Source organism: Pavona decussata, unplaced genomic scaffold (genome assembly GCF_977016875.1).
Source record: "Pavona decussata unplaced genomic scaffold, jaPavDecu1.1 SCAFFOLD_114, whole genome shotgun sequence".
Lineage (NCBI taxonomy): Eukaryota > Metazoa > Cnidaria > Anthozoa > Scleractinia > Agariciidae > Pavona > Pavona decussata.
In genome coordinates this window covers 2,276,836-2,417,500 of record NW_028145528.1, presented here as the reverse complement: position 1 = coordinate 2,417,500, position 140,665 = coordinate 2,276,836, and the positions used below count along the sequence as shown (strand labels likewise).

Genomic DNA, 140,665 nt, shown 5'->3' with positions numbered 1-140,665 from the left:
CCCAAACGTGAAACCTCCAAGTGAATATGAGGGTAATATCTTTCTGTTACCCGTAGTTGTACTTTTCGTTTCATTACCGTTTGTGAATTTGTTCAAGTCTGTATTGCACACAAGTTCTGAAGTTTTGGTTGTTAACGGCACTTGATTATTTTGGGAAACAAGAACTCTGAGGGAACAGTTCAGGATAGAGGTGAATTCGGAGAGAACAAAAATGAAGTGGACGCGACAAATGTGGCAGTGTAGAAAGGAAGCGCAAGAGAATTTAAAACGCGATAAACAACGAAGAGGGCTGCGAAATGTAATGTTTCAAAGCTGGAACGAGATGGGCTATGGGCACTTGACAATTGTAATAAAAAAAGGAATACTGATTATAGAAGAATTTAAGACAAATTCTCTGTAACTAGGCTGAGCCTCATCCATAAAAGATGTTCCAGAATGATCTGAAGTAATGTAGTATTCAAAGCTGTGAATCCCATTTTAATTGGTAGGGATCTCGGCGTGTCGTAAAACTCTCTTGGAAATCTAATTCATGTGCAAATAACGCCTTGACAAAGAATTTTCTGTTTAATTCCCACACTGACTTCATCTTTTGTGAGCTATTTTTTGTCCCTGTTCCCGCACACACTGCTTTGACTGGAAACTTTTAAAAGGGTATTTGGCTTGCGTCAAAAATTCGACTTTCTTGCAAGGGGCCTGGCAAAGGGTAATTCCAGAGTTTTTGCTCAAAAACGACCAATTTTTGAAGTCGGCATTTTTCACTTCCTTACATCCCTAGGGATCTCGGCGTGTCGTAAAACTCCCTTAGGGAGAATTTTCTGTTCAACTCTCACACAAACTTCATCTTTTGAGGGCTATTTCTTTGTCCCTGTTAACTTGGGAGTCCTGAAAATTGTCTCAGAGGACGTTTTCGGACACACTGGTTCGATTGGAAGCTTTTAAAGAATATTTGTCTTGCGTCCAAAAAAATCGACTTATTTCCAAGGGGCAAGTCGAAGGATTTTGGTAAAAAATGACCAAATTTTGAAGTCATGTTTCACTTGTTTATGTCTCTAGGGATCTCGGCGTGTCGTAAAACTCCCCTGGGAATCATTTTTCAGTGGAAATAACGCCGTGACAAAGAATTTTCTGTTTAACTCTCACCCTGACTTCATCTTTTGTGGGCTATTTCTTTGTCCCTGGTCCCTTGGGAGGCCTGAAAAGTGTTTCGGGGACGTTTTCGGACACATTGATTCGATTGGAAGCTTTTAAAAGAATATTTGTCTTGCGTCCAAAAATCGACTTTTTTCCAAGGGGTAAGTCGAGGAATTTTGATTGAAAATGACCAAATTTTGAGTCATTTTCCACTTGTTTATGTCGCTAGGGATCTCGGCGTGTTGTAAAACACCCTTGGGATTAATTTTTAAGTGCAAATCACGCCGTGACAAAGAATTTTCTGTTTAACTCTCACCCTGACTTCATCTTTTGTGGGCTATTTCTTTGCCCTTGATCCCTTGGGAGGCCTGAAAAGTGTCTGAGCGGACGTTTTTGCACACACTGATTCGATTAAAAGTTTTTCAAAGCATATTTGGCTTGCGTCAAAAAATCGACTTTCTTGCAAGGGGTAATTCCAGGGTTTTTGCTAAAAGCGACCAAATTTTGAAGTCGGCATTTTTCACTTGTTTTGTCCTTAGGCATCTCGCGTGTCGTAAAACTCCCTTTGGGGTCATTTTTAAGTGCAAATAACACGCCGTGACAAAGAATTTTCTGTTTAAGGGCCTGTTCACATGGAGGTGGGGGACCCCGGGAAGGTGAGGTACCCCGCCTCGGTGGGGTTACCACTCTCTCCATAGAATCTCTCTTTATTTCTTGATCGCGTTCACATGTGAAGTGGGGTACCTCACCGAGGCGGGTTGCCCGGTCAACCGAGACGGGTAACCCGCTTAGCTGGGGTGAGTTTTCTCCATGTGAATGCTGGAGGTGGGGTGGGGTGATGTTCATCCGGGAAATTGTCTCTGAATTCAGTACAAGCATGGCGAGCTTTTTCGCAGATATCACCTTCAAAACATCGACAACAATGTCATTGAAGAAAGGTCTGAAGGAGTTGAAAGTGCATTTGTCGAGTCTGATAACCACGCTGATCTACCGGTCTTGGATGAAGGTGACGTCGTGCCCGTAGAACAACGAAATGAAAAGTGTCTTCCATCCGCCATCTTTGTTGATATATGTACTTAGCGACCACGCAATAGCTTTTTAAACCTCACCCCAGTGCCCCGGGGTTGCATGTGAAGGCCTGTTTTCTCTGACCTCGGGTAGATGGGGTAACTCACCTTCCCGGGGTCCCCCACCTCCATGTGAACAGGCTTTAACTCTCACCCTGACTTCATCTTTTGTGGGCTATTTCTTTGTCCTTGGTCCCTTGGGAGGCCTGAAAACTGTCTCAGAGGACGTTTCCCACACACTGATTCGATTGGAAGCTTTTAAAAAATACCTGGCTTGCGTCAAAAAATCGACTTTCTTGTAAGGGGTAATTCCAGTGTTTTTGCTTAAAATCGACCAAATTTTGAAGTCGGCATTTTTCACTTGCTTGTGTCCCTAGGGATGTCGGCGTGTCGTAAAACTCCCTTAGGGAACATTTTTTAGTGCAAAAAACGCCCTGACAAAGAATTTTCTGTTTAACTCCCAAGCTAACTTCATCTTTTGGGGGCTATTTCTTTGTCCCTGTTCCCTTGGGAGGCCTGAAAAGTGTTTCAGGGGACTTTTTCGGACACACTGATTCCATTGGAAGCTTTTTTAAAATATAGAAACTGTGGAAAAGAACTATAAATTACAATTTATGGGCTTTGACTTCATGCGTGAAACACAATACCATATGAATCAACTTAAGTTACTGATGCACAAACACAACTTTATCATTATCTTTGTAATGAATAATTTCGCCTATGTAGCGTACGTTTGATACAAAGATGAAAAGAAAAAAGCGCATTTTTTTTTCAGAGGGATCATTGCTCTGTCGCGTTACAGACACGTGTTCTCAATAATAACATCAGTACATTCTCTGCAGCTGCATCGCTCATTAAGACCCTTGCTGCAGTCACAGAATCTCTTCTTAAAAGATACATCTCTGTTGTATCCGCGACCACAACACATAAAAAAGCAATCATCTTCTTTGTGGGTGTTTCTCTGGCACTTGCGACCACGTGTTCCTGGAATGCGGTATTCGTCTTGCCGGTAGCAGTACGTCGGGGACTGGGACAAAAACACTAATTCCGACTTCTTTGGTCGTTTAAAATTTGATCGATTTCGATTCCGCCCACTGGTCCGTAGGTAAAACGACCGCTTTTTTTCGCGTTTTGTAGCGACGACCTTGATAGCTCTGTTATATTTTGATTTAATGATTCGGCTGATTTTTTGCAGCGGTGGTAAAGTCAGCTGGCACCCCTTTACCTTTCCTGTTTTTCCCACTGTGCACTTGATCACTCTATTTTCCTTCAATACCTGATAAAAAGACAAGAAACGCCTTTAGGCCTACTGCATTGCTTTACCATGTTGTTACACATACAAGAGTATACATTCCCAATGCATTAATTAACAAGTTTAATTTCTTTGTTAGTTAAAGGGGAAGTATCACGCAAATTTGCTGTCATTTCAAAACCCAAAAATGTTTGTCTGTCAGGTAGAAACAAAACAAATAATTGTCAAGTTTGTTATAAATTATCCCCCAGTGCAATGAAACTGTCGATTAGTGTCTCTTGGCCAGAGACAGAGTAGGTCGGTATGGATTGAAACTTGAAAAATGTTAGGCTAATGTTTTTCAAGTTCTCGCATTTTTGTTTCCAAAATGCGCTAGAACAGATCACGAGTTGTTCCTTTGAAGAATTGAGTTGATTTTTGTCCTCTCGTCATTCTAGAATTATTTGGCAGCTGATTAAAGGTCTTATTTCATCATTTTTAACGAAAGATACCATAAACCCCATGATACTACCCCTTTAAGTTCAGTGACACCAGTCGGAAAACCGATGAGGTGGCAAAAAATACATATTTCTCTTCACAAACCGCTTAAAAGCAGCAAAGACATAAAACGACAGCAATTGAATGATTTGAAATTTTAACCCAAAGTTTGAAAAGTGAGTTTAAATCTATGAGTATCTTTATTTGAATTGTAATGTATTTTAAAGTTAATTTAGCGAGGACTTACGTTTGTCAGTTATTTTTTACTGTCAAGTGTATACCATCTCTAAGTAAACTAATTTTTTTATTAGTTTATATAGTTTTAAACAACTGTATGAAAATGGTTTCAGGATTTGTATCACAAGTCGTAAGCAGTTTCTTGTTATATTTCAATTGTTCATCTTGTCAAATTGTTCAAATGATTAAATAAAACAATGGAAATGTACACCGAAAACTCCGCTACTTACCTCCAGTCCAACTCTAACATTGTGCCTGGTCATAATATTGATTTGGCTGTTGTTACTTCTCCCACTCAGCATAAATCGTTCAGCCGTGTGGCAGCCAAAGCGAACGTTAACACTGCAGCCTTTCCATTGCCAGGAATGTCCACGCACAGGTCGTTTCATTCCTTCGCAGTTACATTCTGTTACATCTTTTGCTGTACAGGCGTTTGCTATGTTATATGCAAGTGCGGCTGACAACATTGCCGTGGTAAAAGCTGCTTCCTTGGTACCATCTGTAAAGAAAGATCGTTTACAACAAAACTGCATTCAGATTGTTTATTAGACCAGGAAGACCTTAGATCGGTGAGTAGAGCTCGAGATATTACATAGCCTTATTAAAAGGGGCTGTCAAGGCCTTCATTGCTTGGTTAACTTTATTGGCAAGGCCAGTGAATTAGGAACATCATATAAAAATATTAAAGTGTCGGAAGCCTATTAAAAGTTTCCTGGAAATTTTACTGGTTGAAGGTTTAAAAGTGTGGATCATACAAATTGAAGCGATTTTTTGAAGGAATAGGGACTCTGAACACCCAATCCGCCCTTTCTACGAAAAACTAGCCTCTTACAAACAATGCAAAATGCTAAAGAAGGCATCCCAGAAAGTTTGAATTCATTATTTCTCAAGGCAAGAAGGTCATGGATCATTATACAGCAAATAAGTGATTCTTTGTCCCTACTGTTCTTTGCAGCAATGACAATAAGAAAACCCGGACAAAATTTGACGTGTGAATAAAGATCTAAACCACCCCGACAAAATGAAGAGAGAAGTAAGACGTTTGTGGATTCAGCAAGAAGCCTCTATTATGAGAAACGCCTTCAATTGGCAACCTGATTAGGAAGAACTGCTAACTTAATTGTCTGTAGCAAATAGCATTTCAAGGGGTAAGAAGGTTCATGTAAGAAAAAACGTATCAGAATAGCCTGTTTAAGGTGAACAAGAGAACCCTGGGGCCGGGTTGTGATTCATCCACAGCGGAGAGATATATTCGAGTAGCTAAAGAGAATTTTTACTTGATGATTAACAATCTTTTCGACAAGCATTTAACCTAACAGATGAGGCAAAAATGACAAGAAATACTTAGTGAAAAACCAAAATGAGAGATATATTCGAGTAGCTAAAGAGAATTTTTACTTGATGATTGACAATCTTTTCGACAAGCATTTAACCTAACAGATGAGGCAAAAATGACAAGAAATACTCGGTGAAAAACCAAAACGTGTAGTATACAAGATCCCTTGTAACTGTGGAGGTGCTTTATCTTCACAGACTGCACTTGGCCTTTTCAAACAAGAAAGAAGAAACATATATATGGAACAAGTCAAACTAAGAAAAGACGACTTTGAACAAGAGAACAATTGGCTGAGAAATGAAAGGATCAAGAGGATGAAGGCTTGGCGGGAACAAAACGTCAAATTGGCGACTAAAGACTGAGAGGAATTTGCGGAAGAAACAGGTTCATGAGGGGATGGAATATAATTGCTCGAGAAGCACTATGAAGTGTGAGTCTTCGAGTAAGTCTCCCGATGTGTAAGTACCTTCTTGCCATTTACGGATGATCCCAATACATTTTAAGAGCTCTTAATACCATGCTTGTTGTGGCTGCCTCTCAGCGGTATTTTTAGAAAATTGAATTTTAATCGATACTTTTGGAAAATTTCGAATTAAGCATATATTTCAACATAAAGCCGCTCTGTAGGGGACGATGAAAATTTGAACGCTTTTTGTGAAACGACTTCGAAACAAAGGTTTCTTGGCACCGAAAATGTTCGGAATGATGCAAAGGAGAGAAGAAAGGAGAAAAAAAGAGTAAAGAAGAGGGGGGGGAAAAGCTACACAACGTTATGTTTTTATCGTATTACTGAGTTACTTTGGAGAAAATAAAGCATTCTCACCACACTTTCAAACAAGCATGACTTGAACGGGCCCGTTTTCAAAAATTCAGGTACAAATGTATTTAAGATTTTCATATTAAAAAAGTCCCCATTTCCCTATATGATATGATCAATCCCCAAAGATCCTTTCATTACTGCATTGCAAGGCAAATATTACAAGAACGAGTACATCAGAATTGGAAAAACAAAACGAACAATCGTATCTCTAAAAAATACGCCCGTCTGTGTTGTGGGAAGAAGAGAAATTCATGGCTTTTCCGTAAAATGGCAGTTGGTAGGTGAGTCGAATTGTTAGTCATCAACAGGAATTTAAGAATAATCAATAACATCATACCACCGAGTAATTCAATAACATCAATGAGTAATAAATGAGCTATCGTTTGTGAATTGTTGCTTGCTCATTGATTAATCAATGGGTAATCATTTCATAACTCATTGATTATTTACCACAATTACCAATTACTTGTTAATTTAACGGCTGTCTAGTTTGTCTTCTGGGTGATGAAATTATATGGCAGCCATTTTGAATAAGGTTCATAGTGACTCAGCAGATTTTCTAAATCGGCGGTTTAGCTAGTTTATGAATAACTTGACTTGCAAACATGATAACAGAAATAGAGTGATTTCCAATTAAGTGTCGTAAAACCAAAACCAAAGTAATTACTCTGGCCAAACTCAACAGATGTAAACAACACAACGAGCCAATCAGAATTCTAAGCAAAAACGTGTAACTGGCGTCAAGCGCGGGAAAACGCGTGCGGCGAAAACGATTGGTTTCGGTTTGGATTCCCATTGGTTTAGAAAGTGGTGCGAGTTTTGATAACCAATCACAAAGCGTAGTAATGCAAACCAAAGAAAAAGCGAAATTGCTTTCGACTCTCAAACAAAAATCGGTCCAAAGGATAAACTTGACAATAATGGTATAATTAGTTTTTGAGGTATCTCCGATTGTTGTCGCCTTGCGCTTAAATGTTATTTTGAACGGATTTTAACTGAATTGCATCGATGACTTTCTACATCTCAGGGGTGACATCGTCGATGTCTAGAGTAATGTCAGTTTGCGCTACTGGTTGAGAGGTTAAGGGAAAAAAGCATTAATTTCATGCAAAAGAAGAACGCCTTTCTGTTTTTTTATTTTTTTTTGTTTGCCTTTTTTCTATTCTGGCACCTTTGCTTGGGTCTTTGCGTCGGTGAAAGCACTGTGTGATTGTTACCTTTTGGTAGATTTCGCTAACGCTTTGTTCGTGTGGATTAACCAGCCTAAACCTTGTTTCTTTCTTGTGTGATAAGTATCAGTGCATAAGAAAAATCGAGTGTGTCTAGAAGAAGATTTTTTTGTCTTTTCCCTTAGCTTAATCCAGAAGTGACTCCTTTCCTGTCACGAGCGTGAATGGAGATGAGATAAGCAAATGTTCAGTCGCACCGCCTGGGCTGATATCGCTTTGGATTTGTTTGTACAAAGTGTAAACCAACTGAAAGGATAGTTGTCCACCAAACTATAGGTATACGGGATAACTACCCCCCCCCCCCCCCCCCCCCTTCCTTCCTCCTAAACTCATCAAAGAGAAATCTGACCAATTGCACTGATGCACATATTATTCAGATCTTTTGAATTAAGATGAGCCGGAATAATGGCCGAAATCTTTACTGACTGTCAACCAAGAAGAGAGGGTGCCTGCTTTCAACCGTTTTTACAAGGTGATAAGAGAAACTGCATTGAATTTGCTAGTAAATTCACCTCTAACACAAACACAACTTCAGGGTTAATGTGGCAATTAATGAGGGCTTGAGATGTTGTGTTATAACGGTTTGAAATTATAATGCTGAGACTATAACCACTACTACAACTATTTTTAAATGACTGACAGCTTGCCAAGCGGTTATGTCAATGAAATATCAGAAATATTGCAGATGTTAGGCGACCCCAGCTAATTAAGCTACATTCGTCCATTACTAAGGTTCATCGTATTATTGCTTTAAAAATTTAGCTCCGTAAAGACGGCTGAAATCACGCTATCATGAGTTCGTGAAAGAATGTATTTTCAAGATGATCACTGGGTGGATTGTGTGTAACTTTGTTGACTTAACAATTTTACGCTAGACTTCTCCTCACCATGTCGTGATGCATAGCCAAATATTTGTCAAATTACAGTCAAACCTGTATATAACGGTCACCCTTGGGAAATGGCCAGGTGACCGTTATATACAGGGTGACCGCTGTACACAGGTTTCCTTTAAACTCCCCAGAAGTCAATAAATAGCATTTTTATGTATAAATTATCACTCAATTTACGTTTTAGTGACAATAACGAGTAACAGCAAAGCAATAATCAGGATAAAAAAAAGGCCTATAAAATGTCCGTGGCGTACTTTTACGGAGGTGCAGTATACTCATCTAAGTTTCCTTGTAGGAAAAGCTTTTAACGTAATTATGGATTTAAAAAAAAAATCGGTTCTAGTTTTCTGATATTTCGGAGCTCGAAGCTTGATTTCATGTAGTATGTCATTGACTTTACTTAGTGTGAAAGAAAAAAAAAATAGTGTGAAAGAAAGTTCTTCATGTCCATAGTACTGAGCAAAGTCTTTCAGCTGCTTTGCAAGCGCGACTGCCTGTGCTACTGTCTTATTCATGTTGTTGTTCCTTCGCGTCTCAGGGGGGCTAGCTGCAATTTCACCATCTTCGCCATCAAAGAGATCGTTCGGACCTCCTCCCTCCAGTTGGGGTTAGAGTCATCGATATATCCCTGGCATTATTCGTTAATCAAAACCCAATTTCGTGACCGTTATATACAGGTAGAAGATAATGAAATTGTACATTCAGGAAGTCTAAAGGGTGACCGCGTCCGTTATATACAGGTGACCGCTTTATGCAGGTCAACTTAACAGGAAATATAAGGGACGATTTTTGGGAAGTTGTTCAGTGACCGTTATACAAAGGGTGACCGCTATATACAGGGCCGTTATATACAGGTTTGACTGTAATCGTACTTCCCACCCCCATCGAGAACACCGTCGAGAATCATTTTTTAATAAAGCTTTTCCGTTGCCTAAAATAACAAAATCTTGGAGTTAACATAAACAGCGTTGTGTTGTCTTAGAACTGAGCTGTTCCCACCTGGCGCTCGCTGAAGAAGGCTCTGTTCCCCAAGCAAAGTGCAGTTCCATCTGTTCCACTTGAATTCCCGTTCGCATTCTGAAAGGCCTTTTCCGATCCCTTTCCTTATTGCAACCTGAAGTCCAGGTACTCTATGACAAAGTTTGCGTTGGCCATCAGAAAGCCCTGGAGTTTTTTCGCACCACGAATTTGGACGAGAGCTCCTCCTGCCTATGATTGGTCTGCTAGGAATAAGAAAGACACTTGAAGTAGCTAACAACTCAAAAAAAGGAGAGGAGATGACCGCATGAATACAAGTGCGCGATAGGTGTCATGAAAACGTATCCGTACATTAAGTTGTTTTGCTTAGAAAACAGCCCCCAGGCATTTAGATAAGAATAAAATGGGAGTTGTTCCGTCCAATGAATCGGGTTGTCTCCGGTCGATGAATGGACCACTAATGTAAATCCAATTAAAGAGCTGTTGAAATGTCAGCTCCTGAATATAGTCAGGTCAAGCATATTGATTATTTAAAACAAATTATCACTCTCGGATTATATTTTCCTCTCTTTTATAACAGTGATGACAGAAGTATCTTAATTTTAGTATTGAGGTATAAATCTCAAAAAAGGACATCCTTCCAATTCCTGTCTGAGTATTTTTCGTTCAGTATGGCTATGAACACTGTCTTTGCAATCAAGGTGAATTGTCTTAAGTACATACTCAGCTAGCTAATACTTCAGTTGCTTGCTTAAGATTAAAGCACGACAAAGTACGAGATTAAAGGATATTTTTTTTATACTATCACCATCGCCTGCGATGATGTGAAATGTTTCACATACACAAGTAACGCTCCAAATCCGTTTTCCCAAAATTCTTCTCTCAGCGAAAGCAATTGTTATTAATTTTTGTAGGACGGGTTGGCAACTCTGTGATTTTCATATATTTTTTCAACTATGCTGCATTTGCATTCCGTGGAAAATTTATCTAATAGAAAAAGGTTCTTTCATCTTAATTACCTCTGTAAAGACGCTGCAGATAATGGTCGACGTGTGCTTGAAAACTCGCTCGCGTTAATCGACGATCAGTGAAATGGCTAAGTCGCTTAGAGCCTCTTTTTGTTACGTTTTGCAATCAAGGTGTAGCAATCTGCTGTATCAGTACTTATCACTCACCTTAAAGACAGGATAACAAAGAGTATAAGTGCTGTGAAATTCAATTTGATCATCCTCTGTGGCCAGAAAAACACGCTAGGTCGCTTCCGCTTCACTTCGACGAACAAACAAAGAAGATCAACCCTGACGTTGATCCGATGGTAGTTTTAGTAACTCTAGCTTGCTTTGAAAAACAAGTCTTTTACACAGCATGATAAATCAAAAAAATTTGAATGCCACGACTTTTTCTATCGAATGTTTGAAATGCCTCCTCGCGATGCGCGTTGTGCACAAGAATTTAAGATGTTCAACAATAAAACTTTGTCTGTGACGGTCCATGCTTTTAATTTGGCCCCGGTGTTAAACGAGCTAAACGTTGGTTGTGATTTTTATTGCCTTTAATCCATCCAACATTTGTTTACCTAGACAACGTCAGATCGGATATGGTTTCGTGAATGGATTATATTGCATGTTTTTCAGATACTCTTTATTTAAACGCACCACATAGGCAGCTCGTTTTCTGTCCAAATATATAAACAATACTCAGGTAACCACTCAAACCCTCGGGTGGGTGATTTGTGATCCTGAAAGCGGAGAAATAAGAGCGAACTTGTAAGTGTATAGGTGTGTATGTATGTTGGAGGGGGGGGGGGGGTGTAGGGGATTCTGAATTGTAGATTTTGTGCACGTGAATCACACTGTCTTTCGCTTAACTTAAAAACTAACTGTGAACAAATAAAGTAGTTGATTGAAAGGCCGCTTTGCTTTCTTGCTCTTTAACAAGAGGGCAACATACTTTGTCAACATACTCCCTATTCTACTACAGAAAAGTGCCTTTCAAGCTTAAGCTTGGAAAGAAAAAAAAAATGAAACAAAACTAATCTGATAGCACTTGGCAAAGTGAATAAAAATAGCTACTTGTTGCACATCTGCGTGTAAGCTGGTCTCGATATCATTTCAATACCGGGAGTGTCGAGAAAAAAACTATCGCTACTTATCTGGAGGCATGCAGGGCCGGCTGCAACCCTGACCCTGCTTCCCTTAAGGAATGTATTGAGCTTAAAGGCATTGGAAATGTTCTTCATAACCAAAATGTGTACAATTGCAAGTTATTGAAATTTCGGAAAGCTATTTGATAGTGGTGTGTCTGTCAGAAAGTACGACATCCTTTTAGCTCCAGTAGTTACCAGCATCTGTTATTTAGCAATACCAATAATTCCACGTGCGCTCGTTAGATATGAGATGATAGATGTACCACGAGGGGCCGGTAGCATAGTGCCGACTTGGCTGTAATCATCCCATACCCAACAGGTGTAAGGGGAACAACAGTTTTATTAGAAACAACCAAGATATACTGCTAGGTCCTGCTGATTTCTTTTTGCAAGAACCGAAACCAGAGAAAGATGCTGAACAGCCCCCATTTCTCGGGCTTGGTATAATAACTGCATGATATCCCATGGACGCTGAGCCAATCAAAACTCTGGAATTGTATTATCAAATTTTAAAATGATCCAGTTCCGTTTAATAATTCGACAGTCTATACATGATCAAACTTACTAGTCACTAGGAAATGTAGATGATCAGCAAATATACACCTGAAGATTAGCTACGTTCGTGGTTTAACACTTCCGACCAGTTCGGAGAATTGGTGTCTTTTTAAGAGGCTTATGCGGACGTAACCCAATTAACAGCAAATCCTTTTTAATACGGACATCCGACTTCATTGGGTGGGCGTTAAGAATGCACTTTAAGTATAACAAATCGCATGTTGTTGAATAATTTCAACTGTTTTTTAATGACGCTTTCGTGTTTGTTTTGATTGCTTGTTGTAATTAAGGGGCTACAAATGTCACGCGAAATTATATCAGTAGAACCTGGCACTCATCCGACAACCTAATTCAAACCAGGAATACTTGTGGAAAATACTGAAATTAAAGCAGTGCCAGATGAAAATGCTACCGAAGGGCTTTCACGGTGGGAATTTCATCCACGTATTTGAATGTTTACATTTTCATTACTCGAGTCTCAGCGGAATTTAAACGAGGAAGTCTGGCCTTTTTTTTTAATCTTATGGAACATTATGAATCTGCAACAATACGCAACAGCAGAAAAAATAAAGAAATACTGTAATGTGGAATAGAAGAATCGACTGAATATAATGTTTGCAAATCGCAAGCATTTAAAAGCCCACGCAAAAATATCCTGTCTCAGTACTTGTAAACTTGATAAACAGGTCTTTGCAGAACCTGTGGATTTCTAATGGGTCAATCGCCAAACTTCAATTGGCTTATTGGCAATTTTTAACCGTGGTCGTCAAAGATCCAATTTTCGAAAATTTAGCTGTTTTGAAGCTCTTAATCTACTCTATTCCATAAATACTCTGTTTTCAAGCTGATTTCTCCAACTGAGAGTACTAATATAATTTTCTATTATTAAAGTACTTGAAACAGATAAAAATAAATGAAATCAGGCGGTATACACCAAGTGATAGTGATATTCCCTTAACAATATCTTATTCCAACTCGAGTTAACTCGATTATAATTAACACACCTTTCTCGCTTGTTTTGGTTTTGTCTCCAAAACGTAATGACTTATGACCTCTCAAAAGAAAACTAGTCTAGGTAAACACAGTCAGTCAGTCAGTTTGAACACACACTTTGAACGCAGATAATATATAGCACCTCGATCACGCTGCACATAACTAAGAACTTAACCTGACAAAGCGAGGAGAGGAAAAAGGAAAAAGGAAAAAGATCAAGCCATGACTGGTCTTGGTTACATAATTATACTCCAGTGTCCACTCTTAGTGTATTTTAACTGCTATTACAGTTATGATACTCAGATGATGATAATGATGACGATGATGATGATGATGATGATGATGACGACGACGACGAGGACGATGATGACGATCATCATCATCATCGTCATCATTATTGTGTAGAGAAAAAGAGCTCAGAGCCGACGATTTCTCATTGTTAACAATATCACTGGATTTCTTCCGGTTGTAACATGGACATGGCACAGCTTTTCAATTCAATAAACTGCGCACGAAATTTGGCAAAAGGCAAAATAAACTGAAAAAACTGACAATTCCCATTAAGATGCACTCTAACGCCATAATGGCTCTTCATTCAGTCACTATCATATATTCTTATTGAGCCATGACGAAATAACTACTTAGTTTTTTTTCTGAGTTCATGATCAGTGACTTTTCACGATCATCCATTAAGGGAGGAATACACCTAAATTTGAATGAACTTTGAAGAGGTTTTAAGAAGGGATAGAGGAAAGAAAATGATTTTTGGGACACCAACAGACAGTGGATACCCACGCAAGAGCACCCCAGGTTGCTAGTGGACTAACTCGGTGTCCGTCTATTAATTATAAACTACAAATTCTAATTTTAAAACTTCCCTAAATCTTCAATATTTCTTATTTCTCTTAATTTCACCAATACTTCTAGAAAAACTATCTCCTCCCAAATATACCCAAAAATCACCCAAAAATTCACTAACCACCCCACAACATAGGTTCACGGGATGAGCGTAGAGTTTTTGGATTGCTTGAAACGTGAACGAGATATTTCCATTAAAGCCATGTCAAGTGGCGGAAAAATGGCGTTTAGGTTGAATCCCCCTTAAACGAAAACAAGATAATATGTTTCACAGTTTGAGTCTCTTGATGATATCATAACTTAAACATGCCTTCTTAATTCCTGGTTTTTCCGTATTGGGTTACTGTGTAGTATTTAATCATGTATGTCAAATTCATTTATATGAAACCTTACTCTCAGGCCCTGCCAGGGGTTTTGAGTATTCAGGTATCTAGGGTTATTTTTTACTCAGGTATACGGTATTTCTTATCACAATACGGGCATAAATTATCTCTTTCTATAACCAATTTTTTGGTATTTGGTATATAGACTCGTGTTTGTTTACTTCTGAATGCTAGTTCTCGTAAGTTCTGAAGACTCTGAAATGAAACACCATAGTCAGAAATCTGATAAATAGTTTTATCGCTGTTTGATCAGGTCAGGGGTTCCATAACTTCCCCAAGGCTCTTTGCGCGCCTACTTCTGATCATGTGACGAGTGAATCACATGCATTTTACAAGGAAAAGCCATGGGAACAAGGTTGCTAACTATCGGGAAAGATAAATGTTCCCTTAAGTGGAAGCCGACATGAGGGTACATGTAAAGACTGAAAAGATGAGACTTGTCGAGTTCTACTGGCTTATATCAAAATAAAGGTGATTTACCCTCTTTGAGGCGTTTAGCTTCCGTTGATTTCATTAAACAACAAGCACAGGTGACACCCTTGAATCTGCATATCATTCCCATGGCAACTGCGTCTTACAATATACAGTCGAACCTGAATATAACGGCCCTGTATTAAGCGGCCATCCTCTATTAAGCGGCCAGTTCTTATTAAAAGTCCCGATTTTTCGCGCATACAAACGCTGTATTTGGTACCTGTATTAGGCGGCCACCTCTATTAAGCGGCCGCGGCCACCCTGTAGCAGTCCCATGTTTGTCTTTCTTTGTTATTTTTACCTGTATTAAGCGGCCACCCTAGAATAGAAAAGCCATATGCACAGTACCATGGATAACAGAAATTGTCGCTGGGAATGCCGACAGTCAACGACTTGCTCTACAAACAAAAGTTTCAAATTCTGAGGTGCCAAACGCACGTGTCCCACTTGTTTAAGTCGCTGTAATTCTTACCCTATTCCTATTTTAACTTGAAGAATTTTATTATATATTGTGTTACTTTTAATTAGCAACATTACCGTTATAACTCCACTTCGATCGTAACAACTATGAAATGACGGAATGAGATATTTTGTTGTGAACTGCAAGTCACGTGAGTAAGTGAGTTAGAAATACAGTACTGTACACCGTACAAGAGTAGAGGACAATTTATTGCACAGTGCTTTTACACAATGTTACGTATATTATACCATTAAGTTACAAGTTGGCACTGAACTTTGTTTAAAGTATTGATCTCTTGAAAGAATGTTGATTGTCCTACTGTTTCCTTGCATGAAATGTTTTTGTATGATACACCATTAAATTTGACATTAGACAACGCCCAGTCAGTATTTTTAGTGATCCTGTAGGACTTTTTTTCAACCTAATTCTAAACAACTTAATTTTCGGCCTATTATACACTCCAAAAAATTTGACCTAATTGTTACTCTAGTACCATACATTCTGGTTTTCGGCCTAATTTTCACTCTAATACTAAACAGTCTGTTTTTCTTCATATAATTTTCATCCTAATACCATGAAATCAAGATCAAGAGTTAAAATTTGTAGCATCACAGCATGATCGTTAAAGATTTGCTTGTCGGCTTGGACGAAAGCAACATGGACTGCGGTGAAATCGTTGAGAAACGGAACAAAACACGCCAGTCACTGTCTGCAAAGCCCCGAAGCTTTCTGCCAACTGGAGATGACAAGCACCCCCTTACAATCTTCAAAAAGGTCCAGCTTTGGTGTTGTCCTACCAAACTTCGCAACACGGGGTCCTTTTTATCTCTTGCGTAAAGTATCCATGATAAAGGTCAATCATCAAATATACGTCACTTGATCATGAAGAGTCATCGACCTTTTCTAACCATAGCGCTAGGAAAACAGTTGCTAAACGGTTGAACACCGACGGCAATAAAAAGACGACGGGCCACGGAAACCTGCTGTCTCTGGATGATTATGACGAAGCGGATGACGCAACGATCAACGACAGCTATCTCACAATCAGCAGCACCTCCAACAGTACCAACCAGCAGCTCGAGCATGTTCAACCTGTTCAGTTTGTTTGCGGCTTGCGCCCAAGGTTTCAACAGGGGATTTCCTTTCCAGATGCCGAGCTATATATCTGGGCAAAGCGACCAGTGACTTTTATTACCATTGAGTTAAAATTTTGCGTGTGATTTGAAAACTTGTTTTTTTCTAGTTTAAGAGATGGTATTTAGCATGTTTTCCATACACGTACACGTTAACACGTATGTCAATCAAGCTTGTCATTTTTTAGACCAACAAGTACATCTGAGGCGGAACATTAGCTGACAGACACAAATTAACAAAAGCTCACTGGAAATTTTTGTATGCTTGTTATTGACAAGTAATCACATGATTTTCTCGTGTAATTTGGAATGAATGAGCACTTGAAAAAATTTCAAAGATCACAAATTACACTCTCCCTGCGAACTCGTGCAATTTGTCAGCCTTAATGAGTTTAACTGGAGTTCATTTATTCCAAATTGTACTCGAAATCATTTGATTACCTGTACTTACGTTGAAAATGCAATTACATTGTGCACAGCGTTTTGATTGGGTAGGCCATGGTTTATCAACCATTATACCGTGTCCGAGAATGGCGGTTATTTAATCTTCTACTGGCGGTTCTTGCAAAATTAATCAGGAAGATCTAGTATATATTTCGTACTAAAGCACTCATTTTAGACACATTTTGTCGCATATGGGATCTGAAACACGATCATGAGAATGGTAACGAGTATGAAAAAAATGATCACCAAAAATAAAATGTCTTGATATTCGAAAAAGTTCTCTCAACTAGTATCATGCAAAATACATGTAGACTCACTGCGAAAAATCTGCAGTTTGATTCTGGCAATTAAAGGGATGAGAGTTTAAATCCTTAACTCTTAATAGGTCGTGAAAATAAAGGGAATAATACCAATGGTGAGATGCCTCGATTTTAAACGAATTCTCACAACTAGGAGGTTAGTTAGGAGACTGTATGACTGGGACTCACAGGGCTAAGTTCACTGCAACCGACTACTGTAGCTATAGTATTAATTCAAAAGAAAAGAGGCATTAAAGTAAATATAATATTCACAAAAGTGATAGTGGGAAATTCACCAGTAGGGTAAGTCTTTGCAATAAAGTTTAAAAGGAACAATTTTTTTGCGATTTGTTGAACTGAATGACAAAAAAAATCAACTTTTGATTAATAATGGGACTCCTCCGATGGCACTTCGAATATTCTCCATCCGCCTATGTTTGGTCTTTGTTATAGGCAAACATCGGCGAAATTAAAAATAAAGAACAAATGAGGGGACAACAAGGAGGTAAACCAGTATGATTTTTTTTTAAAGATCATGATAAGAAAGCGGCAAAGAAAGGTAAATAGTTCATTTGTGAATTAACGGAAACGAGCCTTCCTTTTAAAAGATTGGATCAAGCTAATTCTCTTGTTATGTATATAAGATCACCTGCTTAGAATATTCATAACATTTGATGGGTTTGAAAGGACTAAGTTGCAGCTGTGTAAATGAAGTAAAAAAAAAATGGCTTAAATTTACTTCAGGGAAGCCCGGTTGATGATGTTGTACTTGTAAAGCGGTCGTGCTACGATTGTGGTATATTAAAAATCAATTTTGGCGAGTGGTGTAAAATAGCCATCGAAGGAAAAGAATTAACTTACTGTGATTCGTTGTTGGCAGGTAAGACAGTACTTGTAGCAATGTTCTATCATGTGTTTAGTCAAGGGCGTAAAAGAAATCGTTTCTTCAAACGAAGCAATCTTAATTTCTATTTTTACACTTCAAAAATCTACTGCTGCTTTTCAAAGATAATCAGAACTCGGAGAGAGAAAAATATGGTTACTAATGAAAAACAAAAAGAACGAAAAGATAAAAGATGTAATCATTAGTTACCCTATATTTCGAGAGAAAATGCGTAATATTTACTTATACAAAGTCATTTCAATTCCAACTGATGGCCCTCAGCAATCGCTCCATATTCCCTCTTTATTCACGTAATAGACAGTCAATCGCCATTTTTTTTATCCGTTTTTCACTCCCTGCCAGTACAGGAAAGATGATCTGGTTAAGCTTACTGAGTTTTCTTCTATTCATTTAAACAGTACACCTGCATTCTGTAATTTAAAAAGCGATTGCATTTAAACCTTCATCAGGGATAATTTCAAGTGATACTGATATCTCTACTCTCATCTTTATCACAGTGTTATATCGTTTTAAGTAGAAACTACATCTGCATAAAAAAACCCGATTGCATTTGCCTTTGGATCTGAATATTCAAGCATATTTTTTTAAATTTTAAGCTAAAACATCACCTTTGTTGTGTAAGTAAATATCATCTTAAACTCACATCCAGTTTCTTTCACACTTTACCTCAAAATTATAGCAGCTGAGCTAAGGAAAATCCAAACGTATGTCAAACAGATTCAAACAGATACCTGACAACATGATACAGGAGCCCATTGCATGATATGAAATCTCAAGGATAAGCTGCTACTTTAAAAATTCATTAATTCTTGGAATGTACTTAACCCAAGTACAACTTATTACTAAAGTCCTATTACGAAACAGATAGCCACGAAGAGAACAAAGGACTGCATTGCATAGTTTCCTTTTTATCCTTTGCAGTGCAGCAGCGTGTCAACTTCTATCTAGTTCAACATTAGGACATACAAAAGAGACCTATAAAATGATTTTATTTATACAGTTTCGCCAAGTAAATAAATTAAAAAAAAAATGGAGAAAAGGCTGGAGAGATACTGTGGCTGCAGGACAGCTTGAGTAGAATAAATTATAGTGCTGCGCGACGCCGGCTGCTGTAAAATTCAAGCTGAAAATCCAATCACCAGGGTCAAGAGAAGATTAACCTCAATTGGTTACGGGGTGAGGGACGGACATCAACCTCCGTCACCGGAGTTGGGAACAGGGAAGAGGATAAACCTCTCTTGCCAGGGTATAATATTTGCGAATGTCGACTGTCTATTCCAGTGAGTGCAACACTCTCTGAACCTGGAAAGTAAAATCTCTTTTGGTTGCAGTAACAGATCGAAGAACCGTTAATAGATGTGAGTGGGCTAGTGGAGTTTAACCCTTCAAGGTAGTATTTTAATTGCCATCCCCTACCCTTATAAATATTTGGGGTTTTCCAATTGCTTTTATCAGTGTTGTGTTCAAAAGCGATTGTGTTCCTCCGAGTTTTCCATGAGCGTTGTCAACTTCGCACTACCTGGCAAATTTTTCGAGTAATATCATGATGAATCGCGCTTGAACTCCAGTTGGTAAACCATACTTTACTAATTAAAATCGTAGACTAACGAAAAGTGATCTTAAAACACGTTCATTCACGGTCTGGCGTGATTCAATTTTAATATTTGTCTGCATACTAATAGGGGGAACTCTGCACTGGAATCGTAGACGAATGGCATCCATGAACAGCACAAACGAGAAAGCCGCTGTATGGTATTGGGTCTTGGTTATCTTGGTAGGAATTACAACAGTTTGTGGGAACTCAGTGGTGATATACCTAATCATAACGCGAAGAACTCTTCACGTGAGAGCAAACTGGTTTATTCTCTCGCTATCATTGGCCGATTTGCTCATCGGGCTTGTGGTAATACCCACGTACATTGCGTATACGTTCTGGAAACCACCAAGCCTAAACATTACTGCGCTGTTGACATTCTACAATCTTATTCTGTACGTGTCAGTTGGCAATTTGTGTGTTATGACTGCAGATAGGTATCTTGCCATAACAAGACCACTGAAATACTACACAGTAATGACCCGGTTAAAAGTTATGGTAATGATATTTATTGCATGGACGATACCAACAGCTATTTCCCTTTTTCCAGTGCTATGGAAACTGAGCGGCAACGAGAAAAGGTACACGGCAAGTCGAGTATTCGGAGGATTGGTCGTCATTTGCTTTGAAGTAATACCGTGCTTCATGATGCTTTTGGTGTATTTTCATTTGTTTTTAATAACACGGGCTCATTCCCGCCAGATCGCTGCACAAGAAAGTGTCAAACTGCGCTACAGTGGCCGCAACATTCAAAAACAAAGGAGACAAGGAAGCAGAGAGAGGTCAAACCTCAAGGTCTTTGCGTCCGTAGCACTGCTGTTTATATTCTGTTGGCTGCTATCAGCTTATCGTGGATTTTGTGATATGTTCAACTTGTGCACAGTTACAGTCGAGTTTGTTTTAGTTTCCAGAATCCTCCTTTTCCTAAATTCGTCAATAAACGTCGTAGTATACTCCTTTTTAAAGAGAGACATAAGAGCGGAATTGAAACGATTGTTCAGATGCCGTGTTGCCCAGGAATCACTTGATTGCGGCATGCCTGCTCGCAAGCAGTTCTTAACAATGGTTAACATATCGGTTCCCTAGACCTGACATGTCCTGCCCAAATCATTGTTATTCTATATGATTTTTTGTTGTTATTTTATAACATGGTAGCCTCTAGTTTATCTTTTAATGCTAAGTAAATGAAAGCAAGGATGGACCGTTATCACTCGGCGGCCATGTTGTGTCTCGGACTTGTCGTGCAAAAGCAAAGCTTTTTATTCTCCTGAGACCACAGGCAGCCCAAGCTCACGTCATTAGAGAGCGTGTAATAATTTATTACTAGTGGGACGATGACCTTTGAGTGCAAGCAGTATTAGGTTACAGGCAGCCGTTGAGAATTTAAACGCGTTATAAGACTTTGTATGGGAAATAAAATATTGTCGATTCCGGACCTTAAATGATGCTAACATTTAACTTTCATTCAATGAAATGAATAAAACTGACTCACCTCTGGTGTATGTTCGTGTATTTGGGACTAATTTTACCGTTTCTGAAATCACTGTCAACTGTCAATACCAACAGCCAATACCGCTTTCACTCAAAGGTCATCGTCCCACTAGTAATTGATTAATTAATACACGCTCTCCAGTGACGCGAGCTTGGGCTACCTGTGCTGAGCCTCAACATGGCCGCCGTGTGATAAAGGTCTATTCGATATCCTTGACACCGTGCTAAAGGACCGCGGGCAGACTATGAGCCGTCTCGGTTAAAATTTATATTTCCAATATATATGTGACACTATTTTCTTCAATTTACAGTGTCCTTCATCGCCACTAGCGAGCTAAATGTACTGAGGCATGTTTTTTTTTCTTTTTTCGGAGGACTATTTTCATAAACATCTATTGTAATGTGGACTTTCCTACTCTAGAGTCGGGTCCAAACCGAGTTCCTTGGGCGCTACAGCGATGTTCATTGTTATCATTTAATGGATAGGACTGTTGTGTTTGGATTTCTTGGAGGCTGATGTTGCCTCTCAAGAAAATTAAGGCATGGGTCTCTAGTTACTTACTCAAAAAAGGAAGGGGGTGGTCAATCTTCTGAACATTTAGCCGTAACGTCGTGAGACTTTGGCAACATAATATGCTTACAAATTTCAACATATTGACCTACACAACTTATGCAAATTAGGTCACGTGACCTGTTGCGGCCGAAACATTTATGAAAACATTTGAGTAAAAATGGCACCACTTTTTATTGCCTGCTGAAGGCTGCCAGTAGCTTTAAAACTTTGGCACTGTTGAGCACTTCATTTCTGTGCTCAAGGTTTTTGAATTTTTCTTTAATTTTGAAATTAAACGGCATTTTTTAGTAGTGCCCAGTCCCTCCAAAATAAAATTAGCCGTTTATTTTCAAAATTGAGGGAATGTTTGAAAAGGCCCGGGCACAGAAATGAAGTGGTTTACAGTGGTAAAGTTTTCAAACTACAGGGAGCCCCCAGGAGGCAATAAAAGGTGGTGCCATTTTTGCTCAAAAGTTTTCTTGAGTTGTGTATGTCAATATGTTGGCATTTGTAAGCATATTATGCTGACAAAGTCTTACGACGTTACGGTTAAATCTTCAGAAGATTGACCACCCCCTCGCTTTTTTGAGTAAATAACTAGAGACCCATGCCTTAATTTTCTTGAGCTGTCCTTTTTGCTGATAAGCTTCTTCGTAGCTTTCTTTCATCATCATCATCATCATCATCATCATTATTATTGTTTGGTTGCTGCTGCTTTTGTTTTGTTTTGTTACGCGGGATGCCCTGAAGGGGCATACCGTGTCTAAAAACGGGTCGATTTCTTTTTTTTTTTTTTCTTCGTCGTATACACAAATCGGTAGATTAATTTATTCATTAAACTCTCCCCTCTCCTACTCGGGATGTATTGTTTTGATTGTCTTCAACAAAAGCAGGCCAATCAAAATCCATTCTTGTCGCTTATATTGCGAGGGAGGGGACCCACTCACCCCTACCTGTGTGACGTCAATGCATCATTTGATATATTTATTAAAGACGGATTAAGTCGCGCCATATTGTTTTAACTTGTTCTGGACTCAAGTGTGCCGTTTTCAAAGGGAAATTTCACCATTTTGAAGCGGCAAATCGAAAGAATAACTTCTAAGAAGCACCCGACACGTAAAACGGTGGAAATTGGTGAGTTCTTAGTGAAGGAATCGTGCTTTGTTTGACAGTCTTAGACCACGACGCGAGACTGAAAAGAGGTCATTGAGAAGCTTACGTTATCGTAATGGAATTTGACAAATTTCCGCTGATAGTCTGAGTCGCGTAACACACGGAAAACAACGTAACGCGATCGTCGTGACTCAAACTATTCCATTAGCAAGGATAGTTTTATCAATCGGCGAAGCATACAGTTGGAATAAATGAATCACCCCCAGCATCTCGCGTAATGCCAGTATAGCAGGCATCTTGTTTTATGAATTTAATAAACACCCTCTTAGTTAGTGTAAAACATTTTGTCTATGAATGGTGAAAGTTGGTTATCCTTAGAACTGAAAGCTCGTTTAAATATTGACCAAATATAAATGACTATTTCTTACATAACCTGTTTTGTTAAGAATATTAGTTTTTATCACGAGTTGACACCACCGGTAAATTAGTCACAGCAAAAAGATTAAAAAAGCTGAGTTTGAGAGTTAGCCCTTTGTTGGAGAAAAGGCCAAGCGCTCAAACTTCAGCTTTTTAATCCCAAGCTCTTAACGGTGGCCAGCTTTATCAAACGCTTGTTTTCAATCCCCAATCGATGCACAACCAAAGTTTCTATAGAAAGTAACCACTTTTATCCTTTTTACCGAGGGTTCTTCGACAGCAGGCATGGTCACGTGATTTTAGAACACCGGGTGACCGGGAAGAAAATATTTAGTGATTCGCCCTGGGAAGAACAAACTATACTCAGTTTGTTAGTGATTCCTCCAAAATACACATGGGGAAAATTGCAATACATTTCGATCCCGGCTATCCACAGTTAAAAATAATTAACACTTGTCTGTGTGTACTAGTAGGGTTATTGTTAACAAAACTGAAGCATTATTTTAATGTTCCCAGCGATACAAACTCAAAACAACGTTACAAATAGGTGGCATAATGTCCCTTAAACGTTTGACAAAAAAAGAATAATGTTTATATGAATGAATTTATTTATTTGCAGCACATGGGTAAAGTTGCCGCCTTTAGCGAAGCAGCCTTTCCTCTAAGATACAAGAAAAAGATTAGGAGCTTTCTACCGGCAGTGGTATCCTTTAAAGTCTTTTCAATATAATTTTCCACATGCTACTTTCTAGAGATTATGTTATGTATCAGTCTTTTCCAGCAGTGCCCATTCCCTGGGCATTTAGAGTTTTGAAAACAAACCGGCAAATTCCCCATGGTCAAGCTGAGAAAATATGTTGATTTTCTCTTAGTTTTCTAATTGATACTAAACTAAGACTAAAAAAAATCTCATTTCAAAGTATTGTTCCAGTGACCATTCTATTCCAATTCGTCATCCCTGGAAAAGTTAATCACAAATGTATCGTCTTCGCCGATGAACTAAGGGAAGTAGTCAAGAATATACTCGAACAGGACCCACCAAACCCCAAAATTGATGGTGGTCTCTGCCTGCCCCCCCCCCCCCCCCCTCCTTCCTCAACCTCAAAAAATGGTGTCTTTATTAGTAGCCACCCCTCTATCCAGCAGTAAAAATTGGCAGTGAGAGTCAAATATCACTTTTCTTGTTTATCTAGGAATGCTGACTCTTGCTACCTGAATATTTCTGTCACCTCAAATTTTAAAGCCAATAAATTTCGTTGGTAATATTCATGAGATATGTGGTGTATTCGATAACCCCCCCCCCCCCCCACCCACCCCAGACAAGATGGGTCCCCTTTGAACAAACTTGTTTTGACCAGTTCCCTAATGTGAGGTGAAATCACGAGACCGTCAAATGCCCCGGGGTAGATTAATGCCCGGCTCCCGGGACTAACAATTGGTAAAAAATATCCCACCGATGCCCAGGGGGCTGGGTGCTGTACATGTTGGAATAGGGGCTAGGACCTAAACTCAATAAACCGTCAAATGCAGACATGCGGCTAGCCTAGGGTAAATGGAAGAGCTGCTATATGCCTCGTATTGTACTGCAAATTTACCTTATAAGTATCATATCGTAGTTACACTTCAAATTAAATTCTTTTACTTGTACGAGTGCAAAGAGAGATCTGAAAATAAAAACTCTTTATTTTAGACAGTTCTGGAACGTGTCAACGTTACTTCTTTTTCCAATGCACCCGGTCACGTAATTCTGAAAAGAAAAACCAAAAATGATTCGTTACGCGGGCAGACAGAGAACTGCGAGAGAGAAATCTGGCGCCACTTTACCTCACTTTGCAGCTAGAGCTAGTAGCTGAATTATGGAGGAACCAGAGACGAGTTGCATAAAACTTAACGGCGGGCGTAAACGCTATCGTCAGACGTTAAAATACTGAATGTAACTGGGTTGAAGGTCTGGCGTTAGCAGTTACGCCCGACGTTAAATTTAATGCAACTCACCCCAGAGGAGGTGAGAGCGGACGTCAGCATATACAAAGCGCCTCTAGCTGCCGCATCAGTCCATGTTTGATCTCACCCGACCAACCTCAGGGAACAATGAAGGTACAAGTCAGAAAAACCATGCCAGGATTTGATAGCGCTGTGCGTCCCCTTCCAATTAAGGTTACCCTATACCTTCAGAGGTGTCTTGCCTCCAAGCAATGTAGCGCGTCCGGTTTAAACTATAGATACCTGAACCCTTATATCAAATTAAAGCTTATAGAGCTGGCTACCAAACTAAACCAACAATTTTGAAATTTAATGAATTGCCGAATTTTTTACGACCTCTAATTGCGAGCGTCCGAATTTTTAGCGCTGTTTTCTCGAATCAATTTTTTTCACTTGGAGGACCCACTTCAAAGAGCTAAAACTCAAAAGGAATTTTTCCGTTTGCCTTCAAATTTGGACAGTAGCTAGTTTAACATATAAGCAAATGTCTGTGAATTTTTTCTTTCGAAATATTTTTTTCTCGGAGAGCGATTTTTGTACGATCACTCCACAATTTTTTCATCCTATTTCGAAAATGCACTATACTGGCTTTTCATTGCGATTGAATATGGCAAAACGCAGACACGTTTTTTTAGCGCTTTGGGTCCGAAAACTGAGGAGCAAATTAAATTAGCGAAAAACAAAATTCGCTTTGACTTGTAGCTTTAAAAAAGGTGATTCTGAAGCTCGCATTTAGAGGTCGTGAAAATTCGACAATTCATTTTATTTCAAACTTCTTGGTATAGTTTGATAGCCAGTTCTATAAGCTTTAATTTGATATAGGGGTTTAGATATCTACAGTTTAAACTGGACGCGCTATAACGCTTAAACGCGAAACACCTCTGAAGGTATAGGGTAACCTTAACGTGTAAGGAAGAAGGAAGATTGCTAAGTTTGTCTTGCCTTCACGTTCCTTCCCTCCCCTGTATCAATGTTGAGTTTCTACTGTGAATCTTTACGAATTATTCTTCGTGGGGAATTCAACATTGAACAGGGAGTGGGGAAAACGACAAACAAAGGCGTAAACAAACGTAAATAATAAAATTGTTATACCGGGCTTGTTTTCTAACCTTCCCAACAGAAATCAGTTGGCGAAGATTGTAGGACTCTAACGTCACCGCCCGAACTGTTACTTTAAATATTTCGACTTGTTCAACTACTGGGGTTAAGTTTGCGTGCCTGGAAACAAAATTGCTTGGGTACTGGCTCTGCGTTTAGTGCGTATATTTCAGGCACCTTAAAGACACCTTTAACTTCCCATCCACACTACAAGTGTGAATGGAATCTAGAACGCAACCCAAGTTATTGTTTGCTTGACTGTTTGTTCGTTCGTTTGTTTGTTTAGATCCTCGTGAAAGAAAAATAAATTTTTAAATGGAATACATGTTATGACAAATCCATTGTGGGGCAATGAAATTTACGGTTATCGAAATAAGTTTGATCTCCTCTCTTTTCCTGTCTAACGGACACGCTGACCTAGCAATACGGATTTGGAATTGATCTTATCTGAAGTATCTTTCCCAGCAATTCGCAACCACTTTGCTGTTTGTTTGTTTGTTTGTTTCTGGTTTTAATTTTCCATTAAAAAACTTTAGTCTTGGGAAAGATCATTTTTCAAGTTACTATCAGCATATTTTTAAAGGTTTTTTGATAATGCAGTTTTGTTGTTTGGATTGGCTTGGCGGCCATGTGATATCAGCCATTATATCATGTCCGCGAAATAGCGACCATTAAATCGTCTTCTGGTCAGTACGATCTACCAACAGTTCTTAGTTACTTTTAAGAAAACTGAAACAACTATTCCACTCGCAAATACTGGATATGACATGATTATAACGTTACAAAATTAACAATAAACGTTAAGAAGCCCCCCTTCCCCCCCCCCCCCCCAAAAACAAAACAAACAAACAACAACAACAAAAACAGTGAAAAATTAAATTATATGTAAGCTGCTGGCTTAAGATGAGTCTAAAATTAAACCCTCCAGCTGGCTGACCTGTTTAGCAGACAGGATTTTCCCGTGCTCGCGTCTCCTTGACTCGTGTAACCAAAAGGACAAGTTCTCACACACGAAGTGCGCATGTCCTGTGCAAATTTTGCAGTTTCTGGAATACACTTGATGCAGTCATACCCATTAATGCATTTTTCGCAATTGCTCAAGCATCCTGCAAATAAAAAAAAAATAATAGTCAGCATTCGTTAACGTCAGTTGTTCTGTTAAGATCTCATCTGCCTGCCACAGATCGCCCCAACCCGAAATATTGTAATTGAGCTCTTGCGTTCCTTTTACGTCGCAGGATGGTCCTTACGATGACTCCATCGAAAAACGAGGCAATGAAACGTTTCTGAAACAGGACGCTCTGTTTTAAAGGTGGCTGGACTGGCCATTTTCACCTCAAAGTGCATGCCAAACAGCCACATTAAAATAAACAACTTGACTAAGAAGCCGCGTGCGTCTGTTCTACAATCATTAGCGACAATTCTGATAAACTTTGGGGCTAAACCCTCTTAAGGGTGGTGAAATTTTGGTTTGAATGAAATTTTGAAGGACTCCTTTTTCACACCGGACGATAGAGCTATCAATACGCGAGCCTTTTCCAGGTGTCCAAATCCTGCACAGCGGCGCCAAGCAAACATTTTGAACCCTGCAACAGGCTTTCAACGTGCCACGTCCGAAGAAAGTCTCAATTTGCATTTCACAATCCCAAACGTGTAAAATGCAGGGAGGCAAGGCCTTTTATAACAGAACTTCCTCCTTAAAATGCCCAAAATTATTACACCAACACATCTACTATATAATAAAGGCGGTCGCCATGCTTTCAGTTACGCCACAGGGCTGTAGTATCACACTAATTTGATATATTGAGGCAACATTATTTAAAAAATCCCGCTGCCTTGATCAAGAGGCACCCATTACTTCCAGGAAGTTATTCCTAGCAATCCATAGTACTGACAGGTGTTGTCGAAAATTTTCTAAAATTCCTAAATACTAAAGCAATTCCTCAAAGCTCCGAATCTTTACTTGGTTAGTATCGGACACACATTTAGAAAGACAAGAAGGCAGAAAAGTTCCCCCTCTTCCTCTTTTCTTCTTTAAAGACAATTTTTAAAAGAAGTCAATCCAAAGCCTTGGAGGAATCAGTTGGGGCAGAGGCTAATCAATAATCCTTCTTCCTCCATACAATGCCGATGAACAAGAAACTGCCAATACGTGTGTTGTCATTGGATACGGGTTGGGGTTGGGGTGATTAGTTAAATAGAACAGTTGAGTGTCGTAAAACCAATCGTAAAACCTGGCCAATGGCAACAGACGCAAACAGCGTAATGAGCCAATCACAATTCGAAGCAAGTACATGACAAAGTCGTCAAACGCGGGAAAATGTGTGCAAGCAATTGCAAGTTACGATTAGTCTCGATTTTACTTCTGACTGGTTGAGAAAGTAGTACGAGTTTTTGTCAACCAATCGTAGAGTGTAGTCGAGCCAAACCATAGCAAATGCGTTAGTACTTTAGAAACTCAATTGAAACGCCCTGTAAGCGACTTATAGCGAAATGATGTTGTTTAGTTAAACTCCAACGATATTCATGTATGCAACAGAACTAATGTAAAATCCCCATGCGCTATTAACACGTAAATAACACTTACTCAGGCAGAACTTTTGTTTGGCTCCAAGAATATAATAACCTTTGGGACACTTGCGCTGGCAGCGCCTTTTATTGTAGTTGACACGAAACCATCCCTCTTTGCAAGTCAAACAATGCTCGTCCAAACAGCCATCTACAAAAAATATGAAATTGAATTTTCTTTCTCTAGACCTAAATAAGTACAATTATTTTTCTGCACTTAAAATCTGTCTTTATCAATTTCTTTAATTTTACAGCAGTTACTGTGACTTTTCCTTTATTTTGCCACTTTACTTTTCCAACAGTTCACGAAACTTATTGATGATTAATACCACATTTCGTGACCTCCTTCACTTTTTTTTCTGTTCATGAATTATCATTGATTGATGACGTAATTGTATTTAACCCATAATATCTCAAACCTCAGCTTCTTCTCTCGTTTATATTAGAATTCAGCTCTGTTCACTTTTGTACATGTCACCAATATTAGTTACCTTCCATAACACGGTGGCATCTCCTTCCTTTCTTGGCAAAGCCACGAGGACAAGAAGAAACGCAAGTTGAGTTGGAGAAAGTGAACATTTTTAGTCTGAAGTATCGAGACTCACATCTGCGACAGTTGATCTTATCGGGGCATCTCACACAGTTAGCAACAGTTTTACATCCTGTTTGTAGCAAAACGGAATGATAAATCATCTTTTACTGAGAAAAGTAAATTCTAGTGGCGATCAATGATTATTTCTCCGTACTACAGAACACTGACTGGCTTCTTGGCTTGTTTCTTTGCCAGTTAATTGTTTATTGGCATGTTCGCTAGCTTGTTGAAAAACGTTGTTTATATATTGTCCCCTTTTGACGCTATAAAGAATCGAGGAACTATACATGAGTAAATATACACTTCACGGATCCTAGACAGTTACATCCAAAGCACTCCTGGGTTCAAGAGTCCAGGAACGTTACATTTTTCAAGTGTGCCTGATTCACTGTATACGAAGGTGTGTGTCTAAGCACGTCACAGTATCCCTGGAAGTTCATTCAGTGTCCCATCAGATGTGGCAATAGACCATTTCCGATTTGCCTGCAGCCTCATTTTTATTACGCCGAAGGCAGGTGCGAAGTCTTTCATATGAAAATGAGTTTTATTTACATGTGAATAAACTCATTTCATGAAAGATTTCGCACATACCCTCGGTTTGAAAAGGAGGCTACAGGCAACTCGGAAATGGCCTATTTAAGCATTGGTCTCCGTCATTGCGTTGTTTCCTTTCTTCAAACTGGCTCTATCGGCTCCAAAGTATCACTTTTCACCCATGTGTACGAAAAGGCACCAGTAAAACGTTAGAAAAAAACTTTGGAGAACCGTGGACCTCGCCCTTCGCGTCGGGACCTCTCAGACTGGAAAAGAGAAGTGAGGGACTTTGGGAAGGTCTATGGGCTTGTATCCTAAGTGACCTAGGACGGAGAGGTTCGTAAATTCCTAGATGCTTCGATCAATCCATGCCACAAGAATCGAGTTAAACTGTGGCAATATGGACCACCTGTGGACACAGTGAGACTTTCCTCCCTCCCCCCACCTCTTCCCCTATACGGTGCAAAACATTTCGCTATTTACCTACAACTGGTTTCTTGCAGTATTTTCCAAAGTAGCTTGAGTTGTGAGCAACGAGGTTGTTTGGGCAACTCCGAACGCAAACCATTCCGGATTTGTTGAAGAAAGCATGAAAGTCACTCTTACATTTTCGACAACGTAAAGGGTCGAGACACTTTGCACAGTTGGGTACCACGGATTGGCATTCTGCAAGCAGCAAAAAAAGTCGTAATTTTGCTAAATATATAACAGCGCGAACATTGAAACTTGCTAACCTGTACGTTTGAAATCACAAGAACAGCTTCAAGTAGTTATGGGAAAGAAAAAAATAATTTGAGCTTAGAATATCCAAACAGCACCATGTTATTATAAATAACGATCCATACCAATACAAGTTGCATCTAAAAAGTGAATGGAAATAATAAACACTACGGTTTTTCTCGGGCAAAAAAATCAGCTGTTCTCTGGGTGCCAGATATTATTTTTGTCGGCAACTTTTTCTTTTAATCCCAAAGGAGAACTTCAAGCAAATTCGGGGAGAATCCTAACCGAAGATCATATGTTCTCCAAGTTTGGCTTTAGCTAAGATGTGGTGATAGGATGCATTATCGACAAAATATCTACCTGAAATTGTTTCCTTCAATTTTTACATACACTTCTATTGCATATACTGGTCAAACCTGTATATCCTTCCTTTAACAAAACCCATTTGTTACACCAACGCATAACTGCCTTTGTGTCTGACCTTATCTTTCAAATATGGATTGCACATAAAGCATTAAATAGTGTCTTCGAGGATTAGAACTAAGGGAAGAAGCCACAAGAAAAATGTTTTTTTTTTTTTTTTTGCTATACCCATGCATTCTTGATTTTAAGTTCAGCCGGCTAAATAGTTGTTTATCATATTTACTTGATTGTGCATCTTTGCATAACTTTTTCCCATCATTCTTCAAAGTAGGCGTGAAGCCAAGTGGGCATTGTCGGACGCATCTCACATTTCCCATGATCTTTTTCCGGATGGAGTAAAATCCCTGACTGCAGTTCAGGCAGCTTCCTGGATTGTGTGGGTGGCAGTGAACACAATTCCGTGCAATACAACCTTTCAAACAAACAGGATGCATCCGTAAGTGTTAATGTTCAAGCTAAGGCGGTTTACAGCGATAACAAAAAGGACTTACAAACTCTAAGCCAACACTTAATAGCGTGCTCAAATACAGGAAATAGCACCTCACCCTCTCAGCACGCGCCCTCCTATAAAACAAAAAAGAACTACCCATTTTTGCAAACTCTCTTTGAAACATCAAGGGGTTTACGCCTCCTCCCGTCGACTTACCGAACCGGGCCTCATCTTTTTGAAGTACTGGATTTGCCCTGCCTCCAGAAATCAACCATTGATATTAAATTTTTCGTAAGATTAAAAATCAATAACTTAAATCTATATCCTTATACGTAGAAAAATGTAAGAAAGTATTAGAACGATAATCTCAACATGGCCTTGTTCATTCTACTTTCTATTTCTTTGACTTCCTAATGTACAGGTAAGGCACCTAAATGTAAAGCATATGATGTGGATGTCACTTTTAGAGAAAACTGGTTTGCTTTCTGCATGCATTATATAGGTAACGAGAATTAAACGGTTTGCTCTGTTGCTTTGAACAAGGAAAGGTATAAGGGTACTGTTATATTTTGCACTTTTTCTTGCAATTTGTTTCGCAATTTTGTTGCGACACAAGTTTCACGAACATTACTTGGGATAACGTGCCCTGAAATGAACACATTTCACAATTTGTCGTTGCCGCAATCGTTGCAAGAAGAACAAGTCGGTTCTACTTTGTACAATGTTGACTGCAACAAAGACGTTGCGAGACATGATCATTTCAAGGAACGTTGCATTAGGCAACAACGTTTCATACAATTTACTGAAGTCTTGCAACGACGCAACAGAATTGCGAGACAGACTGTCAAGTGAAAAGCGCCTTTATTAACTGACACCCAAGTGAAATATGTGTAATATGGCATGATCCATTGTAGGAGTTCTGATTAGTATGGAATTAGACGCAATGCAAGCAGTCGTGATCATCCTCGATCTCAGATTGTGGTGCAGCCGGCAAGATAAAACGAAAAATACACACGAAACGGATTCACTTGCCATCTTTATTTTGTTTGGAACGCCTCTCCACAATCTGGGAATCTGGAACAGGTTTGGTTAATGAACCTATGGCAAAAAATGCGTTAGAGTTAATCTTGCAGTCGCATCAACAACAACAAAAAAGGCTTTGTGAATCTTTCCATTTCAAAACAGGGTGTTTATTAGAGTGTTACGATGTTTCCAGCAAGTGACGTGGAAAGCGCAGTAGCAAATACCGTGGAAAAATGCATGTGCATGATTGAGGGTCTCATGTAAATGGATATATGAACAAAGCTTTGAAGATTGCATCTACACCTGTACACGTTAAGTTCTAAACGCATTTTCTTCTTTAAATAAATACGTCCACACGAATCCCTCGATCGTTCCTCGATCATTTTCACCCGTCTATACGAAAAAGTAATAGCGATTCAAAAACGCTTAACCTTCATTGAACATGCGTAGATCTTTCCGACATGGATTTTGCTCTAGACTGGGGCCGATGCTCTAACGTTAACGTTTACAAAAATATACGTTTACGCTGTCCACACGAAAAAGCGTTATGGGCGTTTTCGAAAATGTTCTGGAAAAGTATTCACTTTGCAAGTAATCTATCAGGTTGTGCTGGAGTGTTTCATCCTATCTCCAAACACCAAGAAGTGGATTGAAAAAATGAGGCGCAGCCGAGTTATTTTAGCCAACTTCGGGGCGTTTGGATATTGGATGAAAGACTCTATTGACTGTTTGATATAGCTTCACAAACCATTTAATAGTTCTTGGAGAAATTCAAAGCAAACGTTGACCAAATTTTATGATAATTAGGATCACATTTCCAAACCTCCTTCAGGGTAGCCGATATTCTTAATTTGTTTTATTTTCATGAATTATTAATGTATTTGAGAAACCTTTTTCAAAAATGCGCGCTTACAATCCATGACCCTTTTTACGCCGTGAAGGTAGATTTCCTAACAGCGCGTTTACAAATGTAAACGGCCTCTCTATGTGTCCTTTCGCCGGAGTTGACAGTAAAAAGCTTCCTCATTTGTCTTTTGAAGGTTAAAAACTAAGTCATTTGACTGTTGACAGCTAAGCCGGCGTTGACATCACATTATGAGTTTGGAATTCGCTAATATGGTATTACTTACCAAGCTGTGTTCTCACACAAATCTTGGGATACACTTTTCTAGATGTAATGTTGTAGCCCACGGGACAAGATCGGCTGCATCTGATAATCGTCTTTCTGCTCCTTTCGTACTCAATAGGTATGAAAGATCGCCTGCATTTCTTGCATACCAATCCATCGCTGCATTTCTCACATCCGGGAATTAAGCCACAGCCTTTATCTTGGATAAGAAAATACAACGTGAAAAGTACTCTCCAGATTCATAATTTTGAATGAAGAAAACAACAACCCTGTCAAAGACGTGTAACTCTAGGAAATCCCTTGACGCAATCAAACATAAAGTTCAATCCAAAATTAGTGTTTGACGCATTTCAGTGCGCAGTCACAACGAAGGTAATTAAAGCCCTAGAAAAATGGATAAATATCACAGTAAATCCAATAAAAGCCAATAACCACATAGAATAAACAACTAATACACTTCACGTTATAACTGAATGGCCAAAAAGACACAGTGCAGATTTGATTTCAGTGAATTACACTTCACGCTGCTTAACTGAATGCCACGTTTCAATTAGGCCTTATTGATTTTAACTATGTTAAAAAAAGTCCTTCATCGTGCAATAAAATGTATCACAGATGTAATCAGCAAAAAGAAGAAAAACAACTTGAAACGATCATCATGATATTCAAAAGGGACCAGACATTTCAGCGTAGATCGGCAACAAGATTTTTTTTTTTTTTCTGAGAATGGAATGCTTTCTCTCCATGATCAAACGTTACGCTATATTAACAAATGTCTCGCCGCCTCCAATAATCTCCTTTAATATTACGTTAAATAGGAGCTTATTTAAACAAAAGAAAAACTTTAAAAGAGCTTTAGGAGACCGGAATGATTTTAACTGTAAACAAAACGACGAACAAGCGTACAGGTACGCACTGACTAGTCAAATCAACTTTTTTCTTTTTTTTTTTCTTTCTTTTTTTTTTTTTTTTTTTTTTTGCAATGATTGGATTTCGATTATTCCGGAACCCACTATTTATGGGTTCCTAGTTTTATTATTATCATTGTTACATATTTTTTTCTTTTTCTATTCCCGGAATTTTACAGTCCTAGTCAACCACACTGAAAACCGTGCGTAATCAGCAGGCAAATAAGGCACGATAACGACTAAGGCACATGGCACAGCCAAGGAAAACAAAAAAGGTTTTCTGTATGTATCAGTACCAGTTCTTACGCAGAGTCTACGAGTTCTTTGGTCAGCAGATATTCGCCAGGTCAGTCCCGGTGATAAACCGCTGACTTAAACGACTAAGTCGCAGATTCTGGGCACGAGAATGTTACTTGAACGTGGGAATACTATAAAGTGTACATGTAATAACCGGAGGCTGAGTTTGTTAGTAATAGAGAATTGTAGGCCACAGCTGGATATTAAAAAGGATTAAAGTAAATACTGCACGCGAGCATGGTATGTACGATGAGCTTTACTTTCATGAAAAAATAATAGATTGTTCAGAAAGGGATAAACTAATATTCATCAAATTTGCAGCAACGTCTCTTTCTGCGTATATTTCCTCTGACTGTTACCTTGAAAGTTTCCACTCCACGTTGACGGGAAAGGAGAACCGTACATAATGTGATCTTAAAGACTCGATTGAAGTGGTCCAACTAATTGCGTCTGAGATTGAAATCTCATCAGCACTCACTGCACGTCGTCAAACAAAAATACTTTTTACTCAGTCGTGCGCGACGTGATTCAGTATATAAAGAATAGTTTTCCAAACTGGATTTTAAAACTGGACGTCATCAATTCGCCGGATTTGCTGAATACTTTGTGACACGTCATGTTAATCGGACATATAATGATCATAATCCACGGTTCACAGATGAAGCCGAAAGATATTTTCAGTAAACATGACGCCAGCAATTATAAATGGATCCACTAACCTAAAGGAGCGAGACAACGTGATAATTGGATTTTTAAAAGTTGTTTTTAAAGTCAACACCGTTTGTTTTCCAAAAATTAACAGCTGTGATTTTGTAAAATCTAAGAAAATAAACAAAAACCATCGATGACATCACGTAGAAGGAGAAAACAAAGCAAACGAGTTTCCATTGAGAAAAACCAACAGTTCGGGTTATTTTAAACTTATCTGCCGTAGATTTGAGCGAAGAAACAGGCATTCCAAAACTAACTGAAATTTAAGTCAATATTTTTATTTGGTTTTTATCGTTGGCTTAAAATTCCGAACGAAACCCGCTTGACTACTGTGGGATACAAGCACGTATTCTAATGATAAAGCAAAATAAACGTGACTTACTGAGAAATCTCTGAATTTGAGGGATTTAAGTCTGAGAATTGAACGCTTGAGTAGAGCTTTGGAACGCTTCGATCCTCTTTAAAAGCTCTGCAATGGGGGAATACCGAGTAAGGTTTAGCAATCTTCCAAAAGCTTATATTCGTAAGTGAGACCGTGGAGACGGAAATAGATTAACTATTCGGTACCTTTTAGCGGTTCAGTGGCTATAATCGGCTTTTAAAGTGGTTCCCCTTTACTAAAATAGCTACGAAAACTGCAGAAGCAGAAGAACTTGACCCTTGATTTCGTAGACGTTAGTTTGAGCTGGTGACCCTAAGCCGTCTCAAAGCCGTTTTATGGGACGTGCTACTGAAAAGACGCGGTAAGCTGCTCGGCAGGAGCTAATCGGTTTGTGAAGTAACCCACCTTTTCGAGAATGAGCAACGATTTTAATAGAGTGCGATCCACTGCAAAGGAGGAATAGATTGATCCTTGATTTTGTAAAAAAAAAAAAAAAAAAAAAAAAAAAAAAAGTGACTAAAGTTATAAAGCGATCGATGACCATTTCTCGGTTGACTGAGGGGTGACGAAAGCTTATATATAAAGCATTAGTTGTGGACGGAAAGTATCTAAACGACCCAATTAACGAACAATTAATTTCTCAAAACAAAAAAAGCAGATTAATGTTTCACCCTGTGGAACTTACGCACAAGAACTTTAAAGCCAAGAAACAGGTAATGCTGGGTTTAAAATGTTATGCAACACTGATTTATCTTGTTCTTACTCGGTTCGTCGATTTTTACCTGAACAACATAATCGATAAGTAAAATGCACACAATTCTCACAAACATGAACTCGTGAAAAAGTTCTGAACAACACTGAAAATAAATACCAGCTATGGTGATAAGCCTGTTCGCAATTCAAGGTGTTTTGACTGATTATTGTGAACACGACTTTGAGTCCTTCCTGTGGAGGTTAGAGGGAATTTATGGGTCATAGTATACACCACATTAATTTTACCTTGAAAATCCTATTTGCGAAGCTTATAGAATATGTCAAATCCGATTGCACGACTAAACTCGACGATATATTTTGGTAATTAACTACTTCGAATACTCAGAGTTCTATTCTGTTTAAATTGAACAAATTAGTTACACTGATTTGGCGTTGACCACTCGAAAATTGTGATTAGGCCGTTGAAAATTGGATCCATTTAAGTGGGATTCAATGTCAGAAACGGTAGTTAAAGGTCAGCTTTTTTAACGAGAACATTTTGAAAAAATTGCCTTACAATCTTTTTACGCAAAATTGAGGGAAGGAAGCGAATACCTTCAACATTCGCAGCATAGGAAGAAGCACGAGTTGTGCCAGTGTGCACATTCTTTTGAGGATAAAAAATGTCGTATTTCCCGGCTAGGCAGTTTTGGGACGGCGACATCCAACATCAGCTTCTAAGATCTGGCAAGAATAAATTTCTTGATAAAAATCTGGACAGAATTACGCAAAATTCCTCGAACACGCTTTACTTGTTTCCTTGCAGTTCCCAGTTGGTTCTTCCATTATCACTCAGCTAACAAATAGTTCGAGATAGTTGTTAAACAGACACAGAGTGCTTTTGTATTATCGTAAAAGCGGCGTTTAACTGAAGTACTCGATAAATGTGGAACACAGAAACCGGATAATAAGGTGAAGACGAAACACGGAAGCCTGTGGATTGTCAAGGCGCAAGCATACCGAACCTTAACCGGCGAACGATTCAATGGCGGAGCAATACAGTTACATCCCTTTACCACTTGAGAAAGTCAGCTTAGAGCCATTAAAATGGAGGCACTCTCTACTACTGCATTTGATTTTATTTGGTGGATAATCCACCCAATACATGTTGTCATTCTTATAAGAGTCCCCAAGGTCGGGAACATTAAGTGGTCACGCCTGTGAATTGCAACCATTGACTCAAAAGTAAGTGCCACTTTGTATGGTACATAAAACAGCACCGACCACAGGAAAGTACTGCTCAGTACTGTAGCGTTCATTTATACGGTGAGACTCAAAACTTAGAGCCACCCTATAGAGCAACATTAATCTTCACCACAACAAAGAACCGTTCAATAGCTTATATTGCCACGCTATGGGATTTTCAACCACATACTCAAAAATTCTCCAATTTTGGTTTCAACCTGAGAATGCAGGGGTTTGTATTCACCGTTTTCATTTATTACCGTTGAATAAGAAAAAATTAAAAAAAAACTAAAAGGATATGGATAATCATGCACAACAGCAACAAAACAGAGAAGTGACCTTACCGCCCCAAAGCCATCGTTTAGATCGATGCTGTTGAACATCAGCGTTTTTCGATGAAAACTCCAAATCCCCTTCTCCAAAAACAAGTGTGTTTCGAAGACAGCTTAACGCAGCAACAACAAACAAAATCTGAAGGGTATAAAACTGTACCATGGCTTAACACTGTAACTGCCGTGCCGCTCCGTGAATATTGATCAACCTTTGGCCTTTGAAAAACACAGAATACGTGCAGGTTATTAACTCCCTTTTCGTTTGATATCCCCTGGTATAATTCTGGTGTGCTCAGCTTGCGGTGTGATTGAGACTGTACGATTCCGGTTGAGGACCTAAGTTTCAAGTCTACTTATAAGTATTAACTTAATGGCACGCGTGACAGAAATTCTTGATAAGCTTTACAAAGCTCGAATGACTCATTTACACACTTTTGAGAACAAATACCGAAAAAAAAGTTAAAGGGGAAGCCAACGGCGTTCCATTTTAGAATTATCCAGTTCGAAAACAAATCGTCTAGACGTTAAAATAATGATAATTATTTGCTACAGATATTTGCGTTTATTTAATTTCAGGTGCGTGGGTGTCCCCCTAGAGACATCTCTGCACTATTACAAACAACAGGCAAAACCCTTCATAAGTAGAGTGTGATAAAATCTAGTTTAAACAAACAAAACTCGCGATCATTAATTTGAAGAAAGAATTCAGAGAGAACTCATAATCAACCTAGATCCTATAAACACGATACTTGTAATGTAAGAACTCTTACTAAAACTACTATGTCCACACCATTAAAAGACTTTGGAAAAGTTAATTGTTTCGGTACAGACATACACGAAAACGGTATTAAGCAAAAATAATGATTTGATAATTCAATTAAGTAAGTGCCGGGGCAAAATGGGTTAATGGCAGGCTTAAAAATACTGGAACAAATATTCATGGAAAGTATGCGATCCCTGGCAAACAGACTTCGGCTTAACCCAAACAAGTGTGGGTTTGAAGGTTTGTCAATATCTGAATGTATTAATAAACTTCGGATAGCTTTATCGTAGTGCAATTCATAAATTTTTTAATTTATTGTTTGATTTAGGTTGTAAAGTTACGTTTTCATAAGTTTGATGTCAATCCGCGGTACGCTCGGAAGATGTTGGCAACACTTTTTTTTCCCTACAAATATCACCTGGCTTCATCGGAATTGGGATCCAATTTCATTTCCGGACACATAACGGCTGAAAACACGCAACACATACTACACTCTTTTTTATATAAGAATCTTTTTTTATAAGAACGTCGGTTGAGGTCGAGATTAACAGTAAAATTTAAGAACATGCTAAGAACATTACCCAGGCTTATTTTCACCAAACGATTTAAAATGAACAGTATGAATACGGATAAAATAATTCATGTAAATCTACCGTCTACACTGTTCAATTAACCCAAATGCTAAAGGGACACATGCCTGGTTCATAGTTGGACATCTCATTTTGTGTCGGACTTGGGCTGTATTTTTAGTTTTCATTCAAGACTATTAAAAGTATAAGAACATCTTAAGAGCTTTTTTAAGACTCCAATTGCCTCCCAAAAAATAAGAACGTTTAGCCTCAGCCCAAAAATTAGACGTTCTTATAAAAATAAAAGAGTGGACCTCGTCCCCAAGCGCAGTATCCATTGATCTTAATTCACAGTTGATGGATGCGACCGCAACGCCAAAGCGCCTTAATAAAAAGCCTAAAAATAAGGAAGGATGAAATCTGCTATCCGAACAAAATAATAAATGAGATCCAAAATCTCGTCCAAAGAAAAAAAAAATGCAAAAATCCCTAATCCACTGTAGAAATTATCCTTTGAATCCGTCAACCGAGCAAAATTTTTGGCCAAATCCGCCGATCCGCAAACTTATTCACCCCCGCAAGGAGCGTAAACTTGAAAACATTAACTAAAATACTCACATGTATAATGTCTCTTGAATTGAAGAACATTTTTAACAATTACATTGTCGCTTGCTCTGAAAAACAATTGCACTGCTTGTCTTTGTTGGTTTAGAAATTTTCACTTCCACTAAATTGCGCCTTTTTCCCAAAGCATTTAAATATAAAAACTTTAACATTTCTCAACCATATAACAGATTTTCCTACAGGAAGCTACATACATCATGATATGGTATACAGTTGGGTCCTTTTCCGGACAGAAATTCAGACCAAATGCAATGCTTAGATGTTTTGGAATTTGAATTAGCGCCAACTTAAAACCTCTGATGGAATTTACAAGATGGAAGAAGATCTTCAGCCTTAATAGCCGGACTTAAATAACAAACCTGGGCTTAACATTTTTTGTTTTCAAATGTTTTAATAATTTTCTCACAGAAATCCAAGACGCTACTGAGGTATAGGGAAATTTTCACTCTTCGCTCTTCCCTTGTTCAACTCTGTGCCAAAGGTTCCCACCAACAAAAGAACAAACGATTTACCCTTGATATTATTAAAGTTTGAAAATGAAACCTTTCTCTCCCTTTCTAGGCCATTAAAGTTCACCTCTCTGATAATCAACAATCTTTTTTAATGTCATAAATCGCAGATCATTTTTAACGACATATAAAGGGATACCGAGAAAAATATTTCCGGTGCTATTTGTATTAAAACATAAAGTTTAATGGGTATTCCTTGAATTCAGCCACAAGCGGTGTCAATAGAACTTCTTCAAAACATTTACCTTCGATCAGACCCTCCCCGTCGGATGTTACCGAAACGAAAATACATCCTGAACGCTGGGGTACTAAAAGTCAAGCATTACTGTGATGGCCGAAGGGCAAAGGATAATGACGTGTGTGGTTGCCTTCTGGTACGGATTTTGCTCAGCTGTCTTCCTAAATACATGCATAAATGCCCCCCCCCCCCATAGCTGGCCCAGGAGGAAAACATTGATAGTTTCATCCACTCGTCACTGGTTTCAATGATTTCTCTTCCACTGATACTGGAATAATCCTTAACGTTATTAGCTGCTCAAACACTGCGAGGGGTTCACGTTTAGGCTCAAGTTTCGAGGATTCGGATTAGAGCAAAATTCTTTTTGGTTAAAACGTTTGGTGGATTAGCGGATTCACGGACGTTTCCCTATTTACACCTTTCTTCTCAAAGGAAAGAAACTAGAACAATTACAATCCTGGTTAATTCACTGCATGTGTAACAGGATCAAAAATCAGCTTTCAAGGTGGTAACAGGCATGTGGTCAGGCATATTCCAATCCTAGCAGTACGCAGGATATTTGTCCCATGAACCTAGTTTAATGTTCTTAGCTCCCACGAGTCTCCTGTAGCTCAGTGGTAGAGCATCCGAACTAGTAATCGGAAGGTCTTAGGTTCGACTCCTGATAGGAGCACTCGGATTTTTTTCCGAGTATGCCTGTGTCATTTACTGATTAAATACACCATTCTTATTCACCAGGCTTAACATATTCCAATATCACATTATTTCATTGTGCATATGCCACACATTGACATTCCAATCCTAGCAGTACGCAGGATGTTTGTCCCATGAACCAAGTTTAATTACCTTAGCTCTCACGAGTCTCCTGTAGCTCAGTGGTAGAGCATCCGAACTAGTAATCGGAAGGTCTTTAATAGGTTCGACTCCTGATAGGAGCACTCGGATTTTTTCCCAAGTAGGCCTGTGTCATTTACAGATTAAATACATCATTCTTATATTCTCAGCTGTTCAGGGGTTTTAAACTCGGGGGCAGATCCAGTCCCGACTGATATAGGCCTCTTAACAACCCAGTTGTAGTCTAGTCTAAGATGGTAGTTATGGTAGTTATGGTAGTTTCTTGTCATTAAGACCACTCTCTAACCCGCCTCTGCAACTTCCTCCATCCTCCTGTCAACCTATAGTACAACCTCAACTTGATTGGGCCGGCCGGGGGTGGGGGTGGGGGAAATGGTATCGAACCACATGCAGCTGTGAAAGTAATTTCAGTAATTTGTCAGGAATGTAGTAGATTTTGGCTGAATTTGAAGATCAGTCTGACCTGAAGCCTCGAGAAAATTGAACAGAACAGAACACAGTAAGAGGCGAAACAAATGTTTTTACGATGTTTGACAAAGAGTTCCTTGGAGCAGTTCACAGGTTTTCAATTAACTTGGTGTGTATAGAGGCGGTGAGGGGGGGGGGGGGGGGGGATTTATTTTATGACTCTCCATATGCCCAGGGCTGGTGATGGCTTGTTGAGGATGAGCGCAGTCCCTTTTTGATTTTTTCAGAACCATTCTCTTTAAAGAACAGCGCCATAAAGGCCAAGGATTTACAACTTCAAGTAATTTACTTACGTTGTCACTAGGAGGAGAAATTCCATCAGATTCCATTCACTGGTCTTCAATACTAAAAGCCTTCCGTAACTGGTGATCAAAGAATACGGTTTATTCATAACTCATCATCGTCATCATCATCTATTTACCTCAGTAAAAGAGACCTCAAGAAACCCGCCCCAGACTTATAAGAGAGGCCTCCTCGGCTGTCATTAATAAATAGAAAATATGGTGCTGTGTAAGTGCGGCTTGGTCAGTCATGATTTTACAAATAAAAACTCCAACCATTTTTACCTTAAAAGTGAAAAAACTAGATGAAGAAGTAGTTGATGTTAGGAGAGAGTTCCAGATTTTGGGACCTTGGTAAAGGATACGGTAAATTGCTTAAGATTTATGCGACAAGAACGCGATCGATAGCGTTTGGCTGTTCTGGTGCCATAATTATGCACTTGGCTACTTGTTAGAGACAAATTCAGAAACATTGGAGGTAGTAATTGATTTTTATAATAAGACATAAATTTGCCTATTTAATTTGAAATGAATTAACTTGGAAAATGTTTAAGATACCCAATTTAGCAAATAAGGGAGCAGAATGTGCTCGATAATCTGAATTGGCAATGGCTCGCACTGTAACAAAGAACAAAAGCAGCAGTGGCGTTGATAATCAAAAAACACAATTTTACTCTTGATGGCAGTCTTTAGTTTCAAGATACTAGATAAAGTGTTAATTCTTTTAAATACGTAATTTACGTTACACCTGCCTTGTTGGAGAACGACCCATGGTCCAGATGTTGACAAACGTTCAGCCCTGATGATCAAGAGAAGGTTTACAGTACAAATAAGACAAATCAAGTTAGGCAAACAAAAGACAAACAAAACAACAACAACAACAACAAAACAGTTAGGTTAACTAATAACATTTTCATTGCCGATATTCATTTTTAGATTTTACAAGACACAATAAGTAAACGAGATGGAATACCTGTCCAGCTCAAATATCGAAAATGGTTGAAATGCTTCTGTATTTCTTCACTGTGACTGTTCTTCTTTCCTCCTTCTTCTGCTTATTTTTTTTTTCTATTCTTTCGTATTATTAATTATTCTTATATAAACCTAGGGAGCTGTTAAGCAACTGTTAATGTTGATGGAGCGATCGAAAATGGTGATCAGTGTCGTCTTTTTGCAAGAAAGGGTCAAGAAAAAAACTCTTCACGTTGAGAAAAATACCACACCAAGGCCCTTTCCTGATTACAAAAGACATAGACGGGTCTTTGCTCAAACAAAATTGCATAAATTTTTGTCCACCTTATCTGCCAGGCCTTCGCGTCCTTCCCATAAAGCCCCGAGCCCTTGTTTTCTCGCTCTTTCCAACAAACTATAATATAAGTTCCATTGAGGAGTGTTTTGAGGCACAACGGCGGAAAAATAATACCGGCCAACTTTTGAAGTTGCTTTCATTTCCATCCTGACGGTTGACAGTTCGTAAGAAGTCATGATAATTAATGATATAGTCTAGTCAATGTTTATAATAAATTGAATAATTATTTTAAGACCCCGTTTGATGAAAATGCGACAGCTAATTTGTATCAAAATGCAATTAAAAGTAGCTAGTGCAGTCCTCTAAGAGTATGATCATCCATAATTTAGCAACCTGGCGATTGGCATCTCTAAGTTTTTTTTTATAGGGGTGACGAATGGAAAATTCAAGACTCAGTGTTGCGAGACATCGGCCCTAGCATTCTTTTTTGCAGCCCGATACTTTCAATTCGAATCTCCGAGACGGTTCCGTGCGAAAAATCGAAACTAAGAGAGTACGAGACCCGTGAAATTTGACTAGAATTTTGTCGCCTTTTGTTGTTATTGTTTTGTTTCACTTTTTTTTTTTAAGAAGACCATTCGCAGGCCCTATTTACGCATGATGAATCGTTTCTTTAATTCTTTGCGGAGTAATTTAGCGATTAAGGATTAAGCCAAGTAAGCTACTTTTTTCCTTCGGTTTACAAAATCACACAAGATATTGCTGAAAAATAAAACCTCAGTCTTTACAGATAGACCAGCCGGCTAGACTATAAGAGACGTCATAGCTGTACCGAATTACTTATACAAGAAATGCTTTTCTCAGTTCGCCAAGAGAACCTTTAAAGGGAATTACAAAATCGCGATCACTTCATCCAACCTTTTCAAGGTACAATCCATTCCCACCGTGGCAAAGACACCAACACAAACAAGTTCACACGTACCGCGTGAAATGATCCCAATATGTTCTTTTACTCAGGTCGTACACAGGCGCTATACAGAGCGATTACGTTAAAAAAGATTAAAGGACATACCATGACGTAAGGTCCTGTATAACAATCAGCATATGCCGGGGACACCCAACTTAAAAATAGAAAAAAAAAATTCTGCCCTACATCATTTTATCGCCTTTCAAAACGCAAATTTGTGTAAGCTGGCACAGTTTGATGAGTCCGGTTTCTTCAGCTGAAAATTGCCGAAAAATCAGTTTTAGGGAACGGAAACAAGATCCCCGAATTTACGAGCTGCTGTTGCCTTTACGAAAATACTAGCCGTACTTTTTTCGTACTTTTAACGACGAATATGCCCCTCCAAAAATAAAGGGATTAGTTTTTCTGCGATGCGAAATTTTCAGGTGACCTTTCGCTAATGTAAACGCTAGTTTTTCTTCATAATTTAATCCGAATTTCTGAGGCGGGTAATATCGATCGTCTTTCCAAATAGATATCCACCTTAACGAACCGTTGGGTAAGCCTGAAAAAGCGGAGCTTACCCGTTTACTCTGCCCCTGTGACGTCCATGCGTGCCAAGAAAACAAAAGGATCTGATACACTTGTATCAGGATTCCGTCTTCACAGGAATAAGGAATCATATGTTTACTGTTTATTATTCTTGTACACAGGGCGTCCTTATATGTAAATATATCTCTCCTTAAATGATAAATACCGGATCATTGTAAAATAATATTCCAAGGAATTGATTGGCTTAGCGGCCATGGATATCAGCCATTATTAAAATCTGGATCATTGTATAATGCAATTCCAGGGATTTGATTGGCTTAACTCCCATGGTATATGAGCCATTATACCATTCCCGAGAAATAGCGACCATTAAAATTGTCTTCTGGTTGTTCTTGCAAAGCGAAATAAGCAAAGACCTAGCAATATTTCTTGATTATTTTTCGCAAAACAATTGTTCCACTCACGCTTGTTGGATACAAGAAGATAAAAGCTTCGTTGGCTATCTATCATCTCATATCCAACGCCGCGGTCGTGGAATAATTGTTAAGTATACGTCATGCATACAGACTCATTTTGCCATTTTACGTTTACCAGTGATACAAATAAAAATGACTTGGCTTCTCAAAGTGGTAGAAAAAGTAAATTAAGTAAATTAAGCAAATAACTTAAAGTAAAAAATTCTCTAACCTAGGAGGGCCTGATACTCAGGTTGAAAATGCTCTTGTATTGCTATCAGCTAAAGAGATCAAAAATAAAAAGAAGAAGCATCACAAAACGTGAACTTGAGTCACTTCTGGTGGAAGTTAACAAAATATCGTATTTTTAATATGTATAGCCTAACTCAGTAATTTGAGGACTAGATTTGCAATAAGAATTATTAGTGTTTGCAGTAAGAGTTACTCGTTCTGAATATTGTTTGAAAGTGTTCAAGCCACAGGTTTCCCAAGCTCACACTGAGAGAGAGTTTAACAAATAAACTCTTGAAGCTGGAAATGCTGTTAAGGGGTCGAGGGGGGGGGGGGGGGGGGGATACGAAATGATAACATTCTGAAATCAACCAAATCCACCCCTGAATTGCTTTTTATTTACATTGGACGTCAACCTAAATTAAATCCTTCCTGCATCCCAAAACTAAAGTCATGGTATGTGGATCTAGGCAATAATTTACATTGTGAATGCCACTGATCTCGTAAGATGGGTATGTGAAAGAAAATCCTCAAGCGCGAACGTTCAAAGAAATGCTTTGGGACAGTGACAACCTAAAATTAAATCGTTCCTGTATCCAAAACTTAAGTCATGGAATATGGATATGGATAATAATTTACATTGTGAATCAAATCCTATCAAAAGATCCTTTGAAATGAATGCCACTGATCGCATAAGATGGGTATGAACGAAATTCTCAAGCGAGACCATTTTAGAAATGCTTTGGAACAGTACTAGCTATACTACCATGCATGAGGTATTGACTACGCTGTACAAGATGGTTCGTTGAACGAAAGTCTAGTGCGCCGAGTGGCCATTCAAAAGGGAGCAACTGAGGAATACTTTTCTGTGTTATCATTTGCTATACTGTATAAGGCAGTTCTACAGCACTTGTCTCTGCAGACAAATGCTATAGTGACGAAAACATGAAAGTTGTTAAGACTTTGTACTTCCTTGTGGTAGCACTCATTACGTTGAACAAGGTAGTACTAACATGTCGATTCTCTAGACAAATTTCCTTGCAGTTACCATTCTATGAAAGCTGTTTAGCCGCAGTGTTTCCCTGCATGTGGTGCTGTTTGTTATGCTGCACAGCATGGTTCAAAATTTTGACTTTGTGGAAGAAATTCTATTATGTAACCATTACAAAGCAGTTCAGCAGTATTTCCCCGTCACTGACTGGGGACGGAAAATTTTAAAAAAATTCATTCAAAGCTTTTGCAATAGAAAAATAATCGGGCGCATTATACGCGAGCAAACAAATGCTTTGCAAACTAGCGAAAGAATATTCATATTCTATAGAAGACCTTAGACTATTAGGGTATAAGGATCGCTTGGATCTCTATCGTTCCTTTCCTGAGTACAGTACGTGGATACATTTGCACTTGTGATCAGTATTCTTCGCCTTCAACGTCTTCGCCTCCATCTTGAGAATCCACTCCAACTTCTTCATAATCCTTTTCCAGTGCAGCTAGATCTTCACGTGCCTCAGAGAACTCTCCTTCCTCCATGCCTTCTCCCACATACCAATGCACAAATGCACGCTTGGCGTACATCAGATCAAACTTGTGGTCCAGACGAGCCCAAGCTTCCGCGATCGCTGTCGTGTTGCTCAACATACAAACGGCGCGTTGGACTTTGGCCAGGTCACCGCCTGGGACAACGGTGGGAGGCTGGTAATTAATTCCAACCTGAGAAGGTAATTACGTGATAAACGGTATAGATGAGTAATGATGGTACATTGCGCACCAACGCGGTCAAAAAAGGTTTACCTTAAATCCAGTAGGGCACCAATCTACAAACTGAATTGACCTCTTGGTTTTAATTGTCGCTATGGAAGCGTTCACATCTTTCGGGACCACATCTCCGCGGAACAAAAGACAACAGGCCATGTACTTGCCGTGACGTGGATCGCATTTTACCATCTGATTGGCTGGTTCAAAACACGCGTTGGTGATTTCGTTGACATTTAGCTGCTCATGATAGGCTTTCTCAGTTGAAATAACCGGAGCGTATGTAGCGAGGGGAAAGTGAATGCGAGGGTACGGAACCAAGTTCGTCTACGAAGAGGAGAGAACAGAGATCAGATTCTGGGTGGAGCGGTTTTTTAATTCATTAACACTTGAAAGGAAAGACGTCGTTACACTAGATACTAACTTTTGATGCAGCTTCTCTCGAAATAAAACTGCGAAAGCCCAAAAAAAAAAAATTACTTACTGTAGCGTACGTTACAAATTTCAAAGATTGTCTGGTACTCCAGGCCTTACGAAAGAAGACTGTGAACAGGCTCCCAACTGGGGTATAGGGCGAAAAGAAAAATCGGCAAGGCGGGCGAGCGGAGTGCGGTATGGGGGTCTTCGCCCTTTACCCCACTTGGGAGTTTGTTCACAGACTATGCGAAAGACTCGACTTTTACTTTGTACATACTCTGCCCGCTGCAAGGTATGTTACACTAGACTAGGCGTGCGCAATTCATGTATTTCGTACGACGTAACGCGACAAGATGCACAAAACTTTACTTTACTTAAACTCAGTGTTGAGGCTGGGCTTTATAATTAACGTTCACCCTCACATAGCAGTTAAACCAGCTCACCTGAAATTCCGTTAGATCCACATTCAACGCTCCGTCAAACCGGAGAGAAGCGGTAATGGAAGATACAATCTGACCGATCAGTCGGTTGAGATTGGTGTAAGTCGGCCGCTCTATATCCAAATTACGACGACATATGTCATAAATGGCCTCGTTATCCACCATGAACGCACAATCAGAATGCTCCAGGGTGGTGTGCGTTGTGAGAATAGAGTTGTATGGCTCCACCACCGCTGTGGCTATCAGTGGCGAGGGGTAGATAGCAAACTCCAGCTTTGACTTCTTACCGTAGTCAACCGAGAGGCGCTCCATAAGCAAGGAGGTGAAACCGGAGCCTGTGCCCCCACCAAACGAGTGGAAAATAAGGAAGCCTTGAAGACCCGTACATTGGTCAGACTGTGAAACAAAGCAAAGCCGGAATCCGGCATTATTCAGAATTGGGGTAAATCTTTTGTAAGCGTACTACCTCCCTGAGAATGGAAATGGTGATTGGTAACAGGAGATGATCACTTTATGTAAGACGTTGCCAACATGGGATAAATGTTCGAATGTTTCACTTAGAACCGATTCAAATAGTTTTTCACAAAAGAGGTCGCTGAAGAGAGTGGATAAAGAAGGGTGGTTCTAACTGTGGCGCCGCGTCAGAGGGGAGCGAAATTTTATCAACTTCGTTGATGAGGTAAATTGGTATGACGAAAAATTCGCCGAAGAAACACAGGGCCGTCACGTCAATTACGAAAAATTATACAATAAAACCTTTGCTGTTCTTCGTGACTTTCTACGAGCGACGGCCATTGTGAAACCGTTCGGAAAACTCTGTAAAGAGACTTAGCAATTTATTATTCCCGGCGCGTGGTCGGAAAAATTTCCGAGGAATTCCGGAATTTACAACTTGGTCCCAGTCCTCGCGATAGACGACCGAATCTAAATTATACAAAATGCCCGCCGCTTGCAGAAAGAAAACGTTTACTATAGTTTTTTCCCCTTAATATTATGAAGCAAAGACAAAAATGGTGGGATCACACAAAAGAGCTTGGCTCCAAAATTAAGTGTGCCCTGTGACATATAAGATTAGATTAAACTTGGTTCATGTGACAAACATCCTGCATACTGCTTGGATTTAAATGTCGATGAGTGGAAATGCGGTATCTTTTAAGCCTGGTGAATAAACGATAGACTTTTTTTCAGTCAGTGATTAACTATTTAGTTATTCTGAGCAACTTTTACCAATTCCCGTTATCTTCTTCATTACGTTTGCAAATATTTGTTACAAAACGGTAATAAAGTTGTTGCTGTTTTTGTTGAAAAAGAAAATCCGAGTTCTCTCAGCCGACTAGTTCGGATGCTCTGCCACTGAGCTACAGGAGACTCGTGGGAGCTAAGGCCATTAAACTAGGTTCATTGGACAAACATTGTGCATACTGCTAGGAACCTAGTTTAAAGGCCAGCCGCCTCGAGCCACCGGTAACTCAATGGTAGAGCATCCGAACTTATATCTAGAAGGTCATAGGTTCGACTTCTGTTTGGAAAACTCAGATTTTCTTTTTCCGATTATGCCTGTGTCACTGACTGAATAATATATCCATCTTTTCACTAGGCTTAAAACGTAACATCATATTTCTATCACAATACAGATCCAGTTCAGGGGAGATGAAATAGCTTCGTGTCAGCTGTGAGACAGTCATACCAATAGATCACTAGAAACTACTAAGTACTAAGACACATGACATGCAGACGTGAAAACTGACGTACCAGCTTTCGAATTCTGTCAAGTACAAGGTCGACTTGGTCCTTGCCAACAGTGTAGTGCCCGCGAGCGTAGTTATTAGCGGCATCCTCCTTGCCGCTTATCAACTGCTCCGGGTGAAACAGGCAGCGGTATGTGCCGGTGCGAACTTCATCTGTTAAGTAATAAGGGAGTGCTCATTTTTGGGTTTGATAAATGCTGACGAGGTCATTGTCAACTTCCAAAACATAGAACCTTATTACTACCACAAGCTATCAAAAAATAGACTGCAGAAACCGAAAATGCTATTAAAGTAATAGTTTTGAACGTTTTTGCTTTTGCAGGCGCGTTTCAAACCTTCAAATCCGAAAACGTTTGGGAAGCTTAATCGTATATCGCAATGCTGTTGAAATAAAACTAAATAAAACTAAACAAAATAGGGCTAATATCGTTCTATTAGACGAGAAACTTCCCGTGAGGTAGTATATCAATGATCAGGTGAAAAAATAACAATCAATAATAAATTAATAGACGAAATATTGAATGACTGATCATCATATTAAAGAAAATACTCAGGTCATATTAAACAACATCTCGGACGCGCCAATCAGTGTTCTTCATAGAGCATTCGAGAAAATGGGATTTTTAAAAACGTAGCCTATACTTCTATGAAGAGAGAGTTACATCCTGGTCAAAAACAAGTTTTAAAATTTAATAAAAAGGGGGGGGGGGGGGGGCATTATCTAAATAAACTGTAATGCTGCGACGGAATGGAGTGGAAACAAATATTTGATTTCATCAACAGAGTTTATAAAGTAATTTGGCCACTGTAGAGAGGTAGAGAGATTCGAGCGCTGACGTTTCAAGCGTTAGCCCTTCGTCAGAGCGAATCCTGAGGGCTAACGCTCGAGACGTCAGCACTCGAATCTCTGTACGGTGGCCAAATTACTTTATAAACTCTGTTGATAAAACCGAACATTAATTTAATATACGTGAAAAACGTAAAATTAAGCGAAGAATGAATTAAAACAAACTGCGTCCTATAAGCTCGCTTGTGTTGTTTGTGTAAAACACTTACTGATGACACCTGCGCTATCCACAAACGCGATTACGCAAATTTCATTTTTGTACCTTGAATATTTATTATATGAATAGGACACAAACTCTGTTGGTTTTGAGTAGCATGCGCCAGTTTTCATGGCACAAGCAAGGTTTCTTTCCTCCCGGTATTCAAGATTCTTGAGCCACCAGAACCTACATAAAGCTAAGCCCGTTTCACTCTTTCACGCCTGACTTCTCTAGATCGAAAAAATGTAGGATGAACCAACGCAACGATGAGCCCCAACACAAGAAAGCAGAATGAGCCCTAAAGTGACCTTGGGGCTCATTTAACCCATTTTGGTGCCATTTTGGCCGACAATTTGGAGCAAAGTAGCCCTATCATATACAATTTCAGCCCACTTTGGGACTTATTTCATCCCTTAGGAGCATTTCGGCCCTCGAGATTAGACTATTTCGGCCCTGATTTGGGAGAGGCAAATTAACTCTCAATTAGCACTTTACTTATTGAAGTGACCCCAGTTTTGGGGCTAATAAAAACATACCGTTAACTTTTAGGCTGTCCAGGCGTTAAGATAGTGGGGAGAGGAGCGAAAAAATTGCGCGCGCGAAAAAAAAAAAAAAAGGAAAAGAGATCGGACGGAGGAGGTGAAAGTCTCCTCTCCTAATTATCATTCAAGCGTGACGCAATTTTCTGCGCAGCGCTCTCCACTATACGAACCCCTGGAACAGGCTACAGGTGTTTTAAACAGGCCATTTCCGAGTTGCTGTGAACCACACTATGAAAGCGAGGCTAGGTGCAAAACTTTTCATATGAAAATTAGTTTTGTTTGCATTTGAATGAAAACTAATTTTCAAAACAAAACCTTTGCACTTAGCCTCGCTTTCATAATGAGGTTCAAAGCAACCCGGAAACGGTCTCAGTGTACGGGTCCTGTTGTTATGTGTGAAAATAGCCAAAATGTTTGAATGAAGTGCATAACGACGTCCTAGCCCAATAATAGTAATATATCAATATCAATCATGCGACCTTTAGGAGCTGTAACTCTGTTTGTAAGGACCACCGAAACAACGTAAAAGCAACGAAACCTGTAGTTAAGGATCTAATTAGCAATAAATGGACGGCCAACTATGATAAAGAACCCGTGCTCATTCAACTAGCCTGTAATGATTTCGGATGAAGAGAATTGATCTTTTAGTGGGGGATTTAGTAAGAAAAGTAGCAGACAAAACAAATTTGTTTGCAAAACAAAGATCCGGGACAAGACAAAACACACTCCAAAAGTATGATTCAAACATATAGGAACAAAACAAGCATACAGTGGAAGATCGATTCTTCCAAAATCTGGTTCGAAAAATCGGAGGTAAAAATCTGACCAAAGCAAATCCAAGGGTCGAAGAATCGGGAGTTTCGAAAACTCGAGGGTTCGGATAACGAGATTTCACTGCACTTTTCTACGATTATAAAAACTGTTAACTGAATTAAAATCTCAGCCTATAAAATTGATTTCCATTAAAATTATTCGAAAAATTTTCCCTTGTGGGAAAGTTTTGGATAAATTAACGCTGCGTTTCCTTGATTAGTTAAAAAATCGTATTTTTCATATAAGAAGTTCGATGGTTCGCCACAACAAATCGCAAAATAAGAAAACGCAGCGCACGTAAATTTTCACCTGCTGTCTTTCAAACACCCAAACTTCAAGCTGAACCAAAGCAAGCGGGTAGCTTTTAATATATTTATGGCGTAAAAAGAACAATAAACATTTCTTTTTTCGTACATACCAACCACCGAAGGTTCCAAATCGACCATCACCGCTCTAGGGACGTGTTTCCCGGCTCCGGTTTCACTGAAGAACGTGTTAAAGGAATCATCTCCGCCACCAATCGTCTGATCAGTGGGCATTTGGCCATCGGGCTGAATGCCGTGCTCTAGGCAATACAGCTCCCAGCAAGCGTTGCCGATTTGCACTCCGGCTTGTCCGATATGAACTGAAATACACTCTCTCTGTAAGCAGATGATAAGAGGGGGGAGATTGTTTCAGTGCAGGCATTTGAAATATAGTAAGCCGGTTTCCTTTCGCTTTGTTGTGTAGCTATAGGAACAAAAATGAAAATCACAAAAAAAAATTCCCTTTACTCTCAGTAATTTTTGCGGGTAATTGAGCCGCAAAATTTCGGATTCATCAGTACATGTACTTCACAATTTCAGAGAAGTTAAGGGTATAAACTTCTCAAAAGGTACTGAATATATCCTCCATCCTTGCGGTTTTTTTTTGTTTTTGTTTTGTTTGTTTCAACTTTAAGAAAACCACGAAAATAAGAAACAGCGAGGAGGATTTTTGTCTGCAAAGGAAATGAGGTTTATTTATCGGAAATCTGGACCACAGTTAAGAAGAAACCTGTGCCTTTTTTTTTTTCTTTTTTTTTTTTTTTTAATGCTCGAAGTACGGCCGTTTCTTTCCACCAATTTCTGATCAACGTCTCAAGAAATATAGCGCTTAGTGTTGATCTCAACAAACAAATCATCAATCTGACAAGATGGCAGTTCAAAACATGGGGGACCTCACCAGATTCCAGATTAGTTTCTGTCTAAATTTTATAAGTTTAAGACACCACGACTAAGCAGTCTAACGTATTGTAGGAAATTACAAAAAAAAACCAGAGGTATTTGTAAATAGAATAACCAAGACCTGACACTGAAATTCCTAAGGTTACGTCAAAACAAAGTGGTAAGGAATGAAAAATTTAACGAAGAAATAAAAATGACACAAAGAAAAATGACTCGAACAATAATGTTACAGGACTTACCATTCTACCAGCTTGACTTTCTTGCGGTAAAACCGAACAGAACCAAGCCGAAATCTCGTGACTTAACCGCCGAGCGAGCAACGATGACTAAGCGATAAAATGGATGATCTTCTTTGCGATTTTCCAGTTAATTCGTACAATGGTGCACCTGCAAAGCGTGCTGACAAACTAAACAAAACCACTACGCGTTGAAACTAAGAGCGTTTATGATTTGTCTACTAGTGGTTAATAATTAATCGGCAGAGCTTCCTTCAAATACAGTTTTGCCTTGCATTGAAAGGTCTTTTGAATGGGTCTTTATTAACCTCAGTTTGTTCCGCAGATTTTCCGGCTTTCTGAGAAAATATAAACTGTATGTCATAAGAACTATAGAGATATTGAACGATGAACAATGAATCAACGGGTACAGTGTGTTTCGACAAAAATGTAACAAATGTTTCCCGAGGAGTGAAAAGTGACAACCGTATTACCTAAAGGTGGCTGGCACCTTTTTGCAAAGTTTAAAAAAATCTGAGGGAGGGGTTCAAAGCCACCTTAATTTTCGAAACTTTTTAAGGTGGCTCTGAACTACTCCCCACAATTATTTTTAAACTTTGTAAAACGTTGTATCTGAACATGCTAATCACAGTTCCGTAATAGAGTATGCGGGTCACCGGGCTCGTTTTAGAGTTGCAACCACCTAAAGCTGAAATTTGGGTTGTTTTTATTTCAATGTTGCTATGGTAACCCACTATGTGGAGAAATTGACATGACTTGCTTATCAATGATTAGTCATTTGATAGATGCATGAAGGGTGGTAGCACTGATCCTTTAAAATATGAGTGATGAAAAAAAGCTGACAACTGTTGCATGGGAGCCACCTTAAAAGCCCCATTTAAAGCTCTCCCTCTTTATCAAGTCGCTCTTCCTGATAAGCCCACCCCCAACCCTCCCCACCCCATCTCTTTTAACCCCCCGTCCCACCTCTCGAACTAATGGTCAAACATGAGTTCGGTTTAGGAAAACTTGGCCTTCACGGTGCAGAACTGTTCTGGTAAGCAAAAACTGATATTGAATTTCTGATACGACAAACAGTTCCACGTTTTAGTTACATGGCAACATTTGGGAAAAGCTAATTTAATTTTTGTTCAAAACTCATAATTTAAAATAAACAAGCTTTCTTCCTCCCCACCCCGCTTCTCTATCTAATAGCTTCCACCCATCCCCAACCTTCTCGAGGCCTGAAACAAGGATTGCTGTATAAACATAAAGAGAAAAACAGCCAGAAAATAATGGTCACAAACACAGTAATGTTTATTCCAGCCAAGATAACTGGAAATGATAATACATTAGACGTTTTAAAAGATACTGCGTTTTACAATTGTACACACTAGAAAGAGACAAGCCTTGTTATGATACCGCTAGTCTGATTACAAGTGAATCAATTTCTTTGTATCTCCCGATTTCTGAAAATCTTTACCTGGCCGGGCGACACTTTTTCTTTCGCTATTAAGATCAAATTTAATTCTGTTCACTTATCAACTGAAGCAGAATTTTCTTGTAATTTCCCCGCGTGTCATCCTGAAAGAGAAAAGAAAACTTCTAGTTACTTGCATCACTTTGTAGAGAGCGACTATTGATATTCGAGTAACTGATACATTACTTCTTTTTTTTTGGATAAATAATAATAATAATAATAATAATAATAATAATAATAATAATAATAATAATAATAATAATAATAATAATAATACCTACAGTAAGGCTAACATGAGATACCAAAGACTGGGTACACACTGCTTTCGAATATTTCACCAACATTCGTTCAATTAAAGTTGAACGGATATTGGGCAAATTTTGGACGGAGTATTCAAACGGCTTCAACACCATTCAACATTTTCGAAAACAAACTAAATGTTGGATGGATGTTGAATGAAAGTCTAAACCGATTTAAATTTGATTCAACACGCTTTCAACAAGCTTTCAACATTTTTTACGCTTTCACGACTTGTTCAAACGCCCCTAACGTTTGGTTCAACGAAGTGTGGAACGCATGGTCAACCGAATGTTAAAACCGCTTAAAAGGGCCTTTAGACAAGAAAGTAAAACATTCCGACTTCGTGTGTGATACCCTTGAAAGGCCACTTAACTGCGCAAGGATATTTCTTAAACGACTACACTTATAACACAAGTGCCTGCTAGCCGCTCGAGGGAGAACAAGTAAACCGTTTTATAGCACAGTATGATGCCCGCAGGCAAGACGGCCAACCACACACGGTGAAGGATTCATAACAGACCACGAAGGGTATACAAAGTAGTGCGGGAGTAATCAACTAAGAGAGTTTGTCAGAAAGGCCCCATTCCATGGAATTCAGTTGTGAGTTCTCAGAACATTTACAGGATACGCCTTGTGTAAATTTTCACCTTAATTTCATTTATAACGGAGGTTTTCGATAAACAATTTGAAATAAAAACAAGCGACAATAATGTTGAATGACGTTTGGATGACCCCATGTCACCATTTTCAAAGTTGAGCAAGTCCGATTATGCGGGTAGTAATATAGAGAAAAGCGTGCGAAAGCTTAGTTGCATGTGACTAAAACAAAATTATGTCACCTTAAAAGCCCCATTTAAGCTCTCCCTCTTTACTAAGCCCTCTCTAACATTCCCCTCAACCATCCCCAATCTATCTAAAACATGCGCAGTTAATTTCAATAGTCGCAGTCAATCTCGTCGTATTCGTGCTCAAATTTAAAGATCCTTATTTTACGGTACCTAACAACAACAACAAGGCAAGTCTCTCCCAGGGTATTGATTCCTGTATTGGCATACTCTAGATATGTTCTATATGTTGTCATATTCATGCATCTTGTACATTTCAAGGCTGCAAACCTTAATTTTAGAGCGGTTTTCAATTGACTGTCGAAACGCGTTTGCCTTGGTTTTGCATTACTACGCTCTGTGATTTGTTTAAGAAAACTCGCGCCACTTTCTCAACCAATGGGAATCCAAATCAAAACCAATCGTGTTTTGGCCGCACGCGTTTTCTGGCGCTTGGCGCCAGTTACATGTATTTGCTTCGAATTCTGATTGGCTCGTTGTGTTGTTTACATCTGTTGTGCTTGGCCAGAGTAATTACTTTGGTTTTGGTTTTATGACACTCGATTGAAAACCGCTCTAAGAACAGCAGTAGCTGGGCATTACTCATGATAATACTATTTTAATACTATTTTACAACTATAAGTAATTGATAAAAATGGTATAAAAAATACTAAAAAACAATATGTTAAACTGAATTAATAAAAAATATCATATAATAATAATAATAATAATAATAATAATAATAATAATAATAATAATAATAACGCACACTAACTACTAGTGCTATATCTTACCGATATAAACTTGGCCAGTGAGCAGTGATACAGCTTGGCAAACTCGTCTCTGATATCCAGCAGATCCACCTCTGATCTCGTCACAATGATGCGAATGAGTGTGCTATCGTCAGTTCCAAGACCCTGAAGTATCGAGGAGAAAAATTTACTTGTGTAAACACAACGAAGAATAGAGACTAGCTTGACCACATAAGCTGATAAAGCAGTGGTACTGAATTTAAGAGTGGCAAGTTACACCAGGTGTCATCAATTTAGCTGAATTATTTCCGATAGTGTCTCTGAGGCTTCCACGACTCATTATTTAAAGCACAAGGGATTGTTCTGATTAGAAAAACATAAAAAACGAGATTTCAGACAGTTTGATTGTAACACTTCCTCCTCATCAGTGTTGGCCCGCCACTGATAAACAAGGCTGGGTGATCGTCCGGCAACATTAAGTGAAAGGGAGAGGGGATGGGAAGGTCTACTACTCTCCAGACGGTGTTTTCCTTAAGGGATATTAAGACATATGCGCAAAATTCGCATTTTCTCAACTAGCTTTGTCCAATATTGTACTGAGCTTGATAGTGTTGGGAACTTACCTTCATGCTCTTGTACAGCTTCTCAGCAAAAAATGCAGGGGCATTTCTAACAATTCGTACTAAAACGAAGAAAAAAAAAGGAGTTTAATCACTTAATCACTATAACAGTCATATACAACTGACTATTTCTGCTGTTAGACTTCAAGAGTAAAGCAAAAGGCCAATCGTAGTTGCATCTATTCATGGTTTAAAGTTTACATGGCTTTACCTATGGAGGTCATCCCATCCTTCAAGTCTCCTGACATCTCTCTCTTGATTGACTCTTCAATGTCATACTTGCTAATCTGCAAAGAAACAGGTTAGATTATAACAGCTGTCCGGCACGTGAGTTGGAGTATTCGTTGCTGTGAAGGTTATGAAAAACAATACTTGAGCCATAATTATATATGTGTGATTTTCTGTAATATGATGTAAGATATGTTGTACTGTGTATTTTATTTTTATTGGCCTGGATAGATTAGTGATTAGTTTTAGTTCTTAATTTTAACGCACGACCCCATTAGCTTCAGAGCTTTAAGTCATTATCGTGTATAAATAAAGGCTGTCTGTCTCTGTCTGTCTGTCTGTCTGTCTGTCTGTCTGTCTGAGCTTGACAAAAATAACCACCCATGAAACTAAGCTTTATGAACTGTCTAATCCTTTCAGTCCCAACACGTATATTCTCCTCACTGTCCTACACATATTTCTTATGCTACTAGTTGGGAGAATTTGTCTAAAAAAACAAGGCATTTAATCTTTGTTGATCATTTCCTGTATTCTCCTGGCTTAAATGTTTAATATAGTAGCGACATTGTAAGGAGAAATCAGATACTAATCACCACTGGGGCTAAAGGTTTAATCAGTACAGAGTTCTAAAGTGATGACGTCACAAAACATCAATTTATGAAATTATGGGATTTGTTAGTATACTCGGAAAGAGCATGATGAAAAATGCCTACTTGCCAAAAATCAGCATCTTATTAAAATTTGGGGGCGAGACATTAGCTCTGTTACGCCCAGATGACTCCATACAAATCCTTCTAATTTTGTCTCAGTTCCAAGAACTGAGACAAAATTAGAAGGATTTGTATGGAGTCATCACGGCATAACAGAGCTAATATCTCGCTTCCAAATTGAAAAACTGTTTTGCCTCAAGTAAAAACAATTTTGCTTCCCGGACACAAATTTTGCTTCCGAAACACATGTTTCCCAGTTAAGCCACCATGAAAACAGTGTTGACTAGTTTCCAGTGCTGCTCGTTAAGTCAGTTTATTATTACGCGCATGCGTGACCCTGACCCTCGTTTAGCCACCGGGGCAGCAAAACATTTTGTTTGCTTCCCGCTAATTTAGCCACCCAGGAAACATAACAAGAAACAGACCTTAATACAGAGGTAATTTTGTGCGTTTTATGACTGTGTGGCTAAAGCAGATCTTAACGAGGGCTATTGAAATCCAAAAAGTAAATACGTGGTAACCACGTATTTTTCAGAGATAATTAAGCGACATTCAATTCCAATAACCTAAAATACATAATAATGTATGGCATTTTTAACTTGAGCTTAATTATCTCTGAAAAATACGTGGTTGCCCCCAGTTTCAATAGCCCTTGAAACGATCTGCTTTTCCCGCAAAGTCATAAACCACGCAAAAACACCTTTAAATTAGAAGGCACAGCCCTTAAAAAGCGGGGATTCTTGGACCATCCTGAGATGCGCAGAATGTATGCGCAGTAGCAAAAGGAGCCGTACCGTCCTTAAAAACCAATCAATGATAAGACGACACTGTAAATCCTTACCACTGACAAAATTCATTGGCTCGAGTGGAATTCGAACCAACGACCTTCGGGTTACTTGAATCCACTGCTCTACCATCTGAGCAACATAGCCATGATGGGAACAGCGCATGAGTGAAACAGGATATACCGGATTTACAACGTAGCATGGCCGCTTATTAAATATGACTCAGAATGTTTCTAAACAAAAATCAAGCCATTCGACACACACCACATATAAATCCTACCTTGGCATACTCGTCAAAAGTTGCTTTTAGCTGAGCGAAACTTCGTGAGACAAGGATGGTATTGAATCTAAAGGGGAGACAATTAACGAAGAAACATGTATTAATGCGTTTGCAAAAGTTCCACGGTGTAAAGACTACAACGAGCATGAGGTAAAAATTAATACTCACTTTGATTCGTCTGTACCCCATCTACCTTCACCTGCTTGGTACAAGGCCTGTAGTATAAGACGGACAAACAAAAGCATTATACTGCTTCTTATTCTATCATTCAACTGATACAATATGAGAAAGAGCTTTCGGATTGGTTCCTTGGGATGTCCGAGTTTTGTTGTAAGAGCATTTCAAGAATTGAGTTTAAGGGCGCGTTTTTTTATCCACAATTCTGGAATAAGAATGGTTGGTACGGAATGCTAGGAATAATTCGGTTGTCTGCATAAAAAAAACCCCGTCAGTCCTGGCCGAGTAAACATTGCGTAACAAATATGGCGGCCGACGAAGAGGCTGCCATTGCAGCCGTTATCGCTGCAATTTTCCTTGTACTTTTGGTACAATGAAATTAGAAGCAATGTTTCATTTTGTCCAAAAGTGCAACCTGATTTTTTCCCTTGTAGAGACGTATTTGAATCTGCAGCGCTCATCTCGCCGTCCGCCATCTTGAATTTCATTCGCAACATTCTGTTCATTCTGCCAATGGATGGAATGGCATTCTGTCCATTCCGGAATAAGAATGCGGAATAGAAAAACGCGCGTATTTTACATTCTGTCCATTCTCATTCCAGAATTGTGAATAAAAAAAACGCACCCTAAGTTTCGTGTTTTCGAAAGTACGTTCAGAAGAAAACAGATAACAAAATAAAGCTTTCACCACTATCCTTGAACTACAATGGCGGCGGTGGTTATGCGAAAGCGATATGAAGATATCTTTGTACTTGACTTTGTAACGTGCATGCGTTTGTCGACATAGTGGTGCTAAGCCATCTGTGGATAATGATCAAAGTAGTATGTCTGACCTGTATGGGCGAAATTTGTGGTCACAAGTTCAAATGGCTAGACAAATGAACTACTTTAATGACGTCAACCTACAAAAGCTCGAATTACGCGCGTCGATCTCCATCACGCTTGAAGAAAGCACAGATAGGTAGCAGTCAACTTTACCTCCCCCCTCCCCTCCCCTCTCTCCCCCTCACTCAATGTTGTTATGAAGGTCGCACGATCACCCAGGCTTCTTTTCAGCGGCACGACAATATTTACAAGGGGGACTGGGCTGAATTGCGGATTTGTAAATTTCACGATGTAACTTGTCGCTCTACAAATAAGAGGTTTTTAACAGTCCTATCCAAGATGGTAGTTACTACAGCACTTACTGGGAGTACAATCAGCTTTGCCTTATAGATATATCAATAATACGGCCACCGCCTCACCACTCAGTTCAGCTACTTGGTCCAAGCAGGCAGGGCCAAAATTCGGACAGGGAGGGGGAAGCGGTCAGCTCCCTATGTAAGTAACATAGGTGCAATGTAACTTCCCTGTGAGTATGGTTTAACTGATCTTGTTATATACCTAGACTTTCACTCAACAAAACGAGCACTGTGATTGGTTGATTCTTGGTCACGTGCCCCTGATCAAATACAAATGTATCCCGACCGGGATACAATTCCTCAGTTGTTGCCCTCTCAGTTGTTTGTTTGTTTGTTTTGCTGTGATTGTCAAAGGGAAAGTCAAAATATATGACAAAGCACTTATTGTATGGTCCCTCGGGAAATTAGTTAGTTTTGTTTTCCCTCATGTCCTGATGTTTCCCGAGACGAACTCGGGAAAACAAAACTAACTGTTTCCCTCGGGACCATAAATTAACTGTATATTGATGAGCATTCACCTTTGCATCCGCTTGAGCCTTTGCGTAGTCCACATTGTTACTTTCATCTCTGTATGCCTGCCAGAAAAAAACAAACAAAAAATGACTCGGGAAAGAGTGGTTCTTGAGGAGCAATCACATGACAAAATGAAGTCTGTGACCGTGTGCTGGCACTCACGTTCAGACATACACGGAACTCCGAATTCGGTTACTTCAAATTAGACAGAGTCAATTTTCATTTTCAGATGAATTCACGTTTGACCAAATTGGTCGTGGTTAGGTGAGAATTAGGGTTAGGGGACACTTGGTGATGTCTGTCATAACGTATATGCATCTCATTAGCATCCAATCTCCCGTACGATGTGAAAGCTCTTTTCAGTAAGACCCAGAAAACTTAACTTAACTATTTTGATAATGTGACCGTTTCCTCATTTGCTCTAACTATAGTTAAAAACATTTTCGCCTTGTTGATCTAAAACAAAAGTAGCCTCCCACGCAGACGTTCTTAGGGGTTCGTCACGCGTTCCTGCCCAACGAACGTCTGCTGAAACGAACAGCCACTTCCGTTCGTCGGCAAATTGCCTTTGTCTGAACAGACCAATCAGCATTGACTCATTATGACAAAGTAAAGCCAATCACATACTGCGATACAATGGAAATCATCACCCGTGTAGATATTTTCGCTTCCGGACATGCATATAGTTTATACGATTGAAATTTTTCCTTCCACAACACCCTGCATTTTCTTCAGTGATTTCACTGAGAGTAGCGGCAAGAATTCCAAGATTTACCATTTTGTCTACCTGGTCTATCATAAGATTTACAAGCGGCGAAACCACAACAACAATCAGTGACCAGCAGCTTCAAGAATTGAATTGTAAACAAACGATAGAGCTTGATAAATAAGTGACTTTCCATAACCAGTTGGAAGGTTTACGAACACATCAGTTTTCTTCTGCGCAAATTGCACTATGACTTCTCTTTGATACGCATTCAACTCCCTTATACCAAACGTTTGGCACACATGACCAAAAACCACATTTAAGTCCGCCATCCTGTCTAGGGTAATATTTTTAATATCAAACACGAGTTTACCCAAAGTTGGGAAACGGCTCCTGATTGGTCCGCAGTCGACGAACGGAAGTGGCTGTTCGTTTCAGCAGACGTTCGTGGGGCAGGAACGCGTGACGAACCCCTAAGAACGTCTGCATGGGAGGCTAAAACAAAAGGGACTGTTTCACATCTTCTTATTCATTTAATAGGAACTATAGTTTGACCCAAGGAGAACGGATGGGTTAAATCTTAGTTAAAGGAAACCTCCACTCTGAAAACAAATTAACGTTAAATTGTTAAAAATACAACCTACCTTAACATTTCACTGAAAAACATGGAAAAAATTTTCTAGGATCGGACAAAACAGGATTTGATCATCGCCTATTTTCGTTTTTAAATTTCCTGGGCGCCGCCACCTTGGATTTCATGACGTGTTACGGTTGCTCAATCGTTTCACACAAAAGAACTTTTAAAGAATCTCAATAGCGGCAACCATAACAGGTCATGAAATCCAAGATGGCGGCGCCCGGGAATTTAAAAACGAAAATGGTCAATAATCGTATCTAATTTTCAACCCACTTGAATGTGATTTCTACATTTTAGACTAAAATTTAGAATTTCGACACCATTTCCAACACTTTATCGTCAATCTGTTGGCGGAGTGGAGGTTCCCTTTAAGAAACGAGAGCCAATCAGAAATGAACAGCATTTCCCGTGCTGTTGCTCGGTGTAATTTTTCCCAAGTGAAGATGTCAGAAAGATGGGAACCATTTATTAAATGAGTTCAAGAGTTAGCTGACGTTCATTCATTGCTTAAAGGTCTTGGAATTAACAGTGAGACGTTGGCTAACATTTAAACCTTGCCACAAGATCGGTCCAAAGAGACACTCCACAATATGGCACTCACGTTGCCAGCGAAAAGCTAAGACGTCAGACCCATACCTGAAGAAGAGAAATGAGAAATTTCTTGAAATGTCCAGAGGTATCTCCTGCCACGTCTTTCTCTAGATCTCGACTGAACACTTAGGAAACAAAAAGAAAATCACGGAGACGTTAAAATGCATTTCTCGCATTCATGTTCTGCAAGACAACCAAGTCGTCCCACGTATTTTCTAACGTGATGAAAATGCACAGAAAACTCTAAATTGGGAATTCAGTGCTACTAGAATACCTTGAATGTAGCTGTGTTCAAAAACTGCACTTCAAGTTTGTCTTAGAGAAAGAACCTCAAGAATATCCTGTTTATTCTTACATGTTTTCGGGTTTATACGGTACATTGAACACACCCCGAGTCTGATGTCGCACGTGCTTGTACCATAGTCTCCTGGCGAAAGGTTACATCCAAGCAATTAATACTGAGAGAAGCAACGCAAACCAGTGAGAAATAGTAACTCACATTTTTGGTAGGACTGTTTTATTGCGGTGATTTCAGCATTGGATCTAGTACAAAGGATCTCAATCAAAGTGCCTTCATCTGTTCCAAGACCCTGCAACGGACGGAAACACATCATTGAACACGTGAACACCATGTGTGCTTCTTATGATAATTTTCTATTCTGTCGACGATTTTATGCTCATTATATGACGTTTTTAATTACTGGAGTTGGAAATATTGTTAATTTTAATTGTTTATTGTTTATCGTGGCATACCTGTAAACTAGCTTACAGCTATCTCAGCTGTATTTTTAGCTGAACAATAAATAAAGTTGTAGTTGTTGTAATCCCCACCGAAACACGAGTTTTTAAGTCATAGCGCGTTTAACCACGTGACTTATTTCAACGTTTTGTAAACTGCATCGCTCGCCAGAGACGTTTCTCGCAGGAAACGTCAAAAACGATTGGGGTTCAGCGTGAAAATTTAAGGTGGCTATGAACCGCGCTCTACAATTTTTTTTTTTTTTTAATTTGCAAAAAGTTGCGTCTTGACATGCTGAATACAATACCATAGTAACAAATGGGGGTCACCGAGCTCGTTTTTTACTTATATTTATATAACCACTTATGCCAAATTTAGGGGCTGTTTTACACAGGTTATATTGTTACTATGGTAACCTAAAAAGTCAAACAATACTGAACCATAACTTGTTTTGTTTGAAACCATTAATACAATATCCACTGATAAAGAGTGGTAAGCACTGGAAACCGTTGCAAGCCACTCACCTTAATTGCTTTTCTCAGCGAAGTTGCATCATAGTCTGCTGCAGGCATCATCAGGTCAATAACTATGTCCTCAAAATGGCCACCAAGTTCATACTTAAGATCTTTAATTAGATCCTAATGTAGCAAAACAACAAGTTTAATTAACACATGAAAATATAAGTTGTCATGCCAGAGTATTCACCTCAAGAGGAACAGGCCTGGTTGTTCAAAGAGTGCATGGATAACTTTATCCAGCGAACAAATCGGTATCCAGAGGATAAAATGCTTTTATTGGACTGCACTTTATCAAGGATATAGTTATCCAACTCTTTGAACAACTGGTGCCAGATATCTTACGTCTTACCCGCCCGTGCATTGTCTTGTACTCCAATTCAATCCGTTGTCTTTGACTATTTGTTCTTGCACACAACAGAGCGATAATGGCCTTGGAATCACAACCTACAGAACAAAAAACAAACAAACAAACATACGTTAACGACACTACGATGGCAGTCCGTGAATACAACGAACAAAGGATCTTAACACTTGGCCCGAATTGGCGTGATGATCGGATTAACAGTGTGCTTTAGACAAGAAAATAACTGCACGATTTCTCAGTTGCTCGGGCCAAAGAAAACAAAACGGTTGTAAGAAAGAGGTGGTAGTGTTATAAAGGCGAGTGCCTTGTGTTTGTTGTTTTTGTTCTGCGGTTGCCGTTGCTTTTGAGACGCCCCAGATCGCGTGAGCCGATTGCGGCGTACAATTGTACCATTCATTAATAAGGAGAAGCGCTCCGAAGTGCCTGGGTGTAAAATGACCGTGACAACTGTGCAGACTGCAGACGCCGACACCGTTCCTGTTCATCCAGTCGACCTGCACCTTTCAAAAGCTCTATTTTCACTGGAGCCTGATAACCTGCAGCTGCATTGTTTTTTTAAGGCTGGAAGCATTATTCTGTTGTTCGTTCTTTTGTGCTCTTGACCAACCATGTAAGAAGTTGGTCCAGGGCGCCCCTCAAAAGTAAAGCTTTACTATAAAGCAAGGCATCTGTACCATGTGGTACTACTCCCCACTGGACTGGATGCTTGTTCCTTGCAAGGTTACGTACCCTCAACAGTATATGTTGCCAGTACCCACTTATACACCTGGACCCGGTTGTTCGAAAGCCGATTAACGCTAATCCCCCGATTAAAAGTTAATCGAGGTTCTCATTTCGCTTGTTAAAAATTTCTTAGAAAGATGATTTTAAGCTAATGGCAAAGAAAAGGCCAAGTAAAAACTGAAGGACAAAAACCTTTTCGAAAAATCTTTAATGACTAGTCATTAAAATCGAATCAAAGTTCACGTTAACCCAGGATTAGCTTAAGCGAGCTTTGAACAACTGGGCGCTGGGCGACGAGTGACAATGTGGAGCAAAGTTTCTTGCCCAAGGGAACAACACAGCAATGAAGACGCCAAGCTAGCCACCTCAAATCGAAAGTCCGATGCGCCAACCACTTGACTACACCACCCCGCCTCTAAAGGTGGCGGAATATGACCCCTCACTAATTACCTCGCGGCTTCACCGCCAAGTGAAAAATCCCGCTATCCAAGAATGCTATACTGTACTTCTATTTACTTTGAGTTCTGTACGCATGTTTGTCAAGAGTTCATTTGTGTTATCTTATTCTGTTATTGGCCAGAGAGAATACTTTAGTTGTGGTGTTCATACCTCCCAGATAACTAATCTGTTATTGGCCAGAGAGAATACTTTAGTTTTGGTGTTCATACCTCCCAGATAAAACCCTCTCTATAAACTCACTTCAATCCTCTTTCATTTTTCGTTTTGCCATCTCCTCGTACATTGTAGATACACAGTAAGTACCTGTATCTAAAAACAAACAAACAAAAATACGTGTACCTATTCCTTTCATCGCTTTTCTTAATACATCAGCATCTTTCTGCGGATCAAACTTTGTCCCTGGCTGGTGTTTGACAGAAGCTCGCTTTGTTGATGTCTGGAAGCGGAAAAGAAAGCCATTATAAGCAATTTGCCAAACCATAAACCAATCACTTATAAATACTCGTTGTGCACTGTTGAAAGACACAAGCAACACTTCAATACAGCTTTTATTTCTTCCATCATTAAAAACGTACCTAAGTAAATGGGAACTGGAAAAAGCATGATTCCTCGATCGTTCCATTCCATACAAAGCCATAAATATCCCAATTTTGAAACGTTTAAACAGTCGACCAAAGATTTCACCGATTGAAACCACATAAAACGTTTGAAAACAAAAGAGACTTACAACATGTCAGCACTTTCGTTTACTTTTTTAACCTCATTATTATTATTTTTTTTTTTTTTTTTGAACGTGAACTACATGAAATATATTATATGTGAACTGCGGATGAAAGACAAAGATGAAGGAATATCGCTCTGGACTGATCAAGCCTGAATGTTGTTCAGGCTTTCTCTTTGCAACGGTCTACATTTACATGTAAATTAGTGTACGTGACAGAATTTTATTTGTTTGATCAAATGTTAATGTTGTTCTCGTATGAATATCGAAAAAAATTCGTTATCCATTTTTCTGCCCCGCGTATGAGGAAACTGGGGTGTAGGGCTGTGACGTCACTAGTACTCAATAAAGGAACGTTTAGTCTCGCGATAAGAAAAGTTTGATAAGAATTTTGTTTTTTCGATTTTCATACGAGAACCCATGAAGACTTGATCAAGCAAATAAAAAATTCTGTCATATACGTGCGGTGATTAACTGTTATTTAAATTTGAAGTCTTCCGAATAGCCATTTTCATGATGGCGTCATTTTACTACAACTACCAGAATTCAATTTGTTTTCCTTTTCAAATTCAAATTTTGTAATCCCAGTGGACAGCAAAGAACAATAGCTCTAATTAGTATCAGAAAACAAAAACCAGAATGATTCTGGTAGATGTGGTAAAATGACGGCATAGTGAAAATGTCCTAATTATTAGTCTCTTTTCAAAGCAACGCTTCGCACATGACCTTTCATGTAGTAAGAAGAAAAGAAATTATTTTAACTGTTCACGACGTTTCCTTGAGTTTATGAAAGTTATCCTCAAATTTTAATAGAATAGCTGCTCTCAAAGAAAGTGTGTAAATAAAAACTCGTTTGAATTTAAAACACTTTTAAGTATGGCAAGGTAAGATACCTGATGGGTTGATCCAGCGGTCACCGTAGATGTGGAGCGAGATGAATAAGTTGAGGAGGACGAATGTGAAGATGATGACGGTGCAGCCGGGGGTGGCTGTGCTGCTGGCATGTGACCACCAGGAGGGGCACTTGGGGGTGGACCCTGAAATTAAAAATAATCCATCAAACAATTATTGGTCAAATTAGGGCACGTGACGCAACACACTGGGAGATATAGGATGATATTTCCCAAGTGACATCCCCCAGTTTTTAAAGCAGTCACTTCCACATCATGAAAGACATTGTCTAAAAACTTCGAAATGGAAGAGTATTTTGCTGTTAGAACAGCCAAGGACATGAGCATGCATGTCGAAAAGCAGCGCAGGATATTAACCAAAAGTCAACATCTTAGCCACGCTACATTTGAAGGATACTGAAAGCAATAACCTTTATTTGGCTTAAAACATATGCACAGATACTTGTCTTGGGACATTTCTTGTTTCTCGACAGACCGTAAACATGGAAGACAAATGTCCCGTATTGTCCCTGAACATTTTCAAGCCATGTTAAGATTCTTCAAAAAATCTTAATGATTTAATGACTTTTTTAATGATTTAAAAATCATAAAATTAAAATTATGCAGTCAGTGAAACATCAGCTCACCATCGACAAGTTAGGTTGTGGTTGAGGTGGACCAACTTGACCCCTGTAATGAGCCGAGAAAGAGGTGGTGGCCATTGCTGCAGCCTAGAACAGTGAATATATGTGACCGTGTCTAAGTGCAGTTAATATTAGCTTGATGTGAACAATTACTATTAGTAATAATGATACATCCATGCTTCAACAAATATAATTACACTCCTTACATCAACTCCTTAAAATCAAATTTGACTGGATATCAAGAACTCTATATGTTTGGCATCAAGTTGACCTATGATCATCTGAACATTGATCAACCCAATGAGTCAGTCTTAACCCACTGAGTTACATTTCACCCAAAAGGCATTGCATCCCGTGCTGATTTTCCCCCAGGCAGAAAATCGCCAGCGAGAACCAAACAGCAAAAGTAATAAATTTCATTAGGCTTATTTCCTTGAGTATCACGGTTTTTTGTGTCATCAAGCTTTGCGCAATTTATCCTCTCACTTTATTTCTGTGAATATTTTCAAGGAGAGTCTTTGTAAGGAAGGGGAAAATGGATCATGATGGATGTCGACCAAGGCATCCTGCTCCATTTACTCTGTAGCATGATCTTGAGGATAATTGTTCAATTCATAATCTGGCTTGCAATAATTTATTCTTCCATTTCAGATTGTTACCTTGAATTATCTTTTATTTGTGATGGCAAAAAAGACCTTAGTTTTCGTTATCAAAACTTTGTTGTTCACTAGCTTCTAAGTAACATCTCGCAGTTGACAAATGTTGTACACAGTTATCCTGAAGAAATATATTTGTCTCACGATCAGAGACACATTGCATATAGCTTTTAGTCGTTCCAGCTTAAATTAGCTTGGGGCGCATGGCCAAGTAAAGGCCCTGTGGTCCAGGCCAGACTATTTTTGAAAGTGATATTAAGGCCCGGTTCATACGTCGAACTTTACATGAGCCGAACCTAATCATTTGGTTCGGCGCATGTAAAGATCGACGTATGAATCAGTTAGGATCGACAGATTTGTATTTGGGCCGCCGTTCTATTTGACTGCACCAGTCGAATAGAACGGCAAAAGTTCGACTTCGATTCAGACGTCGAACTTTTTATGTCCCCAACCAAATGCATACGTTACGTATAAATTATATAAATTATATCTATCCCAGAGGTCTGTACATTCCATCGACTTGGCATGTGCGCAAATGACTTCATTCTGAACAAGATGGCGGGAAAAGAGAAATGTGCTTGTTCTTCTTGTTTCGAAACAACTGAATATACTTGTCTGAGATGCGAAAGATTAAAAAAAAAAATGAATCTATTCTTGATGTGCACACGCACTTCAAACCGAAAGAAACTTTCCAATACAGGCTATATCAAAGGCGAAGCCTCAAGACTTCTCAGAACAAAAATCTTCAAAAACAACATTTGAAGAAAACATTACTCTGTTCAAACAGAGATTACACAACAGAGGTTACCTCGATAACCTTATAGATAAAACTCTTTCAGAAGTCAACCTCCGCGAAAAAATGTTGGCACTACAAAACAAACTAAAAACCCGCAAAAACATTTTGAGGTTTGTTATGGAATATCGCCCTTCTGTGTCTAACCTAAAACAATTCAGATGAGTAAATACAGGAGCCATAATCAGGGATGGAGACCGTAAGCGTGGGGTCCACGCGTCCTCATGTGTTGTACCAAAAAAAAAACTATTTTTAGAAAACATTGTCCCTCCCCCCCCCCCCCCCCCCTGTCGTAAACCCGCGTGAATACACGCAAATTTGCGTGGGACTACTACCTTATAGGTGACACGGAAAGCAGCTGAGAAAAAATTCACTTAAGATAAAAAAGTCCTTACGTGTCTGAGTACATGTCCGTAGAGTGTAAGCTTTTTTCATTCATTCAACAGTAGCAACGCACGCAGCGCCACCGTTTTGGCGCCTTTTTGACTTTACTGTGAGAGTCATGTGATCAATAGGCCGCTTATTCCAATTTTTCCCGTCTTCTTTCAATTTCTACCTTTTCTTTGTGAGAGTCTAATTCCTTAAATGTGGGCACTGAGGAGATATTCCCTGGCAGAATTTTAAAATTTGGACGCCATTTTGAAGGGGTGGAAAAAAATTTCAATTTCTCCGCGCGCGATCCTGGCCGTTTACATGCGTGCGCGCACGCGCGTATGGGGCAATTTTTTTTTAAACATAGACTTTTTGATACAACACATGGGGACAAACCCACAAGTCAAAATGGCATCTCGTTACGGTCTCCATCCCTGATTATGGCTCCTGGTAAAAGACACTTGATAGAAAATCAGCCTCTGCTAGGGGAGATCTACAAAGACCCTTCCTTACTTTCGTACAGAAAAGGGAGATCTTTGAAAGACGTACTCGTAAGAGCAAATTAGCTTTAAAGAAAAACTTTTGAATGCAGAGGTCCACACAATGCAGGAATTAAACTTGCTGGTAATTTTGCCGGATCTCTCTTGTGAAAGACCTCGTGTCAGGCGTCACTTGAACGTGAAAATACAAAACTGAATGCAAGGCTGGCACTACGGCAAAGGGCAGATTTATTAGTGGCCAATATTTCGACTAATAGAGTTAGTCTTCCTCGGAGCCAGAGCTATACTTTGAAGGTCATATTCTTCCTATGTCGACCAGTAGGAGCCGTGTTTGGCCTGTCTTTAATATTTTACCAAGCAAGCTCTTCCATGTAAAAATTCATCTTTCCCGCCATTTTAAATCTTGCCAAGTAAAAACAACAGCCACTGACCACAAAAATCTACTTTCTCACTTTAGCTTTAATTAAGTTCGACTTCAGTTAGGTTCGACGTTTGAATCAACTGCCGAACTTAATTATTTGGGTCGACCTTAAAAGGTATTAGGTTCGGCTCATGTAAAGCTCGACGTATGAACCGGGCCTTAATGAGCTAATGAGCTAGCATCGCGTCCAAGACCGTTGATATATTTCATACCAACTTTTTTAATGACTATAGAAAGGACCCTTAAGATTATTACTTATCTTCTCATGCAATAAGATTAAGATTTAGGGACTGAAACTATCCTGCAATGTTGAGGGCTTTAACCTGCTTTAACTGTTTCAAGAGCACAGAAAAATGAACCAAACCCTCCACTTTCATTTAGCAACTGAAAACTTTTACTAACACTCTTTGAGAAGTAAATATCTTTAATTTGTAGGTGCAGAGATTCAAATAAATCAGAAGCCAAATCAATTGGTCCAATTTGCCTGGTTGGATTTATTAATTTTTTGAATACACCAAGATTTTCACACCAGCATGAATATTCTGGTAACCAATAACTAAAGATAACAAGACTGAACAATAGAAGCATTTGTAAACAACAACAAACACACACAAGACCTTTTGGGTGAAAGTGGGCCTATAGGTACTACATTATGATAAGGGGGTTAGTTCTAACGAAACTGTAGTGCAGAGGTCATGATCAGTGGTGAGTGGAAGCAAATACAATAATATTATTTTCAATTGGTTTTATCAAGAGATAGTATAAAGGTACGTTGTAATTTGGCCACCATAAAGAGATACAAAGGTGACGTTTCAAACGTTAGCCCTTTGCGAAAGGGCTAACGCCTCAGCACTGGAATCTCCTCAGCAGATTCCAATACCTTATCAACTCCACTGACAAACATTAAGTATACATTTAATTGCTATGATCATTATCCTCACCCCAAATGATAGATGTCCAGAGGAAGGATACCCTCCGCCAGGCTGTGGCATGGGTGGTGGTGCTCCATACATACCAGCACCATGAGGGTGTGGCATGCCAGCATTAGGATGCGGCATTGGCATACCTGTGTATAATTTAAAATAAAAAGGAGGAAGATTAAACTTTTCAACGCATAGACAAAATTAATGGGTCCCTAATTTAAACATCATCTGTAGTTACTGTACCACAGTTCCCTAGTTTTACAAAAATTTCTATGCCATGATCAATGTCCTTAATTACATCCCTTACGACCTTGTAAAATTGTCATGAGATCCGACAGCATTACAATAGCAATGATCCTGTAAAATCTTACAGGAATTTCTTCTAAGCAATCTGAGCCCAAATAGGATCAGAATGACAAGATCCTCCAAGACTGCTGTACTGACTATCCTCCAAGAAATAATTATATCAAATAAGAGGAAGATCAGTCCTTCATTTGATTTCCAAACACTGAGAACTTCATTACTGTAGGTTGAAAAAATGAGGGGCAGATAATTTTTTATTATTATTATCATTATTTTTTTGAGCCAACTTTGAGGTGTTTGGAAATTGGATGAAACACTCTTTCGAGTGATTGATGTACAGTGTAGCTTCTCAAACCATTAATAATTCTTAGGCAAATTCGAAGTAAAAGTTCCCCAAATTTTATAATACCTAAAGAGGACATTTGAATTCTAAATCTCCTTTATGGTGGTGAATTCATTTATGCTCTCTTTACAAATTACTAATAAATATTATTAGAGAAGATCTGTGAAGAATCCTGTTGTAAACAGATTATCTTGCAAGATCCTTCAAGATGATCTGCATGGGAACTGGCAGGATCTTTGCTGGAGCTTCAAGGATTGTTGAAAGTTTATTATAGGCAAGATCCTTAAAAATATTTGAGGACTAGAAGTGAAGATCCTTAAGGGTTCTTCACAAGATCCTAGAAGATCTTTAATATGTAAATTGATCCTCAAAGATCCTTGAGGATGTTTTAAATGTCTTTCACCACTACCAGTCAAGATAATAGTTTGGCAAAATTAAAGGAATGTGTGCAAACCTCTTTCTTGCATTTTCTTAAGTCAGATTTCCTTAACAGTGATCAGTACTTGTAATATTTATAAATGCTTATTCAACTCATGAGATCATGAGAATTAAAGATATGATCACCTAAGGTGATTTAATAACTTCTCCCCAGCACTTTTATATGAAAAGTATGGGGACAAGATAAGAAAATTTGTTCCTTGATATTAGGGGTTAAAGGGTTAATAAAATTGAAATTTTATACAGCATGAATTCTAAGAATGTAACATACCTGACGGCATGGCTGGTGGCATGGCAGGCGGCATTTGACTTCCCATTCCAGGATACATGGAAGACCCTACAGGGGTGGGCATGGGCATAGAAGGACCAGCAGGTGGGTACTGTGTATTGATTAATGGACAGATAATGTTACTTAATATAACTGTGGGCTTAAATCATCATCATGAGTATCATGTCTGGTTGCGTTCCACATAGAAAGAACACACTCCTAATTGTGTTTGGAGTCGAGATTGTATGTGGCAATCAATCAAGGAATGAATGAATGGATCTTGGGACACATATCTGGCCCACCCACACAGATTTTGCAGGGGCAGATGACATCATCACCAACTTGGCAAAGGAAAGAGAGCCTTGGATCACGATCATCAAACACACTCCCTAATCTTTGAATACTAATATGTCTAGTACGTGTAATATGGATATTTATTATATCTCCAGTTTATAGTACACACCATCGGTGTGATTGCTCAATTTTGCGGGATGTATTTCACTGTACATGTACGGCCCACTAAATTTGAAAGTTGTTCCTTTCTCGTGCACCTGATTAACCTCAGAGATATAATAAATATCTTACTAACCTCATTTTCTCAGTCCATACTGTAAGTTACGAAACTTGGTCCAGTATGGACCTCAAACTCGGTCAGTAAGAAGTATGAATAAGAAGTCTATGTATTAAAACAATTTGGCCAAAATGTGTATACACTGTAATTTGTGACAAGAAATAATTCTAACATTTAAATGTATGCATAATAAATTAATGTTATTGAATTATTTGTGTATTTATTTATTTATTTATTTAATAATGCTTTAGAAATACACAGGCAAGTAAAAACTAGCGTTGAACTCGCTTGTATTATTCATTCCTTGAGAAATTGGCGTCATGACGTCGCCGAAACGTCAGAACATTATTTCGCTAGTTTTTAATTATTTATTTATTTATTTATTTAATTAAATAATTACCAGATTATTCAAAATAAATAAAGACCAGTGACAGTATCTTCAAATGTGTGTGTCTTAGATTATGTTTAAAACACCGTGACACAGCTGTAATTATAATAATAATAAGAAGCAGAAGAAGAAGAAGAAGAAGAAGAAGAAGAAGAAGAGAACATCATTAACATATGTCAGATCACTACCTACATGTATCATTATGCTTAATGATATTAAAGTTATTTGTAGTAAAAAAGACTGCATGGAGGCAATGAAAGAAAACAAGTACAGCATGTGCATGTATGATACAGTGCGGTGCAGATAGTTCTTCAGGCTTGGAAGGAGATTGTAGTGACTGCTTCTAGGAAAAGCAATAATTGTCGCAAATGTCTTCAGAATACTAGTAAATTTAAAACTGGCTGTTTTAGACACTCAGTTAACACTGTCTAATTTTACCAACAAAAAATATGAAAGAATAGCACATGTCTTGATCCAAACTTGACCTGGACTTGGCTCATAGTGTGATTTAAGTGAAATTGACTTGTTTAACCATTAAATCTCTTGATAAGAATCCATGAATTTGTTGTGTTATACTTATTTTGTGCTATGCTGCTTGCAACTGTCCTGCAACCTAGCTACATTGTACAATTCAACCAACATCCTGCAGCCTACAACCAGCTGCACTCTACAATCTGCAACTCAAGTGCAGGGTTTGAAATTGCGACTCACTGGTCGCCAATGCGACCAAAAATTGAGTGCTGGCGACTAGATTTTCAGAACTGGTCGCCAGCTGGTGACAAACGTTTTGTCCGATGACCCAGGATAAACAGTCAAGCGGGCTTCTCTATTTAAATCTTTATATAAGGAATTCATTTGGAACTGGTACATGTAGCTAGGAGACGACTCTCCTTTCCTAATCCCCACTAAAATAATGTCGGAATACTACAAGAAAATCGGTTTCACACTCTGTTAATTAACAACACAAAATGTACTTCGATCGCAAGCCAATACATAACATTTGCTAGGCGCCATATTGCTTCAGTGGCTTCTTCCAAAAAATGGGATCATGGGCGCACTTCAACACCATGTGCTTTTTTAATTGCCGGGAAAATAATGGCAACAGATGCAAATCAGCTACAGAATTAATGTAAGTTTTTACGGGCAGGAGATGAAGATTCAGCCGGAAGGTTAATAAAAAATTTAAATCCATCGTCAGTAGTGAATGCTGAAAACGTAGATTTTATAGCCAAATTACCGAAGGACGTCTTCGTTAATCGTAACTAGTTTGATTCAGGAAATCAATCATCAACCTGGACATCGCATTGCAGTTCAAGCAAAAGGAAATGGAAATTGTCTATACAACTCCACTTCACTGAGTCTATTCCCCAGTAAAAATATAATGTGATCACTCTGTGATCACACATGTGATCACACAATGTGATCACACAGTGATCACGCGTAAAAACTTTTACATGTGATCACAGATGTGATGTGATCATGGGCGTGATTTCAGGTTAGATCACAGGTTGTGATCACACGTAATGTTGGCACTGTGATCACAACAAGTGTGATCATGCTTGGGATCACAGTCACCCTTATGATCACAGTATTAACTTTATGTGTAAAGTACACTAGAACATAAAAAGCACAAAATACAGGAAGTTAAAAAATTGTACAATAATGTAATAACAACAACAAATTTTATTACTGTCAAAAATGAGTTACATATATAGTATATATGTGGATATAAAATACTGCCCCAAAGTAATAGCCTTTTAGAGGCTATTTGAGGCGGGGGCAGAACGTCCATTAAAGAACGCCGCGCAGTCTGTTGCGCAATGGAATTAAAAAGCTAAAATAGTATACATTTTGACAAGTTGAGAATCACAAAGGTAAACGTGAACTAATATTTTCTTACGGTTCAGAAGGATGCTAACCGGGAATCACTTTCGACATAAAAATTCGTCATTATATTGTATTACGCGATCGTCATGTTGCTCACCTCAGTAATTGGAACGTTCTTCGATATTCTTTCCCTTGTGGAAACGTGGACTAAAATACAACTCGCAAGAGTCATTTCGTTTTACAGCAGACCAAAGAAGTCCTCTGATTGTTCTCGATCAGAGTACATTTATCGCGGCGAGCTTCACACATCCATGTGGCTGCGCAGTTGGAGACAATCCGAAGGAACAGTCTGTTGTTTACAAAACGGCCGGGTGCAGTTCTTCGCTTCAGAAACCCAAAACATTAAACTGTTTCCCAGACTAATAAACGAAGATACTTTGCATTGAAAACGTTCCCGCTCTTCTTAGTCAAATTACCAACGGTCGAGTTTATTTTCAGGACCATTTTTGTAACGCGATCAGGTAAAGGTAATTTGAACCAGGTTCATGACATTTGCCCAATAAGATTAAACCCGCAGATGTCTCAAGAGACGTTGTAGATAAAATTCCGACACGCATGTGTCATGCAACTCGGAGAAAAGGCGCTATATTTCTCGAAACTGAAGTTAGAATCGTGCCTTGAAAATATTTTTCAGTGTATATCAGTGCTTTCAACTCAGTCGCGAACATGCAAAAAAGCAGCCTTGATTTTTTGCCTTGGATCGAGTAAGTGAAATGAATCGAGCACAAAGAAGGCAACATATGCTACAACAATAATAACAGGATTGAATTTGGTCGTCCAAATAATATTCATCTTCAGTCGCTTAATAAGCTGCTATAGAATGTTGTACAGGACCGATGAACGCAGAAAAAAACATGTATATATTGCAGATTAAGCTTTTGAAGGACAAAAACAAAAACGAACCACGAAACCAGAGAGTTGCGATAGCGAACGACCCGGGAACGACACGCACTGTGAAAGAAAGATTCAAATTTGTCCCGAGTTTAGTGCGGTAAGTCATTGGGCTGTTATTAAACCACATCTTTAATTTACTGGAATATGAGTTTTTTTTTTCTCCATTAGTGTTAACAGATATTTTGGACTATTTGAACGAGATGGTAATGTTTTTGATTTTCAATTTTACCCTACCAATACGTGATCACGCCATCACTGTAGAGAATCACGGTCAGTGGAGTGATCACACCCTGATCACGGGTGTGATCACTCCAATCACGCATTGCTGAAGGCGTGATCACGGTGAAAGGAGTGTCACGCCCGTGATCACGGCCGTGATTTGTGATCACGTTGTGATCACAAAATATTTTTACTGGGGATATTGTGGAGATGAATCACAAAGTACAGCTTTACGTCTTCTCGTGAATTTTGTTTCCATGCCAAATATTACGCAACTCATGAGGCACCAAAACGGACAGCTGAGCTCACAGAGATTCCCGAATCTGTGTTATTTCTGGTTTCTTTGTTTCTTTGAACATCGAGTCAGTACTGCTTTAAGAAACCAAGATTCTATGAATTTAGAGGCCACGGAAATCATGAGTTGCTCTTTTTATTTCATCCCGGTCGGAGACTGGTACAAGCAATGTGGTTGTGTAGAGGCCTAGGCCGAGCATTTTGAAGTATTGTGTTTATTGGCAGTGAGCAAGGTAAATTGTTTGCCACACGGGCTGTAGGAGAATAAAGAACTACGTTTTTAGGAGGTAAAAAAACAAGGATAAAGGACCTATGTTAAGCACCTTTGTTAATGCGCGCCTTTGTTAATGCTATCATTTGGGGTCCTTAAGGGAGATAATTGCATGTTGAACTGTCAAAAATGTGATCGATTTGCACCCGCTCAAGACGGATGAAGGCAATGGAAAATTTTCTACCCTTCCATATCCTGGAAGGTTGGCATTGTCAGCCAAATAATACATGGCAATCTAATCTTCCCTTGGTGGATGCATATCAAAGTCACTGGGACATTTGTCCTCTGTTGTATCAGGTGATGCCAACACCCAATAAAATTGCTAGATAAAAACACTATTTTGGACAGAATATTGCGATTTTTCTTCTAATTATAAGTAGAATTTCTTAAGTTCTCAAATGTACTACCAGAAATAATTTAAGCAATGTCTAACCAAATAGGGATAAAAAGCTGATGATTTAACCATTAGGAATGACATTTTTTTTAATATTTTCTGGCATCAGTTTGAGTTACAAAGCATGACCATAATATCTACAAACTTCAAGGCCAATAACAACTGCCATTAGTTTATGAATGTCTGGTCCTACTGCAAATATACCACCAGATTTAGAAAGTTTAGAAAATTTTTCATTTTCATTCGTTTTGATATAGAAATTAGTTTGTGGCTCAGGTTTGAGTCTATTAGCGATGGAATATTACCCTAATTATAAACTATTAGACAGTGCTTTTTGCAGAGGTTGTTGGAGGATGAAAATAAATTATATATGCAAAGAACTGAAAACTGTAGTTTAGGTAATCAGAGATCCAAAATCAGTTCATGAACTAAAAAAGATGTTATTTACAAGGAATAAGCCTTAGAGTAAACAGCTACTCTTCTGTTTGTGCTGTATAAAAATGCTGTTTCATATGAATTATTATTTTGACCTTATTTTGGCTTGGTAATGGCCGAAACTGAGTCAATTTCCTACTCAAAGGGGAATGAGTTTGATTTGCCTCTGTTTGGGCACATCATAATGCTTTCAATACAAGAATAACAGCAGATAACAGCGGATAGCAAACCTTAGACTATCCAAAAAACTTTCAAAAATGAAAGAAGTGAACTTTAATACATCTAAAGCATGGCGACAGTCAGATTGTTGCACCCTCAACAGAATTGCGTGATTTCTGTATCACAGGAAATGGCACCAACGGACTGCTCACCCGCAAGGAATCTTGGTTGAGCATGGTCCTTTAATAGGCCATTTCCAAGTTGCTGTGAACTTCATTATGAAAGCAAGGTTAAGTGCAAAACTTTTCATATGAAAATTAGTTTATTTGTTTGCATATGAATGAAAACTAATTTTCATAACAAAAACTTTGCACTTAGCCTCACTTTTACAATGAGGTTGAAAGAACTCAGAAATGGCCTTAATTCACTAATTATTTCATAAACTGTGATAGTTGTATTGTATCAATTTAACCTTTACTTACACCAGCTGCAGGGGGACCCATCGGAGGTTGGCTGGCATAGTTATCAAACCCTAGTGCTGGTGCACCAGCTGCAGGATACTGTGCTCCTCCGCCTGGCACAGGAGGGGGCCCATACATAGGAAAGCCTCCAGGTGGCGGTGGATAACTCATTTATTATGTTCCTAGAGAAATATCAACACAAGGATTTCACTATTAGACAAGGTGATCTGGCCTAAGAGATACAATTACACGTATGTGCAGTTCCAATTACTACCAAAAAGACAGATTGAGAACATTTTCTGAAGTTATGGAGCATAAGAGACTTAAGACCGCGAGCGGTCGTCCTTTGTTCCTGAGAGCCAAGCGGAGCGCACGAAAAGCGCAAAAGAAAAATAAGAGACTGGGTTTGAAAAACTGCCACGTGGATTACTACTTTAAGAATTTACACTATTGCAAGAGAGAGAGAGAGAGAGAATCCTGCTGCCACACCCACTTCAAATGTACATGTACACGTAAGATGGCTGTTTATAAAACTTGGTAATGACTATTAATTAAAAATATTGTAATATTAATGTATCACTGGTTTGTAGGCCAGTATACGTTATTCAAGATGTAATTTGCGCCCAGAGGGGGGGGGGGGGGGGGTACTTCCTTATAAGAGGCTAATGGGGACGTGCCGCTGGATGGGGTCGCATTTTCACGACTGGATTGACTAGAATGGGGTTGCATTTTCAATAGAGTTACTTGAATGGGGTCGCTCATTTTCGGATTTTTGGGGTAAGAAAATTCTATTAAGTAGGGATTCAAAATGGTCTCGGTTAAAAAGTTCAGAAAGTTGTTTATTAAATGTAACAATCACCTCGCATTACATTCCGCAACCACAACTTCAATATTAACCAGTTACACAAAAGCACAAAACCACCGCTCCAGAACTAAGTCCATTCAGTTTAGGATGACTTATTTAAAGGATTGATAAAGTAGATGCATAAATAGAAAGTGACTTAGTTGGGATCGCGAAAAAATTACATTTTTCCAAAAGTGACTAAGATGGGGTCTATAACTGGCCACAAAATAGACTATAATATGGGGCAGGAGCTCTGAGACTCCAGCCGCACATACCCAGCAAAACTGAACCCAAGTACCCCCCCCCCCCCCCCGGGGAATTGCCCTATTCCTCAGTCTTGAGCTAGTGATACACCTGAAAATCTTGTAGACAAATCACAACAAAACTGATTGCCATGAAGTATTGCACAGCTGTGAGTCCGGCCAGTGCACAGTGTAGGTGACTGACCCTCAAGGATTTTCACTGTATCTGGCACTGGTGAATTAATCACCATATCTGAGATGTCATCCTTTTTTGGCGACCAAAACTGTTTGCAAAAATCGCAGCAGTATAGGCAGCCTGGCAATTTTTGTTATTTGTCTGCTATCTGGTGTGTCTGGTGAGTCACTGGTTTTAACATGAAGGTGTTCCATCTTTTCCGATCTTTCAATCCTAATAATAACTCAAATGCTCGTACAGTGCGGGTCATCAAGAAAGCAAAAGTCAGATGCAATTCAGTTTAAAATTATGACAGGAGAATTTATGACTTCTTTTTAACTTCAACAAGGAAAGATTCATTGACTGTTAATAAACACAACACACCTGTCTTTGAAATTAATCCGCATAAACTTATGACGGCAAGTTGATCATTCGGTACCGAGTCGCGGTATTTAAAATTAGCAATTGCCCTGACAAACGCTCCACAAAAGCCATATTAACATCTTACACAACTAACAAAGAACCCACAGAAAACAAATAAGCATTGCGTATCTCACCTTAAATAAGACGTGGAGAACTTTCTAAATCAAAACCACTGTACTTTGATTACAAAAGAAGTGGGATTAGTGGAAAACCTGCAGCCGAATCAAATATAACAGGAAACAATCGCTTGTGCGTTGACTTTCAGGAGTTTGTCAAATGTTTTTCGTTTCTCCGTTACACAGTTACCACTTAAATGTCTTACGTAGACAAAATGCGGAAAGCAAAGTCGTACAAGCACTATGTATTTTGGAAATGCGAAGTTGAAAAAACCTGCACGAATGTTGAACCAACGGCGGGAGACTGGTGATAAGCAAAAATGTCATCCCGTCTCATCCCGTCTATCCCGTCCCGTGCACTGGCAATTTCCCGCGTGACTGAACCATTGGAATTAGGTTGATTTAGTCAAATTCGTCAAAAAGTGTGACGGGGGAAAGAAACAGAACTTTCGCAGTTCCTTGCAAACTAACCCCCAACTATTGTACACACAAAGACCAGACCAGCACACCGGGAACTCCATGCCCTACTCTTTTCGATGACAAGGTTATGAACATGCAAGTGTTGTGGACGGGTCCTACGGTTTATCATCCTTATCCGACTAGAAAGTCTAACCATTTGCAGATATCAGAGCAAAGGCAGCACTTTCTCCTCAGTTATTTAAAGACCTTGAGTGGTGGTCCTGCCGGTGTTTGAACCCGCGAGCACGGTAGTCCGGTGCTCTACCAACTGAGCCAACCGGTCGGCGGTTGTGTAGCGCAATTGTTTGAATTGAAAGTTAAAGATATTAAGATTGTTTTGACTAGATAGCTGCGCTGAAAAATAATTTTAACAGACGTTCAGTTGTGAAAAATGCAACTGAAAAAGGGCGCGCGTGAGAGATTTCAATTGCATTGCGCATTCTTACTGTGCACAACTTTGGATCCTGTTTTTGGGTCATTATCGCCCGCACGTTGAATACATAGTCGTTTTCCCCTGATGCTAAGCCCAGTCAATAAATAGATGGCTATTTCCTCCTAAACGAGCATGGTGACCTATCTTTCTTACCTCATTATTTCAACTTAGCTATTATCCTCTTTATGTTTAAAGAAAAAAATTGACGACAGGAAAATTAGTTATTGCCGGAAATACGAGCTTGCCTACTTCTCGTAAATAAATACTGCCAAAGAAAATGTATAAACACAAGTGTTTATGAAGATATAACCTCTAAAATTTTGTGAATTTCGGCGAATCAATACGTCATATTTCATTGCATATTGGGGATCGTTAAACATCTAAATCGTTTTCAATATGCAACAGTGTACGCTGTTCGAGTTTTGGGGGCTTTCTTCCCTTTTGTCTAGTTGTTTTTTTTCTTTTTTTTTTTTATTCATCAGTACAAAAGTGATGACGAAACTGATCCCAATAATTATCGACCAAGCAGTCACTCCTTTCTGTTCTTCTGAATCGTATCTTTTTAAAAGTTTATGTGTGAGCGACGCAAATCATTCCTTGATTTATATTTACATGATGTTATTTATCAAAACCAGTGTGGACAACGCAGGACGAGCTTATTGACATAGCAAAAGTACAGCATCATATGGACAAGAAGTTACTTTTTCTGCGGTATCAGCAGATTTGTTGACCTTAAAAAGGCGTTTATCACTGTTGATCATTCACGTTTATTGCGTAAGTTGGAACATTATGATATTTTAAAAGGAAATTTAAGGCAGATGTGATAACCGCTGCTCATCTGCCTCCACTGTGATATAAGAGACAGACGTTCGAATCCTTGCTGGTGGACCATGTTTTGACATAGTACGTTATATATCTTGATTTTTGACAAGTTTCTTTCTTTGTTCCTTTCATATAACAGATATTTGCATATTGCTTATTCACTTTGTACGATGTTCCTTGTTGTCTATTTCATGTACCATGCATAATGTATCCCTTTCAAAATTCAAGAAGGAGCAGTTTCCTTAACTGTCAAGTTAGTGTAGTGGAATGCAAGCGCCATGGAAAACTCAGTGAGCAAAACAGAGAGATTTTCACTGATTAGTTGAATGTAATAAAATAACTGCAAATATGAAGCCAAACTGGCATTAGGGAGGCCAATGCCTTTTCAGTTTTACTGAAAGGGTTTCAGTGTTAGCAAATTAAAGTAAAAGCACAAGACAATTAAAAGACAGCAAAGAAATATAAAATCAAGCATTTTAATGAAAAATAACGAGAGTAACACTAATTACATTGAATGTATTCCACCTAGTGAATCTCGAATCATTTTCAAATGCTGTAACATCTAACACTATAAACAGCTTGTAATAAAAAAAAATGATTATATACGACAACAAGACATTACAGGTTATGCCAAAAAATCATTTGGGTAACAATTACAGTCAAAATGGCAGAAACTATCAGAATAGCCTTCTAATTTGCAGCTATCCAAACATGCTTTGCATTCAGCATTCTTCGGAGCGGGATCATGGAGGTGACGGTAAAATCCACGTCTTTTAAACAGCGTATCTGAAATTTAAAAGTTACAACTTATCATGCGACAGCTTTTTTCAGGAATTGATGGGCTAAACCCCAAGGACCGGTCGGTTTTAAAAAGAAATAGAGTGGTTTTTATTTTGACTTTCAAAATTATAATTTTGTTTTTACTTTGAATACAAGCAAAACTCCACGTTCACTGAACAATAAGAGACAAAACCCAAATCAATCGTGACTTGTTCGCACTCTTAACATCTTTCACGTATATTTGCTTTGAGTTCTCGTTGATCCATTTAGTTGCTTGGGTTTGTTTTGATAGGTCATACTTTAGTTCTGGCTTTACGAAGCTCAAAGAAACTCCGTGCTTGGATTTCCGATAACTCGACAGCAAATCAATTTTACAGGAAATTAAAGAATTACAGTACATAGGATGGAACATGTGTCGGGATAGAGGTAGCTGTAAGGTTACAAAAGGCCAGTATAGATTGCACAGGATAGTTCCGGCCTCATGCCCAAGTAGGGATTGCGACAATGAAGGGGGTACTAGCGGATCACAAAGGATAGTTGCAGCCTTGTGCCTCTTTAGGGGTGGCGAGAATGATCGCTGGGGACAGCTTTGACTGTGTTTTACTGTATTTGGACAAATTCAGCTATTGTGAAGCTGCAACAACAAATTACAGTTCACCAAAACCTCGTTGTACTTACTACAGGTTAAACATCGAAAAGAAAGAGACCTCTGGCTTACGTGCAAAATTTTATGAACCCAGTTAACTTGGGAGCTCTGCAAAGACACTGCTTCAGTCGCCTGGGATCTTATGATAGGAGTAGGCAGTAGCAAAGGCGGGAGCTTTTTTTGACAATTTGAATTTTTGTTTTTGGTCACCACAAGTTTACATCAAACGCCAACAAAATGCATTTACCTTCCAATGAAGGGCGATCATCAAGTCGCTTGACATAGCTCTCCTCATCTGAAAGAAATATATGATCAGATAAAATATTTTAATTCTTAAGTTTTAATTCCACGTGCACCCTTAAGGTGTAAAACTATGAGGACAGCCCATAAGGTGTGTGGCTCTAGCAGGTGACCATTCTTACACTCTATCAGAGTACGGATGCTTTACCACTGAGAGTTAATGAGTTGTGGGAGACTTGTGGCAGTATGCAGTATGCAAGATGTTTGTCACATGAACCCAGTGTAATGACCTTGCCACAGTACTCTATTGTAGCTCAGTTGTCAGAGAGCATTCAGAGCTGAGAGAATCGAAGAATCGTAAGGTCATAGATTCGTCTCCTGTTGAGTGTAATCGTTCGAATTGTCTTAGTTTTCTGAGTTTGCCTGTGTTACTGACTGAAAAAAAATATACCTCTGTTATATGAGAACTTTTTGTACTTATGTTCCTCTTAAGTTAAGCGAAAATATATTTAAAGAATGACATAAAATACGCTCTTTTACGTTTTCTGGGTGAGATGAGCCAAAACGGAATGGCCCCTCAACGTTTCAATTCAATGCAAGTGTAGCAGAATAAGTTGTTAAACACGCATGATGATAAAATTATAGATGAGTACCTACATCATCTTCTTGATTTTTAAAATTGAGAAAATAAGATGAAATACATTAACAATTTACATCACCTAACCGCAGGAGTTTTACAAATTTCTCCGACATACTGACCATCGGCAAGACGACGTGAAATCACTGATGAAATCACCAAGGCCAAAGTGATCAGCAGGCAGGCAGTCTTCATGATTTATCGTCAGGCAAAAGCAACACTGGAACTGACTCTGCAACGTGTATAAGAAATATTTGTTGTTAGCTTTCTACGGAACAACTTAGGCAAAGTCCTTTCACATTGAGACTGCAAAGACGGACGCCGTTTTACAGCTATAGAAGATCGCTAATAAACTGAGGCATCAGGCATAAAAGTAACTCAAACAAGAAATGAATGTCATCTCTTCTGATTCTGATTCTCGAGATAACACTGGAAATACAAAGAATTTTAAAAGCAAAGAAGACTCAATTAAACTCTCGTCTGATTCACAGATCACTTTATAAAAATGTACTTGTACTGCTGGTGTTGAGACAAAAAAAAAGCAATCCTAAATACTCATTGACTTGTAGAGAGAAACTCGTCAGTTCCCACGCACCTGTAAAATATGCAATATTTCTGCCACAAAATAGTTCATGTACGAAGTTGATAGAAACATTTTAAAATTAATTCACGGGTAGTTCATATATATATAAAACCTTCAAGTAACGTTGCGATTTGTGTATTCTTTCCAATGCTGAATGTTAGTATTTTAATTTAGGTTCCTGAACGGTTACATACATATTTGACGCTAGCGCTCCTAGCAAATGCGCGGGAAAACAAAGAACGAAAGTGTTCGAGCTGAAAGCAGCTCTTTGAGTCAGACAAAGTCAAAAACTTCTGCGGCGGATTATAGTTTCACAACAGATAACAATTCTGATCAGAGGATAATAAATTGGCTATTAGTATTTCAAAAGCAAGTTTGAAGATTACACCATTTATAAGACCGTTGTCAATATTGACAGACCAACTGTTAGAAGCTTCAAGCAAGGACGTCACGGTGCTATGAAGTGATCCAAACCCAGATTAACAGTTAACTAAAAGATCGTTATCGCTAAGATATTTGAAAAATTGGTCGTAAATTATTCTTTCGAACACCTTAACGACAGCAGGAATAATCGAGATTGGCCGGTAGCTGTTTACATCTTGTCTTTTGCCCTTTTTGAAAATTGGCGTCACTCTAGCTAGCTTCCATTCAGTTGGAACAATACCAGAGGAAATCGACTGATTGAACAGGAATGCCAGGGATGGTGCATGCCAGAACACCGGCCGCCATTTTAAGAATCCTGGATGGCAAATTGTCCAGTCCAGTCGATTTCTTAGTGTCTAATTTTTCAAGTAGTTTACAGACTTTATTGGAGTTACAGCTTTTGAAAGAGAAAGTCGCATTAGTTGAGATGAGATATCTTTCTGGAACAGTATCAGCAGAAGGTATGTCTCTTGCCAAGTCATGACCAATATTAGCGAAGTGGCAGTTAAATGCCTCCGCCATGCCAGATGCAGAACTAGTTTTTATGTCCCCAATTTCAATATCAGCAATAACTTTTTTCATATGTTGACGAGAGCTCAGCTCGTTAACTAGCTGCCAAGTTTTACGGGGATCATTTCTACTAGCAGCGAGGTGATCGCTAAAGTATTTACGTTTAGCATATTTAATTGAATTATTAACTTCATTTCTCGCTGTTTTAAAATCATCCCAGCAAGACTGATCCTTAGTTCGTTCCGCCTTCTTTTTCAGGAAGTCCCTTTTGCGCATCTTACGTATTAACTCATGCGTAATCCACGGGGACTTCTTGTTCCCGATTCTTTTCGATCTCATAGGGGCATGTTTATCGATACAGGTCAGAAGCCGATTCCTTCCAAAATTCCCACATTTCGTTGGGGTGAGAGAATAGACTAATGTCATCCCATTGAATTAATTCAAGGTCCGCTAGGAACTCCTCCTGATTGAAATTTTTAAAACTCCGAGTATTAATAATCTTAATACACCCAGGGATGGTATAATGTGTTTTGCGAATTAGATAGACAAGGGAGTGGTCGCTAATACCTAAAGGCATAACTCCTGATCTAACTATTTTGTCTGGGGTATTAGTTATGCACAGGTCAATTAGGGACTGAATAGAGCTGTTACTCTCGTTGGCTCCGTAATCAGTTGACTAAGAACAAAAATCTCACAAACATTGATGAGTTTGGAAGAATTGCTATCTGCGACACCAGGTAGCAAGTTTGTATTCATATCCCCGACAAGGTAGAGCTCCCGATTAGAACCATCAATTTTACTAATTAAATTTTCAAAGTCATCAAACAGGTCAGGAGGAGAATTTGGAGGTCTATACCAGGTACTGACAAGGAATGGCCGCGAGTGGGGTTTATTTATTTCGACAGTTAAACATTCGAGCCTATCAGTCATAAGCTCCTCAAACGAGGGGTCGGGGCCGCGGCCGGGGTTGGGGCCAGGGTCGGGGTCGGGGTCTCTCTCTCTCTCTTTTTTTATTTTTTTCACAGGTCATTTGTGGGCCAAATAAGGATTAAAGCCAATATAAAAAAGTTAAGTCTCTAAAGCTTACTAGCTTAGGATAGGTCATCGGTGACCAGTCGTGTTTTGAACTTTCCATACATTTGACTGTAAAGCGAACCAGCCGTGAACTGCTACTAAAAATAGTTCGCGGGAAAAAAATACAGGAAAATGTATGGAAAGTTCAAAACACGACTGGACGCTTTCTGGCACAGTTACGTCCCTCCAAAATCCTTTCTTAAATCCTTTTCCTAGTGCCAAAAGTTTCCAATTCATGAATTTTTCAGCAGCAATGTTTTATGAAAATTATTTGACATCGGATTTCCATACAAACACTGTTATTTCAAGCCTGTTTGCCTACTCGTCATAATGGCGTCGAAAACCGTGATAAGGTCTATTTACATGTCAGTTTTGATGTCGGCAATGAGATTTCAGAGTTCTCGTAGAAATTTCCCTAGTTTATTAACGGTATAAAACTATGAATTTTTCTTTACATTACAGCACAAGTATTTCAAGAATAAATTGTCTCTCAAGTATTTTGAATCTTTTTTTGTCAGTTAATGCGTCTTTTTCGGAAAAAATTTCCAGAGAAATGTTCTACATTCCATTCAAATGCCGAGCTTTACAAAGGAATTCGAGCGCATGTTTATTCATTCTCGGAAATAATAGTCACGTGTGACATGGATTGACTGTAACAAACGAGCACGATCAAGGAAGGCGGCTGGGGTGTTCATAGTAAGTTCATGCACATTCTAGTTCAAGAATTTGTTAGTTTAAGGAAATATATTGTCTCGTACCTTGTATTTCTTGCCTCATTTCGTTTCTTAGAAGAATACAAGGTAGTCAATTCACGGAACCAATGTCCGCCAGAATACGGAACTGCATCGAGTGTTGTCATCGATGACCTATCCTAAGCTAGTAAGCTTTAGAGATTTAACTTTTTTATATTGGCTTTAATCCTTATTTGACCCACAAGTGACCTGTGATGTTGAAAAAAAAAAAGAAAAAAAAAAAAAAGAAAGGAAAAAAAAAAAGGAAAAAAAAAAGGAAAAAAAAGGCCCCGACCCCGCGTTTTACTGACACCCGTTTCTTAGTAGAATAACAAGTAGTCAATTCACGGAACCAATGTCCGCCAGAATACGGAACTGCATCGAGTGTTGTCACCGATGACCTATCCTAAGCTAGTAAGCTTTAGAGACTTACCTTTTTTATATTGGCTTTAATCCTTATTTGACCCACAAATGACCTGTGATGTTGAAAATAAAAAAAATAAAAAAAGAGACCCCGACCCCGACCCCGGCGTCAGGCTTGTTTAAACCTAGACTGATGAACTTACCGTTCGACAAGGAGATGTGAACTGTCCAAGCTCGAGCAACGAACTGATAAGTATGAACAAATCGCACGTTTAAGTAACAAGCTACTTTGTTGATTATTTTTATTTTTCCTTACGCTCTGTCACTTTCGGATAATAGAGCTCTCTTCAGAATAAAAGAAAATCAAACATGCATATATGTTCAATCAATACTGTCATTTTGTCGTGAATTCATTAGAATAACATATTTCATGTTGTTTTATCCATCACTCTACATTTTTATTCATTGTTTGTATTTTGACGAGCCCACCTACGGTCGCAGATCTGCTCTAAAATGTCAGTGCATTTTTTTTCATGCAGTAATCCAAAGGTTGTCTGTATAACAAAACAATTTCTACACTCAATATCGTCATCGATAGGCTCAAAGTTAATGCAGCACTGTACCGAGACGTCATTGGACACGAACACGCAATGCAGTGCACGCAATTTTGTTGGATCATTATATAATATTTTGCCCCAAAAATGCGCGGGAAAACATTCAACTGAAAAATTATTTGCGCGCAGAAAACTGGTTTCCTTACGCGCACGCCCGCCCTTCCTGTTTCGGTTATTTAGATGTTTTTGTATCCTGAATCACTCTCATTTTTATTCGTTGTTTGTATTTTGACGAGCCCGCCTACGGTCGCGGATCTGCTCTAAAATATTGCCTTTTTTGCAGTAATCCGAAGATTATCTGTATAACAAAACAATTTCTACATTCAATATCGTCATCGATAGGCTCAAAGCCAGTGTAGCACTGTACCGTGACATCACTGGACGCGAACACGCAATGCAGTGCACGCAATTTTGTTGGATAATTATATAATATTTTGCCCCAAAAATGCGCGGGAAAACATTCAACTGAAAAATTATTTGCGCGCAGAAAACTGGTTTCTTTACGCGCACGCCCGCTCTTCCTGTTTCGGTTATTTAGATGTTTTTGTATCCTGAATCACTCTACATTTTTATTCGTTGTTTTTATTTTGACGAGCCCGCCTACGGTCGCGGATCTGCTCTAAAATATTGCCTTTTTTGCAGTAATCCGAAGATTATCTGTATAACAAAACAATTTCTACACTCAATATCGTCATCGATAGCCTCAAAGCCAATTCAGCACTGCACCGAGGCGATTTCGTGGCAATTTCAGCGTAATGTCGTTGAACTTTCTAGCCTCAGAGCTTTGCAAAAACATTAAACTAACGGTTACAGGCACCTTCCTTGGAATCTCTTGTGAGACGAAACTTTTAGCGGAGGAGTCGTCGCAAACTTGTCAAGATCTGTCAAAACTTTTAGAACGTTTTTGAAATCCCTACGATCATGGCGTGGCGATAAATCGCATCTAAATCACTACTACTTCACTCGCGTCAAATCCAACATCTTTAATAGGCCTGAGGGCGACAAAAGCGATTGCATTGAGTAATATGACAGGAACTACACAAAATTCACTGACTCGCAATTTGCTGAAAGGCCTTAACGGTGAAATACGAAATGATTGTACTGTAAAAGATTGTACTGAAGCTTTACGACAAAAGCATGGTCAAAATTGCCATGAAAATGGTTTGTGCTTTTTGCGATAATTGTCGAGTCTGAGACGAATAGCGCAAAACAGTATTTATTTTCCCTAACTTGACCTAGTGAACAATTAACTTAAAGAGTACTGTTGCAGTTCAGTGTTGTTTGAATAACTTTTAATGTATTGCGGTTAAGACATAAAGACTCTCTGGCTTAGGGTCCCAGCTTCCATAGCGGGCACATGACAAAAAGCTGTTTAATTGTGTATAAAAAAAAAATACTACAGAAATCACGATCACGTGGTGTCGGGCCGGCTTGAGGAATGTTTAAGTTTGAGGAAGTAATGTTTAAGTTGATAGAGTGTGGTCACGAAAGTAACTCAGAACAAATGCTTAATTCAAGTGTCGATATCATTAGTAGTACAGTAAACACCCGCATATAAGAACATGATTTCGGAGGTCAGGCTGATCGGTTTCTTATTTAACGGGTGCTTAGTGACAAATCAGCCTCAAAGTGTTCTTAAAATGTTCTTAAATTTCTATATTAGTAATGCGGGTACTACCCAAAAATCCCGGGGGTGGCACTTGACCCGTGTTTGGGTATAGGGGTGCCGCTGGGGGTTTGAAACCCTGACCATGTTTAGGACTAAAATAACCTTTAATACCTACCCTGTGTAGGACAATTTCCTCTATTTTAAGACCCTATTTAGGACAAAGGACAACATCTAGCTCTTGTGTTACACAAGTGTTTATTGGCATTAGTATTAACATTTAAAGGCCCACTGTCCCTTACCGGACGTGATGTTCCATGCATTAAAACGCGAATACCAATCACAACAGATAAAATAATACGCTACCTAGAAGTGATGGCGAAAATCCTAAAATTTCGCATTAACAGCGGTGAACCATAAGTGGAAACTCAATAATCGACGTGAAGCATTGTTCACTAAAATAAATACAGACTAACGTCTCTGATTTCGGATTGCCAAATACTCGACGACGTTCTTGCAACCATACCCTGTCTAGGACGGGTCCAGGGCAGACTCGTTTGAAATTATATACCCTGTTCAGGGCAGAGAGGCCAAAAACCATACCCTATCCAGCGGCACGTCCCCCGTATAGCCCATATAGGGGAGTACCCCCCCCCCCCCCGGGCCAAAAATGCCCCTAGATTTAAAATTAGCATAAATTAATAAATATTCTTTGATTTTAATGATCTGTACTGTATCATTGAGCGTATAGATGAGATGAATAAACTCCCTCAGTATGGTACATGTAGGATTTGGTATGACATTAACTTTTGTTTATGATTTCTCCTCCTGGATTTTCTTTATTGATTGTTGTAACCCTGAGGAGACTGCAGGACACTGAAACATTAAGTATACAAATCCAAACTGTACAAAACTTGATGCAGTAATGAAATTGTACTCAATTTTTTTTATGTATTTACAGTAGAAAAATCAATTACAGTAGAAACATCAGTACAGGCTCAATACAAAAATACGACCACTTGACAGCTGATAGAGTCATGACTGCCAACATAAAATCACTTGTTTTTTTTTTTTTTATGTAATTATGACACCTTTTCCATTTTATAAGAACATGCTGAATTTTTCAGGCTGATCTTGTTCTTATACAAATGGGGCTTTATTGGCCAAATTTCAGCCTGGTGTTCTTAATCTATTTGTTCTTATATGCGGGTGTTTACTGTACTTGCCCGCTAAGTCAATACGCTATAATTAAATGATACATGAGCTTATCGTGCGAATTTTTTAAACCTAACTCGACCATCCCCAAGAGTCGAAAATTTACAGACATGTACCGGGCCTACACGTTAATTAAATACAGTCTAAAATGGTAACTATTTTCAGTATTTAGGCGTTAGTATGAGTTAGTAAAAGTTAAGAACTCAATATATATTGAAGGAACAACGGCAAATTTGAACAACTTTTACCGTACCCATCTTTAATAAATGAAAATTGTCGTTAATTATTTAAAATGTTTACAGTATTTTCACCAATACATTATTTTATACATTTGGTATTCTAATAATTGAGAGGAAACCATATTTGGCAAAGTTCTCAGATGGGTCTTTAAAGTAGAAGCATCAATGGAAGTTAAAAGGTTATGCCTCGAGTGGCGTCATATTCCACCCTCACCTCCCTAGATCGGCCACTGCTAGCCTGGGTACCCCTCCCCCCTTTCTACTCTCACTTTTTCTCGCTCCCCTTCCCCCTCCCCTATTACGCATGCTACGCAGGCTAGGCCACCGCCGGCTACAACGGGCAGAAACAGGGGTCCATGACCATGGGCTCCTGACAGAAACTGATGAAATGATGTCACTATTTTGGCTGTTTTATCTATTGGAGGGGTCAGACAGTAGAGAGATTGGACTGTAGCAGCCCTAACGCAGACGCTCTTTGGACTCGTCACGCATTCCACCCCCACAACTCGTTCCCATCAGAGCCCGCGTGTTCTTGTCGTATTTTTATTTCAGTATGTTTAAAGGATTTCGACGACTGCCGTTGCTTTTGTGTATAGACTTGCCACAAGAGCTACGGAGTCGCGAGGCGAGAAAGTGAAGTTCTTTGAGATCTTTGAGAAATTACCCGCTTAGCCCCCAACCCCCAGCACCCCCAAAAAGTAAACACTTAGTATATCCTTAGGAAATAGATTAAGGCAAAACACAAAAGTGTGTATTTTCTTTAAACCCTCCGTATCTATATATGCGTTATTGACTATCAGCACTTCAGTATACCACCCAGGGCAAATTAAACTTATCACCTTACTTACTTACTTACGGAAATTTGGCCTACAGTATATTGTAGGTTTGACTAAACCTACAATGCGGTTTGACTAAAGAGATCGGAAATGACTATCAAATGCGTATGAAATGACTATGAAATTGCTTTATAAGTAGCTATAAGTGTCAATTCCAATGTTTTTTACTGATAATATGACAGGACCATGACAGGAGGAGCTGATGAGTGGTGAGGAATCCGTGGTGAGTTGCAATAAGCAGAATTTGAGTTATCGGGGTAAATTTCGATCAAGGGTTACGAAATTTAGTTCGAGTTGGCGAGGAATTCAATTTTAGTACCCCAGGATGATTCCATTCTCGTTCCTTTCCTTTATCTAAATGCTGATAGCCAGCCATATAATAATTACTAATTAATAATTACTAATTAATAGTTACCTTCCTCAATCCTTGTGCCTGATGGAGGACTTGGCGGGGCAGAGAACATAGTCACTTCCATGACTGTTCCGAGGTCTGATGGCGATGAAACGGGTAAAGACAACTCTGGTAGAGCAGAAGGCGTACTCGAGTCTGTTGGTTTTAAGCACATACATTAGCTTTTTGTTACTTCAATATACATTACTTGCAAAAAATTTTGGACGATTTTAATTTCGGACAAAAATTCTGACTAGTTCTTTTTATCACAGGAAAGAAAAATATTTGTTTCTTTTACGAAAGACAAAAACATAGATAAATTCCATTTTGCAGTTTATATTTTAATCTTCGACCATAGCCCAGTTTTAAGATACAGTAATTGCCTAAATTTACAGTTGGCATGTTTCAGCACAGTGTCCGAAATTTTTGTCCAAAAATTGTCCGAAATGAGGAAAAAAGTGTCCGAAAATTAAACGTCCGAAATTTTAACGTCCGAAATTTTTTGCAAGTAATGTAGTGCATGAAATATTTTGGCCTTAAATAGTGCTGGAAATCAATCTTAAGATATGACAAAAAATATATATATACCTGCATTGATCATCGAACTAGCAGCAACTGGTACTGGCGTCTCGTCTCTACAATTGATGCAAGTCCATAAAATGTCCTGGCCGGTCCTTACTGCCTGTCGATACGTGGCTCTGTCAACGCCAGTGTGACAACGACGGTGTTGCCATCTGTCGCATCCGCCGCAGAGTAGGGCCTCTTGGCGGGAGTTTACAATTTCTGCACAAAAGATGCAGTAAAATTCCTCCATGATATCGATGATTATTACTTTGTTAATAGTGTAGATTGACTTTTCGAATACTGTTGTTCTAACAAACTGGTGACATGAGAATAAAAAAGTACTTTATTCTCAACGTTCTCTCTCTCACGCTATGTTGAGATTGGGCACCGACAGTCTCTATGTTACAGAGTGTCCTAAAGTCCCAAACCACTGGACCATAAGGAAACCCCGTTCTCAGAATCCCAAACTCAAGGTGCCCCATCCTAAAAATTCGTAAAGTGTTTTAAACGAGATGCAACAAGGTTAAGAATTAAACGTGCGGAAAAGCGGATATAAAGTTTTTAGACGGTTAAGCTCCATGTAGTTCTCTGTTAGGGCGGCTGTCGCGGAAGAGTCCGCGGATAGCAAATGAGAGGGACTATCCAAACGAAGCACCTCCGCTAGTTTCATGTAGTAGAGAGCAGTTTCTTTGTTATTCCATCCTACATGAGACATTATGTCCGCCAACTGGGAGCCAGATAACGCTAACGTTATGGCTGAGCCCGAACGGAAGCTGTGTAGCGTTTCTCCCTCATCGATCTTAGCTTCTTTCAAATACAGCTTTAAACGAGCTTCTGCTGAAGAACTTGAAAATGGTTTGTTCACAATATGACCTTGGGGATTAGTTGGTCGAAACAAGTAACCATTTGTCACAGAAACGCGCAACTCGGAAGCCACGGCTACATATGTCTCAATAGCTTAACTGGACACAACTCAGGGTTAGGGTGTCTCCGAATCCCGAAGACGTTAGAGACGCCATCCCTCAGGGTTTTTCCCCATACGTGGTTGAACAACAGCCCATTGTCCTGGGGGAAACGCAGGATCTCTTCTGTTTTCACCATGCCAAGATCTGAACCACGATCACCGCTAAAGAATAACGTTTTGAAAAACGCTTGGTCCCGCGTCAATACAAACAGACCAGAAGGACTAACCGAGCGCTCCGCAATTTTCCGATTTAAAAAACGGGCCAGAAGCAACAATTTGGACAAAAATAGGGGAACTGCTTGCTTTGGCGTGATGCGGGCTCGTAATTGTTCCTCAGTTGACGCCTTAAGATATTTTTGCACTTCGAGTGAAGCGGCGGGGTTACCCAGACCTAGCAGGGAGTTCCACTCTCCACAGCGCCCGGTTTCCTTAAAAATGGCTCGCAGTTTTCCAATGTAGGAGTCGATTGTCTTGAATGCCAGGCGTTTAGGACATTTACACTTAGCTGCGTTTTGAAGGTGGGAATCGGGACACCCATTACTATGTACTATGGTTTTGCCATGTCGGTCTTTCCAGACCAAGAACCGAGAGATGTCAGTGGGGCTTGCCGAAAGGATGGTTTTACTATTCGGAAGGGACGCCAAGAAAGTTTCAAACTCCGTACGAAGTGAGCACTTCTGTTTTGAGTATGACGATTGAAGGGAGGCATTATTTAGGAGTTCCAAACGGTTATCTATCGCTTGAAGGTCGACTGAGAGTTTAGGGCTCGGGACACTTGGGGAGACTGTTTTCCTCCTGTAGCCGCACATTTGGCAGAAAAAGAACAGCTTGTCGTTGGGGTGGCTGCACGAAGGACATGACACGGCTGGTACAAACGCTCGAACGGCTGGAGGTAAGTCCTAAAGGATATGAAAGTAAAACAAACAGTTCCTTCTTTATCCTTTAGATTTGTTTTGACATAAATGTATAAATGAAGCTATAAAACAACTGTCAACAGATGTATACTGGAAAACAATGATTTATTGACAACATTGATTTCACTGAAGTAATGGATGGAGCTAAATCAATGGGGGAATTGGCAAATTTAAAGATAGCTAAGTGTTCTTTGTTTGGCTCGTGCGCTAACCAAGAGCTACTACTTGCTTATCCGATGCGGAACACCCAGAGATCCCATGGGATAGGCCAATTGTTTGAAAACCCGTGTTTAGAGGGAGTGAGGAGCGCTCCAACGGTTCCGGCAACGGCCAGCAGGTATCGGGAAGAACATGTAGACGTTAACAAGGGCCACCAAAAATGCCTTGGGCATACGTCTGGTACTACGATAGTGTAGGATAATTGCAGGCTTCTCATATACTTGATAACATGAGGTATTAGGCAGATCGGGGGAAAGGCGTATGGGTTCTTGAATACAAACGGATCGTACAGATCGGGCGATTGCGCGAACACGTTCACTCCCAGGGATCCCGGCAGAGGGTTTTCAGAGAAGAAAGGTAACTTGGCACCTGACAAGTCGGATTGGGCGTTTGAAGGGCGTGCCATTAGATCGACAGAGTGCCCATTTTCGCCGCCATACCACTCTTGTACTACTGTCCATAGGGATGGGCACAATTTGGCATCCTGTAGGCTAAGGCGTCGCGAGGGGAAGTCGGCTTGGTTCTGAGAACTAGGCACAAAAGTAAGGTGCAAATCGATGTTGAGTTTCGTCATTGTGTTGAATAATTTCTTCAAGGCGCTAGAAAGCGATTGAGAACGAGAGCCCTGTCGATTCCATGAACGGACTAGAGCCATGCTGTCGACGAAGGCGTCGACCCACGAGTTTTTGATGGTATCAGCGAATGATTCAAGGACATTATTGAGCGCTAAGGTCTCCTTAGTGGCGATATCGGCTTGTATTGTTGAGGCGTCCCAGTAATCATAAACGTTCGCCTCAATGGCACCCGGACTCAGTGCACCTCCCCAAGCGAAGCGAGATGAGTCGGAGAACAGCCTGACATGTGTGTGTTTCTCAGACCGCCAGGGAAGAAAACCGTCCCAGGTCTCAAGGAATAGCCAGTGCTCAATTTCATTCTTTAGAGCGGCAGACATCTTTACAGGTCGAGCAGAACGCGTGGCGCGAGACACAGCTAGGTTTATTTCATTAACATAAAGCCTTGCGCCCGGAACTGCCAAGCTCATGGACACGCATTTACCGCTGAGCCTTTGCAAGGTTAGTAGGTCGAGGTTATCGCGAGCCAACGTTTCTTTGATGAGACGAAGAAGCTTTTTTTTTTTTATGGGGTAACAAGGTAAACGCCTGTAGTTCAGAATCGATACCGAAACCAAGGTATGGCACCTGTTTTTTCGGGGTAAGGTGAGACTTCGCCAGACCGATAAAGTAGCCGAGGGAAATTAAGATGTAGCACGTGAGAAAAATACCCGCGACGGCCAGAGCAAAATTCACTTCATCCCTTGAGGCGAGGGCTTGATAGGCGGCTGGTAAAATGCCACCTGGAAATGACAGTTGGCCATTATGGCGGTCGTCAATATACAATGAAGAGGGAATGTTCCATGAACGAAGTCTGTGTGACGCAACTAGACCAGTCGTATGATATATATAGGCCGAGGATTTCCAGCCAAAAGGAATACATTCACTCACAAAATACCAACCTCCCCACTGGAAGCCAAAGTAAGTTCGACTGCTGGGGTGAAGTTTGATGTGGTCATATCCTGACTTGTCGTCGCACACTGTTTGGTAAAATCCTTTATTGACATACTTAGGCAAGTGTTGGACGCTATCCAAGGCAAACGGACGGTCTTCGATCCACAGATTAAGAAATCTATCGTCGTTGCAGAGACGCGGCTTGCTAGGCTCGACAGTGAGGGGCATAATAAGGTGGGGTGGGGTGCATTCTCCGACTTTGCCCCACAAAGAAATAGCACCGGAACGCAAACGGTCCAGGAGCGTATCAGAAATAAACGAGGCAAAAGGTTTGCACGACAAGTGGTTGGGGAAAGCGCAAGGCGGTGGACTACCACACTCGTAATTCCTTCCCTTGTAACTACCCTTAAACGGTCTAAAGAACTTCGTTACGTCTACACCGTTAGTAATCCAATCACGGACTTCAGAGAAGCGCTCATCGTTCATATCATTTAATAAAGCATTCCATTGTGGTGCATGGCGATGGAGTTCCCCTGCTAGGAAGTGATCTGGATCGCGGAAAACAAGGCGAGACATATCCGCTAATGAATTTCCCTGTAACACGAGGGCGATATCCTCATCAGAGATGTGGGAATTGTTTGCCATCCCTTGGGCCTCATCAACAACAGAACCATCGATGTTTATCCACTGTAACTTATTCATACCAACTGTGTTAGGCTTGAAACCGGGATGCTTTTCCCAATCGTGAAAGCAAGGGTCTGACAGCTAAAAGGAAAATAAAAAAGAACTTGGAAATAAATTAGGGCCCAAGGAATGGCAAACTCAGCCCCGGTAATCCGAGAGGGAAAGTGAGCTTCCCTTTGAGAATGCCACCCGAGGGGGGAAGGGTGCGATCGAAAAGAGATAATTGGTTCCCACATCTATGAACAGCGTAGCGAGTCGTAAAATATGTAAGTAATAATATGTTAATAAAACCCTGGGGGGGTGGGTATAATGTATATGAATAAACAAACATTGTGATGCAATAGTGTTCATTTGACTTTAATAGTACTAAACGCATACAAAATGAGGATCGGGCAGATTCTGCTACTGAGATGTCGGTCGAGGCTGGTTGTGACCTGGACCGCCTGAAGAAAAATAGCGGGTCGTCGGAGACCGCTTAAAACATTGCGTAGACTTGTGTCCGGGCGTACCACATCTGTAGCAGGTCACTCGAGGGTGTGACGAGAACCTCTGACTGCCTCTGGCCTGAGGACGCGAGTAAGGCGAGGGACGTCTAAACGACTTGTCGACCTTGGAGATTGTGTCAAAGATTCTTGTAAATTCCTTGTCCGCGAGAAGAGCCAAAAAGTAAGCTTTAAACTGCTCTTTCGGCACGTGTATTTTCTCTCTTAGGGTGGCCGCTATGATGTCAAAGCTGGCGGCCTTATCATCACCAGTTGTCTTCGCTACGGAGACGAGCTCCTCCGCGAGGCGCAAGGCCTCGTATTTGTCGAAGTCCTCCAGGCGGCGACTACCATAATGGGTAATGCGATTCTTTAAAGCCTGAATGGAGGTCCCTTGGGCATTTTCCAAAAATTTAATTCTTTCTTGCAAAGCCTGAATGAGAAAATGAAATAGAGAGATGTATTGCGAAGTGTAATTTCATACCGCTTAGCGGCGATACAAAACATTCGTAAATGAGTACAAGCATTGTGATAAGACCCGGTAAAGCGGCAGGGAATCCTTTGTTCCGACAAAGTCGGAGTGCAAATATAACAATTAACAGAACAATACGAAAATAAACAATTCAAGTAGAACAATGTGGCAAACAAGCACTCAGAAATGGCAAATTAAGACAATTAAAAAAATGAAGAGTGAGAATAATCGACAAAGATCGCACAAAGATAATAACTAGTTCTCTGCTGAAGTATGTTTTGAGGTCAACAAAATTGAAAAGCTTTTGAAGCTAACCGAGAATTAGAATGTACACATAATCGGCAAAAATAGCGCATATAAATAAAATTCAGAAAGTGGTAAGTCGACTTCAAGTAGCCCGCAAAACTACAAAACTATACGTGTTGAAGCAGGGCAAAAAATTAATTAGAAAGTCAATCTAAAGCCGCCCGCAAAGCTAAAAGCTACTCGTTTTGAAGCAGGGCGCAACATGAATTGTAAACACATTATCAGCAGGGCGTAACAATAATTACGAAGTCAATTTCAAATTGCCCGCAAAGCTAAAAGCTACATGTTATCAGCAGGGCGTAACAATAATTACGAAGTCAATTTCAAACTGCCCGCAAAGCTAAAAAACTACACGTTTGAAGCAGGGCGTAACAATAATTACGAAGTCAATTTCAAATTGCCCGCAAAGCTAAAAAGCTACACGTTTGAAGCAGGGCGTAACAATAATTACGAAGTCAATTTCAAATTGCCCGCAAAGCTAAAAAGCTACACGTTTGAAGCAAGGCGTAACAATAATTACGAAGTCAATTTAAAATTGCCCGCAAAGCTAAAAAGCTACACGTTTGAAGCAGGGCGCAACAATAATTACGAAGTCAGTTTCAAACGGCCCGCAAAGCTAAAAAGTTACACGTTTGAAGCAGGGCGGAACATGAATTGTAAACAGAGTTAAAACTGCCCGCAAAGCAACCAAGTACACGTTATCAGCAGGGCACAACATAATTGCGAAGTGAATTTTAAATTGCCCGCCAAGCCAGGGCGCAACATGAATTGTAAACATGCCCGCAAAGCAACGAAGGTCGCACGTTCAGAAGCAGGGCGTAAAATAAACTGGGGGGTAAAGAGAAAATTGCCCGCAGAGCTACAAAGCTACACGTTTAAAGCAGGGCATGACTTGAGCTGAAAACAGACTTAAAGCTGCCACGGGAATACGAAGTGCAAGAACACGTGTACGATACTGGAGTAAAACAAAAATTGAACAAACCTCCAAAGTGACTTGTTCTCCAGCGGCGTTTTGAGGAGGTTCTTCTGCGTTTGGTGGAGGCGGAGGCGGTGGTGGTGGTTGAACAACCGCGGCCGCTTGAGCTGCTGGAAGGTTTTCCTGTGCCGGGACTTGTACAGCAGGGTCCGCCATTTGAACTATGCTCTTTCGCTTGATCGACAGAATGGCATTGTTCACTTTGTCTCATCTCCTTTTATACGTGAGAGGTGAGACCGCTGAGAATACTAGGCCTTTTATACTGTCAATGCCTTCTCCCATGGATCGAAATTGCAGCGATGTGATTGGTGAATGCTAATATTGTTTACAATCGTTTGCTAATTGATCTATGTTAAACAATGTCCTTTGAAATCAATCGTGTTAATGAGAAAAGTCTCACCTTCTTTTGTGTAGGCCGTAAACCGTTGTTACTTTAATCTAATCCTTGGTTATTTTGATCCGAGTCCACGCGTGAAAGCGCACTTTTATTTTTCTTACTCAGTCCGAAGTTTATGATTCAACGATCACCGATTCAACGAGCTGCAACATCGAAATAAAAATGAAATCAAGCTATGTAGTGTGAACAAGCTAATTTTGTGGTAAGTAATATGTATGCTAATGAAAACTCTCACCTCCTTTAGTGCAAGCGCCGCTCAAGTCACAAGTCTACACAAAGAACACTTTAACTCAATATTATTTGTCAGCTTGCTAAGTTAGATGAACTGAAAGTACGCAAACGGAGCAACTTCAGAATTCCCGGACACATTTCTCCACAAGATAGTTTATAGAGTTAAAGATTCAACAAGTCGCAAAATCGACGTAGAAATTGAACCGACTGTCAAGTGGAAACCGAAGCTAATATCGTTATATATGTTAATGAAAGTCTCACCTTTTTTAGTTTAGGCGCCGCTCACGCTTCACAAGTCTACACAAAGACAGTGGCTCGCGCTTTTACAAGCCTGCACAAAGACCGTAAACTGTGATTAATTTCATTTTAATACACACCTTAATGCTCAGTTTTACAATCACACGTTTTTTTAAACTCATTTTAAGCAGAATATCATTCACACATTGACCATTCTATTCGTAGATGCCGGGTTCTGCTATAATAAAGCTTTAGCGCGTTTTGTTTTTTTATACATCAAGGATAGAATGTATCGACTTTTGTTGTTGTGTTTTCTTTTTAAGGTTCCAATGACCAAAGACTTTAATAATTCAGATTTAAAATTCAACATATGAATCGTAGGCGAACTGACATATAAGACGCAGGCGAATCAACTCTAGACGTAGGCGAACAGCCAGTAGGCGAAACGACCCGTAGGCGAAACGACCGGATTCCAACTTCAGATGTGGAACCTGGGCTCACAGACATTTCAGCAAGAATTGCGGAAACTTGTGTACAAGGTTGCGAAATCGAAAGCACTCGTTCCAACATCCTGGCTTCAGGCAAATTATTTAGGCTCATATCCAAGCTCATAGGGCTGTGGAACCCGCGAAAAAAGCACTATGACTTACTTTGCACCATTTTTGTCTTTTTGAACATCTTATCACTTCTGGCAGAAATTTTAATTCCAAGCATTTGTGGCCCCTTTGTGGATCGTTGCGTGACACATTCAAAGAGCGTGACAAATAAGACAAGCAGTGACAGCGAACTGATGGAAAGGGTCGCCAGGATTTACGAAACAACCTTAGCATTTGATGCTTGGAACGCTTTCTCTGATACAATGACTTACATTCTGTTAATCTACATGTTATGGTTCATTTGGGTTGGGTGTGTTAATTGTCTATTTGACGGCATTCACATGTTGCTGTGTGTGTGCAGTATTGACATGCGCGTTAGGCAATTTAACTGACCAGTGTTTCCAGGAAATTTGTAACATGGATGAAGGAAACCTTAATGACATTGTTAGGATACATCAGAAGTTATGTAAACAACTTTCAATCGCGTCCCATGCCTTGAAACCATGGTTTCTTGTCCACTGGTTAATGTTCGGTGCAAACTGTCTTGCAGTATTCGCATTTGACTCAACGTATTTTGGGTTATTGACCCAAAAGTTTAGCGGTGCACCCACCGTTTTTATGGCCATTGCTTTTGTTCTGAATTTTGCAATGTTTCTAGTACCATGTGTTTATGCATCAAGAGTAACATGGAAATCTGACGATTTACTTTACAAAGTAAACAACACAAGCTCAGGAGACTGGGACGAGGGCCACCCTTTTCGTGAACGTATCAATGTGAATGAATTTATTTTCTACGCTGAGCGGACTAAGTGTGGATTCAGAATTGGAAAAGTCACTTTTGGATCTAGTGGTACTTGGATTTCAGTGTTCCTGGGTCTGCTTGGTCTAGGAGTTAAACTTTTTCAGTACATCAAATAGCATTTATAATTAAGCCAATCTTTTTTGGTACTGTCCACACATGATTAAAAACTGGGGCTTCACATAAACAGATAACATGAAACTCCAAGTAAAATGGCTTTAATACATTTCCTTTTAAAAGGATACTAACTACTGTCCTTGTTCATATGTGAACTGTTGATTAATATTAAAGTCTTGAAGTAAGAAGAACACATATATCCCATTGTTTTTACATAGAAATTAATAATAATAATAATAATAATAATAATAATAATAACAATAATAATAATAAAGAAGTACTTATATAGCGCAACATATTCCAACAGTTCATGGCACTTTCCAATACTTAAAAATAAGAAAAAAAGAAAAAAATACAAATTAAATTTATAGGACATTGATAAAAAATAGGCAGTCTATGACTACATGTGCCTAGTGGAATGAAAAATAGTATCATCTGCAATGACTTCATGAAACAACAACAACAAGAAACTTTATTGTGTAATCTATTCATTGTACAAGAACTAAGTGACTCAATGTATAACAAAGTAACAGGGTGACAAAGTAACAAGGTAACAACTGCAACTCAACTATTTGAACTTACTTAACTCCAATTTGTTAATGTTCACAATGTTTTTGAGGTGCAATGTTGTTTTTCTCTTATAGTTCAATTATAGTAGAAATTGGGTTATAGTTTTTGTCGAATCATCTATAATCATTTTCTTGGCAGGAGACCTCAGCAGCAGTTTTTTCAATTCATACAGATCAATGGTGTCAATTGTCAAGTTTGTCTTGCTTGATGCTAGGAAGCTCTGCAAAGCATCATTAAAGTATGTGTAACTTTGAACCTTTCCTTTTGCTGTTGAGATCATTAATTGTGGTACAAGCTTATGGCTGCAGTTTTCTTCTAGGGTAGTCATTTGGCAGTTCTGACACGTGATCATGCCGTCTGATGCTATGGCTTTAATACATGCATTACAAGCAATGCAGGATAATTCTCTTTTGAGTTTTGCCGAGATACATTTTCCTTCTGAAATGTTTAAGCTAAGGCTTATGTCTTCACAATCCATTTTAATTTCATGGATGTCTTGCTCTTGGTGGATGGTGGTTTCTTCATTGGTTGTTAGATACTTTATGTCATTGAATGATCTAATTGTTACATTCTTGAACTTATATGTTTTTCCGCAATCTACTGCATCAAGAAGGTCTTCCCAAAGTGTTAATGCGATAGTATTGGTGTGATCAGCAATAACACATTCAGTTTTCATTAGTTGTTTTCCGTTGGAAACAATTGGTTGTTTGTTGTTTTCTTTGTTGACGACTTTTGCTGTCACATCAATGATTTTGTATACAACGCCATCAAGAGCTTGTTGAACACTGTAGATTGAGGATGCCACATCTGGATTATAGTCAAACTCTGTCACGGTTGGGGAGATTTTGGCCATTTTGGCGATCTTGTACTCTTCCAACGATTCACTGAAACTTGTGGTAGGTAGTCGTTTCACTCCACTAATCTTTACAGGCGATTTGGAACTATCAGCTTGATGCAAAGTGGTTCGTTTTTTGGTTTCATAGCACACTGCTCTAACTTTGGACGCGTTGCTTGTCTGAACAAGGCAGTCAAAATAGGGTGTCTTTGACTTGTTGTTAGCTTTTTTGATAGGACTAAGAGTGTGGATGAAATCCTTTAGTTCAAGATCTGTAAATTGAAATAGAAAATGTTGTTTAATGTCTTTATAAATGATAACTTAAAAGAATTGTTTCTGTACACATTGGAAGATTTTCAATACAATAGTTTAATAATAAATCAATACATTTTAAAGGGCCCTACTCAGCCACACCTTTGTTATTGTTTACATGTGAGAGTTTGCCTATTATATTTCTTTCGGAACATGACGAATGAATGAAAATCACTGTGAAACTACTTAAAATAATTAAACCCACTTTCAGGAACACAAATGACCGTAAAGCAGTGAAATTTTGCTTTACTGTGCAATATCAATAATTTCGATGGCATCGAAAATGGCGGAGGCTGACTAGGGCCCTTTAATCAAATATTTGTGTTATTGAAGATACTACTATTTTATAAAAAAAATGTTATTGTAGAGAGAGAGAAGTTTTGAATGTATGCAACTGCATCCATTTAGAAGTTTAAAATAAGCTGTCTATCTCTGCTTACCTTGAGATGTAGGTCCTACAGGGGAGACTTGGGCAGTTGATGGCAGTGTTGTGGGCACTTGTGCTCCTGATGGTGGTGGTGTTGTAGCAACTTGGGCTTTGTGATGGTGTAGTGGGTTCTTGGGCTTGTGATGGTGTAGTGGGTTTTTCGGTTTGCGATGGTGTAGTGGGTTTTTCAGGTTGTGATGGTGAAGTGGGTTCTTCGGCTCGTGATGGTGGTGTAGTGGGTTTCTTTGAACTTTGTGATGATGGTGTGCGTTTTGTGCTGTTTGATGTTGGTTTTGGAGGCATCTTTCTTTTTAAAGTCAGGTTGAAATCCAAGCTGATTAATCTGTAAATGACATGTCATTGTAATTATTTATTTAGCTATTATCATGACTAGGAATGATAATAGTCAATGGTAAATTCAAAAACAGTTAAGTATTGCACAAATTCCCTTGTGATCTGAAAAGTAAGTTTCTAAAATTTGAAATTTAATTTGCGATTCAGGTAGGTTGGTGTATATATGATCAATGCAAGTATTGTTATCTGTGGTGGCACATTTAATTAATTGTCTGTAACCATGGTTATTTACAAAGAAATTGTAGAGTGGCAAACGATTAGCAACACTGAACCAGTTAATATTAAAATCACCAATAAAAATATTGACTTCTGTTTGAAGTGAATCTAAAATACTCTGAAGTGCAGCACACAACTGCTGTATTGATTGTGCAGGAGACCTATATATTCCAATTATCGAAATATGTGGTATAACAATAAATCTTAGAATTGTTATTTCTATGCCATTTGTATTAGCACAAAATGGATATCCTGGATAGTAGTCAAGACAGGTATACACTACAGTTCCTCCATATGGTCGTATATTGGAAGGATTTCTTGCTGGTGCATCATTCCTGAACATGCTGTATTTGTTATCATCTGTTAAATTATATAAACTATCATTATCCAAGTTGCAGAACCTGCTTTCAGCAAAAATGCTTACATCAGTACTGGAGTAGTTTAGATCTGCACGTACATCTTTGATGTGCTTATGCAAAGACCTTGCATTGAAAAAACATACTTTCAAACTTATTTCTGGAACATTGTATAATGGGTTCACTGCAAGTGTCAATTGTCCTTCAGTTCTCAATCGATGCATTTCTGTCTGCACATCATTACTAACAGCTATTTTATTCTCACACAGGTCAGTCACATAGAGACCATCAATAGTTGTTACTCTACTTAATCCTACATAATGTATGTGAGAAATTGACCTTCTTGTCTCAAAATTTACTACAATCTTTGTTTCAGTATCACCCTGAGATCTATGAATAGTTTTTGCAGCAGCAGGTCTCAATGGAAATTGTTTTTGGACAATATGGACTGACTTGGATCTGCTAACAGCAAACTGTGTACTTATAGGCTTAATTGGTGTCCATGATGCTTCAATGCCATTAATATACAAATGTTTGTTCTCCTTCCTTGTCTTTACTCCTACATCTGCATGATCAAACTGTACCCATATGATTCCTGAAGGCTTATCAGTATTATGTATTTGCATCAGTTTAATAACATTTCCTGCACCATTAGTCATGCCATCATCTGTCCTTGTATTCAGAGATATCTCAGTTCTTTCTCCAACTGCTAAGTGTAATATCGAGTGTAATTGTTTAGTCTTCCTAGGATCGCTCGGTATCTGTTTCAATATTTTGTTTCTAAGCTCCTGTGATTCAGCTCCAAGTACACTATCATGTGCTTTGATAGAATATTTTATACCTGTAAGAGCATTATGAGCTTTGTGGTTAAAATCATTCACTTTTGAATTTTGGATAAACAAATGTGGTGCATCTTTTGGATAGCTTGGATTACTTAATGCAATGCAGCGACTCTTTAATTTTGCAATGTCCTCATTTGTATGATTACCTTCTCTTAATCTGTTCAATAGCTCAGCAAATTCCTTGCTTTCTCTTTGCCTCATCATTTGTTTCAGTTCAAACATTTTGAAAAGCTCTTGCCACACATTAGGAGCAAGAATTCTATATTCATCATTGTCCATGTTCTTGAATATATAACCATCCATCACTGCTTGTAACTGGAATAAATCACCAATAGCAACTATAGTGACTGCACCAAAAGGTAGTGAACTACCTTTGATATCTTTTAGTCTACCATTTGAAGGTCTGAGAGCATAACCGCCTTTTGTCGAATTTTAGCGCAGCTTTCGATTTCGCACGGATTTGTACGAATTTTGGCTCTCCCTGCTTTGGAAAACATTTCGCGGTTTTACAATCAAGGACAAAACTCCTTGAGAAAACCAAACGCGAACAGAACAAAAACCACTTACTTACTTCTCCCTCCCACCCCCTCCCCCTATGCAATGAGAAGCGAACACAGACAGCCAAAAAACCACTCACTTACTGTTTCTCCCTTCATAATTCTACCACAGTTACTTCTCCCTCCCCCCCTCCCCCTTATGCAATGTTGATGTGGGAAGTGATGCTTGCCAGGAAACTGTTCGTGACCCAAAAGACAACATTGAGTCAGGGGGAGGGAGAGGGGGATTTGGTAGTTTGCTTGTCTACAAGTGAACGCGCTTGGAAGGCAAATTTTATTATAGGTTTTGTCCACGGCAGACTCGTTTTCCAAATTATCGGTAGGCTAAAAGTTTCCACTGTCCACGAGCCGTGTTTAGCCGCACCAGTTGTCGAAAAACGGGATGAAATTCGACATAAGGCGGTTATGCTCCCGGCCCTTCATTTATTTGAATAGTGAACATGGTATTTCCCACCATAGATATTTCATCTATAAATGAAGGGCTGGGAGCATAACCGCCTTATGTCGAATTTCATCCCGTTTTTCGATGTAGCTCGGATTTGTCTAAACTGTTGCATGTGAACTGCAATTCGATTGAAAACCATTGTCCAGTATTTTTTTCACGCCGCTTTGTGTTTCGTATTAATGCCATTGAGAAATTTTACCATCTTGTAAAGATATATCGGTAACATTATAGACACTGGATGACCAAAAGGACAATGCACTGAGGATTAAATACTTGTATTCAATATACACTCGTTGTCTTTGAAACACGGCACACGAAAGCGGTGTTTTCCGCGGGAGCAACGAAAAGAATGCTGTCACGCTTTTATTTGATTCTGTTACAAACTACTACGTACGTGACAGGAATGTCCGAAATGTAAACAGTTACATTCTCCAAGAGAAAATGTGTCCATTTCCTGGCGTAAAATCCAGCTTTGTCCCGTTTGTCGACATATCACTCTTGATAACGCAAAATACTAGCATTCTACACGATTAACAGGAAGACATGTAGCCATTTCAACGATTAACAACGATTAACGGCAGTTCTATTAAAAGGTAAAGACTATCTATTATTTTTAAGAGCAGTCGGTGTTAACCGTTGAAAATCTATGTTAATCGTACTTTTATTGAATCATTGCCTTGAAATTGTCAAGTTAATCGTTACATACCGAATTTCAAGCCTGGCAAACCACAACTAAGGCTTGCAAAACACCTTGCACATGGCGGGATTTGTCTCTGATGCTCCCGCGGGATTTGATAATCGAATTGAAAAATTCGCCACGGCACAGTCATCACTACCAAGGAGGGATTCTTTGAACAACATTTCCACCAGTTCCTGTGAACTGCATTCGTCAATTTCATAACTTTTCAAAAGATCCATAGATGTCGTGCGTTTACAAACTTCACCAAACAAAAGCAAAACCAGCTAGCCAGTACGATACGCAAGTTGTTTATCCCGACTGCCTTGATCTATTTTGGGCTTGTTACCACCCCTCAAAAGCAAACCATGATATCATCTCAAACGTTACTTATAGAAACAACAACTGGTGCGGCTAAACACGGCTTGTGGACAGTGGAAACTTTTAGCCTACCGATAATTTGGAAAACGAGTCTGCCGTGGACAAAACCTATAATAAAATTTGCCTTCCAAGCGCGTTCACTTGTAGACAAGCAAACTACCAAATCCCTCTCTCCCTCCCCCTCCCCCTGACTCAATGTTGTCTTTTGGGTCACGAACAGTTTCCTGGCAAGCATCACTTCCCACATCAACATTGCACAAGGGGGAGGGGGGGAGGGAGAAGTAACTGTGGTAGAATTATGAAGGGAGAAACAGTGAGTGGTTTTTTGGCTGTCTGTGTTCGCTTCTCATTGCATAGGGGGAGGGGGTGGGAGGGAGAAGTAAGTAAGTGGTTTTTGTTCTGTTCGCGTTTGGTTTTCTCAAGGAGTTTTGTCCTTGATTGTAAAACCGCGAAATGTTTTCCAAAGCAGGGAGAGCCAAAATTCGTACAAATCCGTGCGAAATCGAAAGCTGCGCTAAAATTCGACATAAGGCGGTTATGCTCTCAGACCTTCAAATATGAGTTTTATTCCACCTAGTTGACATCGTATTGTGTTAAGTCTACTTGAGTCAAGGGTTTTGTAGTTTCTTAGTGACTGACTTGCTGGTATTGCAAGAGCACTATGTATGGTATTTCCCTTAATGTTATATGCTGCTTTTCCAGTAGGTGCTAGCATCAATACTGTTATTTGCGAAAAATCAATGCCAGGTCTAGTATTGTAATACTTCAATGCAGCCTGATACAAGGCTTTAGTGACATGTGATTTACCAACACCTGCACCACCACTAAGAAAACAGTAAAATGGTTCTTCAGAGGTCTTAATCTGATGCAAGACATGATAGAAAAATTCTTTTTGTTCTTTATTCAAAGTTTGTACCATATGTCTGTATTCATCGTCTGGTAATTCATTCATTGTCAGTGGTTCACTATTGTCTACAGATGGTATTCCTAAATCACCTGATAAATTATAATTGCCACTAAAATCAGGATGTAAATCCTGGTCTCCTTCTGCCTGATGTTGTCGTTCTATATTTTGTGTGCAGGGAGCTATATCATCATATCTGTCTTCTATTTGATTTATTTGTTGCTGAATTTCATTGAAATCTTCATTACAAACAGCATATTGTTTCATTTGTTCTTTAATAACATTGGAGAGAACCATACATCTATCTTGATATGATGCAAAGTTTCCTAGTAAATCAGTTTCCTCGTTTCTCCATGGAGTAAACAGCATTAAAAGTTCACGATGATGTTTTTCTGGTTCTTTTTCTTTGTTACACCATACGCTTCTTAAAACCCTAGCTTTAGAACGTCTCTTTGTTTTACTGTTTGTTGTGTTGACAAACTCATCATCATCATTTTGTTCATCATCAATATATTTTTCCAATGGAAGACCATCAATATCAATCTCATTTGTTTCCTTAACGTATGGCTTTGAACTACAGTTATCATACCATGCAGCCCAATCTGCTAGTGTTAAATTTTCTAATTTTGGTGGGCGCTTACAATATCTCTTAAGTAACCCAGTGGTATATATTTCTTCAGAGTCATTATCCATTTCTTTAATGTCTTCTATAGGCTTCAAAAGCTCTACCCTTTCATCAGGAGGTGAAGTGTTTATGAATATGATTTGTCGTGATGCTTTTCTCATGGGTAACTGCAATGCAATATAAACTGCTTCTTGTGCACTTATTTCTACATTATTAAGAAATTTACTGCCAATATCTCTTACTTGCTGTTTTATATTGCAATTGCCCTCTCTAACTTCAGTACATGCCTGTCTCAAAAGTTCACTCATACCTTTTTGTGATTTTGATATGTAATTTGCTATGTATACAGCACATGCATAAACATCTAATACATACTGTATATCCATATTTGCTCTCCATGCTGTTAAACAATCTGCATTATAGTTGTTTATGTGTATTTCATTTGGGTTCCGTTTCAAAAATATGGTAGCAGCATTCAAAGATGAACGGATAGCCATGAAATATTTTTCTTCAGTTATATTCAGCTGAAGTAATAAGTCCTCAAATGTCATACTTCCACAATTTTGTAAATCATCCAGATAACTCTTTATTGATTTCCAGCTCTCTTTGTACACCTTTATGTCACTATTGGGTGTCTTTTCATCAAGTGGATACAATATCATTGCTTGTTTCATTGGAGGCTGTGGATAGTTGAATCTACAAAGATTGCTTGTATTTTTACGACATGTATGTGAATGCCTATGTACTTGTCTATTGACAAGTTTTAACAGTTCTGGATTGTCTACAGGTTTAACGCATGTAATGATTTTATCAATAAATGTTGTCACTTTTTTGTCACTGTCTATTTGAAATTGTGGGGCATCTTTTATCCATATCAGCATGTGAATATGAGGTGACCCTCTCTGTTGGTATTCTACTCGATAAAACCAGTCTGATATTTTACCTAAAGGCTCTGAAGAGCTTAATAGAAAGTGAGTTAAAAACTGGTTTACTTGATAATCAAAATGTCTGGCACAAGTAACTGGGTCACTCTGTATCAAACGGCATCTGTCTTCCCAGTTAAATGTCTCTATTTGCTCATCAGTATAAGTCTTATTGTCAAGAAGCTGGCCAAGTATTCTAAGTAAATGCACCCATTGGGTTTCAGCAGATGAGAAACTGCAAAACAATGTAGCTGGACCCAATTGTCTAATCATTGCAAACAAGTCTTTTTTGGCTTTTTCAAAATATGGTGGTGAACCTCTCAAAGCATTTAGAAATTTGTAGCCTTCATCATGACGAATAAGTCTATCTAAAGCTCCATGTTGTTTCGACTGTCCTGCGTTAATGCTTCGGCTATTTCCCTTACATTTTCTAAGAGCAATATGGCACTTTCCCAAAAGAATTTTCATTTGAAGTTTTTTTGTCTTAAAGAATATATTCTCCACACACATTGCAGCCTATCTGATCGTCTATCTGATCGTCTCAGTTCTGATTTACATGTATCACTATAAGTTACTTTCACTTTTCGCTGTTCAGTATCTGGTCGTGACTGTCCTAAAAATATTCCAGGATATGCTAGTTCTTCACAATATTTGTCTCTAAAAACACTAAGTGGCTGACTACCTTCAGCTGGAGCAACATTCAGTATATTTTGCCGTTCAGAGTCTTCTAAAAAGTCTGTGGCAGTGAATAAAGTATCAGTGACACCAGCTGAAATTTGTTGTACATCTTCACCTTCATTTTGATTATTTACATTTTCGGTCAACTTATCATTACACTCCATTTCATTATCATCATTTTCTAGCTGAGCAACTTCTGTGACATATGTATTTGCCCAATCTTCATTGATTACAATTCCCTCATCTTTATATAAGGTGCTATTTGACATCAGCCATTTGGCTGCTTCAACAACCTTATCTGGCCTTACATTCAAAGATAATACTGAACTTTTATACTGTAGCTTACGTTTTAAATTGACTTTAATTGTTGCAGTCTCGCTATGCAGTCGTGGTAACATGGTTACGGTATGGGCAACATCTGCAGGTACATTAACAATATTGCCATGTATCTTTAGTTGTCTACCTCGTGGAGCTTGCATTAATTTTTGGAATGCAATCCTTGGTGCTAATAATCTACATTCTAATTCATTGAGGTCAAAAAATTCTGGTTTCATTGGAAAACCCATGCCATTAGCTATAGCATATGGAGGGAGTTTGTTCTTCATCAAATAATTATTACAAGTTCTACAAATCCACTCTTTGTCATCAAGACTTATCTTATTACACAGATATTTTGCACTATCAAGTTGGGATTCTCTAAGTTTACAAGCATTTACTACACTATGCTTATACCACAGCTGATCACAACAACTGCAGATGTATAGTGGACCTTGTTTAACTATGTCATGAAACTTTTTCACACTAACATCAACAGATGTCTTTGTATTTTTTAATACTGCTCTACGATGTCTATGATAAGCATTGCGTTAAGCTTTTTTTCTGGTGTATTTAAAGGTGCTCTACGCTTTCGTTTGTTTTCGTTTTCCTTTGTTCCTTTTTCTGGAGAATCAGTACCTTTTCTACATTTCAGTACTGCTCTACGATGTCTATCATAAGCATTGCGTTTAACTTTTTTTTCTGGTGTATTTAAAGCTGCTCTACGATGTTTATCATAAGCATTGCGTTTAGCTTTTTTTTCTGGTGTATTTAAAGCTGCTCTACGATGTTTATCATAAGCATTGCGTTTAGCTTTTTTTTCTGGTGTATTTAAAGCTGCTCTACGCTTTCTTTTGTTTTCGTTTTCCTTTGCTCTTTTCTCAGGAGAATCAGTACCTTTTCTATATTTTTTCATATATTCAGCTCTATTTTGCTCACCCGATTTTTCTTGTTCTATATCAGTAGAATTTTCTAAAGGCGAGACTGGACATGTGGATACATAATGCATTTCTCCTATATGGCCTATATATACTGACTGGATATTTCCAGCATCATTACAAATCGTTGGCTCAATTATTGTTGTTTCTCTAAAAGTTTGACTTGATTCCACTATATTTATTTTTAATTGCATTGAGTCAGAAATTGCTTGTATAACAATGTTATCAGCCCATGTACCTTGGTGTGACATATTACACAGATATTGAATCCAAGAAGTGCCTACTACACTTTCTATGAACCGATCAGGATTATCACATAAGAATCTCACAGCTGTTGCTCTAATTTCAACATGACGGTTTGAATCACCATATAACTGATGTGATATTGATTTAAATAAACAATCACCCTCACCACCTACATCTAATGGCTGTAATCCATGTTTAAGCATTCTATATCGCAATACAGAATTTTGGTTGTTAACAGAAATGGTTTGAAAAGTATTCCCAGTCAAAGGACCAGGATTTAATTCAACATCACCTGATAATGACACTTTGCGTTTAGCCACACAATATCTTTCTCCCTTAACTTTAAATGCATAAAAATGTGAACTATAGAAACTATTTTCTTTGCGAATAAACTTCATTTTCCAATGCTTGAAATATTTTGCAACTTTATACAAAATAGATGAAACAGGTACACATCTGAACACCATTTTCTTAAGTTTGTCACGTGACTTTTTCTTTTTGAGCAAATCAATAATAGTTTTAATCCTAACCCGAGACGGCTCTCTTTCTCTCATCCTACATTTAGCACGTTTTACACACAGTCGAGAGTGTCTGTGTTTTTCATTACATGGCTTACATTTATTTGGTAAGTCATTAGAGCAAGGCTGAACTTCGATTGGTGCTTTCAAAGTTGGGTCATTGTTGTCTTTTTTTAATAAATTTATGGCTCCCCGAAGGGATTTTGTTTGGCACTCCCGAGGGAGTTTAGATATGGCTCCCCGAAGGGATTTTGTTTGGCACTCCCGAGGGAGTTTAGATATGGCTCCCCGAAGGGACATTTGGCACTCCCGAAGGAGTTTATATAAACAGTCGCCAACGAGCGAAGAAGGACCGTCGTGGTACACCTTTTGGCTGTTTATCATAAGATTTCCTACTTTTGCATGGTAATTCCATCTTCTGTAGAAGTTACTGATCGCTAAACAAGGCATATAAAGACAGGATTGGGCAGGAAGCGCTCGTCCACGGCCATTGATCGAGGGAAGAATCATGGAGATTTTCAGTTTCTTTGCCGATAAAGCAAGAAAATTCTTTAAAAATCTCTTCATGTTGCTTTTAACATCAAATTCTTTGAAATTCAACCGAAAGTTCAGCCTGCCTCTAGAAGGAAAGGGAGATATAAAACATAGAAAACTTACCAACGATGAGTACAAACGTGCTGTGTGATGTGAGCCTTGCAACGTCATGTCTTCTCGGGATACGAAAATCAAACGAACATTTCTCGAAAGTGATATCGGGTTGATCGTTACCATGTACCATCTACGTCATTCCTCGAGATGCGAAAAACAAACGAACATTGGTCGAATGATCTCGCGTTCTACTCGCGTTGTTGGCGAAAGAATACGAGAAAAAGCCGAGTTACGGACACACACGCACGCATGAGTGCGTGCATGATAACATAGTGCCTTGTTGGCTCTACGACGAGCCACCAGGCACAAAAACATAAAGATCAAAACGGTTCATAATTAAAAACATCTGTCCAAAATACTTCGTAAACTAACAATAATGAACAATACGTCTCCACCAGTGAAGGGACACTGTGTTGGTTTCCTCCTCATCTATTCAACTTGTAGTAAGTTTCATTATGCCTAGTGAATGACACCACCTTTACAATATCTATTTTCCAGGAAGACTGGACACCTCCCGTGAGGATCGAGTCACGTTTCTAGTCGCACAAAGAAGAGGTCATTTTTGTGTCATGAAAATAAAGACCTAAGCATTTCAGGAAAAATATTCTTAAACCACCCATTATAAGCAAAATAATAAGTAAAACGTAACAATCATACTTTGTAGAGTACTGTGGCAAAAGCTTCACTTACACTAAGCCCTTATCCAAGGATAAAATTTTAAGGGCATCGACCGTTTAATTTGTCATTATTTGTGCTTCCAACTTTTCAGTCCTGCTTGTGGCATGTGGATCCACCTCAAGAGCAACATGGAAATTACCCTGCGAGCAGAGGCCTTTCAATCTCTCTAGATAAGTCGGGAAGAGGAAGGGACCTTTCCTCTTCCCGACTTATCTAGGAAGATCGAAGGGCCTCTGCTCGCAGGGTAATTTCCATGTAGCTCTTGAGGTGGATCCATGGATACATGGAAATGCCATTGAAGATTTGCTGTGCAAAGTGAACAATTTAACTTGAGCTCGGAATACAGTAAAAACGTCTGGAAGGCGGGACACCCTTTTTGCGCCAATATGAACGCATTTACTTTCTATCCCGAATGTAGTAAATGTGCTTTAGGATCTAAAAGACACTTTCAGCTCTAGAGCTTGCACAAAATGGCCATTTTAGAGACCCTAATTTTCAAAAATTTCTGGGGGGGCATGCCCCCAGACCCCCCTAGAAGCTTGCGCCTTCGGCGCTCGCTGCTAGCGCCTGCCGCGCTCTTAACAACACATATGACTAGCATTTAGGGTTCTCAAACTTGGGGTCTATGCACAAGTGTTTATGAAGATATAACCTCTAAAATTTTGTGAATTTCGGCGAATCAATACCTCATATTTCATTGCATATTGGGGATCGTTAAATATCTAAATTGTTTTCAATATGCAACAGTGTATGCTGTTCGAGTTTTGGGGGCTTTCTTCCCTTTTGTCTAGTTTTTTTTTCTTTTCTTTTCTTTTTTTTTTTATTCATCAGTACAAAAGTGATGACGAAACTGATCCCAATCCTTATCGACCAAGCAGTCATTCCTTTCTGTTCTTCTGAATCGTATCTTTTTAAAAGTTTATGCGCGAGCGACTCAAATCATTCCTTGATTTATATTTACATGATGTTATTTATCAAAACCAGTGTGGTTTCTGGAAGAACCGGTCAACGCAAGACGCGCTTATTGACATAGCAAAAATACAGCATCATATGGACAAGAGGTCGATTTTTCTGCGGTATCAGTAGGTTTATTGACCTTAAAAAGGCATTTATCACTGTTGATCATTCAAGTTTATTGCGGCAAGTTGGAACATTATGATATTTTAAAAGGAAATTAAATTTAAGGCAGATGTGATAACCGCTACTCATCCGGCTCGGCTGCCAGCCGGTGACCCATGTTTTGACATAGTACGTTATATCTTGCTTTTTGACACGTTTGCTTTCTTTATTCCTTTCATATAACGGATATTCACACATTACTTATTCACTTCTTAGTACGATGTTCCTTGCTGTCTATTTCATGTACCATGCATTATGTATCTCTTTTATGATTCAAGAAGGAGTAGTTTCTTTATCTGTCAAGTCGGGGAAAGATCTAGAATGCAAGCGCCATGGAAAACCAAGAGACTATGAGTCTCTTGAGAAAACTCAGTGAGCAAAACAGAGAGGTGCTCACTGATTAGTCAGAATGTAATAAAATAACTGCAAATATGAAGCCAAACTGGCATTAGGGAGGCCAATGCCTTTTCAGTTTTCCCCATAAGATGAAAACTTAAAAAATATATATATATTTTTTCATGTACTAGACTAGTTTAGCTTTAAAGGGTTTCAGTGTTAGCAAATTAAAGTAAAAGCGCAAGACAATTAAAAGACAGCAAAGAAATATAAAATCAAGCATTTTAATGAAAAACTGATAACGAGAGTAACACTAATTACATTGAATGTATTCCACCTAGTGAATCTCGAATCATTTTTAAAAGCTGTAAGCTATAAACAGCTTGTACATCATTGATACAAAAAAAATGATTATATACGACAAGACATTACAGCTGACAGTCGCAGTTATTGATATCCTCGCATTCAGCTTCAGAATAGCCATCTAATTTGCAGCCATCGACACATAATTTGCATTCAGCATTCACCGGAGCGGGATCATGGAAGTGACGGTAAAATCCACGTCTTTTAAACAGCGTATCTGAAATTTAAAAGTTACAACTTATCATGTGACAGCTTTTTACAGGGATTGATGGGCTAAACTCCAAGGACCGGCCGGTTTTCAAAAGAAATAGAGTGGTTTTCATTTTGACTTTCGCAAATTATAATTTTGTTTTTACTTTGAATACAAGCAAAATTCCACGTTCACAACAATAAGAGACAAAACCCAAATCAATCGTGACTTGTTCGCACGCATTCAGTTCTCGCACTTAACATCTTTCACGTATATTTGCTTTGAGTTCTCGTTGATCCATTTAGTTGCTTGGGTTTGTTTTGATAGGTCATACTTTAGTTCTGGCTTTACGAAGCTCAAAGAAACTCCGTGCTTGGATTTCCGATAACTCCACAACAAATCAAATTTACAGGAAATTAAAGAATTACAGTACATAGGATGGAACATGTGTCGGGATAGAGATAGCTGTAAGGTGACAAAAGGCCGGGATAGATTGCATAGGATCGGTTCCGGCCTTATGCCCCAGTAGGGATTGCGACAGTGAAGGGGATACTGGCGGATCACAAAGGATAGTTGCAGCCTTATGCCTCTTTAGGAGTGGCGAGAATGATCGCCGGGGACAGCTTCGACTGGGTTTTACTGTATTTGGACAAATTCAGTTATCGTGAAGCTGCAAACACAAATTACGGTTTACCAAAACCTCGTTTACTTACAACAGGTTAAACATGGAAAAGAAAGAGACCTCTGGCTTATGTGGAAAAATTTTATGAGCCCAGTTAACTTGGGAGCTCTGCAAAGACACTGGTTCAGTCGCCTGGGTTCTTATGATAGGAGTAGGCAGTAGCAAAGGCGGGAGCTTTTTTTTGACAATTTTGGTCACCACAAGTTTACACCAAACGCCAAAAAAATGCATTTACCTTCCAATGAAGGGCGATCATCAAGTCGCTTGACATAGTTCTCCTCATCTGAAAGAAATACATGATCAGATAAAATACTTTGATTTTTAATTCCACGTGCACCCTTAAGGTGTAAAACTATGAGGAAATCCCATAAGGTGTGTGGCTCTAGCAGCTGACCATTCTTACACTCTATATCAGAGTACGGATGTTCTACCACTGAGAGTTACTGAGTTGTAGGAGACTTGTGGCAGTATGCAGTATGCAAGATGTTTGTCACATGAACCCAGTGTAATGGCCTTACCACACTACTCTACTGTAGCTCAGTTGTCAGAGAGGATTCAGAGCTGAGAGAATCGAAGAATCGTAAGGTCGTAGATTCGTCTCTTGTTGAGTGTAATCGTTCGAATTGTCTTAGTTTTCTGAGTTTGCCTGTGTTACTGACTAAAAAAAATATACCTCTGTTATATTAGAACATTTTGTACTTATTTCTCTCTTAAGTTAAGCGGGAAAAAAAGACATCAAATACGCTCTTTTACGTTTTCTGGGTGAGATGAGCCAAAACGGAATGGCCCCTCAACGTTTCAATTCAATGCGAGTATAGCAGAATAAGTTGTTAAACACGCATGATGATAAAATTAGATGAGTATCTACATCATCTTCTTGATTAATTGAGAAAATAAGATGAGATACATTAACAATTTACATCACCTAACCGCACGAGCGTTACAAATTTCTCCGACATACTAACCATCGGCAAGACGACGTGAAATCACTGATGAAATCACTAAGGCCAAAGTGATCAGCAGGCAGGCAGTCTTCATGATTTATCGTCAGGCAAAAGCAACACTGGAACTGACTCTGCAACGTGTATAAGAAATATTTGTTGTTAGCTTTCTACAGAACAACTTACGCAAAGTCCTTTCACATTGAGACTACAAAGGCGTACGGCGTTTTACAGCTATAGGAGATCGCTAATAAAGTGAGGCATCAGGCATAAAGTAAACTAAACAAGAAATGAATATCATCTCTTCTGATTCTGTGTCGGGATAACACTGGAAATACAAAGAATTTTAAAAGCAAAGAAGACTCAATTAAACTCTCCTCTGATTCTCAGATCACTTTATGAAAAATTTAACTTGACTTGTACTGCTGGTGTTGAGGCAAAAAAAAAACAATCCTAAATACTCATTGACTTGTAGAGCGAAACTCGTCAGTTCCCACGCACCTGTAAAATATGCAACATTTCTGCCACAAAATAGTTCATGTACGAAGTTGATAGAAACATTTAAAAATTAATTTAAATGTTAGTATTTTAACTGTAGGTTCCTGAACGGTTACATACATCAGTTGACACTCGTAGCAAATGCGATGGAAAACAACCAACGAGAGCTGAAAGCATCTTTTAGACGGTCAGACAAAATCAAATTCTTCTGAGGCGGATTAGTTTCACAACGGTTCAAAATTCTGATTAGAGGATGATAAATTGGCTATCAGTCTTTCAAAAGCAAGATTAAAATAAGTCTCATCTTGCTAAGGTACATTCTTCTTGAATAGTGGAGGGGGGGGGGGGGGGGGCGCTTTTATAATGAAAGCGCGCCTAAATGCTATGGTCCGTGGATGCTCGTCATGTAGAAAGATGAAGCCCGTAAATTATACTGACAAGTAGAATAATAAAAAAGAAACAACGTAAGGCCTTTCCACGTACAGATCAATCTATTTCCACACCAATTAATTTTGGACGTTATGTCTTTACAAAAAAGGACCCACCAGTTTGGGAGATGAATCACGGCTAGCCCAAGCAGCTAAACTGATTTATTTTAGCAAATTCGTCAAGTTCAATAATGAATAGAGCGGCTATGACACTTTTTGAAGTGTCTGCACTCTCGAACAATATATTTCTTTTTAAAATAAACGAAAATATCTCATCAACGTGTCATTTTGATCAAACAAATACTTTAACGCGACTCACACAATGGAAAGTTTGTTTGTATGTATCCGTCGTCTTTTATGTTTGACCAGTCAAGCGACATTTTGCAAACGGTTATGATAATTTTGACAAAAGATGCTTGATTAGGTTTTCCCGCCAAGAAGTTAAGGAAAATTATGAAGCCTGCATCAATAATTGCAGCTCATTGATTATCCAACCGCTCAACTGTAGATGCTATAGATGCCTTACTATCCACGATTTTTTTTTACTTATTTCCAATCAAAAACTGAAGTGTGTGGAAAGATTTATGCTGAACGAAACAGTCCCAAACCGATATTTTGTCAGCCGTGGTCAGGCCCCTCATTTCTAAAGTTATTAGCCCTTATATTGGCTTCAGAACTGTAATTATCATGAACTCTTCCCAGAGATACGCTAAAGAAACGATTTTCTTTCAAACATCATCGGAAGAGTACCAATCATCTTTTAACAATTTTGGGTCATTTTTACAGTCGTGCGTGCAGGAGGTCGTTAAAAGCCTAAGGGGCATATTTTGATTAATTATCGTTGAATTGTCAAGTTAATCTTTCCAATTCGTAAATGACAGATCAGAGAGTAGTGTGATATGTAGCAGAAAATCATGTACTGAACATGATAATGTAAAGGAGTAATGAACTAATTAATCCAGTCTTTCGAGTTACATCGCCGATAAATGTTTCACAGCCGAAGGACGCTGCTAGTACCTGAGCGCGCCCAAACAACTTTACAAAGAAATCAGGTCACAAGGGAGCATTTTTAAAAGCGCTATTACATGTTGAAATAAAAAAAAAATCGTTAAAGATAACCTTAATTGCCACTTCAATGACTTTTGTGCAAAAGGTCGAAAACTGAGGTCTGTGAACACGAGAAAACCTGAAACTTACCTTGCAGAAGATCAGTGTCGACACGACGAGATCAAACCTTGAAATGATTTACTTCGCAGAATTCTCATGATAAGTTAAACTACTTGATTAATGCAAAAATTATTTTCGACGTCAGCTATTAAATGCAAGTAGTCATGCACAACTGTCAACGAACAAAAATTATTTGTCAATTAAACTCATCAATTGGCAATCTCTTATTGTTACCGCATGTCATGAAAGTGCAACATTGTCCGATAATTGTTAACTTAGTGTTGCCGCCCTAACATAATTATGCTCACTAATAATTATTTTTCCCTCCAAAACAATTTCAGACCGAGTAAGTATCAGGCGATATTCCGCGCGATTTCGCTGGATTTTTAATTGGTTAATTCTCTACCAATACACGACCTCGTGAACATAAAGTTACAAAAATTTTTCTTCACCTTAGAAAACTTCAGAAACATCTATTACCAAACTTTAATTTGCCTGCAAATTTTTATTTTCACAAACAGTGTTCGCAACTGTGAAAACTTTTTTGTGCCCCCAGGATTAGAAGAAGGCGGCTAATTTTGGTTAAAAATGCGTGAATTTTCATCGAAATTACTTTACTTCGGCACTTAGAAACAACAAGTCTTCATGCACCTGTGTGAAATACTAAAGTACTCTGGCCTTGCCTACGTTAAACTTTCTCACCGCCTTATACGTCAAAAAACTTCGACAAATCTCCTTTTGGCGCCCGGCCCAGCAGAAAATGAGTAAAAATTAACACTTTTTAGGATACAGTTTGGATCTTAAATCGAGGGAACCATTGGCAATTAATTTTGCTGAGTTGGCCACGAACGGCAGAATTTCAGTGTAGCACGCGCAAATCGCGTGTCAAAGCAACTGCTTTCTAGAGTAGTATACTTGAAGACGAACAAAAGAATAAAAAAAAAAACCACTTAAAGAAAAGTATCTTAAAACAATCAATAGCTATTTAAGTATACATCTACTGGAAATCAAAGGAGTCAGGCTTGTTTAAACCTAGACTGATGAACTTACCGTTCGACAAGGAGATGTGAACTGTCCAAGCTCGAGCAACGAACTGATAAGTATGTACAAATCGCATGTTTAAGTAAGAAGTTACTTTGTTGATCATTTTTTAACATACGCCTATCACTCTCGGATAAAAGAAAACCAAATATGTTTAATTAATGCTTTTTAAATAATCACTTTGTAACCCCCTTGTGGCGCAAGAATCCTCTGTGGACTCATTAAAATAATATATTTCATTCAGCTCAACGCTATTCATTTGGCGGGCAGTTTTTTGGTCATTGACCTCACTCACCCGACCGAAACATAAACTGAATACACTTTGTGACACTAAATTCTTATCTAAACCGCCATCCATAATTATTATAATTCTTGCATTTTTCGCGCCAAGATTTCATTAACCAACGTAGCATGATTGCGTGCACAGTCAACTACCGCCTTACGGAAAACTCACGGACAGCAGAGTACCGGAACTACTGAAAACGAGTCACGCGATTACTGACTGTATCATACGCGCACTGGTCACCTTGGTTCCTATTTTGTCTGTTATAAAGGACATTGACGATTTATTGCTGTTGTTTTGGAAAACATCAAGATAGTCACTGTTTCTTGTTTTATTTTCCAATTCCACCTAGTACAGTTCGAATAACCCACTAAACGAATACAACTACGCCGCGATATTCGTACAATTAGTTATCTGAAACTTCTGAAGGGTAAAAAACTGTTTAGTGGTACAGTAAAACGGTCATGTTAACGCGCGCGCGCTTGTCCTATTGTTTTCCTCGCCTCGTCGACAAAAGATATATATTGGAGAATAAATCTATCATTAGGTGTTTGGGTGTGTAAAATCGCTCGTATATTTTTACTTGTTGTTTGTTTTTTGATGAGCCCACATGAGAACCCGAGTTTAATCCGCGTTCTGCAAAATTAGACTTTTGCAGGGTCTAAGAAGTTCACCGGAAGAGTTATTTGAGACCTAAAACATTTTTCACGTAAACTTAGTTTGTTTAACCAATCAGCCCAAACAGTACAAATTTGTAAGCCCGCATAATGCCTTGTTTTGAACACGACTTCACGAACATATATAAAGTTTCAATTAAAGTTTTTCGTTAGCTCAGAAAACTTCGGAAATATCTTTTATCCAAACTTTTGGCTGCAAATTTTCATTTCTACAAATTGTCCACAACTGTGAAAACTTCTGCCGCGTCACCCTAGGGTTGAAGCAACTGGGTAGTTTTGGTTTAAAATGCATGAAATTTCGTCAAATTTACATTAATTTGGCATTTGGAAACAACAAGTCGACACCAGTGAACCAGTGAATTACTATGACCTTGCTTACTAAGTAATTCCTTTCCCACTGCCAGTACAGGTCAACTTCGACAAAAACTCTTTTTAATTTCGGCGCTCGGACTCGAGTTCAAACCAACACCTTTCAACTTCCAAACATTAATTCGCGACCCAAAGTCAAATTTAGTTCAAGTAATCTTAAAAAGCTTGCAAAAGTCTATACTTGAAACGTGATTCGAGAGAATCGAACTATATAGGTAATTGCCGCTGTTAGAATTTTAGTAGCTCGCGAATGGTAGAATTTCGGCGGCGCGCGCAAATCAGATCGTCCATCTTCGAAAGCAGTATACTAATAAAGACGAACAAAACGATGAATAAAAGAAACACTTTAGAAAAGTATCTTCAAACAATCAATGACTATTTCAGTAGTATACATGTACTAGAAATCGAGTCAGTTGTCAGGCTTCTTTAAACCTAGAATGAACTTACCGTTTGACAAGGAGGTGTGAACTGTCCAAGCTCGAGCAACGAACTGATAGGTATGAACAAATCGCACGTTTAAGTAACAAACTACTTTGTTAATTATTTTGGATTTTGCCTTACGCTCTGTCGCTTCCGGATAATAGAGCTCTCTTCAGAATAAAAGAAAATCAAACATGTTCAATCAATACTGTCATTTTGTAACCTCCTTTTGGCGGCAGAATCAAGCATGAATTCATTAGAATAATATATTTCATTTGCCTCAACACGGCTTTGTTTTTAGCAATGTTGCTGTTTATTTAATTGCTCTTTTAGATTCATTCACCAGACCGAAACATAAAAGTACACTTTGCGACAGGAAATTCTCATCTAAACCGCCCGCCATCCAATTTAATTGTTATAATTCTTGCATTTTCGCGCCAAGATATCATTAACCAATGTAGCGGCTAAAAAATAACTACCGCTTTCAGTAGAACGCGCGAAACAAGTAAGAATAAACGTTTTGGTGATCCAGTCTTACATTAAAACACCGGTTTGCTTACGCACACATTCGCTCTTCCCGTTTCGGTTATTTAGATGTTTTTGTATCCATCACTCTACATTTTTATTCGTTGTTTTGTATCTTGACGAGCCCGCCTAAGGTCGCGGATCTGCTCAAAAATGTTGCATTTTTGCAGTAATCCGAAGGTTGTCTGTATAACAAAACAATTTCCACACTCAATATCGTCATCGATAGGCTCAAAGCCAATGCAGCCCTGTACCGAGACGTCATTGGACGCGAACACGCGATACAGTGCACGCGATTTTGGTGGATAATTATATAATATTTTGCCCCAAAAATGCGCGGGAAAACATTCAACTGAAAAATTATTGCGCGCAGAAAACCGGTTTGCTTACGCGCACACGCCCGCTCTTCCTGTTTCGGTTATTTAGATGTTTTTGTATCCTGCCAGTCACTCTACATTTTTATTCGTTGTTTGTATTTTGACGATCGAGCCCACCTACGGTCGCGGATCTGCTCTAAAATATTGCATTTTTGCAATAATCCAAAGGTTGTCTGTATAACAAAACAATTTCTACACTCAATATCGTCATCGATTTTATCAAAGCCAATGCAGCACTGTACCGAGACGTCATTGGAAAGTGATTGGACGCGAACACGCAATGCAGTGCACGCAATTTTGGTGGATAATTATATAATATTTTGCCCCAAAAATGCGCGGGAAAATATTCAACCAAAAAAATTATTTGCACGCAGAAAACTGGTTTGCTTACGTGCACGCATGCTCTTCCTGTTTCGGTTATTTTTAAATGTTTTTGTATTCAATCACTCTACATTTTTATTCGTTGTTTGTATTTTGACGAGCCCGCCGACGGTCGCGGATCTGCCCTAAAATATTGCATTTTTTGCTGTAATCCGAAGGTTGTCTGTATAACAAAACAATTTCTACACTCAATATCGCCATCGATAGCCTCAAAGCTAATGCAGCACTGTACCGAGACATCACTGGACGCGAACACGCAATGCAGTGCACGCGATTTTGGTGGATAATTATATAATATTTTGCCCCAAAAATGCGCGGGAAAACATTCAACCAAAAAATTATTTGCGTGCAGAAATCTAATTTCGTCCAAAGCTGTTTTTTCCAAATTGATTCGAAGTTTTAAATACTTTTGTTACCTTGGTAGAATTAATATTCTAGAAGCACTTGTTGCAAATATTGCGACTGTAAACGTTGATTTTTTTTGGTTTATTTCAGAGTTATGCCTAAGCTAACAATTAGAGCCAATTGCGAGGCCCTTATAATGGTAATATTAAAATTTAATTTTTCTAACGGAAAATCAAACCCAAGCAAGTCTTGAACATTTGTCTTTTAAAGGCATTCAATGATAAAAAAAAAATCTTTAAAGGCACATCAGCGCATCTTTTCATTGCAATTTTCCTCGCGCAAGAGCTCTGTTGGTCGCAATTTCAGCACGATGTCACTGCCGGCGATTTCTAGTTGCAGGGCTTCGAGGCTCCTTCCTTTGGATCCCCTTTGAGACGCAGTTTTTGTAGTTTAGTCTGACAAATCGTCGCCAAACAATTACACCAAGTTTAATTTCAAACATTTTTGAAACCCCAGCGACTATCGCGCGGTAATGAATCGTACTAAAAATCAACTGTCTATTCGCCGCTAGTTCACTCGCGTAAAACACGACAACTTAAGCTTGAGTGCGACAAAAGTGAATTACATTCAATATTGGGACAAGAATTGCACCAAAATCAACTCGCAATTAGTAAAAGGGCCTTAAGGGGGATATAATAAATGACTAACAGTGTATTTATTGTACTAATGACGGAGCTCTTTGCTCGCCTCAGCACACAACTCTCTGATGTCACAAACTCTTTGCTCGCTTCAACACACAACTCTCTGATGCCACAAAAGAGAAAAGTGAGTGTTCAGTGATGGAAAACCAAGTGTAAAAACGGTTGTGGATCGTCGAATTAAATAAGATCAAATACTTTTTCTCTCAGTTTGCTTAAGTGGCAACTACAATGATATGCAACAAGGTTTTTCGTTCGGTGCGAGGTTCCCGGATCGTGAATCATGAAAGTGAAGTGTAGTTTTATACGCGGCGAGAAAGCTACAGTTAACTTCACGGATCTCTAACTCCAAATCTGTTTATTAATTCGGACCAAAATGCACGCAAAAGATCAAGGATAATTATCACTTGTCGAAGAATGAAGATCCCTTTTCGGTTAAGCTAGACTGGAAACCTTAGTATTGAAAATTTCTCGATTTCAAGTTGCAGTACAGTAATTATCTTTATCTGATTCAAGCCACGCGGTAAAAGCACTCGACTGTAGTCTGCCTCAAAAATGCGCGGGAAAACGTTCAATAAAAATAATTATTTGCGCGCAGAAATCAATTTTTATTAGCCTTAAGCTACAGTTTCCAAATTGATTTGATTAAGTTTTAAATATTTCGTTGTCCTTCCCAGAATTCTAGAAAAGTTTGTATTAAATATTCATTAACAGTATCTATTAGTTATCCGAGGAAAAACATTCACGTTTTAGTCTTTCCTAAGAGCTGAATTTCTTGGTTTGACATTGACATCAATGGTTGCTTCTACCGTAAAAGGGTTATGCCTCGAGTGGCGTCATATTCCACCCTTACTTCCAAAAATCGGCCACTGCCATCCTTCGCTTACCCCCCCCCCCCCCCTCTTTCTACTCCCACTTTTTTTCGCTCCCCTTTTTCCTCGGCCCTCCCCCGATTTAGGCTAGGCCACCGCAGGAGCCGCCGCCAGCTACAACGGGCGGAAACAGGAGCCCATGACCTGGGCTCCTGGCAGAAACTAATGAAACGATGTCGCTATTTTGGCTGTTTTATCTAGTAGAGGGGTCAGTAGAGAGATTGGACTGTACTAGCCCTAAAGGACGATGATTTAGACGGTACAACTTTTGCTTACGACTGTCGCATGCGATTTCTAGAGCGCGCGCTGCTCGCGTCATGCAAACAATTGCACACAACTCTCGTCATTCAACATTGCCTATACCTACGATTGTCGTAGAATTTTAAAACATGTTTTAAAATCCTACAACATTTTTTGTGATATACACGACAGTCGTGAGCGAGTTGTAGGTTTGATTTACACGAAAGAAGTCCCGAGAAATTGCCCGCCCCCAGCACCCCCAAAAAGTAAAACCAAGAGCCTTCGATCACCAAAGTCAGCAGCATCTTTACAGGAAATATTTTCTTCTCCTTCCTGTATTTCGTGCATTCCACGGAACCTTAGTACAAGTGACACAAGTAAAACACTGTAGTCGAGGAGTTCAAATAAGAGCAAACGAAAATTTGCAAGAAGAAGAAGTGATGATCCATTCTTCCCTTCAGAACAGTACTGATATACGCTGAGAAAAAAAGGGAAATGGGCCTGCTTGAGACCGGAAGTTGGAAATTAATTCGACAAGCTCACGTCAAACCTGACGATTATGGCAACGTCCCAGCAATTATACCAAATATTCGGGGAAGAAAACACAAAAGAAGAATTCTCCTCCGAACAGCGATACAACACCTCAATCGAAGAGGTAACTTCTGATGTGGAACCTGGGCTGACGGACATTCCAGCATCGGAAACTTGTGTACAAGGTTGCGAAATCGAAAGCAATCATTTCAACATCCTGGCTTCAGGCAAATTATTTAGGCTCATATCCAAGCTCATTGGGCTGTGGAACCCGCGAAAAAAGCACTATGCCTTACTTTGCACCATTTTTGTCTTTTTGAACATCTTATCACTTCTGGCAGAAATTTTAATTCCAAGCATTTGTGGCCCCTTTGTGGATCGTTGCGTGACACATTCAAAGAGCGTGACAAATAAGACAAGCAGTGACAGCGAACTGATGGAAAGGGTCGCCAGGATCTACGAAACAACCTTAGCATTTGATGCTTGGAACGCTTTCTCTGATACAATGACTTACATTCTGTTAATCTACACGTTATGGCGCTCGCAGCAACGACTGCCTTTTCTTTCCCTTGCGTCAGCGCAAGCAAAGTTAACTTCTTGCGAGTGGCTGACGATAAATATGATGCTCATTATTTGTTCGCTTGCAATAACTGTTGCAAGTGCATTTCGAATAGCAGTTGTTGAACCCAGCAAAATGAAATGTTATGGTACATTTGGGTTGGGTGTTTTAATTGTCTATTTGACTGCGTTCACGTGCTGCTGTGTGTTTGCAGTATTGACATGCGCGTTAGGCAGTTTAACTGACCAGTGTTTCCAGGAAATTTGTAACATGGATGAAGGAAACCTTAATGACATTATTAGGATACATCAGAAGTTATGTAAACAACTTTCAACTGCGTCCCATGCCTTGAAACCATGGTTTCTTGTCCACTGGTTAATGTTCGGTGCAAACTGTCTTGCAGTATTCACATTTGACTCAATGTATTTTGGGTTATTGACCCAAAAGTTTAGCGGTGCACCCACCGTTTTTATGGCCATTGCTTTTGTTCTGAATTTTACAATGTTTCTAGTACCATGTGTTTTTGCATCAAGAGTAACATGGAAATCTGACGATTTACTTTACAAAGTAAACAACACAAGCTCAGGAGACTGGAACGAGGGCCACCCTTTTCGTGAACGTATCAATGTGAATGAATTTATTTTCTACGCTGAGCGGACTAAGTGTGGATTCAGAATTGGAAAAGTCACTTTTGGATCTAGTGGTACTTGGATTTCAGTGTTTCTGGGTCTGCTTGGTCTAGGAGTTAAACTTTAGTCAGTACATCAAATAGCATAATTAAGTCAAGATCTTTTTTGGTACTGTCCACATGGTTAAAAACTGGGGCTCCACATAAACAGGTAACATGCAACTCCAGGATACTAACCACTGTCCTTATTCATATGTGAACTGTTGATTAATAAAGTCTTGAAATAGGAAGAACTTTGAGCTGTTTTCCTGATCACATATATCCCATTGTTTTTACATATAGAAATTAATACTAATAATAATAATAATAATAATGATAATAATAATAATAATAATAATAATAATAATAATAATAGTAATAATAATAATAATAATAATAATAATAATAAGGAAGTACTTATATAGTGCAACATATCCCAACAGTTCATGGCACTTTACAATTTTAGAAATAAGAAAAATAGAAAAAATACAAATTAAACTTATAGGACATTGATAAAAATGATAAAGATCAAAACGGTTCATAAAAACATCTATCCAGCTATCCTCATCCATTCAACTTGTAATAAGTTTCACTATGCCCAGTGAATGACACCACCTTTACAATATCTATTTTCCGGGAAGACTGGACACCTCCCATGAGAATCGAATCACCTTTCTAGTCGCACACAGAAGACGTCATTTTCGTGGCATGAAAATAAAGACCTAAGCATTTCAGGAAAAAATATTCTTAAACCATTCATTACAAGCAAAATAATAAATAAGAGGTAACAATCATACTTTGCAGAGTACTGTGGCAAAAGCTTCACTTACACTACTGTACTAAGCCCTAATCCAAGGATAAAATTTTAAGTTGTCATTTGACTCGACAGTTTGAAGGGCATCGACCGTTTTATTTGTCATTATTTGTGCTTCTAACTTTTCAGTCTTGCTTGTGGCATGTGTTTCAACCTCAAGAGCAACATGGAAGTGTGAAGATTTGCTCTACAAAGTGAACAATTTAACTTGAGCTCGGAATACAGTGAAGACGTCTGGAAGGCGGGACACCCTTTTTGCGCCAATATGAACGTATTTACTTTCTTTCCCGAATGTAGTAAATGCGCTTTAGGATCTGAAAGACAGTTTTAGCTCTAGATCGGAGCTAACGGTGCTTAGATCAACTACACTCTGCCAATGCCTCGTCTTTGTATGCTTCAAGCAAACCCTATGAACCGTTCTCGGTAGTGACGTCCTATGCCGAAGTCAGTTCTCGGCGGAATTGTTGAAAGAAGTGTCTTCAGTTTAATAGTTGCTTTTGAACGCCATGAGCCGAAAACCTGAGGACGTAGATGAGTCTTGCAGCCTGTCGTACCACATGAAGAGTCATCGCTGCACAGGTCGACTCGCAAGAAGGACAGCATCCATCTCACTGTTGGAGATTGTCAATGTGTCATGACATTTGATGATAAAGTACCGAAGTACTGTAGAAGTGATTCAAGTTCGTGGCATGGACGTACACCATCCAGGTTTCACAGGCCCAGATTAATATTCACACTGTGGAGAGTACGCTTGCATTTTATCTTTGTCCGGTTTGAAGACTGCGACTGTTTTGTAACCACTCGATTGGCACTTGGATATGTTGTACATGTATTCCTTGAATAATCTGTTTCAAACCAAACTTGAGTGTGATCCTTCCTAAACTGATCAACCAATGACAACGTCATTCATTGCGGACAAAACACCAATCCAATAAGCTCGTGATGACCCATCGTGTCATTGCCTGTCCAAGCCGGGGTAATTATATCCGCACCAACATCTTAGCATAGTGTGTCGAAGGCAAGGGTGGTGATGATTCTCTGCCGGAACCTCTCAGGGTCTGCTAACAAGGGTGCCTTATAATTAAGCACACGGTCCATCGGTTCATCACTCTTATTTCGATGTATATGTGTTCGGAAGGCCTTCAAATTAAAATCGTTGCAGAAATTTGGATTTAGCTTCTAAACAGAAAATCTAAAGTTCTCTTCGGCAAAACACCATCTCAAAATTTCCTAACACTAAGAAACTAATTCCGTTTGTTTGCGGACTGAGGGGCAAAATATCACGTGACCCCTCTCGTTAAAAATGCAAAATAAGGTCAGCTGGCATTTTTGAAAACCTTCCAAAATCTCCGGCGTAAAATTAACATTCCACTGATTTCAGCTAAAGCATCCGGAACAGATCAATCTGTATTAGCGTACACAGATCTGCCTTTAAAAGGCCACAAATCGATCTGGGAATACAGGAGATGACCGATACTGAAGTATTTTACCGAAATGTTCTTGTTGGGTGCTAATTTGTTTTTGACTGAAAAAGAACCGCTTTTCTTTTTGGATTTCAATATACCCCTTCAAAAACTGACTGATCCTCTGCTTTCCCGCATAGTCATAAACTGCCCAAAAATGCCTTTGAAATAGTATGATTTTGTAGGTACCGTCCTTAAGAATTAGAGTTTCTCGGCGGACCATCCCACTGAGATGCGTAGAACGCATATAAGAACAAAAGCAAAAGCCGCAAGTACCACCCTTCAATGTTCCAGTTGCCTTGAATTCTCTCGTTTGTCTCGTTGGTACTGAATTTGTCGCCTTCGGAAATCTTGCTGTCCAAGAACGGGTAATCATTGTTAGCTGTTGTTTCAGCCCGGCGAACTGGTTGAGCAGCGGAGTTTTCACTGCTAGATTGTTCAATGCTCGGCGGACTTTTATATTCGTCAGAATGCATTCTGAACGTGAATTTTTCCAAGCAAGCGGTTTACATTCACTTCAGTAACGCAGAATTTTTGTTTCAGTTTCAATAGCGATTCAGTGCCGTAAATGGGAACATCGGACTCTCGATCTCGTCCCGCATACCTTATACCAAAACCTCACACTTTTATGCCAAAAGTACATGTTTTTGTGCGTCATAGCGACAAATTGCAGCCAAACTACCTTATTTAAACCTTACTTGACGCTTGAGTAATACTGGAGGTCAATATCTGAAAGCTTTTCACATCTTCAAAATTGGTGACGTCACACGCGGTAAATTCTGCGTAGTTTAAGGGTTAGCAATGGCGACTACTATACCATATTACTTGGAATGAATTCTCCCGCAGGATTAATTTGAATGTTTTTCCAAGAAAAGTGCTTTGGCATCGTAACTGCAACTGAATACGGCGGACTAAAGAAGGTCATGATTATACGAGTATCTTGATTTGTGTTTTACTTTGCAAACTGAATTCGCAACTCTTGTCTAATCTCCCCTCGTGTTTCATACGACTAGCGTGGGCTTCATCAGGGAGTCCACCAAATAAAAGTTACATGCTCGTATACAAGAGGTAGGGTGGGAGGGGTATGATCGCAGGTATGCTGCCTCCGTCTGTTTCCTATATGTCGGGGAGTTACGGGATTTCCCGCGCTGCTAATGTATGCAAATTATTCACATAAACCAATGACGTCACTCGCAAACGAATCCGAAGTCTTGTTGGAGGTCTAAATTGGTGGCCATGTTGTACGCCATCTTTGTGGAGTATTATTTCAGGAAAAGAGTGTCATGATTCGCCCAAAATGCCGAAAGAAAAGCATGAAAATAATGATATTCGGAGAACTTACACGCTAATGAGTGCCGAGGATGTAGCTAACGGCAAAAAGACGCATTGGACAGAACTGGAAATTACGGCTCCGATCCGTAATTTGAGCCCGACACTATGGCAGCTGGACTTTTTGACTGCGTTGTTTTTAAACGACAATAATCTAACGAAGATTCCCCCAGAGATCTCCAGGCTTGCTCAACTCAAGCACTTGGATTTATCTTCGAATAAACTGCGAAGTTTGCCCAGTGAGCTTGGAGATCTGGTCACATTACGTGAGCTACTTCTGTGCAATAATAACCTCAGAGCTTTACCAAACGAACTCGGAAAACTTTTCCAGTTACAAACTCTTGGATTGCAGGGAAATCCGCTTCCCCAGGATGTTTTAAGTATAAATGCGGAGCAAAATGGAACAGCTAAACTCCTGAGCTTCATGTTGGATCATTTAACTGGTAAGTTGTAGCTGTAAACATAAAAGCGAAAGCTTATGGTGTCAATTCTAAATTAATCGTTGTGTCAAAAGATGTTCTATCATGATTATCCTTTTGGCTCGAATGCCCTATTTCTCATATATTTCCGCTATGGAAACATTCGTAGATATTTGAGTTGTACGATATTGTCTATAAGATAGCACTGAATTGTTTGCTTTGCGAACGATGTTTTTCTTTGTGTGTTTTGCACGAGGTTCTTTCGTATAATGAACCTCAAGAGGCATACACTGTAGAATCCATATCATTTTCTTTTAATCAATCATCGGTTTTATTTCGTTCTTTCTTCTCTCCCGATCGTTATTTCTTCTACATAAAGACCTTTTCCGTTTCCTTTCAAAACGTGGAGTAAACTCTCGGTTTTTACCGTGTAATAATTTAGTTACTTAAGCTTAATATATGGGTCTCGATCACTGAACGAAGTGCTTTTTCAATTCAACGAACAATAACCGTTTCAAACTGCCGTGTCTTATTCAAACGTTCCATCTAAACCGCAGCGAATTATATTAAACATTAACACTGTTTATAGCTAAACAAGTATCTTCTACAGTGCAATCAAATTATTTTCTTCTCTAAATCTTTTAACGTGATCTCAACCATGCTCCAAAATGGCAGTTCTACATGTTGGTCCGGAAGTGGTTTGGGTGCTAATTTATGTCACCTTTCGTTTCGTCCGTATTTGTTCACAGTTTATAGATCTTCTAATATAGCCCCTTTCCCGTACCTAAATTCATCTAAGTTGCAGGTTTTCAGATGGATTAAAGAAGAAAGGCATCAAATAATTTCTGGCATTGAAAATTAAATATTTGCCAAATTGGCTTTCCCAGTCAGGTTATATTGCCTTTGTGTATGTACCAGGAATATAATATTCACCTTCAGACCTGTTGACAGCCAAAAACACACGCCAAAATATTTTGAATTATAATATACTCTCCACAAAGGATATTGCACTTTTTAAAAATCTACATGTCAATATACTCATCATACGAGGACTATGAGAACGACATATGCATGTAAATGACTACATGTATGTGCACAAGTCATAGTTTTTGTGGAATAATTGTTCATTATACCCCCAAAACAGTTTCAGATCCACATGCGTCACTTTATAGTCTTAATTCGTTACAATATTATATAATTTAAAATTTAATATAATGGATTGCCCTATATACAAACATTAAAATAAAAGTGTATTAATATCATTTTCCTAACATCACGCCACTCAACATGAACTTCTAGGATATCTTTTGTAAGTTTTTTCACTTTCTCCTTATTATGGCATTACAAATATTGAGGTCATTTACTATGTTTTTCCTTTTGTTATGGTTCAGAGTGACTATTGTATTTCTCTCAGTTAAAATATAATTATAATATTTATAGCAACACTACATGTATATTGTTAAAATATATATATGTATATTAAATTTTGCTTATTAGTTTAAACTTACAGGTATGATGTAGCAATGTTTCCTCATTATTTTAATCTGACAAAATTAATTTCCTGATGTTTGGCAAGCTATTAATAGGGGTTTTTGAGGTTTTCAATTTCATATTGCTGCCTGGATTCTCTTTGCTTTCTGTTTATTGTGTGGTGCACCAGTTGCATCATTACAATGGCAATTAAACAATCCACACATATACTTTTCCAGATTTGAAGACAATCACACACAGAAAAGTCAGTTATTTACAATTGTAATTTATAATAATATTATATACAGAGAAAGATAAAAAAAATGAAGTCTCAAGTCTCAACAGTCTGCTGTAATTATAATGTTTACTCACAAGGAGTCCATTTGAGTCAATAAGCCATTAATCCAGGTCATTGATGTCATGATATATCTATGAGAATTTTTTTTTGTACACAAGTATTGCTCCCGTTATTTTTATGGACTAAAAACTGAATGACCTTGCTTGAAATGAAATATGTACTTCAGATGAACAGTGAAAATATTTCTTTCTACGTGTATATAGATTGCTTTCTATTTTACTGACATGATAGAGTTAGTTAGGTTGACTGTCATTACATTCTCTAGCTGTGATTACAGCTGCAGCATTAGATACAACAGGCAATTTTTTTAAACCGGCAAATTCATTTGGAGTAGCACTTGAATGAAATAATTGAAGGGCTTGGTGTATAACCAACCAATAGTGCATTTTAGATCATTTTTTGTTGTTTTGCAGTTGCTCAGATTCACAGGATGTTTTGTACATGCCCTTCAAGTATTTCAGGAAATCTGTGGCCCGCTGTTTTATCCATTGCTTTACACTTCATTTGCAATAAAAAAAAAACCAATGATTATGGGGAAGATTTCTGTTTTTTCACAAAATGAAGTGCAAAGTAGAGCAATGTTTATTGAAGGAATTGAAAAGCACATGCAAAAAATCTGGTAAATCTGAGCTTAAACAACAGAAAGTAATCTAAAATGCACTATACACAGTCTGTAGGTCAGTTATGCACCAAGTCATTCAATTGCTTTTGTAATTTACTGGAGGGATGCTAGATCTGAAAAAAAAGGATGTTCAATTGAATGGTTTTATGCAAGAGTAATTAGTAATTGCCTTTTTGGCCTTGAAATTACATGTAAATTGCTCCAAATGAGTTAAATATTTTAACAGACAGACTGGTCATTGTCTAATGAACTCAAATGAAGTGTTCAGGGTCTGCATAAATAGGAAATCAGTCGAGCTCCCATTCCTCTCTATGTTCTAAGGTCGCTAGTTTTCTAGTCTTTTGGTCAAAGACTTATTACAGAACTAACTTTCTTACATCCAATTCACCTGTATCTGTGACAAAATACAGCTTACAGTGCAGGTCAGAATTAAGCAAACTACGCAGACGTATTCTTGATGTAGCAAAAATGTGGACAGTTGAACATCAATCGCCCAACTGTCAATAACTATTACAATAGTTTTCTCAGCTTGAAATATGTCTGTACATGTAGTTTCAATAGTTCCATTCTGGATTGAAAAGGTACATCCCTGGTTCCCTGGTCATCAATGTTGTAAGTTGCCTTGAAACCAAGGTCATTACATTGTCAAACTTAAAAATAACTTTGCTTCTATAATATATACGTAACTTAATTACATTGAAGCCGAATTCCAGTTATGGTTTGAGATCTAACGATAACTATACCAAACCACTGGCAGTTAAAACGTTGCTTATCCTCGGAGACCGAGCCTTTGCTACTGCGGCTCCTCGATTGTGAAATGGACTACTGTACCTCTGGAACTCAGGAAGGAACACAGGATTAACATTTTTAAACGGAAACTTAAGACTCTCCTTTTTAAAAGAGCATATCTCGATTAGTCCTTTAGAATAACTTTTATAAGATTTTTAATTTTTAACAGAATTAATTAGCATGATGTTTATGATCGAATTTTTATGCCTTTACAGTTTACTTTTTAACGTGTACTTTATATATTGTTTAATTAATATCATTTGTAAAGCGCATTTGAAAACTTCAGTTGAATTTGTGCTTAAGAAATGATTATTATTGTTATGTTTATTTGGTAGTACACTGTAGCATGATCCCAAGACCTAAATTATATGCATAAACTTTAAAGATTGGGGGTGGGGGGGGGGGGGGCAACACATGTCACTCTGTATGCTGTATGTGCATTAACAGTGCACATTCTGACATTGAGTGAAGTAAAATTAAAATGTAACACAATTGCATTATATAGTATTGTAATGGTATCACTAACATTCCAAAAGTACCGCAACTAGCACAATAATACAGTCAAACCTGTATTAAGCAGACACCCTCCGGACCCTTGCTACAGGGTGTCTGCTGAAAACAGGTTCCCTTAGAATTTGTCTTAAAAGGGTCACATGAATACTCCTCAGTATTAAAAGGCCTTGAAAGGGTCAAATAGCATTCCCCTGAACGGAAAGGTGTTCGGCAGACCAAAAACCAGATCGGGTTTATTCACCAGCAGAAAAACCTACTGAGCACCCAAACGAAATAACAGATCTTATGGAAGTAGTTGGGCACATTCCAAATGAAAGCTCATCGTTATGTGGTTATCTAAGTTTTTAAAGCGCCCAACAAACTCAGGAAAAGTGAAAATTACTGGAAAGAGGGTCAGCAGAGGCGATGAGAATGGCTACCCTGCGAGCAGTGATTTCTCCACCGATCGCTACGCTATGAGAAACCACTGCTGGTAGGGCAGGACATATCCTGCGGGTACAACAAGGGGCCACGTTTTCATGTTCCTACATGTAACTTATTGAAACAGAAATTGATGAAGGAAGGATTTGTATTATGTAATTAGTTTTACAGACATGTCTCTAAGTACACGAATTTCCTGTTTGCCACACAAATGTTTTGTCGGTGAGGTCACGTATGATTTACTAATTTGATCACTTTTCAAGTGTTAATCAGGCTGCCAACAGGGATAGAATTTCCTGTTTGTTAAGTGTCTACAAAGATGTGACAGCTCTTTTTGTCGGCAAAGTTAATTTATAAATGACCGATCTATTGAAACGTGGAGAAAAAACATGCATGCTTTTTGCAGTGTCTGTTTAATACAGGTTTTTAATAATAGAAATGACCATAAAAGTCAAGTTTAAGGTGTCCGCGTCTGCTTAATAGAGTTGTCCGTTGAATACAGATATTTTCTACAGTAATTATGGGGAAAATAAGATGGGACTTGTGCTGATGTCCGCTTAATAGAGGATGTCCTCTTAATGTGGGGTCCGCTTAACAGGTTTGACTGTATTACAATAGTCTAATTTAAAGGTCATCCCTACTTATCAGTGACACTGTTATTGCCTGTTACAGTTTGTTCGCGACCACCAGACAGACAGTGGATTTCATTACAACCAGACAGAACAAGGAATTCTGCATGTGAGTTTGCCATATTTTACTAAAATGCTCTGCCTTTCTTATTTCATGTAATAAAATCATTAGAAGTCTGTCCTGGGCTCAATTAAAATTTTGATAACATTTCTACACTTATAGTATTTTATAAGCTGGACCAGTGGTTCAGTGCACATGACAAGAAACTCCATGAAAAGTTTAAAAATGAATTCAATAATCATGGGTAAAGACTTCTAACAATGCTTATTGAACTTGTTTTTGGCATGAATGTGTAACAACAAGGGCCCTGAGTGTTGTACAAATGTAGTTATTAGCGTAAATGTTTTACTACATTGGCTCCTGAGTGCTTACATTGTATGAAATGTGACCTCTCACAGGAAAACATACACTAATGGCGTAAACTGTTCACTTGCCGTCACAAGCCATTCGAATGGCTACTTCCATCAGTTCACAAAAAATCTTCAGCCATTCAAATGGTTTGGCCATCTGTTCACAGAAAGTCTTCAGGCATTTGACAGGCTGTGCTATCCGCATTCACAAAAATATTCAGGTGTTCGAATGGCTGTGCCATCTGTTCACAAAAACTATTCAGCCGTTCGAACACCTGTGCCATTTGTTCACAAGAAATATTCAGCCGTTTGAATGGCTGTGCCATTCTTTCACAAAAAAATATTCAACCATTCAAATGGCTGTGCCATCCCTTCACAAAAATATTCAGCCTTTCAAATGGCTGTGCCATCTGTTCACAAAAAATATTCGGCTGTTTGTGATTGGGTCATCTGTTCACAAGCCTCTATGCTTGTCTTTTCTCGAATGGCTTATCAAGTCATCATTAGTTGCCAATGTACAGTATTTATGTATAAAGGGAGCAGAAATCACATGTCTGATTGTAAAAATTAGATATTTTTGAATGGTTCAAAAGAGTTCTGCTCAGACAATTACATGTCCTAATCATGACACTAGGGCCAATAATTGACAACATTTGCTGTTTGTATCAGAGTTTCATATTATTTTGTTTGCTTTCTCCTTTACTTAGTGACATTCAGTGTCATGTGCTATAATGTTCTGTGCGACAAGTATTGTACGCGGCAAATCTATGGATACTGTCCATCCTGGGCGTTAAATTGGGAATACAGAAAAACAGCAATACTAAAGGAGATTCTGCATTATGGGGCTGACATCCTTAGCCTACAGGTATTGTGCAGTTTCCTCTCTGTGATAGGTGTATACAATAATAATAATAATAATAATAATAATTATAATAATAATTATAATAGTAATCAAATATTTACACATGATAACCCTTCAGTATAGAGTACTAGTGAGTGTCCTTAAAAAGGAGAGTCAGTAATAGCAGGAATTTATTTCTTAATCATGTGTAACCTATTTTTGCCAGAGATTTACATGTAGCTGCTGTCCGTAATATCAGGGTGTCTGCAAGATGAGAGTTGACTGTATAATTTTAGCAATTACTGTTGCATTTGTTTTTTCTTTTTTTTTTTTCTTTTCTTTCTTTCTTTTTTTTTAATTGGAATGGGTTAAATCCAGATTTCATAGAAAATTGCTTTTATGTGCAGTTTAAGTCTAAAATTAGTATGTACATGGAAATGGAAGGTGTGTGAAATTAGTCAGACTGCCAATTTTTAGACTTCTGATGTGTAAGGGTAATGACTGTTTTATGACA

General features: G+C 38.9%; 12 protein-coding genes, 3 long non-coding RNA genes and 1 pseudogene across 25 annotated transcripts in view; 4 read left to right on the top strand and 12 right to left on the bottom strand.

Annotated features, from left to right (window-relative positions):
- Positions 1–2,789: 2,789 nt before the first annotated feature.
- Positions 2,790–10,923, bottom strand: LOC146470165 (protein Wnt-7b-like). 2 transcript variants are annotated; one of them, XM_085121971.1, is made up of 4 exons: positions 10,593–10,923; positions 9,439–9,662; positions 4,395–4,663; positions 2,790–3,474 (listed from the first exon to the last, which is right to left on the bottom strand). In XM_085121971.1, the coding sequence occupies exons 1-4, from the start codon at positions 10,643–10,645 to the stop codon at positions 2,995–2,997; spliced, it is 1,026 nt and encodes a 341-aa protein (XP_084978097.1). In that variant the 5' UTR covers positions 10,646–10,923; the 3' UTR covers positions 2,790–2,994. The 2 variants fall into 2 exon arrangements, with proteins under 2 accessions (XP_084978097.1, XP_084978098.1); XM_085121972.1 differs by having other exon boundaries at positions 9,439–9,659.
- An 8,854-nt stretch (positions 10,924–19,777) lies between these two features.
- Positions 19,778–21,645, top strand: LOC146470164 (histamine H2 receptor-like). The gene has a single exon (XM_085122048.1). The coding sequence runs from the start codon at positions 19,778–19,780 to the stop codon at positions 20,744–20,746; it is 969 nt and encodes a 322-aa protein (XP_084978174.1). The 3' UTR covers positions 20,747–21,645.
- Positions 21,646–23,822: 2,177 nt separating this feature from the next.
- LOC146470163 (cysteine repeat modular protein 2-like) lies at positions 23,823–38,818 on the bottom strand. 4 transcript variants are annotated; one of them, XM_085122222.1, is made up of 9 exons: positions 38,318–38,818; positions 33,739–33,936; positions 32,618–32,683; positions 31,379–31,567; positions 30,493–30,675; positions 29,375–29,545; positions 28,903–29,034; positions 27,253–27,421; positions 23,823–24,981 (listed from the first exon to the last, which is right to left on the bottom strand). In XM_085122222.1, exons 1-9 carry the CDS (start codon positions 38,466–38,468, stop codon positions 24,972–24,974), a joined length of 1,269 nt encoding a protein of 422 aa, XP_084978348.1. In that variant the 5' UTR covers positions 38,469–38,818; the 3' UTR covers positions 23,823–24,971. The 4 variants fall into 4 exon arrangements, with proteins under 4 accessions (XP_084978348.1, XP_084978349.1, XP_084978350.1 ...); XM_085122223.1 differs by having other exon boundaries at positions 33,739–33,930; XM_085122224.1 differs by lacking the exon at positions 32,618–32,683.
- A 6,668-nt stretch (positions 38,819–45,486) lies between these two features.
- LOC146470162 (tubulin alpha chain-like) lies at positions 45,487–55,150 on the bottom strand. The gene is made up of 6 exons (XM_085122283.1): positions 54,248–55,150; positions 53,222–53,444; positions 50,407–50,555; positions 48,658–49,050; positions 47,837–48,124; positions 45,487–47,755 (listed from the first exon to the last, which is right to left on the bottom strand). The coding sequence occupies exons 1-6, from the start codon at positions 54,248–54,250 to the stop codon at positions 47,456–47,458; spliced, it is 1,356 nt and encodes a 451-aa protein (XP_084978409.1). The 5' UTR covers positions 54,251–55,150; the 3' UTR covers positions 45,487–47,455.
- Positions 55,151–55,516: 366 nt separating this feature from the next.
- On the bottom strand, positions 55,517–82,164 carry LOC146470161 (annexin A4-like). Of its 2 annotated transcripts, XM_085122277.1 has the most exons (18): positions 81,874–82,162; positions 80,077–80,237; positions 74,086–74,194; positions 72,749–72,873; positions 69,069–69,152; positions 68,425–68,568; positions 67,150–67,246; positions 65,614–65,708; positions 65,271–65,384; positions 64,507–64,597; positions 64,053–64,132; positions 62,079–62,135; positions 60,371–60,417; positions 60,203–60,269; positions 58,411–58,486; positions 58,203–58,261; positions 57,622–57,744; positions 55,517–55,807 (listed from the first exon to the last, which is right to left on the bottom strand). In XM_085122277.1, the coding sequence occupies exons 2-18, from the start codon at positions 80,224–80,226 to the stop codon at positions 55,748–55,750; spliced, it is 1,578 nt and encodes a 525-aa protein (XP_084978403.1). In that variant the 5' UTR covers positions 80,227–80,237; positions 81,874–82,162; the 3' UTR covers positions 55,517–55,747. The 2 variants fall into 2 exon arrangements, with proteins under 2 accessions (XP_084978403.1, XP_084978404.1); XM_085122278.1 differs by lacking the exons at positions 55,517–55,807; positions 57,622–57,744; positions 58,203–58,261; ... (1 more) ...; positions 60,203–60,269; positions 60,371–60,417 and adding an exon at positions 61,608–61,745 and having other exon boundaries at positions 62,058–62,135; positions 81,874–82,164.
- A 1,865-nt stretch (positions 82,165–84,029) lies between these two features.
- On the bottom strand, positions 84,030–89,898 carry LOC146470160 (uncharacterized). 2 transcript variants are annotated; one of them, XR_014867009.1, is made up of 4 exons: positions 89,760–89,898; positions 85,995–86,104; positions 85,243–85,290; positions 84,030–84,355 (listed from the first exon to the last, which is right to left on the bottom strand). It is a non-coding gene; the product is annotated as an uncharacterized LOC146470160 (long non-coding RNA). The 2 variants fall into 2 exon arrangements; XR_014867010.1 differs by lacking the exon at positions 89,760–89,898 and adding an exon at positions 86,568–86,829.
- A 4,047-nt stretch (positions 89,899–93,945) lies between these two features.
- Positions 93,946–95,353, bottom strand: LOC146470159 (uncharacterized). Its single transcript, XM_085122339.1, has 2 exons — positions 95,046–95,353; positions 93,946–94,613 (listed from the first exon to the last, which is right to left on the bottom strand). Exons 1-2 carry the CDS (start codon positions 95,269–95,271, stop codon positions 94,471–94,473), a joined length of 369 nt encoding a protein of 122 aa, XP_084978465.1. The 5' UTR covers positions 95,272–95,353; the 3' UTR covers positions 93,946–94,470.
- Positions 95,354–98,975: 3,622 nt separating this feature from the next.
- Positions 98,976–101,795, bottom strand: LOC146470158 (uncharacterized). The gene is made up of 2 exons (XM_085122320.1): positions 101,550–101,795; positions 98,976–100,222 (listed from the first exon to the last, which is right to left on the bottom strand). The coding sequence occupies exons 1-2, from the start codon at positions 101,697–101,699 to the stop codon at positions 99,710–99,712; spliced, it is 663 nt and encodes a 220-aa protein (XP_084978446.1). The 5' UTR covers positions 101,700–101,795; the 3' UTR covers positions 98,976–99,709.
- LOC146470157 (uncharacterized) lies at positions 101,794–104,111 on the top strand. The gene is made up of 2 exons (XR_014867076.1): positions 101,794–102,142; positions 102,732–104,111. It is a non-coding gene; the product is annotated as an uncharacterized LOC146470157 (long non-coding RNA).
- Positions 104,006–106,169, bottom strand: LOC146470156 (uncharacterized). The gene is made up of 2 exons (XM_085122284.1): positions 106,078–106,169; positions 104,006–105,597 (listed from the first exon to the last, which is right to left on the bottom strand). Exon 2 carries the CDS (start codon positions 105,341–105,343, stop codon positions 104,570–104,572), a length of 774 nt encoding a protein of 257 aa, XP_084978410.1. The 5' UTR covers positions 105,344–105,597; positions 106,078–106,169; the 3' UTR covers positions 104,006–104,569.
- On the bottom strand, positions 105,790–106,367 carry LOC146470155 (uncharacterized; annotated as a pseudogene).
- Positions 106,368–106,449: 82 nt separating this feature from the next.
- On the bottom strand, positions 106,450–108,694 carry LOC146470154 (uncharacterized). Its single transcript, XM_085122275.1, has one exon. The coding sequence runs from the start codon at positions 108,133–108,135 to the stop codon at positions 106,483–106,485; it is 1,653 nt and encodes a 550-aa protein (XP_084978401.1). The 5' UTR covers positions 108,136–108,694; the 3' UTR covers positions 106,450–106,482.
- Positions 108,695–110,287: 1,593 nt separating this feature from the next.
- Positions 110,288–115,710, bottom strand: LOC146470153 (uncharacterized). Its single transcript, XM_085121969.1, is given in 2 exon segments — positions 110,288–112,865; positions 112,868–115,710. Coding segments are annotated over 2 exon segments (3,198 nt in total). The 5' UTR covers positions 113,627–115,710; the 3' UTR covers positions 110,288–110,426.
- A 2,373-nt stretch (positions 115,711–118,083) lies between these two features.
- LOC146470152 (uncharacterized) lies at positions 118,084–125,053 on the bottom strand. Of its 4 annotated transcripts, none has more exons than XR_014867049.1 (4): positions 124,906–125,053; positions 120,020–120,129; positions 119,290–119,337; positions 118,084–118,399 (listed from the first exon to the last, which is right to left on the bottom strand). It is a non-coding gene; the product is annotated as an uncharacterized LOC146470152 (long non-coding RNA). The 4 variants fall into 4 exon arrangements; XR_014867051.1 differs by lacking the exon at positions 124,906–125,053 and adding an exon at positions 123,139–123,227; XR_014867050.1 differs by lacking the exon at positions 124,906–125,053 and adding an exon at positions 122,119–122,242.
- Positions 125,054–128,641: 3,588 nt separating this feature from the next.
- On the top strand, positions 128,642–133,139 carry LOC146470151 (uncharacterized). 2 transcript variants are annotated; one of them, XR_014867060.1, is made up of 2 exons: positions 128,642–130,245; positions 131,017–133,139. XR_014867060.1 is itself a non-coding variant. In XM_085122287.1 (1 exon), exon 1 carries the CDS (start codon positions 128,876–128,878, stop codon positions 130,160–130,162), a length of 1,287 nt encoding a protein of 428 aa, XP_084978413.1. In that variant the 5' UTR covers positions 128,642–128,875; the 3' UTR covers positions 130,163–130,327. The 2 variants fall into 2 exon arrangements, 1 of the variants encoding a protein (XP_084978413.1); XM_085122287.1 differs by lacking the exon at positions 131,017–133,139 and having other exon boundaries at positions 128,642–130,327.
- A 347-nt stretch (positions 133,140–133,486) lies between these two features.
- The window catches only part of LOC146470150 (CCR4-NOT transcription complex subunit 6-like), a 15,334-nt gene continuing 8,155 nt past the window's right edge, over positions 133,487–140,665 (top strand). The window contains exons 1-3 of the mRNA XM_085122274.1: positions 133,487–134,122; positions 138,943–139,008; positions 140,018–140,175. Of these exons, the coding sequence (XP_084978400.1) occupies positions 133,648–134,122; positions 138,943–139,008; positions 140,018–140,175 (699 nt within the window). The 5' untranslated portion in view covers positions 133,487–133,647. The remainder of the gene's footprint in view (positions 134,123–138,942; positions 139,009–140,017; positions 140,176–140,665) is intronic.

What these genes read in the sequence shown, in the direction of transcription:
- LOC146470165 (XM_085121971.1), bottom strand. Translation starts at nt 10,645, where the DNA reads ATGATCAAATTGAATTTCACAGCACTTATACTCTTTGTTATCCTGTCT. An exon ending in CCTTCTTCAGCGAGCGCCAG is followed by an intron (nt 4,664 to 9,438) that starts GTGGGAACAGCT and finishes CTTTCTTTACAG; the next exon opens with ATGGTACCAAGGAAGCAGCT. An exon ending in ATGTTAGAGTTGGACTGGAG is followed by an intron (nt 3,475 to 4,394) that starts GTAAGTAGCGGA and finishes TCTTTTTATCAG; the next exon opens with GTATTGAAGGAAAATAGAGT.
- LOC146470164 (XM_085122048.1), top strand. Translation starts at nt 19,778, where the DNA reads ATGGCATCCATGAACAGCACAAACGAGAAAGCCGCTGTATGGTATTGG.
- LOC146470163 (XM_085122222.1), bottom strand. Translation starts at nt 38,468, where the DNA reads ATGGTACAGTTTTATACCCTTCAGATTTTGTTTGTTGTTGCTGCGTTA. An exon ending in TTGTGTGAGAACACAGCTTG is followed by an intron (nt 32,684 to 33,738) that starts GTAAGTAATACC and finishes TTTTTGCCATAG; the next exon opens with GTTCATTAACCAAACCTGTT. An exon ending in CAAACAAAAGTTCTGCCTGA is followed by an intron (nt 27,422 to 28,902) that starts GTAAGTGTTATT and finishes TTTTATTTGCAG; the next exon opens with GATGCTTGAGCAATTGCGAA.
- LOC146470162 (XM_085122283.1), bottom strand. An exon ending in TGGATCTAACGGAATTTCAG is followed by an intron (nt 48,125 to 48,657) that starts GTGAGCTGGTTT and finishes TCCTCTTCGTAG; the next exon opens with ACGAACTTGGTTCCGTACCC. An exon ending in GGTGCCCTACTGGATTTAAG is followed by an intron (nt 47,756 to 47,836) that starts GTAAACCTTTTT and finishes TTACCTTCTCAG; the next exon opens with GTTGGAATTAATTACCAGCC.
- LOC146470161 (XM_085122277.1), bottom strand. Translation starts at nt 80,226, where the DNA reads ATGAGTTATCCACCGCCACCTGGAGGCTTTCCTATGTATGGGCCCCCT. An exon ending in CGCTGAGAAAAGCAATTAAG is followed by an intron (nt 64,598 to 65,270) that starts GTGAGTGGCTTG and finishes CGTCCGTTGCAG; the next exon opens with GGTCTTGGAACAGATGAAGG. An exon ending in AAAACAGTCCTACCAAAAAT is followed by an intron (nt 64,133 to 64,506) that starts GTGAGTTACTAT and finishes TTGTTTCCTAAG; the next exon opens with TGTTCAGTCGAGATCTAGAG.
- LOC146470159 (XM_085122339.1), bottom strand. Translation starts at nt 95,271, where the DNA reads ATGGAGGAATTTTACTGCATCTTTTGTGCAGAAATTGTAAACTCCCGC. An exon ending in TAGTTCGATGATCAATGCAG is followed by an intron (nt 94,614 to 95,045) that starts GTATATATATAT and finishes TAAAACCAACAG; the next exon opens with ACTCGAGTACGCCTTCTGCT.
- LOC146470158 (XM_085122320.1), bottom strand. Translation starts at nt 101,699, where the DNA reads ATGGCGGACCCTGCTGTACAAGTCCCGGCACAGGAAAACCTTCCAGCA. An exon ending in GAGAACAAGTCACTTTGGAG is followed by an intron (nt 100,223 to 101,549) that starts GTTTGTTCAATT and finishes TTTCTCATTCAG; the next exon opens with GCTTTGCAAGAAAGAATTAA.
- LOC146470156 (XM_085122284.1), bottom strand. Translation starts at nt 105,343, where the DNA reads ATGGCCAAAATCTCCCCAACCGTGACAGAGTTTGACTATAATCCAGAT.
- LOC146470154 (XM_085122275.1), bottom strand. Translation starts at nt 108,135, where the DNA reads ATGGATGGTTATATATTCAAGAACATGGACAATGATGAATATAGAATT.
- LOC146470151 (XM_085122287.1), top strand. Translation starts at nt 128,876, where the DNA reads ATGGCAACGTCCCAGCAATTATACCAAATATTCGGGGAAGAAAACACA.